General features: G+C 42.4%; 2 protein-coding genes across 2 annotated transcripts; one reads left to right on the top strand and one right to left on the bottom strand.

The window, feature by feature from the left end:
- The first annotated feature begins 5,417 nt into the window (after window positions 1–5,417).
- LOC117346270 (vomeronasal type-2 receptor 26-like) lies at window positions 5,418–44,467 on the top strand. The gene is made up of 8 exons (XM_033915670.1): window positions 5,418–5,492; window positions 7,080–7,218; window positions 12,278–12,470; window positions 15,148–15,439; window positions 23,995–24,780; window positions 35,995–36,222; window positions 39,708–39,834; window positions 43,563–44,467. Exons 1-8 carry the CDS (start codon window positions 5,418–5,420, stop codon window positions 44,465–44,467), a joined length of 2,745 nt encoding a protein of 914 aa, XP_033771561.1.
- A 17,737-nt stretch (window positions 44,468–62,204) lies between these two features.
- On the bottom strand, window positions 62,205–125,742 carry LOC117346269 (vomeronasal type-2 receptor 116-like). The gene is made up of 6 exons (XM_033915669.1): window positions 125,721–125,742; window positions 124,053–124,297; window positions 115,836–116,618; window positions 105,576–105,803; window positions 94,916–95,042; window positions 62,205–63,109 (listed from the first exon to the last, which is right to left on the bottom strand). Exons 1-6 carry the CDS (start codon window positions 125,740–125,742, stop codon window positions 62,205–62,207), a joined length of 2,310 nt encoding a protein of 769 aa, XP_033771560.1.
- Window positions 125,743–144,179: the final 18,437 nt, after the last annotated feature.

Below are 144,179 nucleotides of genomic sequence, written 5' to 3'. Positions count from 1 at the left end.
CTTAGCGCACCTTAGTAAAACAGGGGGTATGTGTGTAACTTTTCAGAATGCCTCTGACACGCTTATGCCCCTTCCATAACCACACCTCCATTTGAGATACAACATATGGGAGTGAGGCACCCAGGCTTATAGAACAGTTCACATCCAGATGTGTTTGCAAATTCTAATGAGTGCCAGTTAACAACTATAATATCCAAGAATTTATGGTTAAGAGCTTGTTAACTAATTAATTTGCATGCAAACCTCAGAAGCGCATTTAAATTTGGGCATGCAATTTTCAGCACAATATATAGATCTGGGGGTAAATCATTATGCTACTTACATCCTAATTGCATTCCATGTGGGAAAGGTTGTATAGGACGGTGATGTTCTGATATGATAATTATCTGCTGTAACAATTCCTCCAATCATGATGTCTCCATCCCTGTGATATCCTGACTCTAACCTCTCATAGTTCATTGATGAACACTGGCACTCAGTAGTCTTCCATCGAATGTAGAAAATGATCAAAAAAATCTGAACTAGAGAAGCTACCATCTTTCAGGTTGTGAAGCAGCTTCTCTTATGAATCACCTGCTCTGAGATTGTGGTTTGAGAGAGGAGATCACTTTGTGACCAAGAAGTTTCAAACTACACACCATAGATCCTTGCATGGACATTAAGAGACAGAGGAAAGACAATGCAAGTCTCATTCTCATGCATAGTAGAACTCAGCAGCTAGTGGGGTCACTTTTAAATCTTTATATGTTTGAGCTCCTCCAAGGTTCAGTCTCCAGGGATATCTTCTCCAGATATGTGTGCTTAATAGTAAAAATAAGTTGTTTTGCTTAATAAAAAAGATTATACATACATTAACTAATGATAATTAGTTATATAATTTAGTGAGGAAAAATAATTGATGGTGTGCATTTAGCCCATGCCCAGTGTAAGAGCAGAATTAAACCTTAAGTTTAAAGTCAGCATGTGTGTGAGATTTAAGCCAAAGCCACTCATTTGAGTAGATACAGGAATGTAAGTAGTGGATACTGGGAGTGAGTCAAGGCTGAAGTTTGCTATGCCTGACAGAGTGGAGACACAGGGGGGAGCAAGGATTTCTAAAGCAGAGGCAAGAATAGAGTTGTATGATGAGACAGCCTCATTGACAGACTTTAATAACATAGTGGAGGTGAAGAAAGGTGAAACAGTAGTGGAGAGTGTGGAAGGATTGAGGGCTTGAATATTTCAAAACCTATTGGTGATGACTGGGCATGACTGAGAGGAAGGGTGAGTAAGTGTGAAGGTTATCAGATGATGGGGAGCAGTGAGGTGGATAAGTTAGAGAAGGAGCGTTAGGAGTCCGTTATATTCTATGGACACATTAGTGTTTAGTGCATGCTAAAATGGCTAGCATGCATTAGTAAAAGGACCCCTTAGTGAAGAAGGCAAGATCAAGGTCCTCTTTATCAAGCCATGTCAGGGGTTTTTATTAATGGTCAATGCAGCAGAAGCTCTGATGTTGGTTGGAATTCTATGAGCATTGGAACTTTTACCTTAGCGGGCGATGATAAAAAACCTTAATGCGGCTTGATAAAAGAGGGTCATAGTGAGGGGTATGGTAAGATGCCTTAACCAGTTGCTGGTAATAAACAAACTTAAGTGAATCTCTTCATAAAGTGATTAATAAATTCCAATAAATAAATAAAATATTTTTGGGGATGAGGAATGCTGTAGATGCAGTTCTACCAAGGATGTGCATATACACAGTGTGGAAAAAATAAAGTTTTAAAAATATGCTCACCCAGGGCTAACAGAGTTTCTGGAACATCATTTTCTTTTCACTGTCCTGGGGCTCCTGCTGACTCTATGCTAGTCTGGGGGTGGAGTTACTGGTGCCCATGGCTGTGTTCCTATGTAGAGAAGTGAAAACACTCGGGGGTAAATTTTAAATACTGTATGATCTGTTACATTTACAAAGGAGTCCATTTTTTGTTTGATCAATCCCAATCTGTGAACTGGCTTCACAGAAGTGTGCCACTCAAGCTTTCCATAACTCCCTCATTCCCAATGGAGTATAGTGTCCCCTTCAGGTTTTCCTTTTGCAAGCAAACTGTGCAGAGGTGTTTCTAATCTGCCCTGTTTAGTTGTTGTTTTTTTAGGGTAGGTTTCATTTTTGAGGCTTCAGTGTCCTGAGACCCCTTATTAGGGGGTTTTCTGCCAGGGAAAAGATATAGGTTCCACAGAGCTGGACTGAAGCTCACAGGGCAAGCTCTCAGTTACACTTGAGGGTCCATTTCCCTGTAAGCCAGCTCACCTTCTGAGTTTTTCAGAAGCATGAACACAGGCCGTGGGCTCTCTGTGTAAGAACATTTTGGGTATCTAGGAGTCTGTTGTGTATTTGCCTCCCACCCATCATATTCCAAAGGTTCTGTGGGGGTGGAAGCCTTGGTTGGGGTTGATCTGACTGGCAGCCCAAAGGTTTCCTGGTTTAGAGCCATTTCATTGATGTTTTGATGTTGTTCCCATTTTCACAGGCTGCAGGGAAAGCTGATAGGCAATCACCTTTACAGAACTGTAAGTAAAGCCCTATTAACTCCCATGGAATAATTGGGGGTAAACCCCCCCAATATTTTTTAGGGTTTTTGGGGATAGGGTTTAGGTCTCTGCCCCTATTTCAGTGGGGTGTTTTTTTTTTGTTTTGTTTTGTTTTTCTAGAGTCCTCAAGGGTCATTATTTTGGTGTAATTTTTCTGATGGTGGCCATCTTGGATTTTAAACAATCTTTTTTTTCTGAAGCCCCTATCTGTCTCAAAGCCCCTTGACTTTTACTAAAATTGACATGGATTAACTCCTCAGGGTATTTGGACACCATTTTATGTCAAATTTGTGCAGGATGGTCAGCAGAGGAATGTCTATGAACCACATGCTGTAGTGCTCATGAGAGAGGTGGGAGCCTCAAGATTAGTGCCATCTATGTCCTCCAGGGCTGGGGAACCACTGTGGTTCTTAGAGATGGGAAAAAATTTCCATCCAGGTTCCATCCAAGTTCAATCCAGGTTCTATCCTGAATTCACCAAAAGCATGAAGTGCAGATGCATGGAATCTATGGAAACCCATGAAAGCATAGTCCAAGGTCTTGTAGGGCTCCTTTATCTTACCTTCAGAGGGTTTTTCTCTGGAAGTTGTAAATCTCATGTGGAAAGCTTTATTAATGGGCCTGAAATATACTACACAGCTGGAAAGAATGCTACCAATAGTCCAGGAAGTGTATCTGCTTCTTGAACCTTATTCACTGAAGCGCAAGCCAGCCCCTAGTCTCATTAACCACTCAGCACTAAACTGGCAATATTGGAGATCAAACTCCATGCCTTTATTGTCCCAGGGCTTGGAGGCTGTCCTGGAGGACTCTGTTTCCCTGTTAAGGTCCTAGCAGCCAACCAGGATGATGACTCTGGTACACCAGCTGTTCAAGTCATTTTATATTCACTTTTTTATAGCGGATGTGGTCAAGTAACTGAAGCTGGAGGCACAGCCTTCTACTTTACAGTGCATGGTCATGAATGGCTTCAGTGCTCAAACTTCAAACTTGAGCAGTGAGAGACACCAGAGGACTTCCGCCAGGGCCGGATTAATCAATAGACCAAGTATGCATTTCCTAGGGCCCAAAATGGTCAGGGGGGCCTGATGAAGGATGGCATCAACATTATTTTTCCAAATGGTGATGGGTCTCTCCAGCATCGATCAGCAATGCGGGGCCCCCCAATCACAGGCCAAACACAGGCCCCCCTGATCAGCAATGAGGGCCCTCCCGATTGGCAATGCGGCCACCCTTCAATGGAAAGTAAGACAAGCAAGCAACACGGGTATGAAAGGCAACGGGAACAGTAATTTTTCAAGCAGTGCTGCTTGCCCAAAGCTTCCCTCTGATGTAGCTTCCTGTTTCCACCTGGGTGTGTCAGAGGGAAGCTTTGGGTAAGCACCACCGCTTGCAAAATTACAGTTCCCGTTGCCTTTCTTACCTGCGTTGCTTGTTTGTCTTGCTTTCCATTGATGGGGGCGCATTGCCAATTGGTGGGGCCCGCGATAGAGGGGACCCGCATTGCCGATCATGTGGGCCCGTGTTGCCAATCGATGCTTGGAGGGGGGCGTTGCCGTTCTAAAAAAAAAATTGAAGTGAAAGGTGAGTGGTGAGATGGGCCTTGGGTGGAGGGAGAGAGAGAAGGGGCAAGGCAGAGCAGGAAAGATGATGGATGTGGGAAGAAAGGGGTAGGGCAGGACAGATGATGGAAGTGGGGAGAAGGGAGACAGAAGGGAGCAGGGCAGATGATGGAAGTGAGGAGAATTGTGCCCAGCCCTCATCTCCTCACCACTGCTACTGCTTTCCCACATGCTGGATGGGGAAAGAAGATAGTTAGTGAGATAGTGGAGGGGTGAAGGAAAGGGGTGGCAAGCTGTGAGTAGACACAGTGAAAAGAGGGAAACTGAGGGCTGAATAGTAAGAAAGAATTTAATTTAGACAGAGGCAGAAAATAGAGAAGGAAGACCAGAGAAGAAAAGAGAGAGGAGAGAGATGCCAAAGAACGGGGAAGGACACAGAGATATCACATCCGAGTGAAGGAAATGAGAAGAGAGATACTAAAAACCACAGGGTGGGGGAGGGAAGGAGTGATGGAAGGAGAGAGATCCCAGACTATGAGGAGAACAGAGGGAAGGCGATGGATGCCAGAACAAGGGGGAGGAGGGGCAGGAGCAGAGATGGCAGAGGAAGACAAACATTTTCTGGAAGGGGCAGACAGTGGATGGAAGGAAGAGAATAATGAGAAGATGAGGAAAGCAGAAACCAGACAACAAAGGTAGAAAAAAAAATTATATTTGTTTTATTTATTTATTTTTGCTTTAGGATAAGGTATTATTGTAGCTGTGTTGATAATCGTTTAGTAATAGAAAATGGAAATAAGATGATCCTGTGTATTGAACTAATTTTAATACATTTTTTTTTTACAAATTGGGATACTGTAACAGCAGTATAGTTTACTGGTCTGAAGAAAGAGGTTTTAAGCTCTGAAAGCTAAGTAAGAAATGTATTAGTCCAATAAAATGATGGGCACTAAATTTTCTTCCCGCTATGCCCCATGCTTCCTACCCAAATGCAAAATATAAATTGGTGGGCTTCTGAAAGCCCTGCCAGCTGAAGATCTCTTCCTATAGGAAGGGGAGTTTTGTTCAGAAAAACTGTACACTGGCACTAGTATGGTAATCTTTGTTTTGAATTTTAAAATAAAATAAATAAAGTGGAAATAAAGAAGTAAATACATGGGTCAGGGCATGGTAGGATGGGGCGAAGCAAGGGGCCCAGTGTACTTGTGTGCCTAGGGGCCCTCAATGAATTAATCCTGCCCTGACTCCCGTAGGGTAGCAAAGGCTATGTCCAAGCTATACCCGATGGTGCTGGAGTTCCAGCAGTCATTTAATCAGGCAAAAGTGGATTCTGTGGTAGCTCAGGTCACCAGATGCCTTGTATGATATCAGTCATGAGTAAGATGTCAGTGTGTGCAGTCTTGGCCTGCAGGATGCTCTGGGCCAGGCAGTGGATGTGCAATTCTGCCTCCTTGGCAACCTTAAGCAGACTTCCCTTCAAGGGGCAAATGCTTTTCGGTAAAGGCATAGCTGACTTTATGGCCAGTGGTGTATCACTACACTAAGGCCCTTTTTTATTAAGGTGTGGTAAGTGTTTTAGCAGATGTTTATCGCACACTAAATCAACAAGCGCACTAAACACTAATGCATCCATAGGATAACATGCACGTGTTAGCGTTTAGTGCACGCTAAAAAGCATAGTGCACCTTAGTAAAAGAGGGGTAAGTCTCTGACAGAGAGCAGACCTCGATGTCCCCATGGAGGGAGTAAAGGTCATTTTGTTATTTTCACCATTCTTGCCAATATAACATGAGTTCCTCCACTCAGAGATCGTTCCATGACTATAGACAATGATTTAGCAAATCAAGACATCAGCAACCCTCTGGGTCCTGCATCAAACCAACCTCCATAAAGTCCCAATGACACCAAGCTGCCAGCAGAGCTTCTGTACATTGGAGGAGGTTGCCAAAATTTTGGAGAGAGAGGTAACAGATTTCCTCTGACCAATGGGTATTAGACCTCATCGAAGAGTACTTCAGGATTGAGTTTTATCATCCTCCAGTAGATTTGTTTCTAGATTCTCTAGCCAGCTGGCTGGAAAATGAGAGCAAGGTCTAAGTAACATTTTAGAGGCTCTTAGATATTAAAATCATAGAATCAATACACAAAGAGGAAGAATTGGGCTCTAGCAGATACTCCATTGTGCCCAAGAAGGGTACAGAAGTCTGGAGACTAATTTTGGATCTCAAAGTCATCAATGTGTCTCTTCTACATGGAAATGGCCTATTCATTCATTCATTGCAGCAGTGGCTACAAGGGAGTTTCTTGCCTCTCTAGATCTGATGGAGTTGTACCTGCATATCCCCATTTTTCTGGGTCACAGGAAATATCTATGGTTTCATTTACTTCAGGAACATTTCCAGTGTGTGGCTTTGCCATTTGGGTTGGCAACAGCCCTCTGCACGTTCTGAAGAATGGGACTCTGCATGCCTGTCTGTATGATTGGCTGATCAGGTCTCAATCCAAGACAGAATGTGAGCAGGCTGTATGGCAGGTGGTAGATCTGCTACTGCAGTTGGACTGGATAGTCATTTTCAAGAACCATCTAGAACTGACCCAGAGTTTTGAATATCTGGAAATTTGCTTTGATCCAGCAAAGGGATGCATCTTTCTTCCCAAGCTATACAAACAGAAACTCAGGAAACATATTTTAAAGCTCTTAGGATGTTTATTCCTACTGCTTGGCATTACCTTCAGGTGTTGGGCTCAATGGCAGCCTCCCTGGAGGTTGTTCCTTGGGCCAGGGCACATATGCAGCCTCTCCTAGATGCTCTTCTGTCTCAATGGTCCCCTCAATATCATTATTTTAAGATGGAGCTCCCATGGACATATACTGGTGGCTCCAGGGAGACTCTTTGTCAAAGGGAATGTCTCTCTGAATCACATCATGGGTGATTCTCATAACAGATGCCAGCTGGAGAACCCATGGTGGGAATTGCTCAGTTAAGGGACTCACCATCAGAAGCAGTGGTCCATAAACCATCTGGAACTCCAAGCCATTTGCCTACCATTGAGAACTCTGGAAATAGTCCTGTAGGGAAGATCAGTAATAGTGTTCTCTGGGAACACTGCAGCAGTAGCATATGTAAAAAGACAAGGAGGCAGCAGAAGTGTACCCTTATGCCTGGAGGCTTAGATGCTGTTCCAGTGGGCAGAAATTCATCTATAATCTCCTCTCTACAGCTCACATAGCCAGATTGGAAAATGTTCAGGCTGAATTTCTCAGCCACCTATCTCTAGACTCTGGGGAATGATCTAACTCCCAATAGGCATTCAACCTCATTGTTCATCACTGGGGCAGACCAGTAGTGGATTTGACGGCTTCTGCCAAAAACTCAAAAGTGAAGCATTTTTTAATTCAAAAAGAAGAGCCATGAATCTTAAGGTTGGATGAATTAGTTCAGTCCTGGCCCAACAAGGGATTCCTTTATGGCTTTCCGCCTTGACCCATGGTAAGCCAGGTCCTTCGTAGGGTTGTAACTCATCCATGACTGATGATTTTAGTTAGCCTAGACTGACCATTTCAGCTGTGTCATTTGGACCTAGTGCATCTTCAAAAGCACAAGGGTCTCCAAGCTCCCAGTTATCCAGGGCTTCTCAGTCAGGGACCAGTTCCCATGGAAAATCCAGAGTGCTTCGATCTTACAGTATGTTCCTTGAATGCATGGCCCTAGTTTGCAAGGGCTATTGCTACTCTACTCCAGGCTAAAAATGCCTTCTGCAATGGCAGCCTAAGGCTTTTCAACATTGGTATGAAAGGGAACAGGTGGAGCCGCTACAGGCTCCCATTCCAGCCATCCTTGCCTTTCTGCAGGCCAATCTAGAAAAAAAGGACGCAGTGCCCGATTTGCAAGGTTCAAGTTGTAGGAATTTTCTGCTTCCAGGCACAAGAAGGTAAACTTTCATTGGCAGTTCATCCGAATGTGACATCTATGAGGTGTGCTTTGTTTGTGGCTTCTACTATCTTAACCTTTTCCATTCAGGAATCTTAACTTCATTCTAAAAGGTCTCACTAAGCCTCTGTCTGAATCACTTTAGCAGGCTTCCATTTTGAATCTCATGGTGAATATGGTGTTTCTGGTTTGTGGAGGCGTTCTCTTGATTGACTTAGGATCTTGATTGAAGATGTTTTAGATACGTTTGTTTACTTATTTGTGTGTTGGTTATATGATGATGGTTGCATTTTTTAAACCGCTTAGGTCTAAGTGGGTTAGAACTTTTTTAAACTATAAAAAATAATAGTAACCTTTCTCAAAGCAAAGGTAGACCACATCAGAACTGACACTATCAAAGAAAACACAGTGAACTGCACAGAAATACTGCACGAGGAAACAAAATGTCCAGCAGATAGATACTGGGAGGAATTTTCCCCTTCACAAAAACAGAGTTAAAAATATTGCTATTCAAATACACCAACCCCCCTCTTTTACAAAGGTGTGCTAAGCATTTTAGCATGTGCTAACTGATTTAGCTAATGTGTCCATAGCATTTAGCGTGTGCTAAATCAGTTAGTGAACACTAAATTGGCTACTGCACCTTAGTAAAAGGACCCATAAATCTCAATGCTCATTAGGGCCTGGATTCTATAAACTGCACTGTTGTTTTGAGTGCCTTTAAAAGTGGCTGTCGAATGTGTGTCAATCATGTGACAGCATCATTTATAGAATCACACCTTGGGGAAAGGTAGGCCCTGCAAAAGTAGGCCAGGGTTTTCTGGAACCTACCTTTGGCATGAATCACTCCTAATACCATTTTCAGCATTAGCCAAGCCTACTATGGCATTAGGTATCATGAAGCACCGCAGTAGGCAAGATTCCAGCACCTAGATGTCTCCCTAATTTTACGACTAAACATCAATCAAAGACATTCTACAACTAGTCTGGCTGAATGACTTGCCAGAAAAAGGAATATTCCCCAAACACCTAGGAAAAATCATTCTAACACCCATCCCAAAAGATCAAAATGGAGAAATGAATGATGTCAGGAAGTACAGACCAGTAGCTTCAATTCTGCTTCATGTCAAGCTTTTAGAAAGAGTGCTAAAACAAGTTAAGCCACAAACATAGAAACATGATGGTAGATAAAGGCCACATGGCCTATCCAAACTGCCTATCTGCAGCATCCACTATCTCCTCCTCTCCCTATTGACTAAGCGGCTCATAATCAAAAGAAAAAAACATCTAAAAAGTGGCCTAAATGGCTACTTGGATGATCAAAAAGCCTGATCGTTCAAGTACCCATAATCAAAGCTGGTTTTAGACGAATCTAAAACCAGCTTAGGCCTTTCCTCTGCCTCTAAACGCACAGAGAGAAAAGAGGCATTTTTAGAGGAGGGGAAAGGGTGGGCGGTGGGCTGGAGGTGGGCTGACCTACACCTAGGCGTGCAGCAGGTATAACCAAAACTTTAGGCAGGTTGCCTAGTCGGCACTTATACGTTTTGACTTAGACCAGGTCAAAACAGGTATAAGTGCCGAAAAGGGGCCGCTGAGCTGATTGTGGCTGGTGCGATCAGTTCAGCGGCCCGGCAACCTACTCCTCCTCACCGCAACCATCGTGGCAGGAGAGATGCCTCATCTCCCATACCGCGATGCGATCACCCCTCTACCCAAACTGCCGTGACCCATGGCAGGAGAGATGCCCAATCTCTCCTGCTGCAGGTTGTGGCAGTTCGGGTAGAGGAGTGATCGCATAGCGGCAGGGGAGATGGCCAATCTTTCCTGCCGCGATACACATTGGGGCACGAGGGACCCCAAGCCCTCCTGCCCCGCAGCCCCCCCCCGAACCTCCGGTTACGTGCGGGGCAGGAGGGAGCCCAAGCTCTCCTGTCCCGCAGCCCCCCGATTATATTCAGGGCAAAAGGGAGCCCAAGCCCTCCTGCCCCGCGATCTCTAATCCCCCCGAGTCCGATGGGGCCAGGAGGAAGCCTAAGCCCTCCTGGCCATGCAAGCCCCACCCGCTACAAGAATGGGCAGGAGGGAGCCCAACCCCTCCTGCCCAGGTGGACCCCCTACCCCCACTAAAATACAGGCAGGAGGGATCCCAGGCCCTCCTGCACTCAAATCGCCCCCCCCCCCATGATCGCATCCCCTGAACCCCCGATCGGCCCATGGGCCCAACTCAGCCCATGAGCCTAAGGCCCCACCCACAGGAGGAGCCTAAGGTTCCTGGGCCTATTCTGGTTGGCCCAGGTGCCTCAGGTCCCACCTGTGGGTGGGGTTTAAGCCGCCTGGGCCAATCCAGCCCCATTCTGGAGCCGGCTGGCCTGCCGGATGGGCGGGCTTGGCACCTGTCCATCCTGCCAACGCTGACAAGGTATGGAAGGTGGGATTGGGGTAGGGGGGGTCGAGGGGGGGTCGGTGGGGGGGTCGCGGGTCAGTGGGGGGCTAATAAGGGGTTCGGGGGTGTGGTCATGGGGGGGCAATTCGAGGGCAGGAGGGCCTGGGATCCCTCCTGCCCATATTTTAGTGGGGGGTGGAGTGTAGGGATCCACCTGGGCAGGAGGGGTTGGGCTTCCTCCTGCCCAAACTTGAAGGGTGTGGGGGGGTCGTGTGGCCAGGAGGGCTTGGGCTCCCTCCTGGCCCCATTGGACTCAGAGGGATTAGAGATCACAGGGCAGGAGGGCTTGGGCTCCCTCCTGCCCCAAACATAATTGGGGGTTCAGGAATGGGCCGTGGGGCCGGAGAGCTTGGGCTCCCTTCTGGCCCCATCGGACTCTGTGAGGGGAGGGGTTGGGGATCGCGGGAAAAGAGGGTTTGGGCTCCCTCTTGCCCTGATCTTCATTGGGGGTTCAGGGGTGCTGTGGGGCAAGAGGGCTTGGACTCCCTCTTGCCCTGATGTCGTCTGGAAGGTCAGGGGTGCCGTGGGGCAAGAGGACTTGGACTCCCTCTTGCCCTGTTGTCATGTGGGGGGTTGGATTCTGTAACCGATGTTGTTTTTGACAGACACTGGTTACAGAATCCACTTTTAGGTGAAGGACTCGATCCTCCTTCGCCTAAAAGCTCTTGTTTTGGACTGGGGCTTAGGCTTTTTTTGGTTGATTATAGGGTATAAGTTTAGACATAGTGGTTGTCTGGGCGTTTAAACAGCTGAACATAGAGGCAGGACATTATAAAAAAAAAAACCTTCCTTTTGGACATTTTTTTTAATATAATGGACATTTTCCCTGCTTCTACTTTCAACGTTTAAGGCCTTAGGCCAAAAGGGGACTTAGACGTTTTTTTTGATTATGCCTCTCCACAGCTCTTAACATTTGCATCTCCTCTTCCTATAGGCTAAGGCTCTTTACACTTGCATTGTGAGGTCATGCAACATTATGGTTATAGAAACCATGGTGATAGCAGATAAAGGTCAGTCTGCCCATCCACAGTAACTATTAGGATATCATGGTTACATTAGAATTTAGCTCACGCTAATTTTTAGCGTGCGCTGATGCACTAGCGTGCCTTAGTAAAAGGACCTGTTAGTGTATAAGTAGTGATAATGTATCACTCAAAAAGACTGAAGTAATTAATACTAAAAATAAAAAAATAATACATAAACGTTTCAGTGCATAATGACCCCTGCTGTGCCCCACGAGGGATCACTTCTGATCACACAAACATCTTTTTGGACTTTTACTTGAACATAGATATAATGCACAAAACATTCCATTCAAATTAATATTTGTCTCTCAATGACAACTTACTTTTTCTAAGGTCATATTAAAAAACCTGAAAAACAACAATTCAGTCTATTTTTACCATAACACACACCTACCAGGAACAAAAATCTCCCTTGTGTTTGAATCTTTAAGTAGCCAGTTTCTATAAAGACTGCATGGTTTCCTCAACAACAGCTGAATCTCAACTAGGCTCAGAATTTACTTCAACATATCTTAGTTGTTATAACCATATGGGGGTCTACCTGTGAGCTGTTTGAACGCTGTGTAGCTTAAACAATCATTTTTTTCACTTCTGATTAAAGTTGCAATTTAGTCGCCCTACCAAGGTATGTGGAGTATCCATTACCATATCAAACAAGTAGCACAGTCACACCATAGGAAGAGCAAGTGCTTCATTCGACCATCTATTTCACAATCTGAAACATGGAATTATGTCTGCTTCTAGTCTTATCAATGCTTTGTGGCATCCTTGGGAGAAACAGTGAGCACCGATGTGCACCAGATTATCACTGGAAGTCGGAACCAGGATATCTCAAAGATGAAGATGTCATAATTGGGGGAATTGTAGCTGTGAGAAGTTTTCGTCTAACTAGACCATTTTCTTTCACATCCTATCCCATCCATTATGGGAAATTACAGTAAGTAGCTTCAAGACTTAAAAGTTTTAATTGACAAAACTTCTATTTCTTTAGAAGTTGTTAGCATACATTCTTGAGTTGCCTCAACAATAAGTGCCTTCAAATCTAATAAACACTTAGGCCTTCTTTTACTAATCAATTTAGCGTGCGCATGTTAGTCTATGGACATGTTATCGTTTAGCGTGCTCTAAATTGATTAGCGCAAGCTAATTGGTTAGCCCACCTTAGTAAAAGAGAGAGCTAGGGGCAAATTCTATAAATGGCGTCCCGATTGTAGGCATCCTACCACTGTCTAACAAGCCAATTGGGACAATAGTTGTCTGTCGTTGGTGCAGGGAGGCACCTAGGGATGTCCAAGCTTGCCCAAGGCTGGGTGTGAGCATGGTTTTGCCTAGAAGTGGCCTTAGGCGAGCCTAAGCAGTCCCAGGCACCTCCCTAAGCTGTGGTAGATGCCTAAAATGTAGGCCATTAAAATGCTGGCCTATATTTCAAATAGACATCGCCGCTAAGCTGACCACGGTAAGGAAATCTCCCTGATGCGATCAGCTGAGTGGCTGCGGCAGAGAACCCATGAACCTACTGCAAGTTGGCCAGCAGGAAGGATGCCCACTCCCTCCTGCTGCCACCCCCGAACCCCCGAAACTGAGAATCTAGCCCATGCAGTCTACCTTTATTTGCATTTATCCCTTTATTGATACTTGACATGTTTTCCTCAGTAAGAGTTTTACAACATACCTCTCCTTCTCCTCACCTCCTGTTCCCTATCACAAAGCCTCCATTAAATATTTAATAGAGACAACCACTGTTTTGTTCAATACCTAAATTCCCAAACCACCTTATCCTTTCCCCCTCCCCATACTATTGCAAGAAGGAAGAAAATGGGCATTACCCCCAATATTTAATAGCAATTTTTTGCCATCACTCCTAGTCTTCATTTCTTATGGAAACTGTTCCCTTCATGTTAGTTGCATGTTGAAACCTCACTTAGTCAGTATGAGAGGTGGCTGAAAAGTTCTCAGCCCAACCAAGGAAAGAATGACGAAACTTGCAAGTTATTCTACACTTTTCTTGATACTTCTCATTTCATTTCATATCATGGAAACAAAAAGTGTCAAGAAAAGTATGGAATAACTTGTAAGTTTCATAGTTCCACATCATTCTCTTCTTGGTTAGGCTGAGAACTTTACAGTGGCTTCTCATATTGTGATGTCATAATGCCTCGTTCCACTAGTGATGTCACAGAGACTTGGTTTCCCTATACTTGTGCCCATTTACTAGATGCATTTGCCTCATTGAAATGAAAAGTGTCAAGTAAAGTATGGAATGACTCGAAATTTCCATGGCTCAACATCATTTTCTTCTTGGCTGGGCTGAGAATTTTTCAGTGGCCCCTCATAGAACTTCTTCATGACTTTTACTACAACCATGGGACCTGAAAATATTATTGTTTCTAATATTTCATTACTATACAGTATACAGTATCTAGCTGCATCAAAGCAAATCAAGCCTACTAAGTACACTCCTTCATCCTGCGGGTCTGGCTATTTCCCCAATTAAATTGATTCCTGAAAGAGTCTCACAATCATCACAGTTTCTTCCCAAAATTCTTGGACTCTGGGACATCCACACGACGTGTTGTCAAAGTCACTGGGCTGAACTACTGCCCTGCCAACACAGTGGGCTGCATCATGGTCTCATACTATGGATTCAAGCAGGTGTCAGTTTCCAGAATGCTCTATGTAGAGCTCTACTGTATATTCAATTTATTTCAAAGGTATGGATAATGAGATTTTGGCAGCATTATCATGTAATGTAATTCACCTACTCTCCAATTAACCCCTAATGCATCTTCCCACATTTTCATAAAAAGGTAGCTTTTCCTCCTGCTGCAACATTAAATCCCCAGAAATCCTAGATAACTCCCATAATCTATGAAGCTTAAACATATGCCATTTAGCAGTATATTAAGTGATAATAACACAAATAAATAACTGGTCTTTGGAGGTCCTCTGCTGCATTTGTGATTTTTATATAATATGCTTCTCTAAGTTAGACTATGGCCCTCTTTTACTGAGGTGCGCTAACAGATTAACGTGCGCTAATTGAGTTAGCGTGCACTAAACGCTAATGCGTGCATGTTAGTCTATGGACGTGTTAGCGTTTAGCACGCGCTAATCAGTTTGCACACCTTAGTAAATGAGGGGGAATGTCTGAAATCCCTAAATAAAAATCTCTCATTTCTCTGTTCCGAACAATATAAGCCTCTCTTCTTCAATGTCTAAATATTTTATGTACCTAGTCAGGTTCTGGTACATGGTTAACTGCTTTGTACTTTTGTCAGCTAGTACTATTCTGATTTTTTTCCCCCCACATCTTAAGTGTCTGATGAATTTATGGGTTTTCCTTAGACAAGTCTAATAAAACCTTTTTGATCTCCCCTGTTGAATCATTGCTCTCTGCTTTTCATTCTTGTCTCCCACTGCCCACCTTCCAGTCTGTTAGGGCTCTCAGCTAAGTCACCTCATAGGAATATTTTCATAGGCCCAATCTGATCTGATCAAAGGAATGGGGGTCTTAGCTCCTGAAAGCTAATATGGAAATGAATTGAATTGATTCAAAAAGGTCATAATCTTATATCCATTTGTCTTAATTTATCAATCTGTATTTCTAATTTCAGATATTATCATATGAATTACTACAACTTCATGGCTTTGGTTTCTGCAGTAGAGGAGATTAACAACAGTTCAGAGCTCCTACCCAATCTCACACTTGGGTTCCAAATTTATGATTCTTATGGCAATCCCTTTTTCGTGTTTATGGCTGCCATGAATATATTTTCAGGAATGGATGTCTGGGTCACTAATTATTACTGCAAAACATCTGGTACACTGACTGCTATTATTGAAGGCCTTTCAAATGAGGAATCAAATCAATTATCCAATGTGTTCCAGATTTACCACTATCCACAGGTAAGGGTGCTTTTTGATTTTAATCTATTCTGCGTCATACTCTACCCAAATAGAACAAATAAGGCCATTTTCTTAATTTCCCTCAAAATTTCAAAATCCACAGAGATGATTTTCAGACTGTGAAAGGCAGCTCAGCTACCTCCCAACTGTTGGTGGTAAACCCAGAAATTCAATGCCAAGGACATAAATGCCAACTGATGTTGAATTTTTGGTCTAAGTTCAGCCATATTTGATACAGCCAACCAAACTGATATTCATTGGATGTCTGGTTAGACCATAGCAGCCCATGACACTGTAGACCTACCAGTGGCGTACCTAGGGTATGTGGCACCCGGGGCCCATAATTTTTTGACACCCCCCCCCCCCCATGTAAAAAAATATTTTTTGTAATAACCATGAAACTGAATAAATGGTCATAATAGAAACAGGCAGTGAAAATTTTATTTTATTGAACCTCATATATGTAAGCATTATTCCAAACATACCATAACATAACATAAATTATGTCTGAATTGTCATGACATCAGAAGTACATATGGAGTAGTTGCAGGTGATGCTTGGGACAGACCTGATTGTGTTAGTTCGGTTTTATGTGTTTTTTGAATAGAAGGGTTTTTATTTTTTTTTTAAGGTTTTGTAGTCTGTGGTCGAGGTCAATAGGTTGTAGAGTTGGGGGGTCGAGTGTTGCAGCTCAAATGGCTAGGAGGTTGTCGAACTGTTTTTTTTTCTTTTGACGTTTTTGGTTAGAGGGTGTGTGAAAGGTGCGTGAGTTCTCCTATGTCTGGTTGAGGTGGATTGAATTATTTAGCTGAAGAAATTAGTTACCCCCCCATTCCATACACATTAATTCTCTTCCATTTTTGTTCCCATTATAAAAAACACTGATAAGTTCTCAGAAAAAAAATACATTAAAATAAGAAGTGAAAACAAAGGCCCCTACAGATGAGAACATAACATAAGAATAGCCTAACTGGATCAGACCAAAGATCCATCATACCCAGTAGCCCATTCTCATGGTAACCAATTCAGGTCACTAGTACCTGGTCAAAACCCAAAGAGTAGCAACATTCCATGCTACCGATCCAGGGCAAGCAGATGTTTCCCCCATGTCTTAATAACAGACTATGGACTTTTCCTCCAGGAATTTGTCCAAACCTTTCTTAAAACCAGTTACGCTATCTGCTTTTACCATAACTTCTGGCCACTTCATTTTTAAGCTGAGATCTTTCCTTCCAAACAGAGACTTTGCTAGATGTCAAATACAGCACAAGGTAACTTCACACGGACTTAGCTGTGCAGGAAATGTGAATCTCCTCATACACCCACCATATAGTGCAAAAATGTGCAAAGGTCTGGTTTTTTCTTTTGATCACTACATAGACTAATGCCACACAAGCAGCGCTGTTACAAACATATTCTGTAGGTCAGTGCTAAGGTTAACAAAGTTTCCTTCCTTGGACCAGAAGGAGATACTAACAAACCACTGGAAGAGATCCCAAAACAACTACCCAGGAACAACACCCAAAGACCCACTCAGTGTGTGAACCAGTTGAGTGGAGTGCACTAGCTGGGGGGTGGAAATGGGCCTGGAGTTTGCTCAGCAGAATTTCCCAGATCACCTCTTCCTCTCAACACATTGACACGGTGCCACCACCACCACTAGGAACACCTCGGGTAGGCCAGCAATGCTATAAACTTTATAAAACACATTATTATATTTTCTTATAAAACACATATTTTAACTGAACTCTCTGACATCCTCAGCCTTTCCATTCACAAAAATAGAAGGAACAAAAGTTCCCATTTCCTGCTGTCTCATGTCCCCGGCCTATACAATTTTTTTCTTCTGCTGAGTGCAGACCCTTCAAAAATCATTTCACTTGCATTATAAAGTACTGAGGATGCCATCTCTCCCCAATCCCAGGTCCTAAAGTCTAAGACAGTAGCGCAAACTAGTGCTGCCAGATTCAGGAAAAAAAATTTTGATTCGATTCAGCCTCTTGAATTGGTTTATCGATTCGATTTTCCTGCCCAATTGGGTGTTTTTTTTCAAACATCCTGGTGGGTTTATTTTATAGCTTTTTCACCCCCCTTTGGTTTCTCCTAACCACACTGGCACTGTGGTGTAAATAAAATAAAGAAACAAAAAGGACTTTTCCTCTCTCTGTTAAATCCTAGCTCACGTTTGCGGTCTAACACCAGCTCTGGCAGGATACACATTTCAAATCTGACATATTGTAATCACAAAACTTCTTCCCACCCAAAGACCGGCATATGCACGTCTCTTTGAACCCCTCCCCCTTCCCTCCGTGTACTTCTACTCCAGGGCCCCCCTCCCCTGAAGGCCTGTCCCCCCTTAATGGTCTGCATTCCACCCAGGAAGGCCTGTCCCCTCCCTGAAGGCCTGTCCCCCCCTTGAAGGCCTGCACCCCCCTGAAGGCCTGCACCCCCCGAAGGCCTGTCCCCCCCTTGAAGGCCTGCCTGCCTATTCCCCGTGAAGGCCTGCCCCTCCCTGAAGGCCTGTCCCTCGAAGGCCTGCACCCCCCCGAAGGCCTGCACCCCCCTCGAAGGCCTGCACCCCCCCGACGGCCTGTCACCCCCCCGAAGGCCTGCCTGTCACCCCCCCGAAGGCTTGTCCCCCCCCTCGAAGGCCTGTCCCCCCTTTGAAGGCCTGCCTGCCTGTTCCCCTTGAAGGCCTGCCCACCCTGAAGGCCTATCCCCCCTTGAAGGCTTGCACATCCCCGAAGGCCTGCACCCCCCGAAGGCCTACACCCCCCTCGAAGGCCTGCCCCCCCGAAGGCCTGCATCCCCCTTGAAGGCATGCACTCCTCCGAAGGCCTGCACCCCCCCAAAGACCTACACCCTCCTCGAAAGCCTGTCCCCCCCTTGAAGGCCTGTTCCCCTTGAAGGCCTGTCCCCCTGAAGGCCTGTCTCCCCCCCTCCACAAGGTCTGCCTGCCCGCCCCACCCAAAAGGCCTGCTGCCCCCCTCTACCTCGAAGGGCCGCTCGGCCCCACCACCACCACCAGGAAGCACTGCTTATTCCCCCGGCCTCCCCGCTTCATTTCCCTGGGGAAACAGCCTGCAGCAAGATCGCGCAATGCCAGCGATCTTTGCTTGCTTCGGCTGTTTCCTCAGCCGCAGTCCCGCCCCTCCTCTGACATCAGAGGAGGGGCGGGATCGTGGCGGAGGAAACAGCTGAAGCAGGCAAAGATCGCTGGCATCGCGATCTTGCTGCAGGCTGTTTCCAGACGCGACACCCGGCGCGGGGGGGAAACCGGACCGGACCGGGAGCACCCCCTCAGGGCTTGGCACCCGGGGCGGACCGCCCCCCACGCCCACCCCTTGGTACGCCACTGAGACCTGCTATTTAGACAGATCTATCTGGTTGCTAAACTTAGCTGGTCAGCCAATGAATATTAGTGCTGACTGGCAACGTCACATCACATAGCTGGTGACTGGGCAAGTGGTGACTGGGATATTAGGTGGGAGATAGCTATCTCCAACTAGTCATTTGCAGTTAGCCAGAGGGTGAATCAAAAATTTAAAGGCAATTGTTTAATTACATGGTATTAGGCAGACTTCCATAGTCTGTGCCCCCATATATGGCAATACAGTTTAGGATGGGATGGAGAGGGCTTTGATGGGAACTCCAGTAATTTGGAACACATTTCAAATCAAAGTTTCAAGTTTCTCAAGTTTCATTAGGATTTTATATACCATCTATCAAGGTTATCTAAGCATTTTTTTACACTCAGGTACTCAAGCATTTTTCCCTATCTGTCCCGGTGGGCTCACAATCTATCTAACGTACCTGGGGCTGTAAGATTATTCAATTTACTACTACTACTACCATTTACTATTTCTATAGAGCTGCAAGGCATACGCAGCGCTGTACATTTTAACATACAATAGACAGTCCCTACTCAGAAGAGCTTACAATCTAATTTAGACAGGTCATTTCAGGGTTGGGGAGGTTATAGTGGGTATGAATTTATGGTGAGTGCAACTATTGGGCAGACTGGATGGACCATTCAGGTCTTTAACAGCTGTCACTTTGTTACCATAAAGAAATATACTGCCATAATGAAGAAGAATCAAAATATGATCATGAATGATGGAATTAAAATCAGTTGCACTGATATTTAGCTAGCAGCAGTCAGAGTTTATTTTTTAATGTTGATCTTTGCCAGCTAAATTACACGCAAATATTAAGTGTCAGGTCATATCCTGGCATTGGCATGTTTAATGAATAGATTTTGGGTGGCCGGGCTGCCCAGAGCTTATATAGACCCAGCCAATATTCAGCTAGGACCACATAAGAGTTAGGCAGCCCTGAATGAATATTAGGCTGGCCACAGAACCCTGTGAAAATAAACCCTCTGGAGCTCAGTAAACCCCAACAATGCCCCCTCTATCTCCTTCCTTCCCCTAGGTGGCAGTCCATGTTCCTACCTACCTAAATACCTGGTGGTTCAGTGGGAGACCATCATGTATTTTTATTTTTGCTATTTATATGCCACCTACTAATTGTCTAATCAGTTTATATTCAGGTACTCAATCATTTGTCCCTATCTGTCCAGGTGAGTTCACAATCTATCTAATGCACCTGGGGCAATGAAGGATTGAGTAACTTGCCCAGGGTCACACATTACAGCAAGAGGTCATGACAGCCATTTTAGCAGGTGCCATCAAAGGGAAGTATCTAAGAGATAACATTGCTGCCCCTGTTGACCCCCTCCCCCCCAAACTCTCTGGCCAATTTAAATCACTCTAACTCCCTGTTTTACTAAGGTGCACTAAATGTTTTAGCGCACGTTTAGCTTCTTGGGGGTGGGTTAGGGACCCATGGAGAGGAGGACCCAGGCCCATAAGCCACTGTAATCACTGCATTCATGGTGAAACATGTGCACTCCCCCCAAAAACCCCCAAACCCTTTTGTACTGCTATATAAGTGGCTCCTGCAGCCATAAGGGCTATTGGGGTTGTAGAGAGGTAGGTCTAGTAGGTTTGGGGGTTCTCACCATGACCTATAAGTGAGCTGTAGTGAGATGTTTATGGAGCACACTTTTTGTGAAGTTTACAGCAGTGCCCTGTAAGGTACCCCACTCTTCAGATGCCATGTCTGAGTGTCCAGTCCCTCACTTTGCTGACCCCTCCCAGTTCCAACAGGGCTTATTCTAGGTGTTTTTGACTTGGACGAATATTTGGACGAAAATGTGGTATAAAGATGGACGATTTGGCAGCTTGGACGATTAGAAAACTGGACGTATAGTTAGACGATTTTCGGAAAAAAAAATATTTTGGACGTATTTTTCGAAAATGTGTCTTAAGCTGTGTCTGACTTTGGACGACTTGCGACTTAGGTGAAAACGGACTTAGACATTTCTTTCAATTATGCCCCTCCACATATATAAAAGACAAGAGATAAAAAGCCAAAAATGTGAGATTAGGGAATTGAGATCTATGCAGGAAATCAAATTCAAATGCATCTTCTGTATTAATTTGGTTAGAACTAATTCTAGAAAGAGATTTTTATTAATACGGTGGATGGAATTATGGGATAAGTTATCATGTAAAATTTGAGATATACCCCCTCTTTTACAAAGGAGCACTAAGCTTTTTAGCACGCGTTAAATATTAGCACATGCTAAACACACTCTAAATGCTAATGCATGCATGTTATCCTACGGACACGTTAGCGGTTAATGCACATGTTGATTTAACATGTGCTAAATCCGCACTAAAACGCTTAACGCGCCGTTGTAAAAGCGGGCCACAGTCTTTATCTCAACCACCTCTACTGGAAGAGTATTCTATGCATCTACCACACTTTCTGTAAAAAAATAAAAGTATTTTCTTAGATTTCTCCTGAGCCTATCACCTCTTTAAATTCATGATATGCCCTCTCATTTCAGAGTTTCCATTCAAATGAAAGACTTGCCTCATGCTCATTTATTTAATAATAATAATTTATATTCCGCATATCCTACAATTCTCTGTGGGTTACAAGTTATTCATACATCATATATTCATGGATTTCCTTTGCCGTTTTCTTCATGATGACTCAAAGTTCCACACTTTAAAATTCCACACTTTCCATTGACATGGCTCAATCAATGATCTTAAACAAAGTCAAAACGTAGCAATATGATTCTGAAAATTGGCACATTGCAAATTAAACAACACTCTTTTCAGCTACAGTGGCAACATAACTCTCAGAATCTAGGAAGTTGGTTGGGCTGATAAATTTTCAGCTCCCCTTATATTGTTGCACACCCTTGTCCATTGCCAGGGATGACCGAATATTGATCAACATGTACCTGCAGTGATTCTATAGTGCTTGTAGCAGGAGTAGAGCGACCATGCAGTGCCAGCAAGTTTGAGAACTGTTCATTGTCAACATTTTAGAGTAGGCTTGAAGGTGTTATCCCATGAGAAAGCTGTTGCTCACAGAAGCCTTGAAGAAGAAAAGATTATCCCGGGTCAATAAATATTCATCCTGGACTGCAGAAGACTGGGCTAATGCAATTTTATGAAAATAACATTTTAAAATATTTTCATATCTACATGATTCATTTCTTTTTGAAGAAATACTTAATTTTAACACGTTTATTAGTCATTTCAGCTGCTCGGGTCATAGTGAAATCATGTCACATCATTATTGCATTTGTACAACTTGTCTTTTTGGATAAGAACACAATACAAATCCTTGGTGATCATGCTCATTTTAGACACAGATGGCCTGGAGAGAAGTTCCACAAAGAATGTATAGTTCAGAGTGTCCCCACTTGGTGTGGGGAGCAGTTAGCATGCATAGCCTAAGCTGTTTGCACATTGTTGAGGCAACCGTGTGGTAGAGTCTGTATCAGAAGGTTCTCAAAACATGGCTATTTCCGCAAATAGAGGTTTGGTATAGTGAAAATCTTGAAGAAAGAAGTCATCTTTGAACAAGATAAGGCCCACTGCCATACTACTAAGAAAAATAAGAACTTGGCCCCAAAACAAGTGAAACTTCTGGACTGGCCAGGAAACAGTAAAGGCATGAATGCTATCGAGAATGAGTAGAAGACATTAAAATACAAGATCAGTTGCATAGTAAGGGTAGGAGGTGCCCTAAGCGATGGTCCCCATTCCCCCTGTGCCCCTGCTCCCTCCTCTCTGCACCCCCATACTCCTTCTCACCCACCCCATTCCACACTTTTCCTCTCCTTCCCTCAAACCTTTTAATCTTCACCGGCATATGTGGTTTCTGCAAGCATGCTCCTTGTGCCAGCATTGGATTTTCCTCTGACATCACTTCCTGGCCTGTGACCTAGAAGTGATTCAGAGGTGAACCAGGCTGGTTCGAGGAGCATGTTTGCAGAAGCCACTCGCTCCAGTGAAGATTAAAAGGTACAGGGGGAGAGATGGCATAAAGGTGGCATGGTGTGGTAGGGCAGAGAAGAGAGGTGCTAGCACTCTCAGCAGCCTGGCGCCCGGGGAGGTTTGTACCCCCCACACACCCCTTACTATGTCACTGGATAAGATGCATGACTGCACTGTCACAAACAAGCAGCAACTAATGGAGAGACTAATACAGAAATGATTTCACAACAAGAACAACAAAAAGTATGCAAGAAATATGATTAAAGCCTTGTCAGATTTTATAAAGGCAGTGATAATGGCACACTAGAGATGAACAACGTATTGGCATTACTATGACAGATACCCACATTTTATATAACATTTCAGAAATGTTTTAACAATTGTATGAGTTTCATTTTAACGTACTAAACATGTTGTGTTGTTAAATTTTACACTTTTCTGCATTTCGCAATGAAATATCTGTCATTTTAAATAAAAACATTATCTTATAAAATCCATAATAATCTGACCAGCACTGTAAATATGAACCGCTTGTTTACTCCTTCAAAAAGTACAGACATGCCATGAAGCTACGATGCAGCGATTGTACAGTACATTTAAGAGAAACAGGAGAAAATATCATTTTCATTACTCATATATGGATCCTTTTACTAAGTCATGCAGCCGAGTGCCTTGTGGCAAATGACCCGACACCCATTCAGTTCATGTGGACATCAGAGCATTTATCATGCTAGCCCATACTGTTGGGACCAGGAAGTGACATCAAAGGGCAGGCTCAGCTGGCACGACTGCAGGTAGGAGACCCTGCTCACTGTCGGTGAAGACTAGAAGAGGTACAGGGGAGAATGCATTAAAAAGACCAACCACCAAAGAGGGGGGAGGGTGTTACTGAGTGCCTCTGCCCCAGTCACCACCTTCCCTGGCTACGTCACTAACCCCCTCTTTTACTAAGGTGCGCGATGCTTTTTAGCGCATGATACCTATTAGCGCTCGCTAAACGCTAACACCTGCATGTTATCCTATGGATGCGTTAGCGGTCAGCATACACGTTGATTTAGCGTGCACTGAATGCATGCTAAAATGCTTAGCGCACCTTAGTAAAAGAGGGCCTAAAGAAAGAAACAACGGTGCATGCTGATGACGCTATTTTTGGCATTTTGGTGACAATTTTTTTTTTTTTCTTGATAGATCAGCTACACCTCAAAGAATCTTTTCATGAATGATGCTGTTAAGTTCCCTTACTTTTACCGGACTGTCCCCAGTGAGCTGCACCTCTGTGCTGGAATTGTCAGGTTACTGATTCATTTTGGATGGACCTGGGTCGGCATCATCGCGTCTGACGATGACAGCAGCATAAGAGCAGTTCAGATTCTGAAGGAAGGGATTGAGCGGAGCGGGGGCTGCATTAAATTCATACAAACTTTCAGCCACACCACTCAAATGACACCACAGAAGATGAGGGCACTTAACGAGAGTGTCCACGTCTCATCGCCTAATGCGATGATCATTTATTGTGAGAAAGAGCATACGTTCAATATATATTACTTAAACTTTCTTCAGATACCTGGAAAGATTTGGATCACCACACCTGAATTTGATTATGTATCAGCCTATACCCCGAACGCCATTGTGCATAACAGTACCCTGGCATTCACGACAGATAAGAAGAATATTCCAAGCTTTTCAAAATTTGTCCGTGAGGTGGATCCAATCCATCTTTCAAACGATCAGAATATTCAGTATTGGTGGAGGGCTTTGTGCGACATCAAGTGCCCCCCAAGTATCAAAAGAGCCTGCAATACTAATGAAACAGAAGCTCCCAGTCTACACTGTGGAGTTAAATATTTTGGGAATAGCTATAGCATATACAATGCTGTCTATGCTCTGGCATACGCACTGCATGATATGCTGATGGCTGACTCTGGAAACAGCACCAGGCGGAGTCTCCGATTTTTGGATTCTTTGCACTGGAAGGTAATAGTTCTTATAGGAATGTCATGTTTTGTTATTGTTTTATTTGGGTTTTTTTTTTTTAAGTAATATGAGGCAATTCTATAAATGGGTACCTAGAGGTATGCGCCATTTGTCCATGTCATTGGCATCAATAATCAGCAGTGATGCACATATATGCATTAGCCCCTGAATTCCACATCTGGCACTTTGAGCTGCATTTGTAAATGTGGGCGTGCACCTGATTTGTGTGTGTGTAGGATAATTAGAAAATGAACCATTTATTTCCAATAATTTGCTTCTTAACAAGCAATTATGAGCATTGATTGGATTTAATTTAAATTTATGCTTGTAGATGTAGGCACCTAAATGTTTTGTGTCGCACTGAAAAAGGAGCAACAAAATAATCATTTAAGTCATGGAATAGGAGGTAATATCTTATTATGGATTAAGAACTGGTTGAAAGACAGAGAACCGAAAGTAGGTTTAAAAGGTCAATATTCTCAATGAAGAAGGGTAAATAGTGGGGTTCTCCATGGGGGGGGGGGTCTGTGCTTGAACCACTGCTTTTTAACATATTTATCAATGATCTAGGGATGGAAAGGGCCTGAAATAAAGATGGGCCTGTACTATCGTCCACCCGGGCAAACCGGAGATATCGATGAAGAAATGGAAGCCGAGATGAAGCAAGAATGCAAAAGCGGTAACACGTTTATTATGGGAGACTTCAACTACCCCGGGATAGACTGGAGTCTTGGAAGCTCAAAATGCGCTAAGGAGACAGAATTCCTGGAGGCTATGCAAGATTGTTTCATGGAGCAGCTTGTTAGAGAACCAACGAGAGGAAATGCCACTCTGGATCTAATCCTAAATGGGTTAAGGGGACCTGCAAAGGAAGTAGAGGTAGTGGGACCGTTGGGAAACAGCAATCATAACATGATCAAGTTCAAGGTTGAGGTAGGAATACCGAAAGGAAAAAAAGAAACATAGCGACAACTTTCAACTTCAGGAAAGGAAACTATGAAGCAATGAGGGAAATGGTAAGGAAGAAACTTAGGAACACTTCCAAAAAATGGCAAACAGTAGAACATGCCTGGTCTTTTCTCAAGAACTTGGTGAGCGAGGCTCAAAATCTGTATATCCCCAGATTCAGAAAGGGGTGCAAAAAGAGTCGAACAAAAGACTCGGCATGGATAACTAAAATAGTGAAGGAAGCGATAGGCAATAAGAAAAATTCATTCAGGAAATGGAAAAAGGACAAAACTGAGGGGAACTGGAAAGAGCACAGGAAGTATCAAAAAGAATGTCACCGAGTGGTTCAAAAAGCCAAAAGAGAGTATGAAGAGAGGCTAGCCAGGGAAGCACGAAATTTAAAACCGTCCTTTAGATATGTTAAAGGGAAGCAACTGGCTAGGGTGGAGGTAGGACCGCTGGATGACAGAGACAGAAAGGGAGTGGTGAAGGAGGAGAAAGAAGTGGCAGAAAGACTTAAAATGTTCTTTTCATCTGTATTCACAAATGAAGACACATCCAACTTACCGGAACCTGAGCAATTCTTCAATGGAAATCAAGCAGAAAAATTAACATCCATGGAAGTGAGCCTTGAAGATGTACGCAGGCAGATAGAAAAACTAAAAACTGACAAATCCCCGGGTCCGGACGGAATCCATCCAAGGGTTCTGAAGGAATTAAAGGAGGAGATAGCAGAACTACTGCAGCAAATTTGTAATCTATCCCTAAAAACAGGCATGATCCCGGAGGACTGGAAGATAGCCAATGTTACACCCATCTTTAAAAAGGGATCAAGAGGTGGCCCGTGAAACTACAGACCGGTGAGTCTGACCTCGGTTCCCTGGAAAATGGTGGAAGCACTGATAAAAGAAAACATCAATGAACATTTTGAAAGAAACGAACTTCTGATAACCAGCCAACATGGTTTCTGCAAGGGGAGATTGTGCCTAACGAACTTATTGCATTTCTTCGAAGGAATTAACAAACGGATGGACAAAGGAGACCCCATAGACATCATATATCTAGATTTCTAAAAAGCCTTTGACAAGGTGCTCCATGAACGCCTACTCTGGAAACTGAAGAACCATGGGGTGGAAGGAGACGTACATAGATGGATCAGAAACTGGTTGGTGAGTAGGAAACAGAGGTTAGGTGTGAAAGGCCACTACTCGGACTGGAGGAGGGTCACGAGTGTGGTCCCGCAGGGCTCGGTGCTCAGGCCGCTGCTATTTAATATATTCATAAATAATCTAGAAACAGGGACGAAGTGCTAAATAATAAAATTAGCAGATGACACCAAACTATTTAGTGGAGCTCAGACTAAAGAGGACTGCGAAGAATTGCAAAGGGACTTGAATAAACTAGGGGAATGGGCGACGAGATGGCAGATAAAGTTCAATGTTGAGAAATGTAAAGTATTACATGTGGGAAACAGAAACCCTAGGTACAACTATACGATGGGAGGGATATTATTAAATGAGAGTACCCAAGAAAGGGACTTGGGGGTAATGGTGGACATGACAATGAAGCCGACGGCACAGTGCGCAGCAGCCGCTAAGAAGGCAAACAGAATGCTAGGCATAATCAAGAAGGGTATTACAACTAGAACGAAAGAAGTTATCCTGCCATTGTATCGGGCGATGGTGCGTCCGCATCTGGAGTACTGCATCCAATATTGGTTGCCGTACCTTAAAATGGACATGGTGTTACTCAAGAGGTTTCAGAGGCGAGCGACGCATCTGATAAAGGGGATGAAAAACCTTTCATACGCTGAGAGATTGGAGAAACCGGGTCTCTTTTCCCTGGAGAAGAGGAGACTTAGAGGGGATATGATAGAAACTTATAAGATCATGAAGGGCATAGAGAGAGTAGAGAGGGACAGATTCTTCAAACTTTTGAATAATAAAAGAAGAAGAGGGCATTCAGAAAAGTTGAAAGGGGAGAGATTCAAAACGAATGCTAAGAAGTTCTTCTTTACCCAACGTGTGGTGGACATCTGGAATGTGCTTCCAGAGAGCATAACTGGGGTTCAAGAAAGGATTGGACAATTTTCTGCTGGAAAAGGGGATAGAGGGGTATAGATAGAGGATTACTGCACAGGTCCTGGACCCATTGGGCCACTGCATAAGCGGACTGCTTGGCACGATGGACCTCAGGTCTGACCCAGCAGAGGCATTGCTTATGTTCTTATGGAAATAATTAGAGAAATAATCAAATTTGCTGCTGACACAAACATAAGAACATACGAATAGCCTTACTGGGTCAGACCATTAGTCCATCTAGCTCAGTAGCCCATCCTCATGGTGGCCAATACAGGTCTCTAGCACCTGGCAAAACCCCCAAAAGTAACAACATTCCATACTACCAATCCAGGGCAAACAGTGGCTCCCCCCATGTCTGCCTCAATAACAGTCTATGGACTTTTCCTCCAGGAAATTCTACAAATCTTTCTTTAAATCTGCTATGCTAAATGCTATTACCACAATCTCTGTCAATGTGTTCCATTCTTAACTATTCTCTGAGTGGAAGTTGTTAAATCACAGGAGGATTGTGAAAAATTACAAGAGGAGTTGGTGAGAATGGGAGATTGGGCATGAACATGGCAGATGATGTTTTAATGTGAGCAAGTGCAAAGTGATGCATGTGGGAAAGAGCAACCTGAATTATAGATGTGATACAGGGTTCCACATTAGGGAGTCACTGCCCGAAAAAATGATCTAGGTGATCATTGAGGATACAATATATTGACACCTTCAACTCAATGTACAGCGGTGGCTATGAAAGCAAACAGAATGTTTGTTGCAATTTTCTGGGTTTTGCCATGTCTAGTCAGATTAGAAAAATGGCAACATTTCAGCCATCATGCTGTGGCTTTCTTCAGGGTAATCTGTGAGGTTTGCAGTGGTCCACAAACCTGACTGGATGTGGCTTGAGGAAAGTCCATTGGTCACAAATTTGAATTTTGGTGGGAAAATCAGTTGGTCTATTTTTCAATAGAGTGGAAGATTAACTGGTGAGTTTATGAAGTAGGGCTATATATTTTCTTAGGTTTCCAAGGCTGGTATCATGCTTGTTGCAGTTTTCTGGATTTCACTGGGTATATCTGATCAGACATGGAGAAACCCAGAAAACTGCAACATGCATAATACTAGCTGTAGAAACATAAGAGAATAAGCAAGTAGAATGTTAGGAATTATCAGGAAAGGAAGGGGAAATAAAGATGAGAATGTTATAATGTTCTGTGGTACAGCTGCACCTCACATACTGTGTGCAATTCTGGTTGCTGTATCTCAAAAAAGATATGGCAGAATTAGAAAAGGTACAGAAAAGGGCAAAGAAAATGATACAACGGATGAGATGATCTACCTATGAAAAAAAGCTAAAGCTGATAGAGCTCTTCAGCTTGAAGAAGAATAATAATAACTTTATTTTTGTATACCGCCATACCCCGAATAGTTCTAGGCGGTTCACATTAGTTAGACAGAGATTACAAGTGGTTACATATCAAATTAATCATAGAGTTGCAAACAGCAAGGAGAGAGTAGTTACAAGTGGTTTTATATCAAATTGATCATAGAGTTGCGAACAGCAAGGAGAGAAGTAGGGGGAGAGGAGACGGGGGAGGGGAGTAGATCAGAAGGGGGGAGGAGGAGGATTGAAAAGGGGCATTAAGGGTCTTGGTCTCGAAATAGGTGAGTTTTGAGTAATTTTCTAAAGTCGAGGTAGTTGTAGGCCTTGAGGACCATTTGGGCTAGCCAAGGATTTAGTTTGGCGGCTTGGAAGGTGTAGGTTTTGTCAAGAAATTTTTTTGAGTGGCATAGTTTTAGGGAGGGGAAGGCGAAGAGTTGAATTTTACGGGAGTTCTTATAGTTGTGGTTAAGGATGAAGTGAGGGGTAATGTAGCTTGGGGATAAACCAAATATTGTTTTATAGCAAAAACAGGCGAATTTGAATATGATTCTGGATTCTAGTGGGAGCCAGTGGAGTTTGTGGTAGAAAGGGGTGATATGGTCCCATTTTTTCAGGTCAAATATGAGGCAGACAGCGGTGTTCTGGATCATCCTTAGTCTCCTGATGGTTTTCTTTGTGTAGCTCAAGTAGATGATGTTGCAGTAGTCCAGTATGCTGAGGATGGAGGATTGTACTAAGAGGCGGAATAAAGAGTCGTTGAAGTATTTTTTTATGGTGCGGAGTTTCCAAAGTATCGAGATACTTTTCCTGACTGTGATATCAGTGTGTTTCTCGAGGGATAGATGTTTGTCCAGTGTTACACCCAGTACTTTTAAGGTTTGTTCGAGGGGGAATGTGGATCCTTTTACTTGGAATTGTGGTGTCTTTGATTTTGTCTTTGGAGGTTGCTAGGAAGAATTTTGTTTTGTCTGGCTCAGGAGTGAAATGATAGAGGTCTATAAAATGAGTGGCGTGGAAAGGGCAGATGTGAATCATTTGTTTACTGTTTCTAAAATACCTGGGCTAGTGGGCAGGTGATGAAGCTACAAAGTGGTAGATTTAAAACAAACTGGAGAAAATATCCCAATAATGTCCTATGGACTTCTCTTTTAGGAATTTACCCAAACCTTTTCGTAAACCCCGCCAAGCTAACTGATTTCACCACGTGCTCCGGCAACAGATTCCAGAGTTTAATTATACATCGTGAGGTCATTTTACTAAGGCGTGCTAGACATTTTAGCATGTGCTAAATATTAGCGCACGCTAAACGCTAACGCGTCTATAGAGTATAATGGATGCATTAGCGTTTAGCGCATGCTAAAATGGCTAGCGCACCTTAGTGCATACTCTGTTGCCAGAGTATGTGGTGAAATCAGTTAGCTTGGCAGGGTTTACAAAAAGGTTTGGGTAAATTCCTAAAAGAGAAGTCCATAGGACATTATTGGGTTGGCTTAGAGAGATCCTCTGCTTATTCATAGGATAAGCAGCAAAAAAATCTGCTTTCCTATTTGGAATCTAGCTAAGTACTTGGGACCAGGGTTAGCCATAGGATACTAGCCTTGATAGACCTTTGATCTGTCCAAGTACGGCAATTCTTATATAGAGCAACTAGACATATGCACTGCTTTACACAATATATGCAGATATGTTCTCTGTCTCTAGTGGGCTCACAGTCTGTTTTCATAACTGAGGCAATAGAGCAGGGGTGTCAAAGTCCCTCCCCGAGGGCCGGAATCCAGTCGGGTTTTCTGGATTTCCCCAATGAATATGCATTGAAAGCAGTGCATGCAAATAGATCTCATGCAGATTCATTGGGGAAATCCTGGAAACCCGACTGGATTCTGGCCCTCGAGGACCGACTTTGACACCTGTGCAATAGAGGGTTAAGGGACTTGTCCAGGGTCACAAGGTACTGCAGTGGTTATTGAAACCAGTTGCCCAGGATCACAGTCCAATGCACCAACCATTATACTACTCCTCCGCCACACAATTATAGAATAAGGAGAATCCATGCCAAACTTTAGGCATGAGGATTTGCACCATGTTTCCATTGGTACAAATGACTACCCCTACAGTTAGATGCAGCTTCTAGGGATAGGCGCGAGCCTATCAACTACACCTTACTTTAGGCTCCACTTATGGATTATACATGATTCTTTTTGTGCCAATCTTTTAGGTGCTATGGGTCAGATTCCCTAAAGGGCGCCTACCTTAATTGGCAAAAATCTCCTTATTAGCCTCAATAATTGAAAAGGAAAAAAAAAAAAATAGGGTGATAGGATCTATCTCAACTCTATAAAAGGTAGGCACCTAAAATTTAGGCCTTTAAAACCCTCACCTACATTTCCTTCACCTAACCCCCTCTTTTACTAACCTCCTCTTTTACTAACCTCCTCTTTTACTAACCCCCTCTTTTACTAACCTCCTCTTTTACTAACCTCCTCTTTTACTTACCCCCTCTTTTACTAACCTCCTCTTTTACTAACCTCCTCTTTTACTAACCCCCTCTTTTACTAACCTCCTCTTTTACTAACCTCCTCTTTTACTAACCCCCTCTTTTACTAATCTCCTCTTTTACTAACCTCCTCTTTTACTAACCCCCTCTTTTACTAACCTCCTCTTTTACTAACCCCCTCTTTTACTAACCTCCTCTTTTACTAACCTCCTCTTTTACTAACCCCCTCTTTTACTAACCTCCTCTTTTACTAACCTCCTCTTTTACTAATCTCCTCTTTTACTAACCTCCTCTTTTACTAACCTCCTCTTTTACTAACCTCCTCTTTTACTAACCCCCTCTTTTACTAACCCCCTCTTTTACTAACCTCCTCTTTTACTAACCTCCTCTTTTACTAACCCCCTCTTTTACTAACCTCCTCTTTTACTAACCTCCTCTTTTACTAACCCCCTCTTTTACTAACCTCCTCTTTTACTAACCTCCTCTTTTACTAACCCCCTCTTTTACTAACCTCCTCTTTTACTAACCTCCTCTTTTACTAACCCCCTCTTTTACTAATCTCCTCTTTTACTAACCTCCTCTTTTACTAACCCCCTCTTTTACTAACCTCCTCTTTTACTAAGGTGCGCTAACTGATTAGCGCGCGATAATCAAATTAGTGCATGCTAACATGCCCATAGACTAACATGCACACGTTTAGCGCGCACTAATTCTCTCCATGCATATTTCCTGCCGGCACACACCACTGTCAGCTCAGGGGTCTTTTGGAGGGTCTTTGCGCATGCGCTGGCATTGATGTGGTGATGTCACGCACGCATGTGATGTAATTGTGTCAACGTCGGCAGAGTTTCAGATGCTTCAAGCTGTAAAGGGCAGTCGGGTCTGGTCATGGTGGGGATTTTAGTGCAGCGGGAGAGAGTGGGCATCTGTCGTGCTGTGGGGGGGGGGGTCGTGGCCAGGATTTTAGGGCAGTGGAAGAGTGTGGGCATCTCTTCCACTGTTGTGTTTTGATTTTTTTTCTTTACAGTGTTGTCAGCAATTTCTGCACGTGTCCATCACTATCACCCGTGATGGGCACATGCAAATATAGTGAATCTTCGCTGCTGTCCACCGACCTCATTTGCATGTGTGATTTTTTGAAAATGTCTCGAGTTTTTTTTTTTATTCTCTATCAAAATGGCTGGGTTAGCAGACCATCGCTTTTTATTTTTATTTATTTATTCATTTTCCAAAATACAGTTCAAGATATATTTGTACGGAAAGCTTTTTAACTCAAGTAAATCTAAAAAGAAAAAACTTCAAAGTAGCAAATTTAACTTAAATCATTTCAAGTACACAAAAGATCCAAAATTTAATATATAAATGCAAATCAATAGGAAAACTAACATAGGAAAAATGGTGCGGGTTAACTGATATGGGGCTAGAGAATGACACGGTGACAAAATTCATCACCGTTCCCGTCCCCGCGGATAACCGCAGGAAATAATCCCATGTCATTTTCTAGTGTCTTTTTCAACCTCGGTCCTTCTACACCAGCATTCTTCATAGCAAAGCTTGTGGATCAGTGGTTGTGGCCATTCATGCTCTGATTCTTCCCTCTCTCCTTAAAGAATGACATGAAGATGGCTTCCCACGGTTATCCGCAGGGATAGGAACGAACGGTGATGAATTTTGTCACTGTGTCATTCATAGAAACATAGAAACATAGAAAGATGACGGCAGATAAGGGCCATAGCCCATCAAGTCTGCCCACACTATTTACCCACCCTCTTAAATCTACTGACCCCCTAAAGAATAATTGTAATTATACTGTCACTCTACTGACCCGCTCATTCAGTCCTAGTGACCCTATCCCTTGGCATGACCTCGTAGGGATCCCACATAGGTATCCCATTTGTTCTTGAAGTCTGAGATGCTGCGTGCCTCGACCAATGCTCAATCACTCTCTCCGTGAAGAAGTATTTCCTGGTGTCTCCACGGAACTTCCCTCCCCTGAGCTTGAGCGGATGTCCTCTTGTGGTCGAGGGTCCCCTGAAAAGAAAGATATCATCTTCCACCTCTACCCGTCCCGTGATGTACTTAAATGTCTCAATCATGTCTCCCCTCTCCCTACGCTCCTCGAGAGTGTAGAGCTGCAATTTGCTCAGTCTTTCTTCGTACGGGAGACCCTTTAGCCCCGAGACCATCCTGGTGGCCATCCGCTGAACCGATTCAACTCTGAGCACATCCTTACGGTAATGTGGCCTCCAGAATTGAACACAGTATTCCAGATGCGGTCTCACCATGGCTCTGTACAGTGGCATCATGACTTCAGGTTTCCTGTTGACGAAGCTTCTCTTGATACAGCCTATCATTTGCCGTGCTTTAGATGAAGCCTTCTCCACTTGAGTGGATGCTTTCATGTCAGCACTGATGATTACTCCTAAGTCTCGTTCTGCCGTAGTACTGGCTAAAGTTTCTCCATTCAGGGTGTAAGTTCTGCAAGGATTTCCGTTGCCGAGATGCATGACCTTACATTTCTTGGCATTGAAGCCCAGCTGCCAGATCAAGGACCAACTTTCTAAAGTACGCAGGTCTTGCTCCATAGCATCCTGAAGATTATAGCCGTTTACTACATTGCATAGTTTGGCGTCATCATACATTCTATACCCCTCCTTTCTTTTCCTTATCAAGCCGGCATAGAAAGAGGAAAGCAGTCAGCTGGAAGGGCTCAAAGAAAACATATTTTTGAGAATTATATTGTATGATACACTTGCAGGGATAACAAAGATAAAAGGTCACTCCAAGAGCTATAATTCCTGGTTTTAACATAAGAAATTATTTTCTGCGCCTTTGTGTATCCCTAGCCAAGTCGGGAAACATTTGTATTTTAAATCCCAAAAATTATTTTACTCTATTTTTAAAGAAAAGTCTCAATATCCAGTTTTTCTCCAAAGTTAGGGCTAAAGTTGCCACCAATGTTGCTGAAGTAGCCATTTCTCTTTCTGATAATTCCAATAAAGCTGATACATCTATTGATCCTTGACTATTTTCCTATTGCTGGTTCTGATTTTTCTTGGGTAGATAGTAAACCTGTGTGAATGGAGGTTACGAATCTTCAGGCACTTCCAATATTTCCATCAGGTAACGTTTTAATATTTCACGAGGAGTGATTGTTGTAATTCATGGAAAATTAATTAATCTGATACTGTTACCTCTTGAAAAATCTTCAAATGTCTCAATTTTCCTTCTTAAATTCACATTATCTTTCATTAAAGTTTCTTGAAGTTGTTTGGAAGATTTTAATTCATTTTTGATACAATCTAAAGATATCTTAGAGCCACCAATATTTCATTTTATCTGGGTAATTTCCTTTTCCTGGTCTTTTATTTTCCCTTCCACTTGCACATGCAGAGTATTCACTGTTTTCACCAAATTGGCCACCAGATCCCACAAAGCGTCCAAAGTAACTTATTGGGGCTTAACTATAATAGGACATTGCAAGTGTGTAGGTAAAGAACTTTGCTCACCAGCTGATAGCTCTCCTCCACTTCCACTGGCCTGGGTAGGTCCAAGTTCTGCTTTTACAGCATCCTCCTCCATACTCAGGCTCTCCTGCAAAGCCTGTGAGCCTGAGTTTGCTTTCGCAACACAATTCCGTGTAGCCTCCGTGGAGAACACATCCCGACTTCCGGTAGGTTCTCAACCTCTGGGGAACTGGTTGCTCGAAGATGCAAGGGAGGAGCTCTAACATTGGGACTCAGCGTGGTCTCCAAACTTCGCAGAGATGCCTCCATTCCGCTTGCCTGGAGTTTCTCAAGCAGCAGTGGCCCCCCACAGTGCCATGATGCCCTGCATTCACCTTAGCAGTTCTTCAGTATTGCCGGTGGGTGCTGTTCCGGAGCGCCATGAGTCTCCAGCGGCGTTCCTACCCCTTCTTTTCGGCATATCGAGGTACATGAAAGCAAGCAGTTGCTACAATATAAACTATCAGGAAAAATCCACACCAGCGTCTGCTCAGCAACACGCATCAGCGGCCATCTTGGATCCTGGCAAAACCCAAATGTTAGCAGCAGTCCATGCCACCAATCAACCATTGCTTTTTAAAGCGGGATTTTTTGAGAATCCTGGCCTTAGTGCTGTACTAGGTACATATGTGGAATTTGGACCTCTAAGTCTATATTTGAACTCAGTTTGCATATGACTGATTTTAAACTTTCAGGAACTTCATAGATGCTTTTCTATATAAAACAAAAATTAAAAGAAAACACTTTCAGTGTACTGGAAGTTACATTATACAATACAGTTTGGGTCACTACCGATAATGTACCTTTCATTTCTAGCTTCATCGTTATCTGAAGAATGTGCACTTTAAGAACAGTCTGGCTGAGGATATCTGTTTTGATATGAATGGTGACTTTGCCAGTGGATACAATATTATAAATATAGTCTATCTTCCTAATGGTACACTGCGTTCTGATATTGTTGGAAGTTATAACCCTTATGCCCCTCCAGGGAAGGATTTCATTATCAATGAGACTATGATCGTATGGGACAGTACATTTACACAGGTCAGAATTAAATGATATTACTGAATGATGGTAGCCTCAGAACCATAGAGATTTCATGCATGTTCCTGGAAAATTCAAAAGGATATTGCTATTTGATTGGCTTCCCTCAATTTTGACAGTACACCTTCCAATAAGTAAAGAATATGTATACCTAAAAAGAAATGAAGAAATGAGTATTCCATTAGAAGAGAACAAAAGAGGTTCTATAGAGTAGTGTTAGACAGAAAACCTTGGATTTTATATATGGTGCTTTGAGTCATGCTCATCAGTTTGGACATGCACCCAATTTACGTGCACAATTTAACTGATTCACAAGCCAATCAGTTCCAATAACTGGCTACTGAAAAGCAATTATTGGCACTAATTGGAATTCACCTGCTTATCATTTTAGGCATATTCTATTAAAAAAGGTATGTGTAACTGAAACAGGGCATGGACATGTGTTGGGCATGGATTGGCCATTGAACATTCCAAAAATTTATGTGATGTGTTATAGAATATGTCCAATCCATGCCTAAGTTAAGCACCAGGATATACACCATGGCCTTCTTTTACTAAGGTGCGCTAACCAATTAGCGCGTGCTAATCGATTTAGTGCGCGCTAAACGCTAACACATGCATGTTAGTCTATGAACGTGCATGCTAATTTGCGTTAATTGGTTACCGCAGCTTAGTAAAAGAGGGGGCATGTTTTAGTTTCTGTAAATAGTTGGATCTAAATTTAGTTGTGAGTCTAGTTCTAAGTGCTATTATATAAACTTCACTTAACTTTAGGTAAAGTGCTTGTTTTGTGGGTACCATATACTGTATACTATAGAATTTCTCTCAAAATGAACATTGAAACAATAATGATGTATGAAGGCTACTACACCTCCAAAGTCATTCTATAATGGAATGTGAGCGACAATATGTCATTATATTCAATCTGTCTGATATGCAGCAGCATTTAGTTGGCTGGGAATGGCTCCTGGCTAGCAAGATATTCCTAAGCCAGCTAACTACCGCTATTTAGCAGGAGATAACTGGTCATAGGATTGGTCAGTAGAAGCAGGATACTGGGTTTGATGGATCTTTGAACTATCCCAGTATGACAACTCTTATGTTCTTATGTCCTTCCTAAGCAAACACTAAACATACTAGCAAACATTTATTAAGAAACTTTGCTTTTTCATCATCACTCTGTATATAGAAACATAGGAAATAGAAACATGATGGCAGATAAAGGCCAAATGGCCCATCCAGTCTGCCCATCCACAGTAACCATTATCTCCTTCTCTCTCTAAGAGAGTCCACGTGCCTATCCCAGGCTTTCTTGAATCAGACACAGTCTCTGTCTCCACCACCTCTTCCGGAAGACTGTTCCACGCATCTACCACCCTTTTTGTTTAAAAAAGTATTTCTTTAGATTACTCCTGAATCCATCACCTCTTAACGTCATTCTATGCCCTCTCATTCCAGAGCTTCCTTTCAAATGAGATTCAACTTGTGTGCATTTACATCACGTAGGTATTTAAACGTCTCTATCATATCTCCCCTCTCCTGCCTTTCCTCCAAAGAGGTCTATCTGAGGCGTTCCCCACTGAGCAAAGATCTGATGAAGGGGCTTGGAATGGAGTGTCCATTCGTGAGGCTGGAGAAGACGACTCAGTTTGTCCGCCAAGACATTGTGCCTCCCCTGAATGTAGACAGCTTTGAGGAAGGCGTTGTGGCGAACCGCCCAATCCCAGACTCTGAGAGCTTCCTGGCAGAGGGAGGCCGAGCCCGTGCCCCCCTGCTTGTTGACATAATACATGGCGACCTGATTGTCGGTGCGAATGAGGACCACCATGTCGTGAAGCAGATGTTGAAAAGCTTGAAGAGCATTGAAGATGGCTCTGAGCTCCAGAAGATTGATTTGATGGAGTGGTCCGCACAGGTCCAGAATCCCTGAGTGCGAAGCCCATCCAGATGCGCTCCCCAGGCATAGGTCGAGGAATCGGTTGTGAGAACCTTCTGGTGGGGAGGAGAATGAAACAGCAAACCTCTGGATAGATTCGAAGAGGTCATCCACCAGAGTAGAGACTGCCGAAGAGCAGGAGTGACTGTGATGTGTCGAGTCAACGGATTGAAATCTTTAAGTCTGTCCCCATACGCCTTATGACAAAGACCACACACCATTTTAGTAGCCTTCCTCTGGACTGACTCCATCCTTTTTATATATTTTTGAAGATGCGGCCTCCAGAATTGTATTCACCTTTGAGTCTTACAATACCACATTTATATTTAGTTCTATTACTAAGATTTTTAAAATGTTTTGTCCCCCCCTTTCTATGTTTCAGCTATTTTTCTTCCATTTGCATCGTCACTCTCCTGACTACTTTTCCAGCTTTTCTTTCCTTTGCCAGATATTGTCATCTGTCTTCCTTTTTCTGTGATCTTTTTTAATCATGAAAAGTACCCTTTCAACTATTGTTTTCAAAGAATCTAGGAGGTTCTTTTCCCTCTTATCTTTATTCACTTTCATAATGCATAATTTTGCTGTTCTTTCAATATGTCCTTCTATTTTTATTCAAATGTTCCCATTGAACTCACAACTTTCTTGATCCAGCTCATATCTCTCCACTTTAAGAAAGCTACTTTTGTAAACTTCTAGGATCCATACCTTTGAATGAACCATTTCCTACTGATTCCAAGATGATCACTCATTATGGTATCCACAACATTCTCTACATTTGTAAGCAGCCAAGAATCATTCCCTCCCATTGGATTCCTTTGCCATTGCCAAAAAATCCTTTCTGTAGAGAAACCAGTACCTCTCAACTTTTATGAGGTAGATGACTATGTAGTGGGGATGTCCCAATCAACCTCCAGCAAACTGAACCATCTAGCAATAGTACTTCTCTCTTTATAGGAATTGTTGGTATGTCTTCAATTAAATCTCCAATTATTTTGCCTATCAAGGAGATCTGTATATTTTAGCAATGGAACTAGACATTCCAGTCTTTTTCCCCAGATTAACATCCTACTGCCTTTTCCTCAGTTTGAAAGCCCTGCAATTCTTTTGCTATCTAGAATGATACTCACCCTCCCATTTTCCTACCCTGTTCATGAATAGAGTATCCTCCTTATTTTGGAATCTCTGCAATTATGTGCAGTTATTCCCTCTCATATCTCCCCAGGACCCAGTGATAGAAAATAAGTAGGCATGTGTGGGAAGAGGGTCCCCTTGGTGAACTAAAACTATCAGAGTTTTTGATCACAGAGTCCCAGATGTAGGTGTCCTGGATTTGGGGATTTCAAGTAAGAAGGAATGCTAAAGGAATAAGGTTGCTAATGGAAGGTTGCTAAAGGAATAAGAAAGTGAAACTTCACATTGAAGATTGTAGTATGTCTCAAAAATCTAATTGATCTGTATTGACACAGATAAGATTATGAGTGCTGCATTTTAAATGTCACAGCTCAATGTTTGACAAATTCATCCAGAGGTTTTTTTTCTCAATATTTAGATACCTCCACAGTCAAAATGTACCAGGAGTTGCCTTCCTGGGTATAGGAAATTAACAAACAAAGAAAAACCCATTTGCTGCTATGACTGCACTCCATGTCCGGAGGGAGAGATCTCTAATGAATCTGGTGGGTGATTCCATGTTGCATGTGGAGTTTGATGGATACTGGTTATTCATGATGGTCTCTGCTCTACGAAGCTCAGAAATGTGCAAGCATTACATACTCTTCTTTTTCCTGGTGCTTTCTTCCTCAATCTGCAAGCTCTACCTCTTGGCTCCTATTTTAGGAGCACAGGAAATTTGCAGAGTTGAGGCTTAAGTCTTCAACTTGAACATTTTTGGTGGTATGCAAAGACTGAGGGGCCCTGTTCACCAGCAGGATAACCAGACAACCAATTCCAGGTGGAGCTGAGCCCATATTGGGTGGGTACAACTTTTTCTCTGCCCCTACACTATCCCCATTCTTCATCTCACTCCCAGCATCTCACAACTAAAAATAAAATACTTCATCTAATGAGGATCCTCAAGCTATCTCTGCTGAAGACTTCTTCTGAAGTCATCCAGAACTCCCTTTCCCTAGTTTGGCAGACAGTAGCAACATCCCTGAGCAATCGATGTCAGAACCCTATGCATGCATCGTTGGTGACTCAAGGATGGTGATGCACACTACAGAAGGGAGTTCTAAACACCTTTTGGATGAGGTACTCAGCTAGAGATGCTTGGAGATCCCTCAACCACAGCAAGGGCCAGTGCTGGTGTAAGACATGCTAGGGATCAGGTCAGAAAATAAAGGAGGAGACTATCCTGATCCCCTCTTTTTCCTATCTCCCTTCCCAATGCCCCTAATTACTATCATACTTCCTAACGCTCCTAATTACTATCATACTTACTAATGCCCATAATTACTATCATACTTCCTAATGCTCCTAATTACTATCATACTGACAGACCCTCACCGACGAGTGAAGTGATTAAATTTGTAGATGACACTAAACTGTTCAAAGTTGTTAAAAGACTTGCAGATTGTGAAAAATTGCAGGTGGACCTTAGGAAATTGGAAGAACGGGCATCCAAATGGCAGATGAATTTAATGTGGACAAATGCAAAGTGATGTACATTGGGAAGAATAATATGAATCACAGTTACTGGATGATAGGGTCCACGGTGGGGATTAGCGCCCAAGAAAAGGATCTGGGTATCATTGTAGACAATACAATGAAATCTTCCGCCCAATGTGCAGTGGCGGCCAAAAAGCAAACAGGATGCTAGGAATTATTTAAAAAGGTATGGTTAACAAGACTAAGAATGTTATAATGTCCCTGTATCGCTCCATAGTGCAACCTCATTTGGAGTATTGCATTCAATTCTGGTCTCCTTATCTCAAGAAAGATACAGTGGCGCTGGAAAAGGTTCAAAGAAGAGCGACCAAGATGGTAAAGAGGATGGAATTCCTCACATATGAGGAAAGACTAAAACAGTTTGGGCTCTTCAGTTTGGAAAAGAGATGGCTGAGGGGAGATATGATTGAAGTCTACAAAATCCTGAGTGGAGTAGAAATGGTACAAGTGGATCGATTTTTCACTCCATCAAAAATTACAAAGACTAGGGGACACTCCATGAAGTTACAGGGAAATATTTTTAAAACCAATAGGAATAATTTTTTTTTTTACTCAGAGAATAGTTAAGCTCTGGAAAGCATTGCCAGAGGATGTGATAAGAGCAGATAGCATAGCTGGTTTTAAGAAAGGTTTGGAAAGTTCCTGGAGGAAAAGTCCATAGTTTGTTATTGAGAAAGACACGAGGGAAGCCACAGCTTGCCCTGTATCAGTAGCATGAAATTGTGCTATTCCTTGGGTTTTCGCTAGGTACTAGTGACCTGGATTGGCCACCGTGAGAACGAGCTACTGGGCTTGATGGACCATTGATCTGACACTGTAAGGCTATTCTTATGTTCCTATGTTATAAATACAGAACAAGGGATCATAAAAAATAAGTGGGGAACCCCAAGAAGTATAGAACAAAGTAAAAGGAACAAAACCCCCTCGTAAAATCCAACAGAGAATAAACAAGTGGGGAATGCAATAGAATACGTCAACCTTGAGACGAACCTTCTTTTATTTACATAAATTCAAAATGAATACAGAAACATGATTAAAAACACGTATAAAAAATCCTATAAACGTGATGTCCGTATGTTGAAAGGATCCACTTGCTTTTTCTTTGTTGAACGTCAAGAAGTTACATTTGGCATGTACCGTAACCCTAGAGAAATAAAAACAGAATTGCATTTCCTTTATGACTAAACACATCTAATATGTACATTTCCCAAAGCTAGCATATTGCATTTATTGCCTGGACATTTTATTTTCTATCATGTTTATTCCGGTTTCTCTTCTGGAATTTCCTGTCTGCTTCTGATTCTCTTTCAAGCAGCTAACATAGTAACATAGTAGATGGTGGCAGATAAAGACCTGAATGGTCCATCTAGTCTGTCCAACTTGATTCAATCTAAAATTTGTTGGGAGGGGGGGGTTCTTATTCTTCTTAGCTATTTCTGGGCAAGAATCCAAAGCTCTGCCCGGTACTGTTCTTAGGTTCCAACTACTGAAGTCTTTGTCAAAGCTCACTCCAGTCCATCTACACCCTCCCAGCCATTGAAGCCCTCCCCAGCCCATCCTCCACCAAATGGCCATATACAGACACAGACCATGCAAGTCTGCCCAGTACTGGCCTTAGTTCTTTAATATTTACTATTATTTTCTGATTCTAGATCCTTTGTGTTCATCCCGCACTTTTTGAACCTTGTCACCATTTTCCTCTCCACCACCTCTCTGGGGAGCGCATTCCAGGCATCACCCTCTCCGTAAAGAAGAATTTCCTTACATTGCTCTTGAGTCTACCACACCTCAACCTCAAATTATGTCCTCTGGAAAAGATTTTGTCTTATTTGTCCTTTTTCCTGTCTCTTGTACTGTTCTATTCCATCACTATACATACCTTTGACATATAGATCTTCCTGAAATGTTACCTTATTTCTCATCCTTCTCCTTTTTACTTTATGGCTATTTATCAAATTCCATCTCCTTCTCTCACCCACTAGCTCAACATTTCCCCATCAAACTCCTTCCTCCTCCTTCCACTCCCTTTCATATTTAATCAACTCCCCATTACCATATTTCTACTTCCTGTAATTACTATCCTTATTTCATTGGCTTTCTTGCTACCCCCTTAGCCTCTCCCACATAGTTCCATTTCCATCATCTTCCTCCCTCCAACCTTCTATCCCAGCAACTCCCCTCCCCACTCTTGTAGTCTACCCAGATTGTCAGGGGAATTATTCAGTTGTGTGATGCTGAAAAATCTGGGTACGACCTTGACAGTGCTACAAACCAGATAGGATACTCTCTTAGTGATTAAATGTCAGTTAACATATAGGAAAGGCTGACCTCCTAGCAGTAGTACCATGAGGCCAGGAGTGAGCACCACTATAGAGAAGAATAAGACTACTCCTGCCCTATTCAATTAGACTTCCAGGGATTACCTCTGGGTAAGTTCTGGGGATGTTTGGTGCTCTGGCAGGGCAGGGGATCAGAACTAAGGGGGATTCAGAAACACAGGGGGAGAATGGAGGATCACACACAGGATTGGAACCACAGGAGAGATTGCATGAGGGAATGGGAGAGAATGGAGGAATGGTACCAGGGAGGAGATTAAAGTGGGAGTGATTTGAGGACTTGGGCAATCCCACATTTTAAAAAATTAAGCCAAAAAATGTTTTAAAAACCTGTTAATTCTTTTCCCTAAAACATATCCAATTTGTGTGATATTCAGACAATATGCTTTTTTTTTCTTCAGATATGGATAACTGTATAAAATGCCCAGAAGATCAATGGTCCAATCAGAAGAGAGATGCTTGCATCCCAAAAATGATACACTTCCTATCATATGAAGAACCACTGGGGATAGCATTGACTCTCATCAGCATTTTCTTCTTTCTCTCCGATATTGTTGTTCTTGGAATTTTCATTTATTATCGAGATACTCCTATAGTAAAAGCCAACAATAGAACTCTCAGTTACATTCTTCTCATCTCCCTCATGCTCTGTTTTCTCTGCTCTTTAATGTTCATTGGCCATCCTAATCATGCCACCTGTGTTGTCCGACAGACTGCCTTTGCAATGACGTTCTCGGTTTCTCTCTCTTCTATACTAGCAAAAACCATCACTGTAGTCATAGCTTTCCATGCCACGAAGCCTGAAAGCATGTATAAGAAATGGATGGGTTCCCATTTGTCAAGCTCTATAGTATTCTTCTGTACCTTCTTTCAAGGTGTCACGTGTTTTGTCTGGCTGGGCACTGCTCCCCCATTCCCCTTTCTTAACATGCAAGCAGAAACGGGAGCAATAATAATTGAATGTAATGAAGGATCCTTAGCTGCATTTTATTTCGTTCTGGGTTACTTGGGATTTCTGGCTAGTATCAGTTTCATCATAGCTTTTCTAGCCAGAAATTTACCCGAAAGTTTCAATGAGGCCAGGAATATCTCCTTCAGCATGCTGGTGTTCTGCAGTGTTTGGGTGTTTTTCATTCCAACATACTTGAGCACTAGAGGCAAATACACAGTGGTAGTGGAAATATTTGCTATCCTGACCTCCAGTGCAGGACTTCTAGGCTGTATCTTTATCCCTAAATGTTATATTATTCTACTAAGGCCTGACAGGAACAACAGGAAGTACTTAACAAAAAACTGGAATGATTAATATTTTAGACTTATTTAGGAGCATCTGCTGTCAGGATATGCCCCATTCACTGACTGAGACATAGGAATGGACAGACCAAAGATCCATCAAGCCCAGTATCCTGTTTCAAACAGTGGCCAACCCAGGTCACAAGTACCTGACAAGATCCTAAGATGTAAAACAAATTTTATTCTGCTTATCCTAGAAATAAGCAGTGGATTTTCCAAAGTCCATCTTAATAATGGTGATGGACTTTTAGGAAATTATCCAAACCTTTTTTAAACCCTGCCACGTTAGCTGCCCATATTCCAGTAGAATTATCCAGATAATGCCACTGAAATTCCAGTCAGAGTGCATTGGCATTGTCCAGGCAGTACTAGGGCAATCCAAGGTGGAGCTATCTGGCTAGTCCACTAACAAGGTTATGCTCAGATAAAGCACCCTAGCTTTATCAAAGTAAAGACCCAGGAGGTGGTTTTTATATCAGTGGGGCTCAGATATATTCTATAGCCAGATATTCACCAGTGTTCCAGTATCTGCTTTTACCATAACTTCTGGCCACTTCATTTTTAAGCTTAGATCTTTCCTTCCAAACAGAGACCTTGCTAGATGTCAAATACAGAAAGAACAAGGTAACTTCACAAGGACTTAGCTATGCAGAAAATGTGAATCTCCTCATACGCCCACCATATAGTGCAAAAATGTGCAAAGGTCTGTTTTTTCTTTTTGATCACTACATAGCCTAATGCCACACAAGCAGCGCTGTTACAAACATATTCTGAAGGTCAATGCTAAGGTTAACAAAGTTTCCCTCCTTGGATCACAAGGAGATACTGACAAACCACTGGAAGAGATCCCTAAACAACTACCCAGGTAGAACACCCAAAGACCCACTCAGTGTGTGAACCAGTTGAGTGGAGTCGACTAACTGGGGGGTGGAAATGGGCCCGGAGTTTGCTCAGCAGAATTTCCCAGACCACCTCTTCCTCTCAACACATTGACACGCTGCCACCACCACCACCATTAGGAACACCTCACTGGGTAGGCCAGCAATGCTTATAAACTTTATAAAACACATTATTATATTTTCTTATAAAGCACATATTTTAACTGAACTCTCCGACATTCTCAGCCTTGCCATTCACAAAAATAGAAGGAAGAAAAGTTCCCGTTTCCTGCTGTCTCATGTCCCCAGCCTATACAATATTTTTCTTCTGCAGACCCTTCAAAAGTCTGACCAAATCCTCGTTTCACTTGCATTATAAAGTATTGAGGATGCCATCTCTCCCCAATCCCAGGTCCTAAAGTCAAATCAGTAGTGCAAACTAGTGCTGCCCAATTCAGGAAAAAAAATTCGATTCGATTCAGCCTATTGAATTGGTTTTTCGATTTGATTCGATTTTCCTGCCCAATTGGGTGTTTGTTTGTTTTTTTCAAACATCCTGGTGGGTTTATTTTATAGCTTTTTCACCCACCTTTGGCTTCTCCTAACCACACTGGCGCTGTGGTGTAAATAAAATAAAGAAACAAAAAGGACTTTTCCTCTCTTTTAAATCCTAGCTCACGTTTGCGGTCTAAAACCAGCTCTGGCAGGATACACATTTCAAATCTGACATATTGTAATCACAAAACAGAAAATAAAATTAGTTTTTCTACCTTTTGTTGTCTGGCTATTTTTCAAATCTTGTTGGTCCAAGGCTCTGGTTGTCTTCTGATAACTTGCTTGCCAGGGTCTCCTTCTTCCTTCTGTCTGCATGCTAACCATCCATCTGCCATCTCTGTCCTCCCCATTTCTCTTCCCTCCCCAGGAGGTCTGGCATCTTTCCTTTTTTCATCTCCTTCCACAGATCCATCTTTTATTAACTACCCTTTCATCCAGCATCTCTCCCTCCTTCCCCACCACCCCAGGGTCCACCATCTCTCCCTTTCTTTTCCCAACTACCTTCCTATCCAGTATCTCTATCTCCCCCTCCACACCATCCCTTGTGTCCAACTTCTCTCCCTTTCTGTTCCTTCCCTCCCTAAAAACCATGGTCCATCATATCTCTCCCTCTCCTCTATTTTCAGACCCATTATTTCTTCCCACCCAAAGTCAGGCATATGCGCGTCTCTTTGAACCCCCCTTCCCTCCGTGTATTTCTACATCAGGGCCCCCCTCCCCTCCCTGAAGGCCTATCCCCCCTTAAAGGTCTGCAGACCACCCCTGAAGGCCTGTCCCCCCTTGAAGCCTGCCTGCCTATCCCCCATGAAGGCCTGTCCCCCCTTGAAGGCCTATTCCCCCCCCCTTGAAGGCCTGCCTTCCTGCCTCACCCTGTAGGCCTGATGCCCCGCCCCCATCCCAAAGGACCACTCGCCCCCAACCCTGAAAGACCGCTCATCCCCTTGGCCTCCCCGCACCACCTACGGTAGAGAAGCAGCCTGCAGCAAGATCGCGATGCCAGCGATCCCTGCGCTGCTTCCTCCACTGCGGTCCCGTCCCTCCTCTGACCACGGTGGAGGAACCAGCAGCGAAGCAGCACAGGGATCGCTGGCATTGCGATCCTGCTGCAGGCTGCTTCTCCACTGCAAGTGTTATTCAGTGCATCGCCTATGACAGGAGAGGCTCATGCCAGTCTTGTTCAATATTTTGTTTGCTTTATTTAATCTGGTTTCTTGATGCTCTATGTATTGATCATCCTGGACCCCTGAAGAAGTGTTTTTCGAAACACAGACCGTGTTGGGTCCGGTATACATAAAAACAAGAACCAGTTCTTGGATACATTTATTTTATGTACACTGTTTATATATGTTTTTATGACTTTTATTGAATAAATTCTTGCACCTTGTACATTTTCCTGTAGTTTTGGTTTTGTTTTTTGCTTCGCATCCTTACTCAGTTCCTGTTGGTTGTTTTTTTGCGTTACAATGTATCATTATATAAAGTTATTCTTTGAACATTGGCTAGCGTTATGACACTACAAATTTATGAAATTACAAAATTACATAGGGATACTTTTTAGGCATTGCATATGGTTACAGTTTATCCTGCATGGGGTACGGTTTTAGAATTAAGTGTATGATACAGCAATATGAGGAGTCTGTCTAATAATGCAGACTAGACACAGAGGACCAGATTCTGTAAAGGAGGTCTAAATATTAGGCATCATTTAGACGTCCTAGAGCAGAATGCTGAGTGTGATTCTTTAATGCATTGATGCACTATAGAGAATAATGCTCAGCGATACTGAGAAATTCTAAGCATATCTATATTGTTAGATATCCTTTGCAGAATCGCCTTTTAGGCATTGCATAGATGTCCTAATAACGTCTATAATATTATCTTGTGTTAGTGTTATGACACCATTAGAATGGCAATTTTGTGCTGGTTTTTTTTACATTAAAATTATATGCTGGCACCACTATTATATCTTATTTGTCTTTTAATTATTTATATACCACTTATATCCTATGGAGCTCATAATAAAAAAAAATATGTCTAAAATCCAGCCTAAATTGGCACTTGGACGATCAGTAAGACATGTTGTCCAAGTGCTATAATTGAACCGAGTTTTAGACGTATCTCAAAACAACTTAGGCCCTTTCAGTGCTGCCGTACACCCAGAGCTAAAAAGGGCATTTTAGGAAGAGTGGTGAGGGCGGGATTTGGGTGGGACGTGGGCTGATCTAAACTTAGTTGTACTGCAAGTATAATCAAAAGTTTAATGAGGCTGCCTGGACTGAACTTGGACGTTGTGACTTAGGCGATTGAAAACCAGGTCTAAGTGCCCAGAAGGTATCCAAAGTGACCAGATAACCACTGCAAACACAAAGTACAGACTCCCACACACTCCCCCAGTGATCGCTGACCCTCCATATTGCCGTAAAAATAGAAATAAACACTTTACATATCTGCCTCCAGAACATAAGCACCTGGCATAGGAAAGCCTAGTAGAGTTGCACAGAGGTGGATTAAGTAGTCTGGGGCTATTGAAGTTGTAGACATGTGAGTCTAGTAGGTTTTGGGGGGACTCACCATGACCCACAAGGGAGTTGTGGTGAGATGTGTATATGGCACCCTTTTTGTGAAGTTTGCAGCAGGGCCCTATAAGGTGCCCCACTACTCTGTTGCCATGACTGGGTGTTCAATCCATCACTTTTCTGGCCCCTCCCATGTCCAAAAGGTCTTTTTCTAGGTATTTTTGACTTGAATGAATTTTTAGACTAGAATGGGGTATAGACAACTTAGCGGTCTGGATGATTAAACAGCTGGATGATTCTCAAAAAAACCTATTTTGGACGTATTTTTCGAGAATGGACTTTAGACACTGACGACTTTGGGCGACTAGCAACTTAGGCCCAAAACAGACTTAGATGTTTCTTTTGATTAGAAAAAATTGCTAAACAGCAGAAACCCCTTAAGGACTCTGTGACCAATACTGTCCACGCTTGATATCCAACAAAAAATTGGTCCACAATCAATATTCATTCAAAACTAGAAAAAAGATAGAAAAGGACAGAAACTATACTTCCCAATCCTTGGGTAAAAATAGTACTGTCAAGTAAATTTCCTGACAGTAATGCTTCAAAATATGTGCGTATTAAACCATTTAATATTGTTTAATTTGTTTGAATTTTGGCTGTGTGTGGATTTAATGGACATCAGTATGAGCCATGTAAACGGTGCCCAATGTAAGGCTCAGGCAGTAACCTTGCGATGACTGGCATCATCCGGATGATATCTGGATAAGGATAACTGCCTCATACATCATATTTGTCCATGGCCAAAAAACAACAAATATAAGTGACCCAACTGTCCCTTTACAATCTTAAATCCACGAGATATGGCATGTAAACTCCTAAGGATAAATTAAATGAGGTGTCTGTGACCAAAACTTACTGTGATAAAACTGCAAAAATATATAAAGGAGTGTGAAAAATTTTTTTGAAAAAAGTGATAATAACTAAAGACTGGAGTGACAAATAGCACGTTTGAAAAATAAATGAAAAGGGTAGACACGCCCAAAAAAAGAAAAACAAAAAATGATGAAAGTGAACAAAAGTCCAAGTATTCAAAGAGTCATGCTAAAAGTTCATGCAATGAGCTGAAAAATAACTAGCAGTCAATCCATAGATTAAATGAAGATCACTTGAACGATTCCAAATCACTGTATATCAAAGTCCAACTGTTTGTATAAAAAATTCACAAAGAACATACATTCTATGGGTCATAACATAAATGCCCATATGTCCCAATTTTAGAAAAGTAATAAATACTTAGCTTGCATTCACTGAATGTAGAAAATGCGAGTATTTGTAGAATCAATCACTACCCGCAGGAAATCTCCACTCACAGAGCTCCGTTTCGTCCACCTTCGTCAGGAGCAAAGATCCTTGGTAATCAGAATCAAACGACAAGCTTCCAATAAGGCTGTCGGAAAGGCGATGGAATCGTTCAAGTGATCTTCATTTAATCTATGGATTGACTGCTAGTTATTTTTCAGCTCATTGCATGAACTTTTAGCATGACTCTTTGAATACTTGGACTTTTGTTCACTTTCATCATTTTTTGTTTTTCTTTTTTTGGGCGTGTCTACCCTTTTCATTTATTTTTCAAACGTGCTATTTGTCACTCCAGTCTTTAGTTATTATCACTTTTTTCAAAAAAATTTTTCACACTCCTTTATATATTTTTGCAGTTTTATCACAGTAAGTTTTGGTCACAGACACCTCATTTAATTTATCCTTAGGAGTTTACATGCCATATCTCGTGGATTTAAGATTGTAAAGGGACAGTTGGGTCACTTATATTTGTTGTTTTTTGGCCATGGACAAATATGATGTATGAGGCAGTTATCCTTATCCAGATATCATCCGGATGATGCCAGTCATCGCAAGGTTACTGCCTGAGCCTTACATTGGGCACCGTTTACATGGCTCATACTGATGTCCATTAAATCCACACACAGCCAAAATTCAAACAAATTAAACAATATTAAATGGTTTAATACGCACATATTTTGAAGCATTACTGTCAGGAAATATAAATACACATAAACCAATTTACTTGACAGTACTATTTTTACCCAAGGATTGGGAAGTATAGTTTCTGTCCTTTTCTATCTTTTTTCTAGTTTTGAATGAATATTGATTGTGGACCAATCTTTTGATTAGAAACATAGAAACATAGAAAGATGACGGCAGATAAGGGCTATAGCTCATCAAGTCTGCCCACACCATTTACCCACCCTCTTAAGTCTACTGACCCCCTAAAGTATAATTGTAACTATACTGTCACTCTACTGACCCGCTCATTCAAGTCCTAGTGAACCTATCCCTTGGCATGACCTCGTAGGGATCCCACATAGGTATCCCATTTGTTCTTGAAGTCTGGGATGCTGTGTGCCTCGACCACCTGCACTGGAAGCTTGTTCCAATGCTCAATCACTCTCTCCGTGAAGAAGTACTTCCTGGCATCTCCACGAAACTTCCCTCCCTTGAGTTTGAGCGGAGGGAAGTTTCGTGCCCTTCCACGTGGTATTTAAATTTGGCTCCTTAATCATATTTCTCTTCTGTTCTGGCTGCCTTCAGAGGAGGCTGTTTAATGAATTTAAACACTTCAGCTCTCTATAAAAGATTTATTTGATGTTTATATGCTTTTGTTTTGTCATCTTCAGGGGATTATTGTCTTGAAAAAGTCTGTATAGGCGAAACAGGAGTTCATATTGGTGGACCATCTATTCCCCTACTGATATTTAAGAAAAGTGTATTTAATTGTTATAGATTATAAGTGGTTTGACAAATAAAATACTACAATTGGACTAATGAAGAATACTGGTGAAGGAATGATCTCACAGACAATGTGTTATGATTGTTTCCTCTAAAGTTCTAAGAACTATTCAATTAGGGGCAAATTCTGTAAAGAATGTCTAACTTTAGGCATCTACAATGTGGACGTCTATCAATTTAGACAACCAAATAAAGTGGATAATAAGCTCAATTAACAACTTTAACAAACAATAATTGGAAGTTAGACATCCAAATGCTGAATGCAATTCTGCAAATAGACGTCCACAATTTCATAGATGCCCACTGGAAAAAGTCACACCTAACAGGATAGGCATAGGCATGTTGTGTGTGTGAGGCATGACTGTGGCTTTGAATTACATGTCCATTTACAGAATCACATGCAGCTGAGCATGCTAATGTGTCTACCTAATGCCTAAAAGGTAGGCATTGCTAAAGCAGGTCTATTTTTGAGCGTGAGCTGGATGCTAGGTAGATGCAAGTTAGATAGACGTGACTTAGGTGTCAGTTAGGCATGCCTGAGGCATTGGCATATAAGTGAACAGGGCTTTATTTTGGGGGTATAGAGGACTCCAAGTTGACATTAAGGTCAAAATATGTTTAATAATGCATTACTTAAGCAAAGCACATGCAAAAATGTATATATTGCATACAAAATCTTCTATTTTGGGGACTAAAGATGACTCCTATTTGCTAATAATAGAAAAACATATTTAATTACTCAAGCAAAGCACATGAATATATATATATATATATCTTATAATAAAATACTAAGCGTGCATGTGCACTCTCACCACCGTGTTGCCTGATCTGTAGTTCCGTGGCCGGCAGAGTGCGCATGCAGGCTTGTCGGCTCCGGCCAGACAAAGTTCATTTTTTAGTTCAAAGCCGCCGCCGCAGCTCCTCTATCGAACCTCAACAGAGTCGGAGAAGACTTCTGACTCTGGAGCAGATCGAGAGAGGAGACGCAGTGTCGGCTTTGAACTAAAAAATTAACTTTGTCTGGCCGGGCATCTAGGGTCTGCAATGCAATGGTGCGGGCACATGGAATGCAGACATTGTGTGAGCAGGGCATGATGTCTGACTCCTGAAATAGGCAGCTGCATACTGGCCACTTCAACGCTTCCTCCTTGGCTGCTTAACGAAATGCAACAAAATACTGAACTAGCAAACAGACCCACGCAGAGGGAGGATAGACCTGTGAGGATGGTGGACCAGGTGTGAGTGTGTGGAGGGTCCATCAGGGTAAAGGGCTGGGTCCGGCAGCCTGCCCAAAGATTCAGTGCAGTGGCCAGGGAGGGGGTTGGATTTGAATTTGATGCAGGCTCTGGTGTTGAGGTGTTTTTGGCAGAGCAGGGAAGAGGGACAGGGGGAGCAGGGAAGAGGTGCTGCTGGACAGGAAAGTGGAGTGGGGAGGGAAATGCTGATGGTGAGAGAAGGGGGTTCGGGCTGAAAGGGAACAGATGGGAGAAGGGGGCTGGGGGGTAAAAATGGGTTTGGAGCTGGGACTGAAAATAGGGGACATGAGGGAAGGAGGCTTTACTAGCACCTGTTAATGTAACGGGTTAAAACACTAGTGTATATATATATATATTGTATACTAAACCTCATTTCCAAAAGGTTAAGAAGAGAAAAAGAGATACACTACACGTCCACTTGCTCTGAAGCACAGCCATTGTGAATAGTGTATCTCTTTTTCTCTTCTTAACCTTTTGGTAATGAGGTTTAGTATGCAAATATATTTTTTCATGTGCTTTGCTTGAGTAATGCAGCATTAAATATCTTTTTTCTATTATTAGTAAATAGAAGTTCTCTTAAGCCCAAAAAAGAGCCGTATTGACATTATAGTTAATATAAAATAATGATATTAATGGTTTTAGATATTTGCAACATAAAACCCTCATAGGATAATATAAAATATCCATGAAGAATTGTATGAGGAATTACGTAGAGCAACATTACTTAGAATGTGAAATGAATCTGATAGTCCAAACTTGTTTAGTTTCATTAGGAAACCGAATGAAATCCAAATAAATTAACATAAATACCAAAAAATAACAAATGATAATTATTAATTAATAATCAAAAATTGAAAATTTGGAATTTTATGAGCATTGGAGCTGTTACCACTATGGCCAGCCCTAAAGAAATAGAAATAATAGCAGGAGTAGTAGTAAAATCGGTGCACTAATCAATTTAGAGTGCACTAAACACTAACACGTCCAGTTAGCGCACCTTAGTAAAAGAGGGGGGGGGTGAGTGCTGACGGTGTAGAGTGTCTTGGCACGTGATGCGCTCTACGCCGTCAGCCCTCAGCAATTTTCCTCACCCATATTTGGATGCTGCAATTCATATTTTTGCTTTGTGGTGTATTTTTTTAAAATTATTTTATTTATCGTTTTAAAATACAACCACTATACAGAAATGGTATGAGAAATACTGAATATGTATATCTTACCCCCTCTTTTACTAATGTGTGCTATGCTTTATAGCGCACAATAAATATTATCACATGCTAAATACGTGTTAAACGCTAACGCATGCATGTTATCCTCTGGACGCGTTAGCATACACATGAATTTAGCGTCCACTAATCATGCGCCATAACGCTTAGCGCACCTTAGTATGTTATATTTGTCTTCCATATTCCTTCTTTTTTAAATAAAGTAGAACGAGAGCCATGACCTGTTTCAATGCTGGGGGATCGGAGGCTGAGGTTTCGAGCAGACCTTGGCCCTCTTATTAAGGTGCGCCAACCAATTAGCACATGCTAATCAATTTAGCACATGCTAAAAGCTAACACATGCATGTTAGTCTAGGAGCTGAGAAACGAAATAGCAGAAACATTTTGCTTTATATGTAACCTTTCCCCAGAAACAGGGGAGATCCCAGAGGACTGGAAAATAGCAAATGTCACGCCCATCTTCAAGAAGGGATCGAGGGGTGACCCGGGAAACTACAGGCCGGTGGGTTTGACCTCGGTTCCGGGAAAGATGATGGAAGCACTGATTAAGGACACCATCTGCGATCACATAGAAAGCAATGGGCAGCTGAAGGTAAGCCAGCACGGCTTCTGCAAGGGGAGGTCATGCCTCACAAACTTGCTGTACTTCTTTGAGGGAATAAACAGCCAGATGGATAAAGGGGAATCCATAGACATCATTTACCTGGACTTCCAAAAAGCCTTTGACAAGGTACCCCACGAACGGCTGCTAAAGAAACTGTGGAACCACGGGGTGCAAGGGGATATCCACTGATGGATCAAACACTGGCTGGCAGGCAGGAAACAAAGGGTTGGAGTAAAGGGCCATTACTCAGAATGGCAAAGGGTCATGAGTGGAGTCCCACAGGGGTCGGTTCTGGGACCGCTCCTGTTCAATATATTTATTAATGACTTGTAGACAGGGATGAACTGTGAGATTATTAAATTTGCGGATGACACCAAATTCTACAGCAGGGTTAGAACCAAGGAAGACTGTGAAGACCTGCAAAGGGACTTAACCAGACTGGAAGACTGGGCAAAAAAATGGCAAATGAGTTTTAACACTGAGAAATGCAAAGTCATGCATGTAGGGAAAAAGAATCCGATGTTCAACTATAAAATGGGGGGATCATTGCTGGGTGTGAGCAACCTTGAAAGAGACCTGGGGGTGATGGTGGACACAACATTGAAAGCATCAGCACAATGTGCGACAGCCTCAAAGAAAGCGAACAGAATGTTGGGTATCATCAAAAAGGGTATCACGACCAGGACGAAGGAAGTCATTTTGCCGCTGTATCAGGCAATGGTGCGCCCGCATCTGGAGTACTGTGTCCAGTACTGGTCACCGTACCTCAAAAAGGACATGGCGGTACTTGAGGGAGTCCAGAGAAGAGCGACAAAACTGATAAAAGGTATGGAAAACTTCTCATACGCTGACAGATTGGAAATGCTGGGGCTATTCTCCCTGGAAAAGCAGAGACTTATAGGAGACATGATAGAAACCTTCAAAATCATGAAGGGCATAGAGAAGGTAGACAGGGACAAATTCTTCAGGCTGTGGGGAGCCACAAGTACAAGGGGGCACTCGGAGAAATTGAAAAAGGACAGGTTTAGAACAAATGCTAGGAAGTTCTTTTTCACTCAGAAGAAGGTAGACACATGGAACGCGCTCCTGGAGGCTGTGATAGGCCAGAGCACGCTACAGGGGTTCAAGGAGGGTTTAGATAGGTTCCTAAAAGAAAAGGGGATTGAGGGGTACAGATAGAAGTGGAGGTAGGTTACAGGAGTAGTCAGAAACCACTTCACAGGACATGGACCTGATGGGCCGCTGCGGGAGTGGACCGCTGGGCATGATGGACCTCTGGTCTGACCCAGTGGAGGCAACTTCTTATGTTCTTATGACATGTTAGCACTTAGCACGCGCTAATTTGATTAGCGCACCTTAGCAAAAGAGGGGGCTTATCTCAGCTGGTTCAGAGCGGAGGACATGCACACCTGTCTTTGGTCCCTGCCTTTAGTCAGACTTGTTTGGCTTTTGTTCTGTATCATTCAAGCTTATGAATTGTTTTGGTTGGTTCCTTTATTTTTCACCTTTGTTCTTTGAATTAATTTTAATTTTATTATTTGATCTTGAAGACTGTGTCCCCCTCTTTTACAAAGGTGCTAAACGCGAATGCGTGCATGTTATCCTATAGACGCACAAGCGGTAAACACACGTGTTGATGTAGCGTGCGTTAAACACGCGCTAAAACACTTAGCACACCTTTGTAAAAGAGGGCCTGTGTATGTATCCTTGTAACCTGTTCTGGGCTCCTAGAGAAGACATGCTGTAAACGTGAATAAATAAATGATTACATTTGCAAAGGGAAATACATTTTCATCCTTCAGAATGAATGAAGCAATAAACAATGCAACTATATAGGAGACTCTTTGGCCCGGACGGGAAACTATCTACATGGGTTTAGCAAACACAAACAATGGAGAGCTATGTATGTTAACGCGCACAGTTTAGGGAATAAATTTCTAGAACTGGAAACCGAAATAGTGGATGCAGACCTGGACGTTGTGGCTATATCCGAAACATGGTTCACAGACTCTCATGGGTGGGATATAACTATACCAGGGTACAACCTGCTCCGCCAAGACAGAGAGGATAAGTTAGGAGGGGGGGGTAGCACTTTACATCAAAGAAAACATCAAAACAACCAGGATCAAGTACACCAGGGAATCCATTTGGGTAAACCTGGCCAGAGGTAACATAGTAACATAGTTACATAGTAGATGACGGCAGATAAAGACCAGAATGGTCCATCCAGTCTGCCCAACCTGATTCAATTTAAATTTTTTTTTTTAAATTTAATTTTATTTTAATTTTTCTTCTTAGCTATTTCTGGGCAAGAATCCAAAGCTTTACCCGGTACTGTGCTTGGGTTCCAACTGCCAAAATCTCTGTTAAGACTTACTCCAGCCCATCTACACCCTCCCAGCCACTGAAGCCCTCCCCTGCCCATCCTCCACCAAACGGCCATACACAGACACAGACCGTGCAAGTCTGCCCAGTAACTGGCCTAGTTCAATATTTAATATTATTTTCTGATTCTAAATCTTCTGTGTTCATCCCACGCTTCTTTGAACTCAGTCACAGTTTTACTCTCCACCACCTCTCTCGGGGGCGCATTCCAGGCATCCACTACCCTCTCCATAAAGTGAGAAAAATGCCTATACCTTGGTGTGGTATACAGACCTCCAAGACAATCGGAGGACAAGGACGCAGAATTAATTGAGGACATTGAGAATATCACTTTACGGGGGGACGCTGTTCTGCTAGGGGACTTCAATATGCCTGATGTTGACTGGAATACACTCTCAGCATCAACTTGTGGGAGCAGGAGGATATTAGCGTCCATGAAGGGAGTACGGCTTAAACAAATGGTACATGAGCCCACTAGGGCCCAGGCCATCCTAGATCTGGTACTTACTAACGGGGAAAGTGTCTCGGAGGTCTCGGTGGGAGAAACGCTGGCCTCCAGTGACCATAACATGGTATGGTTCAACCTTAGGAAGAGCTTCCCTAGATCACAAACAAGAACGAGGGTACTCAATTTCCGAGGCACGGACTTCACACGCATGGGAGATTTCGTCCAACAGACGCTACAAGATCAGGAGGAAACTGATAATGTGGAAGCTATGTGGTCAACCCTGAAACTGACCCTACAGGAGGCAACTACCCGTTACATAAAATCAGTTAATAAACAACAAAGAAACAAGAAACCTCAATGGTTCACGGATGAAATCTCGTACCTCGTCAAGGAGAAAAAAAGAGCATTTCTTTCATACAAACGCACGGGGGAAGGAGAAGCTGACATTGAATACAGGACCAGGTCTGCAGCGGTCAAAACAGCAGTTAGGGAGGCCAAACTCCGAGTGGAAGAAAATCTAGCAAAGAACATCAAGAAAGGGGACAAATCCTTCTTCAGATATATTAGTGATAGGAAAAAGAACACCAGCGGAATAGTACGCCTTAGAACACCGGATGGGAATTATGTAGAAGCAGACTCCGACAAAGCCAAACTACTGAATGAATACTTCTGCTCAGTCTTTACCTGTGAGGCACCAGGACACGGACCACAGCTGGAAGCAAACCCAATCGCGGAAGACCCATTTCAGAATTTCGAGTTCACACCAGCTGACGTTTACAGCGAACTGGCAAGACTCAAGGTGAGCAAAGCCATGGGACCAGACAAATTGCACCCAAGAGTGCTCAGAGAGCTGTGCGGTGTCCTGGCGGAACCACTAGCCATGCTCTTCAATCTCTCCCTACGTACAAGGAGAGTCCCCCTGGACTGGAAAACAGCCAACGTCATTCCTCTGCACAAAAAGGGTAGCAGAACAGAGGCTGCGAATTACAGACCGGTAAGTCTCATATCGATAGTGTGTAAACTCATGGAAACACTACTTAAACGTAAGTTAGACATGATCTTGGAGGAGGCGAATCTGAGGGATCCCAATCAACATGGATTCACTAGGGGTAGGTCATGCCAATCCAATCTCATCGGTTTCTTTGATTGGGTAACAAGGAAGTTGGACTCCGGGGAGTCTCTGGACGTAGTGTACTTGGATTTTAGTAAGGCTTTTGACAGTGTCCCACACCATAGGCTTCTAAACAAGATGAAATCAATGGGGTTAGGTGAGACACTAACTACATGGGTCAATGATTGGCTGAGTGGTAGACTTCAGAGGGTGGTGGTCAACGGCACCTTCTCCGAAACATCGGAAGTGACCAGCGGAGTGCCGCAGGGCTTGGTCCTGGGTCCACTGCTTTTTAACATATTCATAAGGGACTTGACACGAGGGCTTCAGGATAAAGTAACATTATTCGCCGATGATGCCAAAATATGTAATACAGTAAGGGAAAGTAATGTGCAGGATTATATGACGCAGGACCTGCTTGCATTGGAGAGCTGGTCCTCGACATGGCAGTTGGGCTTCAACGCTAAGAAATGTAAGGTCATGCACCTCGGTAGCAGGAATCCGTGCAAAACTTACACCTTAAATGGAGAAACATTAGCTAGGATGACAATAGAACGAGACTTGGGAGTGATCATCAGTGCAGACATGAAGGCTGCAAATCAGGTAGAGAAAGCATCATCCAAGGCAAGACAAATGATGGGATGTATCAATAGAAGCTTCGTCAGCAGGAAACCTGAGGTCATAATGCCACTGTACAGAACCATGGTGAGACCTCATCTGGAGTACTGTGGGCAGTTCTGGAGGCCACATTACCGCAAAGATGTGCTTAGAGTCGAGTCGGTTCAGCAGATGGCCACTAGGAATATCTCGGGGCTCAAGGGTCTCTCGTACGAAGAGAGACTGAACAAATTGCAGCTCTACACTCTGGAGGAATGCAGGGAGAGAGGGGACATGATAGAGACGTTTAAGTACATCACAGGTCGTGTCGAGGTGGAAGATGACATCTTCCTACTCAGGGGGCCCTCAGCCACAAGAGGGCATCCGCTCAAACTCAGAGGAGGGAAATTTAAGGGTGACACCAGGAAGTATTTCTTCACGGAAAGAGTGGTGGGTCGCTGGAACAAGCTTCCGGAGCAGGTGACCAAGGCCACCAGCGTGCTCGACTTTAAGAATAAATGGGACATCTACGTGGGATCCCTACAGAGGCCTAGTAAGGCACTCAGATGCGATGGGGGTGGGTCAGTAGAGTGGGCAGACTTGGTGGGCTGTAGCCCTTTTCTGCCGTCATCTTTCTATGTTTCTATGTTTCTATATAGAGTTTCAGACACAGGAGGGAGAAAATATTCTCATGGCTTTGAGCCTGTTTGGCCTGAAGCAAGGTTCAGAAGGCATGGGGCTGCTATTGACCAGATATGTGTTAAGGCAGGTTCAAATTAGAGAATGACACGGTGACAGCATTCATCACCATTTCCCGTCCCCGCGGTTAACCGCGGGGAAACCATCTCCATGCCCTTTGTTAAGGAGAGAGGCAAGAATCAGAGTGTGAATGGGCACAACCACGGTCTTGCATTGAAGAATGCTGGTGTTGAAGGACTGAGGTTGAGACAGACACTGGATTGCGGTTATCCGCGGGAATGGAAACGATGATGAATTTTGTCACCAGGTCGTTCTCTAGTTCAAATCTGAATACGGCAGCTCTCGATGCTTTGAATGGGGGAGGGGTAGTAAAACAGGGCCATAGATTTTGTAACTTTGTCTTCTTTTCCCTGTTTAACACTTGGGCCCGCTTTTACTAAGGTGCGCTAATCGATTTAGCACACACTAAACACTAACGTGTGCTTGTTAATTTATGGACGCATTAGCGTTTAGTGCACACTAATTTGATTAGCGTGCACTAATCGTTTAACACACCTTAGTAAAAGAGGAGGTTGGTCTTGCACAATTGTATGCATTTTTGACTGTGTATGTGAATTGTGAGACGCTTTGGTTGAAAGCAGATTATAAATGTTCTTAAATTAACCCCTCATATGCGCACAATGTACCCCTCATATGCGTACATGGTGGGAATCTACACCAATGCCAACTGGATTTTCCTCTTTGCCAAATTGTAACAGTCAGTAATAGTTTGCATCTCATCCGTTCTTTATCACCCAGAAGTTTCCACTTAGGAATTTCTCTTTCTGCATCCCAATCAAGTGCAACATAATGAATTAAAAGGCTGCTTACTTTACCTCACTGGGGATCCGTCGTGAAGGAAAAAACAAGAAACCCACAAGATTACATTGTATATTCCATAGCAAATACATATTTATTCTATTAATAAGTATTATAGCAGCATTTGGCAAATCAGAAATAAATCAGTTCGGACATATACAATGGAGAGAAGAAAAACCTCATACAAACAGTGCCAGCATATTTCTGTAAGTATGGCGCAGCTTCTCTAAAAAAATTCTGCCAAAGCATGGGGATTTTATACAAAAAGAGGGGCATAATCAAAAAAAAATTTTAAGTCCTCTTTTCACCTAAGGCCTTAAATGTTGAAAATAGAAGCAGGGAAAATGTCCATTATCAAAAAAATGTCCAAAAGGAGTTTATTTTTAATAATGGCCTGCCTCTACGTTCAGCTGTTTAAATGCAAAGAACAACACTACGTCTAAACTTATACCATATAATCAACCTAAAAAAAGTCTAAGCCCCAAACATCCAAAACAAGGGCTTTTAGGCGAAGGAGGAGCCAGTTCTTCGCCTAAAAGCTGGATTCTGTAACCGATGTCTGTCAAAAACAACACCAGTTACAGAATCCCCCCCCCCCCCGATGACATCGGGGCAAGAGGGAGCCCAAGCCCTCTTGCCCCGCGATCCCAAACCCCCCCACAGGGCTGAGTCCGTTGGAGCCAGGAGGGAGCCCAAGCCCTCCTGGCCCGCGAAACCCTCTAACCCCCACTCCACACTAATATACGGGCAGGAGGGATCCCAGGCCCTCCTGTCCTTGATGCAACCCCCCACAACTGCTCCCCCTGAACCCCCGATCAGCCCCCCGCTGACTCGTGAACCTCCCACCCACCATACGACCCCCCAACCCCCATCCCCCTTCCCTGTACCTTAGAAAAATGTTGGTCGGACGGATGGGTGCAAAGCCCATCTATCCAACAGGCCAGCCATCTCCGAATGGCTGGCCTTAGGGCCTGATTGGCCCAAGCGGCTCAAACCCTTCCCACAGGTGAGGCTTGAGGCACCTGAGCCAACCGGAATCGGCCCAGTTGTCTTAGATCCCTTCTGTCTTCTGTGGGCAGGGCCTTAGGCACATGGACCCAACTGGGGCTGGAGGAGCTGCTGTACAGTGAAAGATTAGAGAAACTGAGCCTTTTCTCCCTTAAACAGAGGAGATTGAGAGGGGACATGATTGAAACATTCAAGGTATTGAAGAGAATAGACTTAGTAGATAAGGAAAGGTTGTTCACCCTCTCCAAGGTAGGGAGAATGAGAGGGCACTTTCTAAAATTGAAAGCGGATAGATTCCGTACGAATGTAAGGAAGTTCTTCACTCAGAGAGTGGTAGAAAACTGGAATGCTCTTCCGGAGTCTGCTGTAGGGGAAAACACTCTCCATGGATTCAAGACAAAGTTAGACAAGTTCCTGCTGAACTAGAACGTACGCAGGTAGAGCTAGTCTCAGTTACGGCGCTGGGGTCTTTGACCAAGGGCCACCGCTTGAGCGGACTGCTGAGCACGATGGACCACTGGTCTGACCCAACAGCGGCAATTCTTATGTTCTTATAGAGATTATGTATACCAACATAAACTCCTCAAATATGTAGGTACTGTGTTTGAAAATGAATGTAATGGCAGAATACCCAGACGACTAGTACTGCTATTTATCATTTCTATAGTACTGAAAGGCATATGCAGTACCATACATTTAACATTCAGTAGATTTAACATTCTGCTTACAATCAGACTCAAATTATTTTATTTAGTATAAGATTCTTTATTCTTCATTTAATAAAACAATATAGTTATACTTTTAAGTCTTTAAATGTCTTGTTAGGTTCCTCTTGCTGTTCTTCTCAGGCCTCAGAAGGATAATGTAGCATTTGGGGATAAAAATACAGCCAAGCAGGCCTGCACTGGAGGCCAAGATAGCAAATATCTCTACAGCCACCATGTACTTGCCTTTGGTGCTCAGATATGTTGGAATGAAAGATATCCAGACACTGCAGAAAACCACCATACTGAAAGTGATATACTTGGCCTCATTGAAACTGTCCGGTAGATTTCTTGATAAGAAAGCTACAGTGAAGCTTATACCAGTGAGAAATCCCAGGTAGCCAAGAGCACAGTAAAATGCAATTATTGATCCTTCACTACATTCAATTACTATTGTTCCAATTTCTGATTCAGTGTTATGATATGGGAATGGGGGAGAAGTACACAACCAGACAAGGCATAGAAGGACTTGAAGAAGAGAGCAACAAAGAACTATAGAATTTGACAAACTGGAACCCATCCAGTTTCGGAGCTTACTTTTGGGCTTGGTGGCTTGGAAGGCAATGACAACAGTGATGGTTTTTGCAAGTATTGAGGAGAGGGAAATAGAGAATGTGATACCAAAGGCAATCTGTCGAAGAATACAGGTCAACTTATCAGGCCGACCAATGAATATTAAGGAACAGAGGAAGCAGAGCATGAGGGAGATGAGGAGAATATAGCTCAGACTACGGTTGTTTGCTTTGACTATGGGAGTGTGCCGGTATTTAATGAAGATTCCCAAAATGAGAGCACTGATGAAACAGAAGAATGTGCTGATTAGAGTCAAAGATATCCCCAAAGGATCCTCATAGGACAGGAAGGTTTTAGCTTTTAGGATGCAGGCATCTCTGTTCTGATTGGACCAATTGTCCTCTGGGCACTTTATACAGTTATCCATATCTGAGAAAAAAAGAATAATGTATCAATTTTTCCCAAACTGCATACAATAATACCCCAGATCCTAAACAGGTTACCCTAAATTGTGTGCAGAACCCAAATACATGCATAATTTGGACAGGGCTTGGCAAGAGTAAAATATGCTTGTGCATTCCAAACCACTATGGGAACATGTGTATTTTTTTAAAAAAATTGTGTTTTCAGATTTAGACCTGCTTGTTTTGGACAGCCTATTATAAAGAGCATTGGGGATCTATTCTCCATTATTCTCCATTGTTTATTTATTCCTCAAAATAGAACAAATGTCCACTTTGTATTGGCAGCCCGTGAGACTTCACAAAGTCTCATAAAGTTTGCCACCTTAACCCCCTCTTTTATTAAGGTGTGTTAGCCATTTTAGCACGTGCTAAATATTAGTGCACTCTAAATGCTAATGTGTCCATAGCCTTATAATAGGTGTGTTAGCGTTTATCCCACGTTCATATTTAGCGTGCACTAAAATGGCTAAAGCACCTTAGTAAAAGGAACCATAAGTCTCGGCAGCCATCTTGAAATTATTCTGAGTAGATGTGACTAGACTTCATGTGGAAACCTTGAAAGACTTAGTGAAATCTCAATAGGCTGTTGTAAGAAGTCTCAGCAGCTGTCTTGAAAATTTTCAGAGCATCTTCAGTAGCTGTTGTGGCAGCAGCAACTATAGTGATAGGGGCAGAAAAGAGTTGGGTTCTTTCCTGCCCCCTTAACAAGGACACTAGATCACCAGGGATGTTCAGGTAGGGCTGGGTCAAGGTTGTACCATTGGAATGGGAGGAAAGTTACTGAACCATCTGAGAAGTTAGAAGATAGGGTTGTGGAGGGCTGTGCTTTGTCCCCATTGTTGTGATATTACCATGCCAGCAGCTTCTGCTCCTGTGGCACTATTACAGAATGGTCTACCACTATTTTGGTAGTTTGGGCCAAGGCTTCCTATTACCTTGGAAACTGTGGTAATTATCATGGCAACCATAGAATTACCATGGTTACTGTTACATGGTAACATGTCATTCTCTATTTAACATCTTGTCTTCAGTCAAAAGTGCATTAAGGGCTTGATTCACTAAGCCCATCGATCGTGTTTGCGATATACCAACCCAGTTTTCCTCCGACCAATTCACTAACCTCGTGGCCGATCATCCTCCGATCCAATCCATGCATTCAAATGAGGGGAAAAGCCATGCAAAGTAGAAAGGCAGCGATTCACTAACCAAAATCAGGAACAGCGACTGGGCTGGCCGGTCCAAAAAGAAGCGACTGCTGATGATCAGTTGCTTGTGCAAAAACCCTGATCTCTGCCCTAATTTTCCTGCTCTCTGTCCCAATTCTCTTGCTCTCTGCCTTGATTCTCCTACTCTTGCCACCCTGCTTTCTGCCCTGACTTCTCCTGCTTTTGCTGCTCTGACTTCTCCTGCTCTGCCGCCCCAACTTCTTCTGCTTTTGCCACCCCGACTTCTCCTTTTTTTTGCTACTCTGAATTTTCCTGCTCTGCCGCCCTTCCCCGCAGTGCGAGCCCGTAGTTTTAACCCACAAGTTTAAAGAGGGGCTGCACTATGGCATGTTCTGTTCTGTTCCAAAACACGCTGCAGTGCAGCCCCACTTTAAACCCATGGACTCGCAAGTAAAACAGTAAAAAATAAAAAAGCGAGATTTTATTGATGGACAGCAAGCGCATGCACAGACCATCTACAGGCAAAGAAGATGGTCTGCACATGAATCAGGATCACTCTCCAGCGATCCATGCAGTCGGTGGTGGGGCGTGTCTCCAGGACGCATTGTGAATCAGTCGGCCTATCACGGATCACCCACGGAACAGACAGGATCAGGAAGGTTAGTGAATCCTGCCCTAAGTACTGTTTCTGTGCTGAATCTACAAAACTCAGACTAGGAATCATGAGGGAACTGGTCCAGAATTCATTCATACAGGAAAACAGTGGAGGTGTCCAACAAATTGGTGTATTTTATTCATATAATTACTCAACATGCATGTGTTTCAGCCAAATCGGCCTGCTTCAGAAATCTGCAAATAGTTGACACACATATTATATTGAAAATATATCTAGATATAAACTTAAATTATAAAGGATAAACACTAAAACAAGTAAAGGTGCACATAATTACTGTTTATAAAACAAAAGTAATCTAAACAATAAATGATAGACGGCTGCATATTACAAGTTATCCCCCCATTTTACAAAACTGCAAAAGCAGTTTTTAGCACCAGGTGGCTGATTGCTCTGCGCTGCTCCCAATGCTCAAAGGAACTCTATCCCCCTGTTTTACTAAGGTGCACTAACCGATTTGCGCTTACTAAAATGGCTAAAGCAGTAACACGTCCTTAGACTAACATGCACATGTTAGCATTTAGTACAAGCTAAATCGATTAGCGCATCTTAGTAAAACAGGGCCTAGGAGTGTAGGTGCAGGGCAGAACATTCAGCGTTCTGACCAGTGCTAAAAAAAATTTCTTTCACAATTTTGTAAAAGAGGGTATACTAAAAATATATATACTAAAAACTTTTAGATCAAATATACCATAAAATAAAAATAAATATAAAATAACAGAATTTATAAAATGTTATGAAAAATTATATAGAAAAGTACATTTAAATCATCAAGATATCCTCTATAGGGCTTATCACATTAAAAATAGACATTAAAAAGATTGCTTCTTCACTACATACCTTACAATGTGTAACACCAAATCATACAATACAATATGTCACAATATAAAATCACTGTATATAGAAGATACTCTGCAAAATAGAAAATAAAAAAAAATGAGAATGAGAAAGAGAATAAAGGCCATATGTCAGCCCTATAAGACATTGCATATAAAGGTGCAAAAATTCTACCACGATGGTTGAAAACTGGATTGTAAAAATCTGCTCACCTGACTGTAAATGTGATACAATGTGCAATAGCAAAATATTTTTAAAGAAAAAAAAAACATAAAATACTAACTTTTAATAATAATGTAATGCCAGATCGTCTAAATCTTATAAAACACCCAAAAATGTACCAAAATAAGAATAGTAAAAAAAGATATGATGCCTAAACACATATTTACCATATGAAATGGTGTGCCACTATGAATAAAGGCATAATAACTAAATTGGCAGTAACCAAAAGGTTAATTGCATTAAATTCTCCTTATGTAATAATGTAACTACTCTGGTCTGCCAAATGAATGGCATAACACTTTATCTCTTTCATTCACTCTTGCTGGCATACGTTTGTATTGAAAGATTAAATAAAAATGCTACTCTCTGGGTGTGATAAAAATGTATCTTGCACCACATTAAAGAGTCCTTTTACTGAGGCGCGTTATCCGATTTAGTATGCACTAAGGCCCTGTTTTACTAAGGTGCGCTAACCAATTAGCACACACTAATCGATTTGGCACACGCTAAACGCTAACGCATGCATGTTAGTCTATGGACACGTTAGCGTTTAGCGCACACTAATTCGATTAGCACCTTAGTAAAACAGGGGGTAAATATTAGCATGCGCTAAACGCTAATGCATCCATTCTATTCTATGGACGCATTAGCATTTAGCATGCACTAATATTTAGTGTGCGATAAATCGGTTAGCATACTTTAGTAAAAGGACCCCTAAGTGCATCAGTTCACAACTAGCATAGCTAGTAATATATTGTAAATAAAAACAATCCATAGTGTTATTCACACCATCATAGTGATATCTTATAAATCTAAAAGCGTATTAAATTTGATTCAAAAACAAATATGAATGCAACAACTTTCACAAACAATCACAACGGCTTTAAAGACACACCACACATTTAGGTAATGATATCTTCTTTCAAAAATGACTGCCATCTTGTTTCATTGAAAGCATGGACTCCACATAAATTAACATACCGTATATCACCCACTATGTTGGTGGACAAAAATAATAACATGAAATTGTCGATAATTTGAAAACTGTGAAACATACCTTTAATGATCTAAAGGCAAAAAAAATCAAAGCATCTGATGTCTTAATTGATGTCAATGCCAACATCAGTAAACTAAAATTCACACTAATTGATATAGCCATCATTGCCTGCTAAAATGACTCTATTCATGTTTTAAGCCAAAGTAACTATTAAAACAATCACATCTCTAAAAAAAACTTAACCACCAATAAAGGTGCTTATGTATTTTTTAAAAAACCTTTCAAGATTAAAATGTTTGACATCTTGATTGATGTTACACTGGTTGGTGCACGCGTTAGCGTTTAGCGTGTGCTAAAAGGAATAGTGCACCTAAGTAAAAGGAGCCCCCTGTATTGCTAAGGTGTGCTAATCGATTAGCGTACCTTAGTAAAACAGTGGTCTTTATCTGCTGATTTCAACTAGAAGTGTTTCTATGGTTCAGAAAATAAAAAGTGTTTCAATTAATAAACTCTAAGCAGAAAAGTGTTATGAATTTACCTACAATACTTTCACATCTCTATGACTATATGTACAGATAATTTTCAAAGGGTCAGTTTATACCTATTTTTCTCATCTGTAGCCATCACAAATGAATTTTACAATTATGTCTTGAATAGGAGCTTAATTACTTACTTAAGCTCTCCATCTAAGCTTGGAAAATCTGTAAAGGACAAAGGTTCAGTTCGTTTATAACTGACAAAAGCTACAATTCCTCCAATTATGATGTCCCCATCTCTGTAGTACTCTTGGTTGTAGCAAATATATTTTCCTTGTAGACATTTACAGTTAACGGTCTTCCATGGGATACTTAAAAGCATCAACAGTATTGGAATCATATAACCTCCCATCTTTCAAGATCTAAAATAGGTTTTCCTGTAAATCATTTGTTCTTCTTGCTCTGTGAATGCATTTAATTTTTGATGTAGGATAATATACACATCTTGATAAACCCACTCTTTTATATCTTTCAGTTATGGGTAGATAGATTTCTGTATGAACACAAAGAATACTGAAGGGGCATATGGACTTTATAGAGCTTGTGTACTCAAAGGTTTAATCTCAAGGGATATATCTTGATCTATGTAATATTAAATATAGTTTTTAAAATATAAACTTACAGAAGCCTTGCATTCATTAAATGAAAAACAAATATTATTTTAATTGAAAGCTTCTTGATAGCTGTAATAATAATAATAGCTATAATAATATTAATTGCTTGTTCACTCTTTCCAAAAAGTCTAGGACTAGGGACATGTGATAAAGCTTCTAAGTAGTAGATTGTAAAACAAACCAGAGAAAATATTTCTTCACATGTGTAAACTCTGGAATTCATTGCTGGATATTGTGGTAAAATCAGTTAATTTAGAGGGGTTTAAAAATGGTTTGGATAATTTCCCAAAAGAGAAGTCCATAGGCCTTTATTGAGATGGCTTGAGGAAATCCACTTCTTATAGATAGGATAAGCAGCAAAAAAAATCTGTATTACTACTTGGGATCTAGCTTGATACTTAGAATTTGGGTTGGCCACTGTTGGAAACAGGATACTGGGCTTGATGGACCTTTGGTCTGTCCCAGTATGTCAATTCTTATCACTATAATTTGTTACATCTATGATTGTAGAATATTAGCTTTAGCCATATGATTAAATCTATCAGTTATCAGCAGTTCCTCTCTTTTTCCTTGACCATGATGTCATGTAAATTAACCATCTAACATACTGAATGACAGTTGCGTACCAAGGAGATGGTAGGATGGGCTGTCTGCCCCGGGTTCAGATCATGAGGCGGTGCTCCTGGCCTTGGAGTCATGGTCCAGGAACTTCCCATTCCAGCAGTGCTGATGTTGGGCCTTAATTTCTATCGGGTATTGCCTTTGCAAAAGCAGACAGGACCTGGCAGAGCAGTGAGTTGACAGAACTGACCTTTCCAGGCTGGCTGCCTCCTAAAGCAGTTAGAAGCAGTGAGCTGTTAGAAGCAGTGGGCTATTAGAAGAAGTGAGCACTCTGAACAGGTAGCCAGTGCCGCTGGAGCCTTCCCTCTGCCATGTCACTTATGACCGCGGCAGAGAGATGCCATGATGGAGTGGGCCACAAACATCCTGTTCACAGCAACTGCTTCTAATGGCCCAGCTACTGCTGCTTTTGTGTGTGTGTGTGTGTGGGGGGGGGGGGGAGTATGGGGGTGTTTAGGTGGGAGGTGCTACACAGGGGGATGGGAGGGAACAGGGCCGGCATTAGGGATAGGCAAACAGCGCAACTGCCCTGGGCCCTAAGGATCTGGGGGCCTCATGGCCAGCAGGTTTTCCCCCCTTTTCTTTGCACCGGTCCAATGTCACCCTCACTTTCTGTCTCACTTAAAAATCTGCCAGCTTTGGCAGTGATTCAGAAACATTGCCTGTGGCTCAACTTCTTGCTTTCCATCTGTTGCAGTCCACCCGGGTGGAAACAGGAAGTTGCATCATTGAAGACAGACCACAGTAGACAGAAAGAAGAAAACGATAGGCAATGTTTATGAATCATTGCCAAGGCCAGCAGATTTTACAGTGAGACAGAAGGTGAGGGTGACATCGGACCGGCATGTGAGAAAGGAGAGAGCAATGCTGGGCCAAGGAAACCTCGTGGACTGACTGTTTATTTTTTAAGTACAAAGGGGGAAGTATTAAAAGACATGCCAGATGGGGCTTGAAACAGAGGACAGAGATAGTGGACAATGGGCTGAAGGGAGAAAAGTTGGACTTGGGGTGGTATGGAGGAAAAAGGAAAGAGATACTTGAAGGGAGAACTGTTGGGAAGAGAAAGGGAGAGATAGTGGACCTGGGGGAGGAATGCACTAGGAGGGATAACTAAGATTCCAATTGGCCCAGGCACCTAAGGCCCCTCCTATAGGAGGGGCCTTAGGCATCTGGGCCAATCAGGGTCTTAGTCCCCTCCCCTGTGCATCCCAGGATACACCATGAAGAAGAAGGTCCACCATGCTGTGGAGGCAGGCCTCTAGCAGGATGGAGTAAGTATCCCTCTAGCCAGCCTACAACAAATAGGTATGGGGGGTCCAGGTGGGCTTTGGGGTATCAGGGTAGGGGCATGTCTTAAGGGGGGTTCCATCAGGAGGGAGTGGGAATCCCTTCTGCTGGTGACCTTTGAGGGTAGGGTGCCAGCAGGAGGGAGTAGGAATCTCTTCTGCCAGGGACATTCAGGGGGGCGTGCTAACAGGAGGGACTGGGCATCCCTCCTGCTGGCTGACTTCATGGCAGGGGGGGTTTCCTGCTGTAGCCACTGAGCTAATCAGGGTAGGGAGATTCACTTGCCGCAATTAGTTCAGCGTCAACATGATTCTCTATCCAGCACCTGTGACATGGATGCTGGTTAGAGAATCAGAGTGGTTAGGTGGAGTTAGATGTCGGCTAGGACAGACACAATTCTATATAAGATGCCCAGTGTGGTATTCTCAGCAGCTGTTTAGACAGCTGCTGAGAGCAGCATCCTATACAGAATTTCCTCCAAAATGACCAGATAACAAAATATAGAAAAAAAAAAAAATTATTTTCTATTTTGTGATAATAATAGGTCAGAATTGAAATGCATATCCTGCCAGAGATGGTGTTAGACAGCAAGCATGAACTAGTACCTAAAAGAGAGAGGAACAGCCTTTTTTATTTATACCATCGCACTGGTGTGGGCTTGGTAGGCCTTCCCCTCCCTGGTGCATCCGTGTAATGTTATATTGTAACACTGTGAATGTTAAATTGTAACCCTTTCTGAACTCTCTGGGGAGGATGGGCTATAAAAATAAACAAATTAATGAATTAATTAAATAAATAAAGATAGATAGAAATATATATTGGGGTGTTCAAAAATAATCGGCCCTGGGTATGCCACATATCCAGGGCCGATCATTTTTGAACACCCAAATCTATCTATCTATCATCATGCCTCAAAACTCCATTTCCTAACTCATGGCTAGATTCTCAAAAAACTGTAAAAACTGACAGGCTGTTGTCGTAGCCATTATAGTAATGATTTTTAAAAAGTGAGTCATTCTCCAAAATTGCTCATGCAAATGAGGTTGGAGAAGAGTAGTGAAGACACATAATTTTCATGTACTCATCGCTGGTAATAGTGATGGACACATGTGCAGAATAAATGAAAAATAAAACCAACAGCGGGAGAGATGCCCAATCTCTCCAGCCCAAATAACACCCCCAATCCCTCTTGGCTGTGGGAGATATGCTTATACTCTCCTGCCACCACAGAACCCCCATGCCACCAATGACCCCAACCTCTCCCCCTACCTTGCTTTTTAGATGGCTGGCCGGAGGGATGCCTACTCCCTCCACCAGCTGGCCCACCTCTTCAAAATTGTGGGCCTTCCACTCCCCAGTGCATTCTGAGGTGCATCCGGGGAGGAACTTGAGGCTCTGATTAACCCAATGATATAGCAGCAAAGTCTCATTCTAATTAATGTCCAACTGTTGTTTTTTCCTAAAATTAGGAAGATATCATTCAACAGATCAAACTTGATGAGTGACAGTGTTTACTACAGATATCATCCTGCCAAAGACCAAACTGTGCCCCTTTTGATTTAGTAATGTAAGCTCTGTGGAGAATTCTATATTGAGTCTCTTGTAAGGAGGCTTTTTTTTTTTTTTTTTTTTTAGCAAAATGGAAGACATTGTGGAAAAATGTTCCTATATTTTGGGGGGAGACCTCCTTCTGCAACTCTTCTGTCTAATCCTCAGCTAAGGCCTGCAAGTATGCATCATCTTGACAGACTCTACAAAGTCTATACCAAAATAATAGTGTATTTTTGAAGGTGGTGTCTGTTCTAGTTCTTTGTCCAGGGACCCTAAAGCCCAAGTGTTGTCATATAAAGATTGAATTGAAAGATAATAATGGTGGAGTTGTCGGTAAGAAAAGGACAAATTCTAAACTTCATGGACTTGTGAGAATAATGGCAAAAGGCCTCCTCGTAAGTGCAACACCACCTCCAATGTGTAAGCCCCCACTTCTTCCCATAACTGAAAGCTAGAATTTCCTATACAGATGGAAAATTGTGGTTGTCCATACAGGGAAGGTGTGGTTAGGATTGGTATGTTTTCCCCTGGTGAGATCACCATCATCTCCATGCTTGTTTAAGTAGAATCAACAAGGAGGCAGGTCCACTTTTAACCATCACCTAAGAGTGTGTCTTATCATGTAAAAAGGCTGAACTCACCATTGGTACACAACAATTATTTAGTAAGTAGTCCATTGAAAATTGTATAGTGCCTGTTAAAATCTCATGATTCCAAAGCATAAGGGTAGCTACATTATAGGTATGGAAATCAGGCAATCCCAACCCACCTTGGTCTCTGTCTTTAATCAACTTATTATATCCAATTCTGGCAGGTTTAGAATGGCAAATAAAATTTCTTATTATGGATTGAAAAGGGAAATCATCTTTTCTAGTGATCCATATGGGTAGTACTTGTAGGAAGATACAAAAGTTTTAGAAACACTGCCATTTTTAATAAGGTGATTTGGCCCATCAATAATAGTGGAAGGTTGTGACACTTTAAACACAGATCTTTTTTATTTTGTATGTTGGTAATAGTGGAAATAATATTGCATTCATAGTGATCCTAGGATTTCTACTAAGTATAAAACCAAGCTAGGCTTCCCTGGGTAGACCTCTTCTTACTATCAGAAGCTAAGCAGGGTCAGGCCCAGATGGGAGACCACCTGGGAATACCAGGTGCTGTAGGGTGAGTGGCCTCATGTTAGAAAGCAGTGACATAGTGGAGCCACACACTGTGTTCAAGAAGGCAATGGCAAATCACTCCTGTACTCTGCCGTGAAACACAACAGGGTAGATTCCTCACTGTGTGTATTGCCAAGGGTTGGTATCCAACTCAGTAGCATAATCCATCCATAACACCTATATACTTGAGATGTACTTTTGCTATGCTGATAACTAAAGTGGTATGCCAGACTGTAGATGTGGAGGGTCCAAGCATAATTGTTCTTTAGACCTGATAAAGAACCAAATTGATATATAATAAGCATAATGTTTATCATATTGCTGTCTGTGTGGGCTACATATAACAGCATATTGTCCGTAAACATACACATATGGTACTCTCTATCGTCTATCATAAGTCCTTCCAGGGTAGCATTATTGCAGATCTTGATTGCTAAAAGTTCTGGAGACAGAAAGAATAGCAAAGGTAACAGCCCCCGCTGTGACCCTCTGCAGAGTTCAAAAGGGTGTGACAAGCCACCATTTATTAGCTGTTGTGCTGTAGGGTTTTTAAAAAATATAATATCTTTACTCATTCATCAAAAGTCCCTGAGAAGCCAAACTTTTTAATTATACAGAATAGATGTTACCATAAACCCATGCCAAAAGCTTTTTCCACATCTTAGCTTTTGGTGTTGTCTAAGAAGTGTTGTCATCTAGGCTTTTGGTGTTGTCTAAGACTGTGGTCCCCAACCCTATCTTGGAGGACCACCATCTAGTCAGGTTTTCAGGATAGCCCTAATGAATATGCATGGGGAAGATTTGTATGCCTGTTACCTCCATTATATGCAAATTGGAGTTGATCGGAGCAGGAGAAAAGCAGTTGCAGAGAAAGGCAGAGAGAGAGAGAAGCCAAAGGGGGAAAAACAGAAAAAAAGCAGGAGAGAGAAGCAGAGGCAGGAGACCAAGAGGGAAATCGGTGAGAGTTAGCTCCACTCACCCCCAACATCGACCACCAAAGCTCCCCCTTAAAAAGGGAGGGGCCAATGGTGCTCAGCCATTTGGCGAGTGTTAAAGGTGCTTATCTTAGCAAGAGCGTCTTTGCAGAGGGCCTTGAGAAAGGACAAGCCACTGCTAAAGCAGAGCTGAAAGAGATCACAGTAGGTGCAGAGGGCACACAACCAGGCAGACACAGCAGGTACAGAGGACACACAACCACAGACCACTAAAGGAGAGCAGAAGGAGACCACAGCAGGTGAAGAGGGCACACAAACAGGCAGACACAGCAGGTAAAGAGGCCATACAACCACACACCACTAAAGGAGATCAGAAAGAGACCACAGCAGGTGCAGAAGGCACACAACCAGGCAGACACAGCAGGTACAGAAGACACACAACCATATACCACTAAAGGAGAGCAGGAGGACACAGCAGGCGCAGAGGACACATAGCCAGGCAGACCTAGAGGACTGCAGGCACTGAGGACAGCCAAAGTCAGGCAGACACAGAGGACAGCAGGCGCAGAGGACAACTACAGCATACACAGAAGGCATCCACAGCAGACTGGCAAGCAGGCAGCAATGGAAGCAGCAGATGGAATCAAGATGTTGAGCTACCCAGTTTTCTGCACCATCTGCCATATGTATGACTACCTCCCCTCAGGAAGGAGGTCTTACGTATGCGCTTGATGAAGAGAACTGCAGTGCCTGAAGAGACAAGTCAGACTCCTGGAGGGTAGAACATTGGAACTGGAGGCACTTCAAGCAGTGGAGGAGGGGGACAGAGATGCAGAGAATGTCAAGACAGAGGAAGCAGAGAACAACACAGAGGACACCATTGAAAAAGAAGTCCGAGAGCTGGAGAAGTTCATAGAGGAAGCATACAAGAAGGCCGTGGAAAATCACCAGCAACAGTGGAACTACCAAAAGACACCTACAGAGAGTATGGACCTCCCGACGAACAACCACCACAAAGAAATGGGTGACACAGCAGTGAGAATGAAGGATATGGACCTGTGGCAGGAGAGATGAACTAAACTAAACTAAACTAAACCTTAGGTTTATATACCGCATCATCTCCACAATCGTAGAGCTCGGCACGGTTTACAAGAGTTGAGAGAGAAAGGAACTCCAATGAGGTTAAAGGGTATAGTGAGAAGGATATTTGGGGGGCTTAGGATGTCAAAGATGGGGTAGGTATTACATTTTTGAAAAAAGCCAGGTTTTCAGATGTTTGCGGAAGAGTTGAAGAGAGCTCAGGATCCAGAGGGGGGAGGTAAGGTTTTTCCAAAGCTCAGTGAATCTGAAGGGGAGGGAGGTCCCTAGTTTTCCTGCATGGGAAATGCCTTTTAATGAAGGAAAGGATAATTTTAGTTTGTGAGTGGGTCTGGTGGTATTAAGATTTAAGGAGTTCCAGGAGAGTGGGATGAAGGGAGGGTGGATGCCATGAAGGATTTTGAAAATTAGGCAGGTGCATTTAAAGTGGACCCTGGCGATAATCGGAAGCCAGTGAAGCTTAGACAGGAGCGGTGAGACATGGTCGAATTTACTTTTTGCAAAGATGAGCTTGGCCATGGCATTCTGGATCCGCTGAAGTCTATGAAGGTTTTTCTTGGTAAGGGTTAGGTAGATTGAGTTGCAGTAGTCCAGTCTGGACAGAATGATAGATTGGACGAGAACAGTAAAGTGAATTTGATGGAAATAGGATCTTACTTTCCTCAGCATGTGAAGGCTGAAATAGCATTTTTTTGCCAAGGAATTGAGGTGATCGTTGAAGGACAAAGTGGAGTTGATGATGATGCCCAGAACATTGCTTGAGGACTCCAACTGCAGAATGGAGCCAGATGAAAGGGGGATGGAGGTGGGAAGTTGATCTAGTTTAGGGCTGAGCCAAAGTAGTTTAGTTTTGGACTCGTTCAGTTTCATTTTGACAGTATGGGCCCCGGACTGGAGGTTCGTTATACAGGAGGATATGTTCTCCGAGAGGTTGGTAAGGTTAGGGTCAGTCTTGAGGAGGACTAGGATATCGTCAGCATAAGTGTAAATTGTTTCTAGGGGGGATAGATGGAGGAGTTTAAGGGAGAACATATAGATGTTAAACAGAATAGGAGAAAGGGGAGAGCCTTGCGGGACTCCACACGTTGGTTGCCAGGGGGCGGATGAGGTGCCATTCATGTTGACTGTATAAGAACGAGAACGTAAGAATTTTGAGAACCAGGGACACGTAACTGTGGCTGGAGAATCAAAAGAAGATAGAGAGGACAGTAATCATTGTGGGGGACTCCATCATCAGACAAGTCAACAGCCACATAGCGAGAGGAAGACAGGATCGGCTGGTGACCTGCCTACTGGGAGCCAAGGTAGAAGACATAGTGAGCCGCATCGACAGGATCATCGACAGTGTGGAAGAAGATACGGTGGTGGTGATTCATATGGGGATGAACAACGTGAGCAACAGGAACTACAACAGGAAATACTGAAGGACCGGTTCCGGATGCTGGGAAGAAAGCTGAAGACCAGAACACAGAGGATAGCATTCTCAGAGATCCTGCTGGTACCCAGGGCTGATGAGAAGAGGCAGATGGAGCTGCAAGCAGTCAACGCATGGATGCAGTGCTGGTGTGAGGAAGAAGGATTCCACTTCATGTGTAACTGGACAACGTTCTGGGGGAAGAGCAAGCTATACAGGAAGGACGGACTCCACTTCAGCAGAGATGGAACGAGGTTACTTGCAAGCAACATCAAGAGAGAAGTTGAGAAGTTTTTAAACTAGGAAGAAGGAGAAAGCCAACAGTCGACCAAGAGAGAGAGTCGATGGTTCGGGAATCGGTATACCCGGAGAATACTGTGCAAGAAGATAGAAGGAAAGACTCACCAGATCACAGGCAAGACAGATCGAAAGGGACACAAGAGGAAAGGAAAAGCAAGAAAGGAACAGGACGCAAACTCAAGTATATTTACACAAACGCAAGCAGCCTTAGAAATAAGATGGGTGAATTAGAAGCTAAGGCACAAAAAGATAACATTGACATCATAGGCATCACGGAAACATGATGGCCTGAAGAAAACATCTGGGACACTGCTACCAGGATACAAACTATACCACAGAAACAGAGTGGCTTATAAAGGTGGGGGCATTGCCATATACATCAAAGACGGAATTGAATCTACTGGAGAGAACACACCACAACTGAAAGATAAGTTAGAGTCTCTATGGGTCAAAATTCCAGGAACAAATGGCCTGGAAATGATGATCAAAATCTACTACCACCCCCCAGGGCATTCCGAAGAAATTGACGGAGAAATAATGGACAAGATTAAATGCAACTGCAAGGGAGCCAACGCAGTTATCATGGGTGACTTCAACTATCCGGGAATAGACTGGAACCTAGGCACCTCCGGCTACATTAGAAAGACCATGTTCTTGGATGCTGTAAGCGATTGCTTCCTGGAACAACTTGTCAAGGAAAATACTAGAGGAAATACAATTCTTGACTTAATTCTAAATGGCCTGCGAGGACCGGCACAAGATGTAGAAGTAGAAGAGACACTGGGAAACAGCGATCACAATATGATCCTCTTCGATCTGGACGCAGGGGCGAAACATCAATCCAAAACAACAGCCATGACACTGAACTTCCGAAAAGGGAATTACGAAGAGATGAGACTCATAGTAGGGAAGAAGATTAAGAAGAGAACAAGCACTGTAAAAACGCTAGAATAATCTTGGTCCCTTTTTAAGGACACAGTCACCGAGGTGCAAAATCTATATATACCACATATCAACAAGGGATCAAAGAGGAAAATGAACAAAGAATCGGCGTGACTCACTGTAGAGGTGAAGGAAGCGATCAGAGATAAGAAAACATTGTTTAAGGAATGGATAAGGTCAAAAACGGATGAAAACTGGAACAAGCACAAAAAACATCAATGCAGGGGCCATAAGGCGGTAAAAGGGGCCAAAAGAGACTATGAGGAAAAAATAGCAAAGGGGGCGAAGAACTTCAAGCCGCTCTTTAGATATATTAAGGGGAAATGACCTGCGAAGGAAGCAGTAGGACCTTTGGATGACCATGGAATAAAGGGAGTGCTAAAGGAGGACAAAGCAATCACTGGCAAACTGAACACATTTTCTGTGTCTGTATTTACTGAAGAAGATGTACACAGCATACCGGAAGCTATATGCTGGAAATGAACAGGACTGACGGTCAGTCTGACAGGACTGACGGTCAGTCTAGAGGAAGTGTGTAGGCAAATTGATAGGCTTAAGAGCGATAAATCCCTGGGACCGGAAGGCATCCATCCAAGGGTCATCAAGGAACTGAAAGGGACCATAGATGAACTGCTTCAACTAATAGCCAATCTGTTGATAAAATTGGGAAAGATTCCGGAAGACTGGAAGGTGGAAAATGTTACGACGATCTTCAAAAAAGGTTTGAGGGGAGATCCGGGAAACTACAGACCAGAGAGTCTGACCTTGCTGATAAAGGACCACATCATTGATCATCTTGACGGACACTGGATGATGAGGATCAGTCAGCACAGTTTTAGGAAAGGCAGATTGTATTTGATGAACTTGCTGCACTTCTTTGAGGGAGTAAACATACAGATAGACAAGGGCGACCCGGTCGACATTGTATATCTGGATTTTCAGAAGGCATTTGACTAGGTTCCACATGAATGACTACTTTGGAAAATTGTGTGCCATGGAATCAAGGGTGAAATACTCACTTGGATTAAAAACTGGCTGGAGCATAGGAAACAGAGTGGGGGTAAATGGATAATACTAGGACTGGAAGAGCATCACCAGTGGGGTGCCGCAGGGCTCAGTTCATATACCCGTGCTCTTCAGCATCTTTATAAACAATCTAGACATTGGTATGATGAGTGAGGTGATTAAATTTGCGGACAATACGAAGTTATTCAGAGTAGTGAAGACACAGGGGGATTGCAAAGATCTACAACGAGACATAATCAGGCTCAATGAATGGGCATCAACATGGCAAATGAGGTTCAACGTGGATAAGTGTAAAGTGATGCATGTAGGTAACAAAAATCTCATGCACGAATACAGAATGTCTGGAGTCTTAGAGAGACCTCCCAGGAAAGAGGCTTGGGAGTTATGATCGACAAGTCGATGAAGCCGTTCACGCAATGTGCGGCGGCGGCGGCAAAAAGGGTGAACAGAATGCTAGGAATGATAAAAAAGAGGATCACAAATGGATCAGAGAAGATTATCATGCCACTGTACTGGGCCATGGTGTGCCCTCACCTAGAGTACTGTGTCCAGCACTGGTCGCCGTACATGAAGAAGGACACAGTACTACTCGAAGGGTCCAGAGAAGAGTGACTAAGATGTTTAAGGGGCTGGAGGAGTTGCCGTACAGTGAAAGATTAGAGAAACTGGGCATTTTCTCCCTCGAACAGAGGAGATTGAGAGGGGACATGATTGAAACATTCAAGGTACTAAAGGGAATAGGTTAGTAGATAAGGACAGGTTGTTCACCCTCTCCAAGGTAGGGAGAACGAGAGGGCACTCTCTAAAATTGAAAGGGGATAGATTCCGTACGAACGTAAGGAATTTCTTCTTCACCCAGAGAGTGGTAGAAAACTGGAACACTCTTCCGGAGTCTGTCATAGGGGAAAACACGCTCCAGGGATTCAAGACAAAGTTAGACAAGTTCCTGCTGAACCGGAACCTACGCAGGTAGGGTTAATCTCAGTTAGGTCGCTGGTCTTTGACCAGAGGGCCGCCACATGAGCAGACTGCTGGGCACGATGGACCACTGGTCTGACCCAGCAGCAGCAATTCTTATGTTCTTATTAGGGCCATCCCAAAAACCCAAATGGCTGGTGATCCTCCAGGACAGGATTGGGGAACACTGGTCTAAGAGGTGTTGTCATACTTTTCTATCACTGCCAAATTAGAGAAATGGTAGCTTTGCGGCTCTTTGATGTTTAGTTTTATTTTTGGATGAAAGTTAAATATTTGATAATAAAATGAATATTGTTTTGTTGTTGTTTGTTTTAGATGAATGAGACCAACTTTTGATACAGCATGAGTGAAACATGGCTTATGTCAGGTTTTTTTTATCCCATTCCTCCAAGAGGGGTGCATCTTTTTGAATCTAAGTACTAGTAGGATACATAAGTTTGTAAAGAGTTTCTCATTCTGCCTTCAATTTCTGGGACAGTATAGACATCTTTTTAAGAACAAGTATGACTACGTGTAGCTAAGCTGATTGCAATGGTGCAGATATGTTGTTTATACTAAATTTTTGAGCACTGAGCATATTTTTTATTAGGGTTTAAATGTTAAACATAGACCTTCATTTTTTTCTAGTAGTAGTATCTAAATGGTTAAATGTTTCCAATATTCTATGAATCCCACGTTAGTCCCACTCCTTATTTATGTAATTTGTAAGATATGAAGACAATACACTTAGAATAGGATACTTCTGATAGCTTTGGCTGAGCCCACAAACTGAGATAAAATTGAATTGGACAGGTGCGAGGGGAGGAAGGGTCAGGATAAAGAAACTAATATTTAAGGGGATTGTGGGTTAAGAGGTGGGTGAGTTGTAGGATGATTATTTGTAATTGTTGCTAAGGTAGGGCAGTCATGGATTGGAGGAGTGGTGAGAGTTTGGATTGGCTGGCTGAGGGCGGTAGATCTGGGGAAGTGAGCGAGTGTATAAAAGTATTTGGGAGGTAGGGGTTTACTTTGAAAGAGCTGTCAGATAGTTTTGGGAAGGTGGTGTGAGTTTGCCCTCCCTTTTCCTCCCTATTGGTGATGTGGGTACATATATTGGTGTTGCAGTGGTAGTTTTGTGGTTATTTGAGAGAATGGGGATGATTTTGTTGCACGGCTTTAGTGGTATGTGCACAGGGGGGATGTGGGGTGATTGCAGCTTTGCGGAAAATGGGGGGGGTCCTTCCTAGTGACCAATAGTATGGGAAGGGGTGAAAGACATATGAAGAGGTCCTATACTGTATGCAACACCACTGGTCTTGGAAATATGGGATACTTGGAATCAACCTGATGATGTACTGTGATTTGATTACACAGAGCAGCTAGGTCAGGACCGACCAGCTGATGGGGGCACCTAGAAAGTGAAATGGATAATCTGGACATACAGATGAATAAACTGGACATACTGGCCTCACTTGTATATGATGGACACTACAGATATTTTAAACCTATATTTTCCCATAGCCAGGCCCAGCCTGTACCTTGCTGTCTGTGAACACATGTATCCTTTGAAATGCTAACCCAGCTGGCCTTTGTGCTGCAAAGTTCCTGTCTCCATTCCCTGCTGGGAGGATATTTCTCCAAGGTTCTGCTGAACTGTTATCAGTGGTGTACGACTTCATATGCCAGGTACCCTGGAAAGCTATAAAACATTTATAATGAGCAAGGATCCCTGCAGGACGATGTGGGTGTAGCGAGATGAGAGAATTTGGTACCAAAACATTCTCTGAACCGAGTTATGGGAATCAAGCAGCTGGGTTGTTGAAAGGTCACCTGGCCAACTTTCAGTATGCAAGGACACCATCCTGAAGATATACAGTGTTGTAAAACCACAAATTAGCATCTGCAAGGTGATAAGGATCTCAGAGCTGGAGGAAGTAAGTTCACCAAGAATTCTCTGTTTCTGCAAGGGGAGGAGTGAGAGAGGCATGGACTGGGGAGAATAGTTAGGTATATATTTTTTGTACCAATAGGGAGTCACATGACCAGAGTTCGGGGATGGGCTTTTTGGAACAAAGGAAGAATTTCTCTGTATAAAAAACACATGCATCACAGGTAGAGCCAGAGAGAAATTCACTTGGGTATGCCAGCAGGGACATGCTAGTCTCCTGCTAGGCATATGGGTGTACACTCCATTGCATATTCTGAACTGACAATATATTTTTCTGCTATGCCTTTGTTGCTGTATTTTTGTAAGTTTTTATACTAACAATAAACAAATATTGTCTGTTTTTAGAACATATAATGCTGTCTCGTAGTCATTCCAATGAGGTAAACAAAGCAGCCTTTACTTCAAAAGAAAAGGATAATGGAATTGCATTGCTATTTTGAATTTTTATTAAATAAAGCTGCAGCCCATGTTATTGCCATCAAGATTATGAGACTGTTTAGTGTTTTCTTGATATATAGATAATTTGTGTGAAAGGAAGGAAGTGGTCTGAATACCAGATGTTAAGTAAACCTAAGGTTGTAACAGATAAGGAATGGGATGGCTAGACTTAGTATTGTGAAAGTTTCCTAAAATGGGAGGTAGTAGGGTGATATAGATTACTGTTTTCGTAGGATTATCTACTTATTGTTTTAAAGGAAGTGTTTTCACTAAGCTGAACTTTTTACAACAGGCACTACCTTCCATTTTCCTTTCCCTCCCCATAATTTGAAAACTATTATATAAGAATCCAAACGCCACAACATCTTCTGAAAGTCAACCTATTTTCCAAAATTCTATGTTCCACAGGACCTTAGGGACCTACTCCCATGCCCCTAAGCACTCTTCTAAACCCCAGAATCCCTCAGGAAGAATGGAGAAGATATGCCAAGAGAGCAAACCTAACCATTGAGTTTTGAAGATGTCATCACTTATCTCTTCAGAAACTGATATTATTCCTATGATAGATTTTTAAACTCTAAAGCTACTAGCAAAAGCGACAATGTTGACTTTATAGGTGGCTGGGGCTCTGATCTTTGAGGAAAGGGAATGGGGAATTTTATACTTCCTTTAAGTGGCTTTGGTATTTCAAAATTTAAAACATAAGAACATATCCTTCTCCACTTTCTCTATGCATTTCATGATCCAGTAAGTCTCTATCATGTCCCCTCTAAGTCTCCGTTTTTCCAGGGAAAAGAGCCCCAGTTTTGCTAATCTTTCAGCATATGCAAGATTTTCCATACCTTTTATCAGTTGCGTCGCTCTCTGAACCCTCTCGAGTATCTCCATATCCTTCCTAAGGTACAGAGACCAATATTGGACGCAGTACTCCAGATGCAGGCGCACCATCACCCGATACAATGACAGGATTACTTTCGTTCTGGTTGTAATACATTTCTTGATACAGTCAAAGTAGTGGGTACTGGAGGATTATTGCCCTGTTTTACTAAGAGCGCTAACTGATTAGCACGAACTAACAGCTAACGTGTCCTTAGACTAACATGCACACATTAGCGTTTAGTGTACGCTAATTCAATTAGCGCACGCTAATCAGTTAGCACACCTTAGTAAACCAGGGAGTAAGTGACTTGCTAAGGTCAAAAACAGCAGCACTGTGATTTGATCTCACATCCTATGGGGGCAGAGGCAGTAGCTTAACCAGAGAGCCACAGCCCTTCTTCAAGTGAGCCACAGATGGTGCAGGAAATTGCACCAGAGAATGTAGCATATAGCAGATAGAAGGCTAAGGGGTTGACTGGACATAGTTTGTCCTCATTGCTGCTGCTAGGGGAGAGAAGATTGAACTTGGGAAGTATTTGAAATAGGGAGAGGTGCAGGACCAATGGAGAGAGATAGGAGAGGAAGATATACTAGATATGTGGTTGGATGATAAGTGGTTACTGATAACCTGTTGACATAATGACCCAATTTACTTTTTTTAATGTATATGTATTCGTTCTGTCCTATTACTTTTATGGAGTTATTTTCCTATTTAATAATGATTTTATTGTAAACTGGTAAGAACTGTTTTAAGCTTCAGAGGTATAACAAGTTTTAATAAACATGAACATATTTATATAGAAACATGAATTTGACTCTATATTAAAAAATTTTTTTCCATTTTATTTCCTAAGCCATTATAAGAGGCTAGATTCTTCTCCATCTAAATTGATAAAAATAACACATACCAACTTAAACACCTTCAAATATGTCTACTGTGTTTGATGATTAATGCAATTACAGAACAACCAAACACCAATTGTTGTATTTAAAATATGATTTTTTAGTTTTCTTTTATGAAAATGATATCATTTTCAGACATTTTAAGTCTTTATATGCCTTGTTAGGTGCTTCTTGTTGTTCTTCTCAGGCCTCAGAAGGATCATATAGCATTTGGAGATAAAAATGCAGCCAAGCAGTCCTGCACTGGAGGCCAAGATAGCAAATATCTCTACTGCTACCATGAACTTGCCTTTGGTACTCAGGTATGTTGGGATAAAAGTCACCCAGACACTGCAGAAAATCATCATACTGAAGGTGATGTGTTTGGTTTCATTGAAAGTATCAGGTAGATTTCTTGCAAGGAAAGCAACAACAAAGCTGATACCAGCAAGCAATCCCAAGTAACCCATAACACAATAAAATGCAATTGTTGACCCTTCATTACATTCAATTGCTATTGTTCCAATTTCTGATTCAGTGTTATGATATGGGAATGGGGGAGCAGTACACATCCAGACAACGCACAGGAGAGTTTGAAGAAGAGAACAGCTAAGGACTATAGAATTTGACAAACTGGAGCCCATCCAATTTCGGAGCTTACTTTTGGGCTTGGTGGCTTGGAAGGCAATAACAACAGTAATGGTTTTTGCAAGTACTGAGGAAAGGGAAATAGAGAATGTGATACCAAAAGTAACCTGTCGAAGAATGCAGGTCAACTTATTAGGACGACCAATGAATATTAAGGAACAGAGGAAGCAGAGCATAAGGGAGATGAGGAGAACATAGCTCAGGCTACGGTTGTTTGCTTTGACTATGGGAGTATGCCGGTATTTAATGAAAATCCCCAGAATGAAAGCACTGATGAAACAGAAGACCATACTGACAACAATTAAAGATATCCCTAAAGGCTCTTTGTAGGACAGAAAGGTGATCATTTTGGGGATGCAGGCATCTCTCTTCTGATTGGACCATTGGTCCTCTGGGCACTTTATACAGCTTTCCATATCTGGAAAAATGAAAAAAAGAATAATGCACCATTTTTTTCCAAAAGTGTATAATTTTTGAACGGTGACTTCTGGATCCTAAATAGGTCACCCAAATAAGGATGCAGATCCAAAGTCATGCATAATTAATTAATGAGCCGTCAAGAGTCAATCATTGGTGTTAATTGGCAATCAATTGTGTTTAAGCGTATATCTGCCATACCTTTTCTATAACATGAGTACCTAAATGTTATAGCACACAACTGAAAAGGGGGCATGGCCATGGGAGAAGCAAGGGTGGACCAAAGTGCATTCCTAGAAGTTAAATTCAGTGTTATAGACTAGGTTCATTTGTGTGCCCAACTGTCATTAGTTGCTCACCCAAAATTTATAGCAGGTTTCAGCAGGCTTAAATGCTGGCACTCATAATTAAGTCCAATAGAATTATCACTCTTCAAGTAATTTACAATAAGCTATTTTAAGTGTACATCAACTGCTGATGGAACTTATGCTCAGAGATATGAAGGCAATAACAGGGGAAAACCCCCAACACTACTGTATCATTGTTGAAAGATAAGTTTGCTATCTATTTTCAATCTATCAGTGCATAAAGTATACCTTATAGCCTGTGTGGCATTTCAAGTTAAATATTAAACAAACTTGATCATTAACTTCAAACTGTTTCGAACATTCGATGATTGGGTGGTGAGGCAGTAGTGTTAGGTTTTTCCCCTGTTATTGCCTTCATGTCTCTGAGCTTAAGTTCCATTAGCAGTTGATGTACACTTAAAATAGCTTATTGTAAATTACTTGAAGAGTAATTTTTCTATCAGACTTAATACAATTTCTTTAGTCACTCAATGCCTATAATATATTGAGTTAATTGCTCCCATCTATATTTATTTGGCACTCATAATTAAGCACTAGAACTATGCTATGCTAGTAAAGTGGAACTTCCTGATACCTAATTTTGGGCAAAAGTCAAAAAGGTGAAACAAACTCCATGGTATTTACAATGTCCAATGAGACACGGACACGAGGACATAGACTGAAGTTGAGAGGGGACAGATCCAGGACGAATATCAGGAAGTTCTGTTTCACACAGCGAGTAGTGGACACCTGGAATGATCTCCCAGAGGAAGTAATTGTAGAATCCATCGTTCAAGGATTTAAGGGTAAACTAGATGCACATCTCCTTAAGAGTCAGTATTCAACTGAATGGTCTGGATTCAATAATATTGATGATATTTGTGTGATATTGAAAAGGACGCCTCAGCCCCACCACTCCACCGCAAAAAAGATGCTCAAATCGCGGGAAGCATAGTGTGGTGCTTCATCATTGGCTGTCACTTCCCATTTCTTGTTAACTCAATATTTTTTGTTTGTTTTTCTATAGTTTTATTACTTATCTCATATCTCATAAATATGTTATAGTTATAATATGTTAGTTGCTGATAAACCAACTTAAAATGGTACTTATCTCAGCCAACCCTGGGGAGTCAGACCCGACATGTTTCGCACATGAATTGTGCTTTCTCAAGGGTCTCCCTAGAAAAATATATACAAAACGGAGTCATAAACGTGCAATTGTGTACAATCTCCATCCTATCCCAGATTATAACATTAAAACCTAAATTAATCGAAGAGAGCCTCACCTAGGTCGCCGCCGTCATCCGACTCCAAAACTTCAAAGAGCATAAGATGGCGCCGGCGTCCTCGGAACTAAATTTAAATACTTCCCTCTCCCTTCAAAGTTCACGCCCCCCGAGGACGCCGGCGCCATCTTATGCTCTTTGAAGTTTTGGAGTCGGATGATGGCGGCGACCTAGGTGAGGCTCTCTTCGATTAATTTAGGTTTTAATGTTATAATCTGGGATAGAATGGAGATTGTACGCAATTGCACGTTTATGACTCCGTTTTGTATATATTTTTCTAGGGAGACCCTTGAGAAAGCACAATTCATGTGCGAAACATGTCGGGTCTGACTCCCCAGGGTTGGCTGAGATAAGTACCATTTTAAGTTGGTTTATCAGCAACTAACATATTATAACTATAACATATTTATGAGATATGAGATAAGTAATAAAACTATAGAAAAACAAACAAAAAATATTGAGTTAACAAGAAATGGGAAGTGACAGCCAATGATGAAGCACCACACTATGCTTCCCGCGATTTGAGCATCTTTTTTGCGGTGGAGTGGTGGGGCTGAGGCGTCCTTTTCAATATCACGCAAATATCATCAATATTATTGAATCCAGACCATTCAGTTGAATACTGATTCTATTGACATTTATAGTGACTGGATTATTATTATATGTTAAGTGGCCAATTTATGAGTAGCATCTCCTTAAGAGTGGTATAGAGTGTTACGAGTAAGGGTAAATTAGATGCACATCTCCCTTGAGAAGCATACAGTGATATGGGGACTAAAACTATGCCAGGGTACACCTGGCTGGGCCTCCGCGTGTGCGGATCACTGGACTTGATGGACCCAGGGTCTGATCCGGAGATGGCAATGAACAGTGAAGTGCAATAATGTCCCAAGGAACCGGTCCAAAAATTACATTTTCACAATATTCGGACCATGGTGAAACAGAAAATTCAATGCTAGAACCATATTCATGGACCAGCATTGAATTTATGGTTTAGGTTTGGTCATCTTAGGGATACTCAGCTAAGCCAATATTCAAAGGCTGGTTGGCTAAGTTCTAGTGGCCTAAGATAGACCTGCTTTTTAGGTGGGTCTATCTGGCCACAGAAGATTGGCAAGCCTCTGAATATTGGCAATTAATATCTATATCACGTGACTTACCCCCTCTTTTACTAAAGTGTGCTAATCGATTAGCGAGCGCTAATCAAATTAGCATGCGCTAAACGCTAACATATCCATAAACTAACCCCCTGTTTTACTAATGTGCACTAAGCATTTTAGCATGTGTTTAGCGCACACTAAATCTACACACAAGCTAAATGCTAATGCATCCATAGACTAACATGCACGTGTTAGCGTTTAGCATGTGATTAGCGTGTGCTATATAACGCACGCTAAATTGCTTAGCGTACCTTAATAAAAGGAGCCCTAGCATGCATGCGTTAGCGGTTAGCGCACGCTAATTCGATTATGCTAATCAGTTAGCGCACCTTACCTCCTCTTTTACAAAGGTGCGCTATGCTTTTTAGCATGTGATAAATATTAACGCACGCTAAACACGCACTAAACGCTAATTATGCATGTTATTCTATGGACATGTTAGTGATTATGCTTTTTAGCATGTGATAAATATTAACGCACGCTTAACATGCGCTAAACGCTAATGCGTGAATGTTATCCTATGGACGTGTTAGTGGTTATGCTTTTTAGCATGTGATAAATATTAACGCACACTTAACACGCGTTAAATGCTTATGCGTGCATGTTATTCTATGGACATGTAAGTGATTATGCTTTTTAGCATGTGATAAATATTAACGCAAGCTTAACATGCGCTAAACGCTAATGCGTGAATGTTATCCTATGGACGTGTTAGTGGTTATGCTTTTTAGCATGTGATAAATATTAACGCACACTTAAACGCTTATGCGTGCATGTTATCCTATGGACGTATTAGTGGCTAGTGCACGTGTTGATTTAGTGCACACTAAACACATGCTAGAACGCTTGGTGAACCTTTGTAAAAGAGGGCCTTAGTGTGACTAGCTCTCTGCTGAATGGCATATTAAGTGAGAGCCACCAGTCTCCCACTGAATATCATCATATAGCTTGCTATGTGCTTTTTAGTCAGCCTGAGACATTGCCAGCAGGCTATATAATGTTGAATATTTTCTAATTTCTTTATTGTAATGTGACACAGATATAGTAGAACATGAGGTGTGATTCAACATGGCTGTTTCAACAAAACTGTCTATATCAGGATTCCAGTCCCTATGAATATGTATGCCATTTACAGTGTAGCACTATGGGGCTCATTTTCAAAGGAAAAAAACATCTAAAAATGGCATAAAGTGGCATTTGGATTAGAGAATGACACGGGGACAAATGTGTCACTGTCCCCAGGAACTCAATTTCCTTGTTCCATCCCTGTGAGTTTTGTTGCTGTCCCTGTCCCTGCGGCCAGTTCCTGTAAGCTCTGCCTTAACTGCACAAACCTCGAACACTTATGATTTTAAAGTGTTTGGGGCTTGTGCAGATGAGAATGGAGCTTGCAGGAATGAAGCAGAGACAGGAAAAGAACTCATGGGACGGAATGGGAAAATGAGTTCCCGCGGGAATGAGGAAAAATTTGTCCCCAGGCAGAGGGGCTGGAATCGCTATGGGTCAAATTGCCGGGAAACAAGAGTGCAGGCATAAAACTGGGGCTGTACTATCGCCCACCTGGTACGTCAGAAGGAGTCGGACACGACTTGGAAGCTGAACTGAGACAGGAATGCAGGACTGGAAGTGTAACAGTGATGGGGGACTTCAACTACCCGGGGATAGACTGGAGTACAGGTCACTCCAACTGCACTAGGGAAACAGGATTTGTAGAAGCCATGAGGGACTGCTTCATGGAGCAACTAGTCAGGGAACCGATGCGAGGGGTTGCTACTCTTGACCTCATCCTAAACGGATTAGGGGGGCCTGCAAGAGGGGTAGAAGTGGGAGGACCACTAGGCAACAGTGACCACAACGCGATCAGATTCACATTAGAAAGGGGGACACCCATAGTAAGGAGGACCGCAACAACTGCGCTCAACTTCAGGAAAGGAAACTCTGTTGCTATGAGGGAAATGGTGGGGAGGAAGCTCAGAAACATCTTTAGGATGGAGACTGTAGGAAGCGCCTGGACCCTATTCAGGGACACCCTGCAGGAAGCACAAAGAATGTACGTCCCCAGTTTCAGGAAAGGCTGCAAGAACAAGCGGTCAAAGGACCCGGTTTGGATGTCAACTGAAGTAAAGAGGGCAATAAATGACAAAAAAGTATCCTTCCAGAGATGGAAAAAGGACCCAACGGAAGAAAATCACCAGGCGCACAGGAAATGCCATAAGAAATGCCACCGAGAGGTTAGAAAAGCAAAAGGGGAATACGAAGAGGGGCTGGCCAGGGAGGCGAAAAACTTCAAGGTATTCTTCAGTTACGTAAAGGGGAAGCGACCAGCGAGAGAGGAGGCGGGGCCGTTGGACGATGGGGATAGAAAGGGAGTGATTAAAGAGGATAAAGAGGTAGCTGAGAGGTTGAACACATTCTTTTCGTCGGTTTTCACGAGAGAAGACACATCTAATATACCGGACTCAGAGGAGCTCATGAGTGGGGAAAAGGCTGAAAAATTGGAGCACATAGAGGTAAGTAAGGAGGATGTCCTCAAACAGATAGACAGGTTAAAATGCGGCAAATCACCGGGCCCAGATGGGATCCACCCAAGGGTTCTGAAGGAACTAAGACAAGAAATAGCGGGCACAATCCAGCATGTTTGCAATCTATCCTTGAAAACTGGAGAGGTACCAGAGGACTGGAAATTGACGAATGTCACGCCTATCTTCAAGAAGGGATCGAGGGGTGACCCCGGGAACTACAGGCCAGTGAGCCTGACTTCAATTATAGGGAAGATGGTGGAAGCTATGATCAAGGACGGCATTTGCGAGCACATCGAGAGAAATGGCCTACTGAGAACAAGCCAGCATGGATTCTGTAAGGGAAGGTCGTGCCTAACGAACCTTCTGTACTTCTTTGAGGGAATAAGCAGTCGGGTGGACAATGGGGAACCCATAGACATCATTTACCTCGATTTTCAAAAGGCTTTCGACAAGGTGCCACATGAAAGGCTGCTTAGGAAGCTGTGGAACCACGGGGTGGGAGGGGATGTGCACAGATGGATCAAGCACTGGTTGTCGGGTAGACTGCAGAGGGTCGGAGTAAAGGGCCAATATTCTGACTGGCGGGGAGTCACGAGCGGTGTGCCACAGGGATCGGTGCTGGGGCCGTTACTCTTCAATATATTTATCAATGACCTGGAAAAGGAGGCAAAGTGCGAGGTTATAAAATTTGCAGACGATACCAAACTGTGCGGCAGAGTTAGGTCCAGGGAGGAGTGTGAGGACCTGCAAAGGGACCTGGACAAGCTGGAAGACTGGGCAAACAAATGGCAAATGCGCTTTAACGTGGAAAAATGCAAGGTCATGCATATAGGGAAAAAGAACCCTTTGTTCAACTACAAATTGGGGGGGCATTCTTGGGAGACAGCAGACTTGAGAGAGACTTGGGTGTGCTGGTGGATGCATCACTGAAGCCATCTGCACAGTGCGCAGCAGCCTCAAAAAAAGCCAACAGGATGCTGGGCATCATAAAGAGGGGCATAACAACCAGGACGCGGGAAGTCATCATGCCATTGTATCGAGCGATGGTGCGTCCGCATCTGGAATACTGCGTTCAATATTGGTCACCGTACCTCAGGAAGGACATGGCGGTACTTGAGAGAGTCCAAAGGAGAGCAACGAAACTGGTAAGAGGGCTGGAACACTGCCCATACGCCGAGAGGTTGGATAGGCTGGGGCTCTTCTCTCTGGAAAAAAGGAGGCTCAGGGGAGATATGATAGAGACCTTCAAGATCATGAGGGGCATAGAGAGGGTGGATAGGGACAGATTCTTCAGACTGAGGGGGACAACAGGTACGAGGGGGCATTCGGAGAAACTGAAGGGAGATAGGTTCAAAACAAATGCAAGGAAGTTTTTCTTCACCCAAAGGGTAGTGGACACTTGGAATGCGCTACCGGAGGAAGTGATCAGGCAGAGTACGGTACAGGGATTCAAACAGGGATTGGACGGATTCCTGAGGGATAAAGGGATCGTGGGATACTGAGAGAGGTGCTGGGATGTAATACAAGTATAGAAAGCTAACCAGGTAATAAGTATAGAAACCCAACCAGGTTGTGAATGTGCAAGACCGGAGGGTTAGAACTTCGATGGGAAGATAGGACTTCAATGGGAAACCAAGGTGGCAAGGGGGCCCCTTCTGGTGATTCAGACAGGTCGTGACCTGTTTGGGCCGCTGCGGGAACGGACTGCTGGGCAGGATGGACCTATGGTCTGACCCGGTGGAGGCACTGCTTATGTTCTTATGTTCTTATGGATGTTTTGTTTGCTAAAAATGTCCAAATCACTTTTTTCAAAACCTATAATTTAGACCTTTTTTTTCTAGATTGTTTTTCTTCATCTAAATTCTAAGGAGGTATCTTGAAAGCAAATTTTGGTCAGGCTTAGGACTTGGATGTTTTGCAGTGAAAATCAAATATGTAACAATCTGTGCAGGGCACCATTTAGAAATTTGGGGCTAAACTTGTTCTAACAATAAAGGTCAAAAGGTACCCAAACGAACCAGATGACCATAAGAGGGATTAAGGCCTGATCCCCAGTAATCCCTTAGTGGTTACTGACCCTTTCCTATCACCCAAAGATCTGAAAGAAACAATACATACCAGCCTTATGACAGCTTCCTATTGCCACACAGACATCTCAGCAGAGCAAAGGGCCACTCTAGGGCAGGGATAGGGAACTCCGGTCCTCGAGAGCCGTATTCTAGTCGGGATTTCAGGATTTCCCCAATGAATATGCATGAGATCTATTTGCATGCACTGCTTTCAATGCATATTCATTGGGAAAATCCTGAAAACCCGACTGGAATACGGCTTTCGAGGACCAGAGATCTCTACCTCTGCTCTAGGGGATATTGATGGTAAACATCTTACCATAACCTACTTATATTATATGGTGAGTCCTCCAAAACCCACCCAAAACTTATGGGTCCTTTTACTAAGGTGCGGTAGCCAATTTAGCGTACGCTAACTAATTTAGCGCGATAATCAATTTAGCGTGCACTAAACGCTAACGCATCCATAGACTATAATGGGCGCGTTAGCATTTGGCATGCGCTAAATCAGTTAGCGCATGCTAAAATGCTTAGCGCACCTTTGTAAAAGAGGAGGTTACTGTACCTACCTGTAAATCACAAGAAAAGCCTTTCCCCCCCTCTTTTACAAATGAGCACTACGCATTTTTGCACGCGCCAAATGCTAATGCGTCTATTATAGTCTATGGACGTGTTAGCATTTAACGCGTTAAAAACCAGTTAACGTGCACTAAATCAGCTACCGCAGCTTAGTAAAAGGACCTATTTATGCGTTTATATAGGCAGCGCAGGTATTTATGTTTGGACTTACTTTGGAGAGCTGTGAACCAACTGTTTACATTGATTGATTTGTAATCTTTGATGTTTGTACAAGTCTAAACTGTCCTATTTTATATATGTTACTTTGTAAAGCCGTCTAGGAATTGGTGGCTGAAAAATCTTTTTTAAATAAATAAATATAAATGGGCTATGCTGATATGTGTACCTAGAACCTTTTTATGTGATAGTCACTGCAGTATCCCCTAGGGCAGGGGTGTTCAACCTGCGGCCCGAGGGCCACTTGCGGCCCCTTGAAGTATTTTGTGTGGCACTGGTCGAGGGCTATACAGTGTTTTCCTCTGCTGCACCTGGGTGTTTACCGTCTTACTGCAGTGTTTGTGCGGCCCCAGAAACTTTTTTTCAGCCAATGCAGAAAGGTTGGCCACCCCTACCCTAGGGTGCCCCTCTTTTCTGCTCAGAGATCTGAATGGCCAGTTTGGTAAGAATTGTGGCTATTTCTACATCCCAGTGGCTTATTTATGTACATTTTAATTTTGGACTGGGTTCAAGCACATCTAAAGACGGGTCATTTTCAAAACAAAAAGATGCTATTTTATGATTTGAAAATGGTTATTCTCTACAGCATTTTTGGACATTTTTTTCCCCCAAGAATTCCTATCAGCGTTGGAGCAGTTACCGCTGCTGCTGGCCCTAAAACCCGCGCTATGCATTAGTGATACAGGGGGGTTGGTGCTAACAATCACTTATTGGCATTTAATCGGCAAAAATTCAGATTTGCACATGCATCTTCCTAAGTGTTTGGTTCAAAATGGGTTGTGGGTATGGGGATCATGAGCAGGTCAGGGGTGTTCACTAACAATGTGCACAGTATGACCAAATAGCCAGGATCAACTAATTCATATGTCAGGATTTACACCATGTTTCAGTTGGTGTAAATCGTCATACTCAAAATTTGGTAAGGAAATTATCTCCAAGTGCTAGTCTACACTGTTGTGCAAAAGTTTGGAACTACTTGTGAATTTTGTGTGTATGGGTTAGCTTTTTGACATTTTATTTTAATTTCTTTGTATTTGTCTGTGTGCCACATTATAACAGATACATTTGACTATTAGAATCAACTTTTTTGCAATCACTTGTTTCTAATTTTATCATTTTGTTGATACGGAAACATAGCTATTATAAATTTTACAAGTCACATTTCAAAACTGGATCAAGACTGCCCAATCGGCATGCATTTTTTTTCTGACCAATCAGGAGACTGCTTCTATCAGCCAATCACATTCCAGCCATCTAGGTATCAGGGAAGCTTTAAAATGCATACATTTTCTGCATCAACCATGAGCAAGACTCAGAACCTTATGTTAGAAGAGTGTGTTTGTGTGTCAGTGATGAGTGAGGAAGGATTTTTGTGTCACCAGATCACCAGCAAAGTCAGCTGCAGTCACACCACAGTAGTAAATATTGTAGACAAGAAAAAAGTTCAGTGGTAGACAAGCCTCGGTCTGCTCATATACATACATCAACATCACACCAAGATCTCACACTTTGATGCATTTCATTGACAAAGTTGACCTTACATCAGCTACTGTGTGAGTGGTCAGATGAGCATCAGGCCAGTTTTAGTTCATCAACAGTTTTTCACTGGTGCCTGCAGTTTGATCTGTGGGGCTGCAAATCACACAAGCCACTGATGAGTGACATCCAAAGGTGCACCTAGATTGAGTTGGCATTGATGTATTTATGCTGGACATTGGAAATGTGGGAAAATGTGCTTATCAGTGATGAAAGCCTGTTTGGTAACCAGGCCCACATATATATGAGGAGGTTTCCAGCAGAGAAGTTCAAGACTGAGTGCCTTAATCTCACTAAGAAGCATCCTTTGAAGGTTGTCTGGGGCTGCATGGCTGGCAGTGGTGTCAGAGCAGCATTGGAACATTTAGCACTCCAGGTCATGGTAGAAAACTCTACCATGACTTAATAAAATGGGGGTGAGTTCTGTCCATTTTCCTTTTGATTAAACACCTTTAAAATATGTAGCTATCCACAGACAGTAAACATGCCAGATATCACTCACCACTTTGGCTGGAGATCTCTCCATCTGTACAGGGAATACAGTCATAGCAGCAGACAGGCATGTCTTTCCTTGCCAATTTCATGAAGCCGGGAGGACAGCTCTGGCTGCATTTGGACCGTGGAGGAACCTAACAAAGAAATGAATTTGAAAATCTGAGACATACCAAAGGTCAATCAAGCCCATTATCCTGTTTACAACAGTAGCTATTTCAGGTCACAAATACCTGACAAGACCCCAAAAGATCTATCTACTTACAGTCCAATTCAGATCTTTTATCTCCATGAACTCATTACCAATCTATTCAATAAAATAAAGTTCCTTCTGCAGTTCTCACATAGATAGTTCCCTTACGATCTCTAATTTTTGATTGGGATGCATAAGGGTTAACCTAATGTAATTTAAATGTATTTATCTGTGCTTTAGACTTCACATACTACCTATCATGCAGGGATTCGCCTTCCTCATCACTCAGTACCAACTCCTTCTCCCTACGTGTACCATCGTTTGCACCATCATGAACAGCTTTTGGTATGCTCTCATTTAGGTTCAACTTCCACACCCTCTGCTCAATTCACTAGTTTCTGTTGGAAACTTACAGGATATTGTTGGCCCTAACCCAACCACAACCCTTTGCTGCTGCCACCTTGGTATCCAGACTTGAATCCATAAAGGCAGATGGCAGATTTGTTCAACAAATCCTTGGGGATGGGAGTGGTTCCTTGGGATTGGAGAAGAGTGGATGTGGCCCCTATTCACAAAAGTTATCGCAGAGATGAAACGGGAAACTATAGTCTGGTAAGCCTCACTTCAGTTATTAGAAAAATAATGGAAGTGTTGCCGAAAGAAAGGATAGTGAAATTCCTATCATCAAATGGGTTACAGGATCTGAGGCAACATTGTTTTACTAAAAGTAATCCAAATGAACGTATGGAAAAATAGTTTGTTCAATTAATCATACAACATGCAACTATATTTAAAGAAACTGATAGCAGCTGGTTATTATACCAAGACCTCAAACACCCGATTAAAATTCAAGTGGTTTGGGGAGAGCTCATTCCGTATTACGAATAAATAATATAACAGTGAAGAGCAACAGCCCCTGAGGAAACGACTGGGTAGCCATATGGCTATAAGTTAAGTGCTCTTCCTTAAATTATGTATAGCATTAGGGTACAGCCTGCATTAAAATTTTTTTGCTTGTTGCATTAAAATTAAACAAAACCAATGATGAACATGTCACCCCAGTAAGGACACAAAATAAATGAAATAGTATCTCGGGTGTTTGAGGTCTTAGTATAAAAAACAGCTGCTATCGGTTTGTTCAAATATAGTTGCATGTTTACTAAAGGTAAATCATGCCAGAAGAGTCTGATTGGGAGACTGGAGAATTGGATTAAGGGCATATGCTAAATGTAATTTACTTAGATTTCAGCAAAGCCTTTGACATGGTTCCTCATAGAAGGCTCTTGAACAAACTTGGGCTGAAGTTAGGAGGTGAACTGAATTAGAAACTGGTTGATGGACAGACACCAAAGGGTGGTGGTTAATGGAATTCACTCGGAGAAGGGAAAGGTAAGTAGTGGAGTCCTTCAGGGATTGTTGCTGGGGCCGATCCTCTTCAATATGTTTGTGAATGAAATTGCCAAAGGGTTAGAAGGAAAAGTATGACTTTTTGCGGATGATACCAAGATTTGTAACAAAGTAGACATCCAGGAGGGAGTGGAAAACATGAAAAAGGATCTGCAAAAGTTAGAAGAATGTTCTAATATCTGGCAACTAAAATTCAATGCAAAGAAGTGCAGAGTAATGCATTTGGCGGATTAGAAATTAGAAGGAGCCATATGTGCTGGGAGGTGAGAGGCTGATATGCATGGATATGGAGAAGGACTATGGGGTGATAGTGTCTGAAGATCTAAAGGTGAAGAAACAGTGTGACAAGGCAGTGGTTGTTGTCAGAAGGATGCTAGGCTGTATAGAGAAAGGCATGACCAGTTGAAGAAAGAAGGTGTTGATGCCCCTGTACAGATCGATGGTGAGGCCCCACTTGGAGTATTGTGTTCAATTTTAGAGACTGTATCTGGTAAAGGACATAAAAAGACTTGAAGAGGTCCAGAGGAAGGTGATAAAAATGGTAGGAGGTTTGCACATGAAGACGTATGAGGAGAAACTGGAAGCCCTGAATATGTATACCCTAGAGGAAAGGAGGAACAGGGAAGATATGATTCATAGTAGCATAGTAACATAGTAACATAGTAGATGACGGCAGATAAATACCCGAATGGTCCATCCAGTCTGCCCAACCTGATTCAATTTAAATTTTTAAATTTTTTCTTCTTAGCTATTTCTGGGCAAGAATCCAAACCTTTATCCTGTACTGTGCTTGGGTTCCAACGGCCGATATCTCTGTTCAGACTTACTCCAACCCATCTATACCCTCCCAGCCATTGAAGCCCTCCCCAAGCCATCCTCCACCAAAACGTCCATATACAGACACAAACCGTGCAAGTCTGCCCAGTACTGGCCTTAGTTCAATATTTAATCTTATTTTCTGATTCTAGACCCTTTGTGTTCATCCCACGCTTTTTTGAACTCAGTCACAGTTTTACTCTCCACCACCTCTCTCGGGAGCGCATTCCAGGCATCCACCACCCTCTCCGTAAAGTAGAATTTCCTAACATTGCTCTTGAATCTACCACCCCTCAATCTCAAATTATGTCCTCTGGTTTTACCATTTTCCTTTCTCTGAAAAAGATTTTGTTCTACGTTAATACCCTTCAAGTATTTGGGAACGTCTGAATCATATCTCCCCTGTCTCTCCTTTCCTCTAGGGTATACATATTCAGGGCTTCCAGTCTCTCCTCATACGTCTTCTGGCGCAAGCCTCCTATCATTTTTGTCGCCCTCCTCTGGACCGCTTCAAGTCTTCTTATGTCCTTCGCCAGATACGGTCTCCAAAATTGAACACAATACTCCAAGTGGGGCCTTACCAATGACCTGTACAGGGGCATCAACACCTTCTTCCTTCTACTGACTATGCCTCTCTTTATACAGCCCAGCATCCTTCTGGCAGCAGCCACTGCCTTGTCACACTGTTTTTTCACCTTTAGATCTTCGGACACTATCACCCCAAGGTCCCTCTCCCCGTCCGTGCATATCAGCTTCTCTCCTCCCAGCATATACAGTTCCTTCCTATTATTAATTCCCAAATGCATTACTCTGTATTTCTTTGCATTGAATTTTAGTTGCCAGGCATTAGGCCATTCCTCTAACTTTTGCAGATCATTTTTCATCTTTTCCACTCCCTCTTCGGTGTCTACTCTGTTAGAAATCTTGGTATCATCTGCAAAAAGGCACGCTTTTCCTTCTATCCCTTCAGCAATGTCACTCAAAAAACATATTGAACAGGATTGGCCCCAGCACTGATCCCTGAGGGACTCCACTACTCACCTTTCCTTCCTTTGAGCGACTTCCATTAACCACCACCCTCTGGCATCTGTCCGACAGCTAGTTTCTGACCAAGTTCACCACTTTGGGTCCTAACTTCAGCCCTTCAAGTTTGTTCAACAGCCTCCTATGAGGAACTGTATCAAAGGCTTTGCTGAAATCCAAGTAAATTACATCTAGCATATGTCCTTGATCCAGATGTCTGGTCACCCAATCAAAAAATTCAATCAGGTTCATTTGGCACGATTTACCTTTTGTAAAGCCATGTTGCCTCGGATCCTGTAACCCATTAGATTCAAGGAAGTACACTATCCTTTCTTTCAGCAAATCTTCCATTATTTTTCCAATAACTGAAGTGATGTAGAACTAACTCTATTCCAGAGAAAGGAAAATGGTAGAACCAGAGGGCATAATTTGATGCTGAGGGGTGGTAGATTCAAGAGTAATGTTAAGAAATTCTTCTTTAAGCAGAGGGTGGTTGATGCGTGGAATGCACTCCTGAGGGAGGTGGTGAAGAAAACAGTGACGGAGTTCAAACAAGTATGGGATGAACACAGAGGATCTCTAATCATTAAAAAATGGGTATACATTGAAGGAACTAAGGCCAGTATGGGCAGGCTTGTACGACCTTTATCTCGTATATGAATATTCAGTTGAGGATGGGTTTGGGAGGATTTTGATGGCTGGGATGGTCAAGATGGGCTGGATTGAGCTTTAATGGAGACTCCACTAGATGGAACTTAAGTCCACCACTGGGCAGGGCTCTGGGTTTCTGGCCTAGAAATATCTAAGAAAAAGGACCATTTAAAATAAATAATTAATTTATGGAGCATGTATGGTTAGGTAGACTGGATGGACCACTCAGGTCTTTATCTGCCGTCATTTACTATATTCCACGAGACCGAATAATCAAGTAGTGGTACAGCAGCAATATTGTCCCCCAATGAAGGCTAGCTAATAGCTGAAACGCTCTAAGACAGTTTGAGCATCGGGTAGCTCATTAACCCACCAACGTTGGTCTTGGCTAGGAAGCCACTAAGATAAGTGTTGCTGTTCTTCTTTTTTAATAAAAAAATAGATAAAAATACATTTGATGGAGTGAATGATAGAACATCAGAAAGCAAATTAAATTAACAACATATATTTATTAAGTGATTTAAATAAAAGATAGGGATAGGTTTATGTACCCTTAGTTTATTAGTTTTTTTTACTCTAACTAAATATTATTGAATAAAAATTTTTCAAGGTAGGAAGGAGGTTTGAAGTAAATGATTATATTACATTACATACATTCAGGATGAAGACTTGAAATAACAATTTATACAGCAGGTCAGTACATTGATAGTATGGTTGGTTTGTATATGCAAAAAAATGGTCTTAGTGATAATTAAGTATTCACAAAAAGTAGTCAGACATTGATGTGTAGTAAATGACTCTACTAAATTAGATGTTGTATAAATTATCCGTTATAACCCCCTGTTTTTTCTTGATGGTCATTTACTGTATTACCATGTTACTATGTTACACAGCAGTATGATCTCCTCTACCTGCTCTGCATTGACTACAAAGGGTTCAAGAGTCCCCATATTATGTGTGACTGGGATTTATTATTGCAAAGAGTTTTAGATGAGTATTTCATATATTTAACTGTTGTATTTAAGGTGCACCATTTTTATTAGAACTTAAATTATACAAATTTTAATTAATACTACTACTACTACTACTACTATCCATTCAGTTTTGTCTGATCCTTGGATACTCTGTAGGCCAGTCATCACCATGCTTCCCTGTTTTCCATTAGTTCGTTCAATTGCTTGATGTTCATTCTCCTGTCATTCTTGATGGTATCCAGCCAATGGGCCTTTGCTCTCCCCTGCTTCCTGTTACCACTGACCATTCCAAGTAGTGTCTCCTTTTCTAGTGAATTTGCCTTCATCATATGTCCAAAATAGGTCAGTTTATGCATTGTAATCTTGACTTCCAGAGACAACTATGGGTTTATATGATCAAGAATATCTTTCTTAGTGATCCTAGCTGTCCATCGGATTTGTGGAAATCTTCTCCAGTACCACAACTTGAAGGCATACATTGTCTTCTATCTGCTTTTGTGAGTGTCCATGTCTCACAGCCATGTGTTGTGATTGAAAACACTATGGCCATGATCAGTCTTTGTTTGATGGTGACGTAGATGTCCTTGCACTTCCATATTTGGTCCATGGTCATCTGCCCCAATGTTATTCAACCCTTTATTTCTTTTGTTGAACTGCCAATGTGATCATTGAGGGACCCAAGAAAAGTGAAGCTGTCAACCACTTCTATTTCTTCCTTGTTAGAAACATGGAAACATGATGTAATGTAATGTAATGTAATTTATTTCTTATATACCGCTATATCCTTTAGGTTCTAAGCGGTTTGAAGAAAATATACATTAAGATTATAAATGAGAAGTAAGAAGGTACTTAAAAAATTCCCTTACTGTCCCGAAGGCTCACAATCTAACTAAAGTACCTGGAAATTAATAAAGAAGAGAAAATAAAGATGGTTGAAAAAAGAAAATTCTATGTGAATTTATAGGATGGAAATTAAACTGACAGTGAAGAACCGTATGAAAAATACATATGGAATGCAGTTAGAGAGGGTAGGTTACAATCTATTTATGGTATTTGTATATGTATATATATATATATATATATGGTATTGATGGCAGATAAAGGCCAATTGGCCCATCTAGTCTACCCATCCGCAGTAACCATTATCTCCATCTCTCTCCCAGAGATCCCACATGCCTATCCCAGGACCTTTTGCATTCAGACATAGTCTCTGTCTCTACCACCTCTTCTTGGATACTCTTCCATGCGTCTACCACCCTTTCTGTAAAAAAATATTTCATTAGATTACTCCAGCACCTATCACCTCTTAATTTAATCTTATGCCTTCTCTTTCCAGAGTTTTCTTTCAAATGAAAGAGACTCGACTCATGCACAGTTATATTATGTAGGTATTTAAACATCTTTATCATATCTCCCCTCTCACGCCTTTCCTCCAAAGTATACAGATTGAGATATTTAAGTCTGTCCCCATATGCCTTATGATGAAGATCACATACCATATTAGTAGCCTTCCTTTGGACTAACTCCATCCTATTTATATATTTTTGAAGGTGTGCATTCCAGAATTGTACACAATATTCTAAATGAGGTCTCACCAAAGTCTTATACAGGGGCATCAGTACCACCTTTTTCCTACTGGCCATGCTTCTCCCTATGCAACATAGCATCCTTCTAACTTTTGCCATTACCTTTTCAACCTGTTTGACCACCTTAAGATCATCACATAAATCCACACCCAAATCCCACTCTTGTGGCATGCACATAAGTTCTGCCCCTAAACTGTACTGTTCCCTCTGGTCAGCCCAAATGCATGACCTTGCATTTCTTAGCATTATATTGTAGCTGCCAAATTTCAGACCATTCTTGAAGCTTCACCAGGTCTTTCCTCATGTTATTCATGCCATCCGGCATGTCTACTCTATTGCAGAATTTTATATCTTCCAGAAAAAGGTAAATCTTACCCGATAACCCTTTAGCAATATTGGTTATAAAAATGTTTAAAAGAACAGGCCCAAGAACAGAACCTTGAAGCACAACACTGGTAACATCCCTTTCCTCAGAGTGATCTCCATTGATCACTACCCTCTGTCGCCTTCCACTCAACCAGTTCTTGACCCAGCCCATCACTTTGGAACCCATCCTGAGGGCACTCAGTTTATTTATTAGATGTCTGTATGGAACACTGTTGATCTTTATGTGGACTTTCCTGTTGGTGGTAGTCATGATTTTAGTCTTCTTGATTTTCAGATAAAGGCCCATCTTCCTGCTTTCTTCTTTCAGCTTCAAGATCAACTTCTTGAGGTCTTTCTCACTCTGCCAGTAGGGTAGTATCATCTGCATATCTCAGATTACTGATGGTTCTTCCACCTATTTTACTAAGGTGCACTATGCTTTTTATGACACAATAAATATTAGCGCATGCTAAATACGTGTTAAATGGTAACACGTGCATGTTATCCTATGGATGCATTAGTGTTTAGTGGGCATGTTGATTTAGCACGTGCTAAACATACGCTAAAATGCTTAGCATGCCTTAGTAAAAGAGGGCCTTAGACCCAGATTCTGTAACTAGCATCATTGTCGGTGACTGTCTTAAATGTGGCCATCGATCGCATGTTAATCAAGTGATGGTGCCTGGTACAGCATTGCACCTCCAGCAAAAGCAGATACCAGAAATGTAGGTCAGGGTTTTCCTGGCCTACATTTCCAGTGCCTAGGCACTTTATGCCTCCTAATGCCACTTCTGGTGTTACCCACACCCATGGTAGCATTAGGAAGCATAAAGTACCTATGGAAGCATGATTCCGGTACCAATATTTTTAGGTGCTGGTAGGCACCATGACGCTTAAACTTGTTTCAATGACATTTTTTTTTTTTTTTACTGAGTGTGGGTTCTTACTTGTGCCTAAAGAACAGAACTATTTAGAGAACTTGGGCCTTATTGCAAAATTCACAGAATGAAAATCTAGTGTTGGTTAAGCAGATGTTGACCGCTGCTTCTTTTTCTTATACTCTAACATGCATGGATAAACAGCTGGATAGATCTTCCTAAACAGGTGCTCTTCCTACATTGATACATGTTTATATTCACATCCACTAAATCATTTTAATGCGCTTTCTGTGTTTCTCTTATTTAAGCTATACTGTATAGCTACTGGAGAATGGCTTGTTAATCCATCACCCATATGTGTGTTTCCCCCTTTCTGCATACAGTAGGAAGCTGTGCTCCACTGAAGTCTTGGTAAGAAGAAGCGGTAAGTGACTGGTAGCTCACTTGTATTCTCTTTTTGTTGTATTAAGTAACTCTGTGCCAAATTTTCTCATTGTCTCCATCTCCCACCAACCTCTGGAGTCCAGCCACTGACCTATCCCTCTATCCACCATTATCTAGCTCATTGACCATCAACAGTAACTATTGTTTGCTTCCTGGGGATGGTTTAGAGTAGGAGTTTCTTGTGGTTCAGCATTTCCACCACTGGAGCTTCTGTGCTTTGTACTGCCTTCACTAAAAAAGAGGAACATGGAATGGAGGGCAGCTAACTATATCCCATTGATATGCCTTGCTTCCATTAGAAAAGAAGCACAAACCTTCTGCACTTCTGGGAGGGATAGTTGGAGCTACTTTCCTTCAAGATTGAGGGGTTTGGATCTGGCTGTATCATTGCTATAGAAATGAGGAGTTGTTGAATTTAACTATAATTTGCAAGCTTTACTGCTCTGTTGTATTGGTATAAGGTAGAATTTGTAGCAGTAAATCACAGCATAGATGATATGGTATATTTCTTCCATTATGATCTCATATTCCGGAACTTGGAGGCGAGGAGGATGGCAGTTGGAGTGCAGAGCTCCTCTCCCTGGACAATATGCCTGCTTTTAAATATCAGCAGCAGTGGGAGATCAATTGCTTTTACACCTAAGCAGCAACGGGACCAACCCACCAAAAACCCACAGTCCCGATCCTGCAAAAATGTGATCTCCACCCTCCCTGCAGTCCGCTAGGAAAATCAACTGCTTTTACACCTAAGCAGCAGCAGGACCAGCCACCACTACCAAGAGCCCTTTGCCCCGATCCAGCCAGGCATGTGAGCTCCTCCCTCTGCAGTCCATTGGAGAGATCAATCTACCTGCTTTTAAATATCAGCAACAGTGGGAAATCAACTGCTTTTACACCTCAGCAGCAGCGGAACTATCCGCAACTACCAAGAGCCCACAGACCCGATCCAGCCAAAAGTGTGAGCTCCACCTCCTCCTGCAGTCCACTAGGAAGATCAACTGTTTTTTACACCTAAGCAGCAACAGGACCAGCCACCACTACCAAGAGCCCTTTGCCCTGATCCAGCCAGACAAGTAAGCTCTTCCCCCAGCATTCCGTTGGAAAAATCAATATACTTGCTTTTAAATATCATCAGAAGTAGGAGATCAACTGCTTTTACACCTAAGCAGCACCAAGACCAGCCGCCACTATCGAGAGCTTTTGTCCCAATCCAGCCAGACGTGTATGCTCTTCACCATACAATTTGTTGGAGAGATCAATCTGCCTGCTTTTAAATATCAGCAGCATTGGGAAAACAACTGCTTTTACACCTAAGCAGCAGCGAGTCCATCCGCAACCACCAAGAACCCACAGACCCGAACCTGCCAGGAATGTGAGATCCGCCCCCCCTACAATCCGATAAGAAGATCAACTTTTTTACACCTAAGCAGCAATAGGACCAGCCGCCACTACCGGGAACCCTTTGCCACGATCCAGCCAGACATATAAGATCTTCCCCCAGCATTCCATTGGATAGATCAATCTGCTTTTACATACAAGCAACAGCGAAACCTACCGCAACCACCAAGAGCCCACAGACCCGATCCTGCCAGGAGTATTAACTCCTCCCCCTGCAGTCCATTGGAGAGATCAATCTGCCTGCTTTTAAATATCAGCAGCAGTGGAGATCAACTGCTTTTACACCTAAGCAGCAACGAGACCAACCACAACCACCGAGAGCACACAGACCCGATACTACCAAGAGTGTGAACTCTTCCCCCCCTGCAATCCGCTAAGAAGATCGACTGTCGGCTCCGGGCGGCTTTCCCGCAGAGGAGAGAATCCTGCATTCACCGTGGGCCTCATCTGGGGCAGCCTCCTTGGAGCGGCTGGGGCACGGGCAGTGTGTCTGGGAGGGAATGCATGGATGGGAGAACATCTCAGGGGAGGAGACATAGGCATCCTGGGACTGTCGGCCAAGTCACTTCCCTGAAGAAGCCCTTTCTGGAAACATCAATCGCTCCTCCTACACTTACTTGCTCCACTTCATCACTTCATCATGCTTCTATTCCTTTCTCTCCTCTCTTCTACCTTCCAAAATATTTAGATCAATGCTGTCTTGTTAAAATGTTTATTTTATTTTTATTTTTCCTCTAACTCTACTTTTCACTTCTCTATTACCCTCCAGGTACTTTAGTTAGATTGTGAGCCTTCGGGACAGTAAGGGAATTTTTCAAGTACCTTTCTTATTTCTAATCTTAATGTATATTTTCTGTAAACCGCTTAGAACCTAACGGATGTAGCGGTATATAAGAAATAAATTACATTACATTACATATTACTTATCTCTGACCTGGGTAAATGCACTCTCCCACACGATTGCCTTCTCATTGATGATGAAATCCTGCCCTGAGAGAACATATGGGTTATAACTTCCAACAATTTCATTCCTTTGTGTATAATTAGGTAGATAGACCATATTTATAATTTCATAACCAATGGAGGAATCACCATTCTCATCAAAAAAGATTTCTTCACCCAAAATGTTCTTGAAGTGGACACTCTTCAAATGATGATGAAGCTAAAGAATGAGGGATAGATTTTCAGTAGCTCATACAAAATAAACCTAATTTTTCTTTCTTTTTTTTGTTATAAAATATGTACAAAGGACTATGGTCCTTTTTTACTAAGCAGTGTTAGCACTGAAGTGGCAAACATACCAAAGCACATATAGATTTAAAGGGCTTTGGTGTAGTTACCATGCTGGCCTAAATGCATAGATTACATAGGCCCACTTTTACTAAGGTGCGCTAACCGATTAGCGTATGCTAAATGCTAATGTGTGCAAGTTAGTCTATGGACGCGTAAGCATTTAGCGCATGCTAATCGGTTAGCACACCTTACCCCCTCTTTTACTAAGGTGCGCTATGCTTTTAGCACATGGTAAATATTAGCACTTGCGTGTATGTTATCCTATGGACTCATTAGCAGTTAGCCCACGCATTGATTTAGCGCATGCTAAAATGCTTAGCGCACCTTTGTAAAAGAGGGCCTTAGTAAAAGAGGGGGATAGTGTGAGAAAAAGAGAAAAAGAAACTGAATAAAATAACTAGAAGAGGCCAACCCAAAAGATTTACATGTATATAATATATACTTTCAATATGAAATGTAGCATATACATATATGTAGCAAATTTTGAAAAGATGTAATATTTATGGGTATATTCAGGCCCTCTTTTACTAAGGTGCACTAACCGATTAGCGCGTGCTTAATGCTAACGTGTGCATGTTAGTCTATGGACGCGTTAGCATTTAGCGTGCGCTAATTCGATTAGCATGCATTAATCTTTTAGCACACCTTAGGCCCTCTTTTACAAAAGTGTGCTTAACCCTTGTTTTACTAATGTGCGCTAGCCGATTAGTGCACCCTAATTGAATTAACGCACACTAAATGCTAACGCATCCATAGACTGACATGATTAACGTACTCTAAATCAACACATATGCTAAATGCTAACACATCCATAGGATAACATGCACTGAGTGCATTATCTACACATGGGTTAAATTTACGTATTAAACAAAACTAAACTAAACTAAACCTTAGGTTTGTATACCGCATCATCTCTACATTCGCAAAGCTCAACACGCTTTAACAAGGGTTAGGGTAGAAAGGAACTCCAGTGAAGGGAAAAGACAAAATGAAGAGAAAATTTAGGACAGAGTAACCAGAGAGAGGCACATCTTTGGGTTTCAAAGGGTTTTCACTGCATTATTTTACACCTTATTGATTTAATTCTAGGTTACTATGTCAGACACTTCTGGGTATGGGGACAAATTCTAAGCTAGGGAATATGGGGATTCTCCTATTTTGTGAAAATCGAGGGATTTAGATATATTTAATATATATCTAAGGTTCTATCTTTCTCATAGTTATACTTTCTTTACATTTTTTTACCTTTATACCTCAAAAGTAATAGAGTTTCATTGATACCTCTATGAATAAAAGAACAGACTCAAGTTTAGTCCCTGTTCTGCTATGCTCTAGGGCCATTGCACCTAGACTAGAACAGATACTACCTATGTACCTGCCACTTGAATGGTTAGTTTCCTGTATGGTTTAGCTTAGCCAGCAACTTACATAAATTTCTTGAAGATGGGTTTTATCTAGGACAGTGGATGAAATTTGCTTGCATTCTCACTTGAAAATTCAAGTATGCTTTGGGTAAGATCTTCTAGGCACCTTCCTTTAAAGGCCTAGGTAGTATATTTTTCTGGCTTTTGAGCAATCAGTCCAGTTTAATTGGCATTAAAAGAATATACTTGCATAGACACACACTGATCCATAAGAAGGGCAGTACCCAAACAAACCCCCTCAGAGTCAGAGGTAAGACCACAAGCGCCCCACGTGTGAATATCACGTGCGTAAACTTACGTAATATTCAAAAGGGATTGAGGTGGCACTCTAGGGGGAGCTATGGTATGTTAATGGAATGGATAATGAATAAGATGTGTATGTGGAGTATTTTGTGGAGTTTTTCTACAAAAACGCCTGATTTTCGCATGGTTCTGGGTAACTCTAGTTAGATACAAGCATATATGTTAGTTAAGGCCATGCCCAATAGAAGCGTACAAAAAGTTTGGTGAATAAAAATCTGAATATGGATGTAGCCAAGGCCAGAAAAACACACTAGAGGTTAATATTAAGGAAAAGCATAATACTATTCTCTTTATGTACTTTGCTATTAAGCCAGACCATAGAGGAAATCAGAATATACATAATACATGGAGATATTAAGAACTCCATTTTGGTTCTCTGCTTTTCTTTGTCCCTTCTGTGTCTTTGTTCAGTTTCCTTCATGGTCTAATTGACAACAGATGTGCTTGAGCTGGGTAGCTTGATTTCACATCCCAAAATAGGGTATAATAGAGAAAGCCTTCTTGCATTAAGTATGAATGCAATATACCGTGTTGGATGTTTGAATGGGGCCCCAAATGAATGATGGATGCTATGAATGATGTGATAAAATGATTTGTACTTATATTTAAAGGTTTTATATAGATATATATATAAGATGCAAGAAACTTTAAGGAGAAATCCTGAGGCAACATCTGGAAATGGTTAAGTTAGAATCAGAGACACTCTACCAGCCTCCAGTAGAGGAAGGGATCTGGATCTTCTGTGTATGTGTCAGTGAAACTTGAAACTGTCAGTTTTCCAAAGCAAGTTTTGCGTCTGACACAAACAAGCTGTTTGATTTCACCTTTTTGAGAATGACAAAAAGAGTATTGGTTATGTTATAATATGTTTATGCATATTCAGAAATTAAGGTAAACAAAAATATGACTTTAAAAACTGTGTCTTTGAATTTGAAAAACTTGTCCAAAGCTAAAGACAGCCTCTGTTAGTGGATTGGCTGACAAGTAATGATGTTATGCAAGACAAAAGGTACATACTGGGGAGCAACAAATTAAGGGGTTGAGATCTTTGTCAGAAAGTCCAGCATTTTGAAAGCTGGAAAGATGACACAACTAATCTTTTGATAATTCAATATGGCAATTAATAGACGTAATAACTATTGTAATAAAATTTGCGTCATGTGTCATTTTTCATATACCTTTTTACCTGCCATTTAAGCAAACCTGGCTGCTCAAATGGCACCCCAGATGGAACTGCTGCTTTAGAGTGCACTTGTGTCAACCGCGGCAGGACCGTGAGACACCTAGCACGCCACGCTCTAGGTGTGTTTCATATTTGTAAATTTACTTTGTGTGGAACAAAAGGTGATATGTTCACAGAATAACAGATTTTGTGAATCCTATAGAAGACTGTATAGAAAGTTGTGAAACCATACATAATTGTAAGATAATAGCGAAATGTTAGAGGCAATGATAGAAAAAGAAAAGGGAAAAACAGAAACAAGAAAAAAGTAACATGTAATAAACTGTAAATATGTGATTAGATTGTAAATATGTACAGTGAGGTTAGTGAGATAATTATAGAAAAAAAGGCATGTACATGTGACAAGAAAAGACAGGAAAAAGAAAAATTTAAAAACCTAGGGGAGAGGCAAGCATGGATCCGGGCTTCTTTATTGCAAACTAAGTGGCTTCTCCCCTGTGAAAAAAAGAGGTATCTTGTGAAACCTTTTTCTTCTCTGCTGTGGTTCTAAGCTGTCTCTCTGAACTAATTTGTACATTTCCTCTCTGTGAAAAAGTAAAAAAGTCATGCTATGCATTTGTAAAAGAGGGGGAGTATGAATATTTCAACTTGGATGGTCTTTCTTGAACCTGGAACCCCTATAAAATGTTGGAATTCATTTATAATAATTTGAAATATAAGTATTTGAATATTCCAACAAGGGACAGTGACACAGAAAACAGAAAGAGAGAAATTGACAGCAGATGAGATCATATGGCCTATTTAATATTCCCATCTGTACCATTTGTTTATCACAACTCAAGATATGCATAATAGTTACAGTAAAAAATGGTACAATACAAACATATATTATAATTAATAAAAATAAATAAAATCAATTTAAAAAACATATATTTCATCAAAGCTTAAACTGATATAACACTGACTTTGCCAATTAAATAATGCACAGTTGTACTCCAAGCATGTTCTATATACACAAAAAACCGGTCATGCATCAAGTGACAGAGCATTCCATTCCAAAGGCCAACATAAAGTAAATAATGTTTTATATGATTCAAATAATCAATAGTGTTCACTGGCAGGCAATTGCTATTTTTTAGTATTATAACAGAAAATATAATAGTGAATTTTAAGTTCAATTCACTGGAATACAAGAAACCAACATAATGAACTAACTGATTACATGGCGTTGCCCGGATATTTATTTATCCCAATCTTCCGGTATAGATAGACTTCTATTCAGTGATTACGCCTGCTAAAACGGGAAGTATTTGATTGTTTATTTTGTGGACTTCTTCATTTTTATCAGCAAGACTGGCCCTGTCTATGGGGCTGAACTTGGACTTAAACAGCATTGGGAGTGTCAGTATTCATCTCTGCGAGGTCGAAAACTAACCCCATGTTTTACTAAGGTACGCTAAGCATTTTAGAACGCATTTAGCACATGCTAAATCTATGTATGCACCAATTGCTAATGTGTCAATAGACTAACATGCACGCATTAGCGTACGATATTTAGTGCATGCAAAAAAAGCATAGCACACCTGAGTAAAAGGAGCCTCACTTCGGTTGTTGGAAAAATAATGTAAGTGTTGCTGAAAGAAAGGATAGTATACTTCCTTGAATCTAATGGGTTACAAGATCCGAGGCAATATGGCTTTACAAAAGGTACAAAAGGTTTTTGTGATGTTTTGAGTGAATGAACCCCTGCTTTAACTATTTACAACGTACATTGAGTTGAGATTGTTCTTTACAAAAGGTAAACCATGCCAAACGAACCCGATTGAATTTTTTGATTAGGTGACCGAAGAGCTGGATCAAGGACATATGCTAGATGTAATTTACTTAGATTCAGCAAAGCCTTTGATACGGTTCCTCATAGGAGGCTGTTGAACAAACTTGAAGGGCTGAAGTTAGGACCCAAAGTGGTGAACTGGGTTAGAAACTGGTTGTCGGAAAGACGCTAGAGGGTGGTGGTTATTGGAAGTCACTCGGAGGAAGGAATGGTGAGTAGTTGAGTCCCTCAGGGTTCGGTGCTGGGGCCAATCCTGTTCAATATGTTTGTGAGTGACATTGCTGAAGGGTTAGAAGGAAAAGTGTGCCTTTTTGCAGTTGATACCAAGATTTGTAACAGAGTAGACACTGAACAGGGAGTGGAAAATATGAAAAAGGATCTGCAGAAGTTAGAGGAATGGCAACTAAAATTCAATGCAAAGAAATACAGAGTATTTCTATCATTATTATATTGCTTCATTAGCTAAATATGGAGCCTACTGGGTTAATGACTCCTTTTCTCAAGACCCTCCTACTTGGTTTGAAATGGAGTGTTTTCTATGCAAACCTCTACACATCTCCTGCTTACTAACGATATCAATACCTAGACATTTGAGAAAGTATTCTCTGTTGAATTCAACGCAGCATGCTCTCCATCATTTAGATAATATAGCTGAGATCTCAATTAGTGTAAGCCCACTCATGTCTCTTTGGAATAATCCCAAAATCCAAAACCATGGCAAATCCCTTTCATGGAAACGGTGGCAGCGAGCAGGTATATGGTTTGCTCATCAATTGTCTACTCTCACTACGTCAATTCCTTTTGATATACTCTGCTCCAAATACCTGTTGCCTTCCTCTGCCTATTCACAGTGGATCTCACTTATTGAAGTGCTGTCTTCTGTGCATATACGGTATGACTTCATGTCTTCCAAAAACACTATCTACCATTGGTCTTTATGGTCTCTATCAAAAGGAAAAGCTATATCTTTTTTCTATAATATTCTGAGAGATCATTTATTCACTTTTTCATATCAATCTATGAAACACTGGGATAATATACTCACCATTCCGCTATCTGACATTGATTGGGAACTCTTTTGGTCTTCAACAAACCACCCACTTCTATCTTCTAGTTTCACAATCAATGTTCTTTATTATGTGGAATGCAATATGGACCCCCATTTCGCATGTGGAAAGCCAACTTAAAACTTGACTCTATTTGCTGGAACTGCTTGAAAGAGGAGGGAACTCTTGATCATATGTTTTTTCATTGTACTTTAGTCCGCTCTTTTTGGACCCAAATTTGGAATACCATACAATCTATCAGTAACTGCTCAGAAGAAATTTCTATGGACATTATAATCCTTCGATCTCAACATCCCTGCTTCGCGCAATCAAAATGTCCTCCTAAACTCATTGATACCATGATTGTGACTGCTCTCATGCACATTCTGAAAAATTGGAAATCATTTTCGTTATTAGATTATACGTTTGGTGGAACTCACTATGTATGTATCATAGACTTGAATCATATGCATATGAGAGTAAAATCATACTCCGAATCTCCATGAATTTAAAAAGCAAGAAATCACCCTGGTCATTTTTAAATTCATATGTACGCTCTGCTTTGTAGACACTCCTGTCTTCCCTTCCTTTTCTCCACCTTTTCTCTTTCTTTCCTTTCTCTTTTTATTTTTACTCTGTCTTCTTTCATCTTTTTCTCATACAGTCTTCACAAACAACTCCATTACTCTGAGCTTTTCTTAATACTATGGTCCTTTATAATTAATTTTATATTTATAGATCATATATATATACAAAACGTTATCTTATTCTTATGTATTTTTCAAAATACTCAATAAAAATTAATTTAACTTAAAAAAAAAAAAAAAAAGAAATACAGAGTAATGCATTTGGGGATTAATAATCGGAAGGTGCTGGGAGGTGAGAAGCTGATATGCACGGACGGGGAGAGGGACCTTGGGGTGATAGTGTCCAAAGATCTAAAGGATGCTGGGCTCTATAAAGAGAGGTGTAGCAAGTAGAAGGAAGAAGGTGTTGATGCCCTTGTACAGGTCATTGGTGAGGCCCCACTTGGAGTATTGTGTTCAGTTTTGGAGACAGTATCTGGCAAAGGATGTAAGAAGACTTGAAGTGGTCCAGAAAAGGTTGACAAAAATGATAGGAGGCTTGAGGAGAGACTGGAAGCCCTGAATATATATACCCTAGTTGAAAGGAGGGACAGGGGAGATATGATTCAGACATTCAGATGTTGAAAGGTATTAACGTAGAAAAAAATCTTTTCCAGAGAAAAGAAAATGGTAAAACCAGAGGGCATAATTTGAGGTTGAGGGGTGGTAGATTCAAGAGGAATGTTAGAAAATTCTACTTTACGGAGAGGTGGATGCCTGGAATGCACTCCCGAGAGAGGTGGTGGAGAGGAAAATGGTGACTGAGTTCAAAGAAGCATGGGATGAACACAGAGGATCTAGAATCAGAAAATAATATTAAATATTGAACTAAGGCCAGTCCTGGGCAGACTTGCATGGTCTGTATATGGCCGTTTGGGGGAGGATGGGCTGGAGAGGGCTTCAATGACTGGGAGGGTATAGATGGGCTGGGTAGGTTTTGATGGAGTACTTGGGCAAACTGGATGGACCATTCGGGTCTTTATATGCCTTCATCTACTTTGTTACTATGTTACTATATGTTACTATGAGCCCTAAATATCTATTTGTATTTTGCAACTAAACCTTAAGAGGCTCATAATCAAAACTTTAAAACGTCAAAAATGAGCCTAAGTTGGCACTTCAACATCCTAATAGCAGGGACGTCCAAGTGTTGATAATAAAAAAACAACTTTCTGGATGTGCAGCATAGGTGTTTTATGGGTTGGAATCGGGCAGGTTTCAATCTGGACGTACCACAGCCATAATCAAAGCTTTCCTAGAGGGAACTTAGTTAGACCTATTTGAGTTGCATCTAAGGCCCTCTTTTACTAGGGTGCGCTAACCGATTAGCGCGCGCTAAATGCTAACGCGTGCATGTTAGTCTATGGACACGTTAGCGTTTAGTGCACACTAATCGGGTAGCGCACCTTCGTAAAAGAGGGGATAAGATCCACAAAGGTGCTCAAACTGACAAGACCACTGGAGGATTTAAGGCATGACCACCCCCAGTGGTCACAACTCCCTCCTATTACCCAAAGAGCAAAAACCCATAGGTTTCCCATCAGCTGAGCTAGTTTAAGGGGGTTCCTTTTGGCCCATCAGACAGGGATTCCCCCTGCCAGCATCAGCTGAGACATGGATCCCTACACCCCTCTCCATTAAATCCCTGCCATCCCCTTGAAATCTCTGACATACTCCTGCTATTCTGGAACTCCCCGACATCCCCTGACATCCCCCTGAAATCCCCAACATCTCTGTCATTCCCTTACATCTCTGTCCCTCCCCCACATACCCCCAATATTCATGGACCCCATCCCACATCCCCAGATTCCCCGTACTTTCAGATGAAAAAATGGCAGGAGGGAAGCTCACTCCCTCCTGCCTGCAGGGTTGCATGCTGCAAATGACAATGCTTCCCCCTCCCAATGAATCTTGGGATGCAGTAGAGGCCAAAGTCCCTGATTGGCTCAAAATAGCCCCTTCATTTGCAGCACACAGCCCTGTAGGCAGGAGTGAGTAAGCTTCCCTTCTGACATTTTCATATCTGAAAGTATGGGGAATCCGGGGATGTGGGAGGGGGGTCCAGGAATATTGGGGAGATGTAGGGGAGGGAGCAGAGGTGACAGGGAGTGACAGGGGGATGGCGGGGATTTCAGGGAATGTTAGGGTTTTTTGGGGAGGTCCAGGATGACAGGAGGATATGGGGATTTCAGGGGGAAGGGTGTAGGGCTCTGCCGCTCAGCTGATCCTGGTAATGGAAATCCCCATCAGCTGAGCCAACAGGAATTCCCAAAACTAGTTCAGCTGATGAGGAATCCTTTTGCTGCAATCAGACAAGGTAGTTTGTGGGTACGTCTAGAAAACTTGCTTTTGTACGTTTTTCATGTGGACATTTTTATTTTTGTAAATGGGGAAAAAAAGGTTGATGTCCTAAAGATCAAAACTTATACCTGGCTCATTTTCAAACTTAAAAGATAGATGTTTGGCAGCTTTATAAATGGATATTTTTCCTACTGGTTTTGTGGAAGTCTTGCACAAAACGTTCAACTTCAGACTTAGGCACACTTTTGATTATGCCCCTTTATGAGTTTAGCAATTAATTTCATTCAGTGATAGGACTGCTTTTTTAGAAGGCCCAATTTATGTGACTAAGGTCTGAATTTTGCATAAGTGCTGATCTGCTCTATAACACCCACAAGTTACTGGTTGCATCACTAACTAGTTAAGTGCAGATGAATATTTGTGGTTAGCCCCAAACAAGCAATTTAAACAACACAGAACTTTATCTTAGCTGTCTTGTTAAAATGTTTATTTTATTTTTATTTTTCCTCTAACTCTACTTTTCACTTCTCTATTACCCTCCAGGTACTTTAGTTAGATTGTGAGCCTTCGGGACAGTAAGGGAATTTTTCAAGTACCTTTCTTATTTCTAATCTTAATGTATATTTTCTGTAAACCGCTTAGAACCTAACGGATGTAGCGGTATATAAGAAATAAATTACATTACATTACATTACATTAAATTGCTTTGAATATTTGACCATACATATACAATATCTTTTACTAACTCCTTCTTTTACAAAGGCACGCTAAGCGTTTGAATGTGTGATTAGCGCACGCTAACCGCTAATCCGTCCATAGACTAACATGCATGCGTTTCGAATAGCATGTGCTAATTGGTTTACGCACCTTAGTAAAAGAGGGCCATATTGTTATCTCAGTGCTTTCAATGGCACTCACTATATACAGAATATAGCAATACCGAATGCATTATTAATTATACTTACCCCCCTCTTTTACAAAGGGGCGCTATGCTTTTTAATGCACACTAATTATTAATGTATACTAAATACATGCTAAACGCTGATGCGTGCATGTTATCCTACTGACACATTAGCGTTTAACGCGCACATTGATTTAGCGCATGCTAATCACGCGCTAAAATGCTTAGTGCGCCTTTGTAAGAGAGGGCCTTAGAATTTATCTAAAAGTGATGTTACACGTACCTTCCATGGCAAATAATCTGAAACTTCCTGACTTTCTTTACTCCATGTGATATTTTGTGCAGAGTCTGACATGACCAGGCCATGCAAAGCATGTGCCAGGGCGTACACAGCGTTGTATATACTATAACTGCTTCCAAAGTATTTGAAGATACAGTGTGAGTTCGATAATTCGTCAGTGCTGCAGGATCTTCTGATACTTTGGGGGCATTGGCTGTTACACAGGCCTTTCCACCAGCTCTTGGTAAATACATTACGAGGAAATAGGGTAGAATTGACCTCCTGAATAAATTTTAAGATAGTTGGAATATTCTTCTTTGCTATTGTGAATGCCAAAGTATTATTCTTCATGCCAGACACCTGTGAATAGGTTGATGGAAAATCCCATTCCGCTGTGGTGATCCATACTATGCCAGGTATATCCATGTCCCAGTACATATTCCCAATATATTCTCTGTTACAATAGATAATGATCACACTAGCTGATGATGAATGAATAATGTCACTAATTATATCCTTCTTTTCTGTTGGTATCAAAACGGTTTGAGGGAAGGTTTCTATGAATTCAATGCAACCATCGTTCTGTTCAATACCTTCTTTCAGAATCTGGACAGCCCTGGCACTGCCGTCACCTTCACTTGCAAGGATACCAACCCAGGTCCAGTCGAAATGCTTTAGTAACCTAAGGATCCCAGCACAGAGATGGAGCTCACTGGGAACAGTCCGGTAGAAATAAGGAAACTTAAGAGCATCACTCATAAAAAGATTCTGTGATTTGAAACTGATCTGTGGAGAGAAATAATCCCATCACCATTTCTATTGACGTTACATTTAAATGAATATATTACTTTATATATTTAAAAATGGAATTTTAACTAGAAATTTATTGGACTTGATCTCTCCCCCCCCTGTTTTACTAAACCCCTCTTTTACAAAGGTACGCTCACGCTTTTTAGTGCACGCTAAACATTAGCGCGCACTAAGCACATGCTAAACGCTAACACATGCATGTTATCCTATGGATGCAACGCATTGATTTAGCACATGCTAAACATGTGTAAAAACACTTAGCGCACTAAAAAGCTTAGAGCACCTTTTTAGAAGAGGGAGCCCTCTGTGTTTATGTGATTGCATGAGTTAGCTATTTTATTTATATAATTCTGTCTCTGCATTCTATGCTATCCACATCACCTTTTACACTTTTTGTGATTATTCATATATTTACCCCCACTTTTACTACGGTGCACTATGCTTAATAGCACGTGGTAAATATTAGCAAGCGATAAACATGCACTAAACACTAATGTGTGCATGATATCCTATGGACGCATTCAAAGCCACGGGTTGGCGGCTCCTCGCGCTATCCACTCCTGCATCGGAAGCCTCTCTGACGTCACAACATCAGAGAGGCTTCAGACGCAGGCGCGGATCTCGCAAGGATCCGCCACCCGTGGCTTTGAATGGAACGAGCTGGCCAGACAAGCTGCTGCTCCACAAGGAAGAGAACAGAAGGGGAGGGGAAAGAGAAATGCTTCTGCTACATAGGAAAGGGGGACCCTAGGGAAATGCTGCTGCTGCTGTACAGGGAGAGGGAGGGAAAGGGGAAGAGAAATGCCTCTCCTGCACAGGAAAGGAGGAAGGGAAATGTTGCTTCTGTTGCTGCTGCACACAATTGGGGAAAGAGAGGGAAGGAAGGAGAAGGGAGAGAAGAGGAACAAGAGAAGCCAAGTTCATGGGAGGGAGGGAAGGAAAGGAGATATCAGACCATGGAGGGGGATGGAGAGATGCCAGGGCATGGGGGAAGGGTAGGAGACAGATGCCAGACCAGGGGAAAGGAAGGAAGGAGGGAGGGAGAGAAAGGAAGGAAAGAGATGCCAGACCATGGAAATAGGACAGAAGAAGAGAGAGATAGGAAGGGAAGGTAAGACATGGAAACATAGATTTTGAAAAGAAAGCAGAAAAATTGAACCTTAAGTTAATGCCAAAGATGGATGCAAGGCAGAAAGTGAAGACGGAGAGAAAAACAGTCAAAGAACAAGAAGGCCCTGGAAACATAGTTGAAAGCACAGAAAAATAAAGTCACCAGACAACAAAGGTAGGGAAAATGATTTTATTTTCAATATAGTGATTGAAATGTGCAAGTTTTGAGAAAGAAAAGATATTAAACTTTAAATGTGAGGGCCGCAGAAAAAAAATAGTTAATGTCTTATTAAAGAAATGACAATTTTGCATGAGGTAAAACTCTTTATAGTTTATATATCTTTCCTTTTAACTGATAAAGGAAAGTTTTATAAACTATAAAGAGTTTTACCTCATGCAAAATTGTCATTTCTTTAATAAGACATGAATTATTTTTTCTGCGGCCTACCAAGTACCTACAAATCTAAAATGTGGCCCCGCAAAGGGTTTGAGTTTGAGACCACTGACTTAGACCAATTCAAAGCAGGTATAAGTTCTAAATCGGGCCGCTGAGCTGATCGCAGCTGCTGTGATCAGCTTAGCGGCCCAGGCAACCAATTCCCCCACACCGGTAACGATCATGGCAGGAGAGATACCTAATCTCTCCTACCACAATCCCTCTAAACTTTCCCCAGCAGAAGAGTTGCCCTGCCACGATCACCCTGAATTTTCCCCGACAGAAGAGATTCCAGATATCTCCTTCTGCAATCCCCCCCGAACCTCCCCAGCAGGAGAGTGCCCAATCCCTCCAGCCAGACACAACCCCCCCACCCGCATGATTACCAGCAGGAGGGGGTCCAATTCTGCCTGCCAGACATAACCCCCTCAACACCCAATTGATTATCGGCAGGAGGGTGCCCAATCCCTCCTGCCAGACACAAACCCCCCTGATCCCCCTTCAGCCTGCCCACCTTCCTACCCCCTGGACCCCCCTCCACACCTCCAGGCCCCTCTAACCCCCAGACACCCCTCTAACCTTAGTAGATGGCCAGCTAGATGGGTTCTCCTTCCATCCAGCCAGCAGGCTTGCCTTCCTCTGAATGGGATGCACCAGGGAGGGACCTAGGTTCTGATTAGCACAGGTGCCTAAAGCCCTACTCATAGGAGAGGCCTTAGGCATCTGAGCCAACCATAATTGGCCCAGCTGCCTAAAGCCCCTCCTATGGGCCAGGCCTTAGGCACATGGGCCTACCGAAGGTTCTGGTTGTGGAATATCATTACATTTATTATCATATGTGAGATATATTTATGTGTAAGGCATTTACAATATTTCATTTGTTTAGACTCTCTGTTTTATAAGTTAATATGCTGAAATGTATTACTTTAGCATTAATCATGATTTTTATTTTTTATATAATGATCTTTTAAATTCTTTTACTGTTCTTTTATATATTATTTTGAGTTACATATGTAAGGAAACCCCTTTTTACCCAGCTGCTGGGCAGGGATACCGCAACAGCTATTTTTATTGCTAGAGCCATGAACCAGGACCAGAGTATACTGGCAGGCCATTGCAAGAACATCTAACACTCTTCCTTACTCCTCCAAATAAAGTCATTCTACACCAAGGAGGAAATTCAACAAATGGTGCCATAACTTAGGCCCACAAGATAATAGAACATAAGAACTGCCGCTGCTGGGTCAGACAAGTGGTCCATCATGCCCAGCAGTCCACTCACGCAGTGGCCCTCTGGTCAAAGACCAGCAACCTAACTAAGACCCGCCCTACCAGCCTACGTCCTTGTTCAGCAGGAACTTGAATCCCTGGAGGGTGTTTTCCCCTATGACAGACTCCAAAAGAGCATTCCAGGTTTCCACCACTCTCTGGGTGAAGAAGAACTTCCATACCTTTATACGGAATCTATCCCCTTTTAACTTTATAGAGTGCCCTCTCGTTCTCTCTACCTTGGAGAGGGTGAACAACCTGTCTTTATCTACTAAGTCTATGCCCTTCATTATCTTGAATGTTTTGATCATGTTCCCCTCTCAGTTTCCTCTTTTCAAGGGAAAAGAGGTCCAGTTTCTCTAATCTCTCACTGTACAGCAGTTCCTCCAACCCCTTAACCATCTTAGTTGCTCTTCTCTGGACTCTTTTGAGTACTACTGTGTCCTTCTTCATTTACGGCAACACTTTTTGAAATGGCAAAAAAATAGAAGCTCCATTGACCTATATGCGGATGCCTCCAGCACATCTAAATGATGCCTAAGTCATATCCACCTAACTCACGCCCAACTAATGCTCAAAAGACCTGGTTTTGCAAAGGAGCTCTCTTTAGACCAAAAAAAGAGAAGATTTAGGGGTCCTTTTATTAAGGTGTGCTAACCGATTTAGGTCACACTAAATATTAGAGCACGCTAAATCAGTTAGCACATTATAATAAAAGGATCCCTTTTATTAAGTATATTTAAGTATATTTCATGTACTTTGATTGAGTAACATAGAGGCCAAAATTGTTTTTTATAGAAAACAGTAGAGAAACTAGACAAATGTTGAAGGTACATTTTTTATATTTATCCTAGAGAGATGACATCTTGTGAATCAAGAGAATATACGCTTGGCTTTGGAACTGACATATGATTTAATGGCTGAGTGGGTGGTGCAGTGGTTAGAGCTACAGCCTTAGCACTCTGAGGTTGTTGGTTCAAATCCCCCACTGCTCCATGTGACCTTGGGAACCGGAACAGAAGAAAAATATGATAAAGGAGCCAAATGTAAATACCACATAAAATATAAATGGTATAAAAATAATTAAAAGATCTTCTGATCAGTTTAGCCAGCAGAACTCTCTAAAGTGCAGCATCAGGAAGTCCTGCTAGCTCAGCTGATAGGGAATTCCCTTGCTGCAATCAACTGATGGCAAGGGGACCCACGGCAAAAATTGGCAGCTAAGCTACCTATCTTTGTGATCAGGCTAAGGCACGATACTCTAACTGGTGCCTGTGCCATGGGCACTGGTTTGATGATTAGGGGGTTAGGCATCAGTCCATTAGGGCAGACATGATTCTGTTTAGGACACTAGTACACAATTCCCAATCACTGGAGTCCTAAGTGCATGCTAAAAATTAGCATGTGCTATATCCATTACTGCCCCTTAGTGAAAGGACCCCCAGTATTTTACTGTCTTGATCTGAATTTTACTGTCTTAGAAACATAGAAACATAGAAACATAGAAATTGACGGCAGAAAAGGGCTATAGCCCATCGAGTCTGCCCATACCAATGACCCACTCCCTGATTCTTACTCTCCTAGAGATCCCACATGAATATCCCATTTTCTCTTGAACTCTAACACGCTGCTGGCCTCAATCACCCTCTGAGGCAGCTCGTTCCAATGATCTACCACCCTTTCAGTGAAGAAGTACTTCCTCGCATCACCCTGAAATTTCCCTCCCCTGATTTTCAGCGAGTGTCCTCTGGTTACTGAGGGCCCTGTAAGACTGAAGATATCATCTTTCACCTCTATACGCCCAGTAATATACTTAAAGGTCTCAATCATGTCCCCTCTCTCTCTTCGCTCCTCCAGTGAGTACATCCGGAGTTTTTTTAACCTTTCTTCATACGTGAGTTCCCTGAGCCCCAAAACCATCCTGGTAGCCATTCGCTGAATCGACTCAATTCTCAACACATCTTTTCGGTAGTGTGGTCTCCAGAATTGAACACAATACTCAAGATGAGGTCTCACCATGGATCTGTACAGCGGCATTATGACTTCAGGTTTTCTGCTGACAAAACCCCTACGGATACAGCCCATCATTTGTCTTGCCTTGGATGATGCCTTCTCTACCTGATTGGCAGCCTTCATATCGTCGCTAATGATCACTCCTAAGTCACGTTCCACCGTGGTCCTGGACAAGGTTTCACCATTTAGTGTGTAAGTTCTGTGTGGATTTTTTTTGCCTAGGTGCATTACTTTACATTTTTTAGCATTAAAGCCCAGCTGCCAAGTTGATGACCACTGTTCAAGCTGTCTTAGGTCCTGCGTCATAAAGTCAGGCACACTGCTTTTGCCAACTATGTTGCATAGTTTGGCATCGTCAGCAAACAGTGATACTTTTCCTCTAAGTCCTTGGGTCAAATCTCCTATGAATAAATTGAATAGAATCGGCCCTAAGACGGAGCCCTGAGGTACTCCACTCATCACTGCTGACGTTTTGGAGGGGGTACCATTTACCATCACCCTTTGAAGCCTACCATCTAGCCAATCCCTTACCCATGTTGTGAATGTATCCCCTAATCCCATCGATTTTAGTTTGTTCAACAGCCTGCGGTGTGGAACGCTATCAAAAGCTTTGCTGAAGTCCAAGTATATCACGTCAAGGGACTCACCGGCATCCAGATGACTGGTCACCCAATCAAAGAAGTCAATCAGATTAGATTGGCAGGACCTTCCCCTGGTGAATCCGTGTTGATGTGGATCACGTAGATTTTCTTCATCTAGAATTTTGTCAAGTTCCTGTTTGATCAGTGTTTCCATGAGTTTGCACACTATGGATGTAAGACTCACCGGTCTGTAATTTCCTGTCTCCGTTCTGCAGCCCTTTTTGTGGAGTGGAATTACGTTAGCTGTTTTCCAGTCTAGGGGTACTATTCCCGTGCGCATGGAAAGATTGAAGAGTACGGATATTGGTTTAGCCAGAACTTCACTCAGCTCTCTGAGTACCCTGGGGTGTAGATTGTCTGGCCCCATAGCTTTGTCTACTTTGAGTCTTGAAAGTTCGTGGTAGACATTACTAGGTGTAAACTCGTAATCACGAAACAGGTCATTTTGGCTGTTTCTTATTTGTAGTTGCGGACCATCTCCCGGTGCTTCACAGGTGAATACTGAGCAGAAGTATTCGTTTAGCAGTTCTGCTTTGGCAGTATCAGATTCTGCGTAGTTTCCATCTGATTTCCTAAGGCGTTCTATTCCATTTTTGTTTCTCTTCCTGTCGCTAATGTACCTGAAGAAGGATTTGTCCCCTTTTTTAATGTTCCGTGCTAGATCTTCCTCTGTTTGAAGTTTGGCTTCCCTGACTGCCTTGATCTTGATCAAGAGCAGTTTTACTCTTTGGGCTTGTAGTTTAAATAATATGAAGCCTGGTCTCCGTGTTCCTTAAACAGGTTTTTTTTAAAATATCAATTTAGGATAAGAATGGACACTTACAGTTTGTAAATCTTACAGCAGTGCTTCTTCACAAATCCACATTCTTTAATTAGGAAAGCCAGGAATGCTTTTCATGCTCCCTATGCAGATGTTACATGTACTTGGGAAGGGGTAAAACGCGGACCTCACGTACCTTACAGACCTCATGGATCTAAAACCGCACTTCCTTAAAAATCCGAGGTCCGTGCATTGACAAGTCCGCCTTCGCTTTCCCTGCAGCTCAGCTCAGGCCCCTGGCTCCCTCACGGACCTCACGGATCTGAACTGCAAATCACATCCTTAAAAATCCGAGGTCTGCGCCACTTTTGAGGTCCGTGCCACTTTTAGTCTGTGACTCTGACAGAGCTCTATGACAATTTAACTCTGACGGAACCTAATGCTTTTCCCTCCCTATGCTAGAATTCGTCAGAGTTAAATTGTCAAAGAGCTCTGTCAGAGCCAGAGACTAAAAGTGGCCCGGACCTCAAAAGTGGCGCAGATCTCGGATTTTTAAGGATGTGACATGCAGTTCAGATCCGTGAGGTCCGAGAGGGAGCCGGGGGTCTGAGCTGAGCTGCAGGGAAAGCGAAGGCGGACTTGTCAATGCATGGACCTCGGATTTTTAAGGACTTGTGGTTTTAGATCCGCGAGGTCCGTAAGGTCTGTGAGGTCCGCGTTTTACCCCTTCCCTATGTACTTTAGCTTCTCTCACAGGCTGAATTCCTACTAACAAACTCATGTTAGGAGGCTAGCAAACCTAGACTTAGGAGGTAAGCAAACCCAAAGTAGACCCCCCATCTATTAAATGTCAAATGTATAGCACTATGTATGCCTTTCAGTGCTATAGAAGTGATCAATAGTAGTAGTATTGGAGCTTCACAGTTTGTTAATTTTCACTCTAACCCCCTCTTTTACAAAGGTGCGCTATGCTTTTTAGCGCTTGCTAAATATTAGTGCACACTAAACACACACTAAACGCTAATGCATTAGTGTTTAGCGCACGTGTTGATTTAGCGAACGCTAATCACACGCTAAAACGCATAGCGCACCTTTGTAAAAGAGGGCCTAAAATTAGAAACTATATTCTGTCGGGATTGATAAAGTGATAATCTACAAAGTAAAATAAAGAAGTCCCTTACCTGTGGGTAATGGTAGATCCTGAGAATATCGAATATGTGACTTGATTCCTCAGCATGGAGACCTTCAATTATAGCAGCAAGGGTACCAGATGTTTCACATCTGTAATTAGGGATCAAGGTTTTCATTCCTGAAATTATATTCAGGGCATGTTGAAATATAAAGATGGGATTGTTGAGCGAGTCGTAAATGTGATAGCCTAGAGTGAGGTTGGGTAAGAGTTCTGAGCTATTGTTAATTTCCTCCACTGTAGACACAAAGGCAAGGAAGTCATAATAGTGTGTTTTCAGAAATCTATAATGACATTAAACCAAAAAAACTAAGTGTTATTATTATTATTGGGGGGGTTTCTACTAGTATTGAGACATCCAGTTCAGGACATATTCAAGTCTACCTGAATTTTACAAAAAGATCTGTCAAACAAGGAACTTGTATTAAAATATGTATAAAAGACATATGGAACTGAATTCTATGTACTGTGCCTAAAATATCAATGCAGAAAAAACTCACATAAGTGTCATGTATTCTTCCAGAAGCTGCACCTAAATGTGCATGTGACCATTCACACTAATGACAATGTAGTGCAAAGCCTCACATCTAGGCCCTCTTTTACAAAGGCGTGCTAAGCATTTTAGCCTGGATTTAGCGCACACTAAATCAACGCATGTGCTAACTGCTAACGCATCTATAGGATAACATGCACGCCTTAGCATTTAGCGCATATGTACCATGCGCTAATATTTAGCACGTGCTAAAAAGTTAGCGCATTTTTGTAAAAGAGGGGGCTAATTTGTCCCTCATTCTATAATTTTACAAGCAACTTTGAGGAACACATCCAGTCCTCTCTTTTTGATGTCCTGCAAAAATTTTAAGCACAGATTGTACGCCTAAATTTTCATACAAAAATTTGAATTAAAACCAAGTAACTCTAAAAAGAGCTTGTGAAGTAGCCTCAGTGCTAATTGTCTTGCTATTTATTTATTTTTAAAAAATTATATTCTGCTTGGAACCTAAGGAGAAAATTCTATAACCAGTGCCTAAATGTAGGCATCGGTAGGCACCCTGCCGAGGCCTATGTAACTGAAAAATGCAGTGAGAAATGACAGTTGAAGCACCTACCAATGCCTAAATAAAAGGTGGCTGAAATGGCCACTGGAATCATGGCTAGGTAACTGCTTTATGCTGCAGAATGCCAAAGTAGGTGTGGCCAGTGCCAGAAGTAGAATTAGGTGGGCTAAAGCGGTTACCCAGCTGTGATTCATGCCAAGATAGGTGGTTGAAATATAGACCAACATTTCAGCCACCTATCTTTGCCACTAGACCACAGCAGTCAATCGCAGCAGGGGAATTCCCCCCTCCCCATCAGATGAGTAACAGGGACAACCCAAAGCTATGATTCTGTAACTGGCACCCAAGTCAGATTGCCTGTCAATCATTTGAAAGTACCAGTTACAGAATTGTGGCTTTGAGGAGGATGGGGAGAGGGGAATTCCCTTGCTACAAACAGCTGAACGGCATGTCAGTGAACACCTTAACCCCACTGCAAGTTAGCTGGCAGGAGGGATGCCTTCTCCCTCTTGCCAGCACCCCCTAACATCCTCAGCAGGAGGGATGCCCACTCCTTCCTGATGGCATCCCCCAAACACATGACTCCATGAACACCCCCATACCTTTATCTGCAAGGCTGGCCATAGGGATGCCTACTCTTTTTGGCCAGCAGGCCCACCTATTCAGAATGGTGGGCTGTCCCCTTCCCGGTGCATCTTGGGATGCAATGGGGAAGGACCTAAGACCATGATTGGCCCATGGGAGGGGCTTTGGGCACCTGGGCCACCCAGAGTCTTAGATCTCCTTCCCAGTTCATTCTGGGATATACTGGGAGTGGCCTAAGACTCCAATTGGCCAGATCCCTAAGGCCTCTCCTGCTGGGGATTGTTTTGGGGGTGCCAGCAGGAGATAGTGGACATCCCTTCTGTCAGCCAACTTGCAGTGGGGTTCAGGGTTCCCTGCTATGGTTGCTTAGCTGATCGCAGCTGGGGAGTTTTTCTCCTCCCCATCAGCTGAGAAGCATGAGCTCCCCAATGCCATGATTCTTTAACCGGTGCCCTCAAATGATTGACAGGCAATCTGACTTAAGCACCAGTTATAGAATTGCAGCTTTGGGGAGTCCCTGCCACTCAGCTGATGAGGGATGGGGAAGTCCCCTGCCATGATCAGCTGCTGTTGTCTAGCAGGAAAGATAAGTGGTTAAAATATAGGCCAGGGTCTACATTTCAGCCACCTATCTTGACTGAATAGGCATGATTATGTAATTGGTACCCTTGAATGATTGACAGTTGATCAGCAGCCACTTTTAAGTTGGCTGCCAACTTGGGCACTGGATGTAGAATCCAGCCCTAAGTGGATTACAATAATCACACACACAATTTAAATCAGTATAACAAGAAGACACAATTCACAGATCTGCAAACCTAAATTTAAAAAAAAACAAAGAGATGAATATACATTACATTACATTAGAGATTTCTATTCCACCTGTGCCTTGCGGTTCTAAGCGGATTTCAAAATTGGGTGAAAACTGGACATTTCCAGGGAGTTTACATATCAGGTACATAACATATACATATCAAGTTTACATATCAATAGCAATACATACAAATTAGGAAGATTATTACATAACGTTGAGGGAAGGAATATTCTGGTTACAGATGGAGGTTGCTTACATAGCGTTAAGGGAAGAAATATTCTGATCCCGGATAGAGGTTGTATTTTTAGGTTTCTGAATATGATTTTGGGGAAGGTTTGAAGAGTTTGGCTAGGGGATACTATAGGGGTGGTGTTTATGAAGGGATATGCGTGTGCGTGTAGGTTAGAATGATGGAAGGTGTTTTTTGAATAGAAGAGTTTTGATTTCTTTTCGGAAAACTTTGATGTCTGTTGTTTTGGTCAGTAGTTTGGAGACGGTTGGGTCAATTTTCGCAGCCTGTGTCGCTAGAAGGTTGTCGTAAAGTTTCTTGCGTCGAGTACCATTGAGAGGTGGGTGTATGAATAGGCTTTGAGTTTTCCTTGTTCTGTGTGTGAGGTTGCGGTATAGGCGGTTGTTAAGGTAACTTGGTGCATCTCCATGGGTTACTTTGAATAGTAGACAGTAGAATTTGAATTGTGATCTTGCTTTTATCGGAAGCCAGTGAGAGTCTAAGTATGCATTAGTGATGTGGTCAAATTTGCTAAGAGAGTAAATGAGTCTGAGGGCTGTGTTCTGAACAGCCTGAAGTTGTTTTATCATGTTGTTTGGGCATGATAAGTAGAGGCTGTTGCAGTAGTCTACAATGCTAAGCACCAGGGATTGGACAACCATTCTGTATTGATCTTTGTTGAAGAATTTTCTGATTTTTCTTAGGTTTCGCATGGTGAAGAAAGCTTTTTGGATGATTTTGTGGATTTGTGTCTGCATGGTGCAGTGTCTGTCTAGTTGTATTCCCAGAATTTTGAGGGTGCTCTGTACTGGATATTTGATTTCGTTTACTTCCAGTTCTGTAAAGGATGGTAATTTTTCCTTCTCTAATAGTAGGAATTTAGTTTTGTCCGCGTTTAGCTTCAACTTATGGTTGGTCATCCAGTTTTCTACTGTTACCAGTGTTGTTGTCAGGCGTTCTGTGGAGCTGGGGTCTTGAATATCGAATGGGAGGAGGATGGTTATGTCGTCCGCGTAGCTGAATGAGGTTATATTTAGGGCATCTAGAGTTGTGCCTAAGGAAGCTATGAAGAGGTTGAAGAGTATGGGCGATAGTGGAGATCCTTGTGGTACTCCGCAGGGGTTATACCATGAGTCGGATATAAGATCTTTGGACTTAACTCTGTATGTTCTTGTTTTAAGGAAACCTTGAAACCAGTTATGAACTCTACCTGAAATTCCTATGGCGTCTAGTATCTGGAGTAGTATAGGGTGGTCAACTAAGTCGAAAGCTGCTGAAAGATCAAGTTGGATGATTAGCAGCTTGTTTCCTTTGCTGAGATGTTGTCGGGCAATATCTAGTAAGGATACCAGTAGTGTTTCTGTGCTATGATTAGTTCTGAATCCTGATTGTGATGGGTGCAGAATTCGATGGTCCTCTTGGTAGTTGGAGAGATATTGTGCCACAAGACCTTCTACTAGTTTGACGTATAGTGGGACGGAAGTGATTGGTCTATAATTTGTTGGGTTGTCTATTGGTCCTTTGAGGTCTTTTGGTATAGGAGTAATTATGATTTTGCCAAGTTCTGTTGGGAACTGACCTTCATTGAGAGTAGTTTGCAACCATAGCGTGAGATTAGCTTTGAATTTTGTGGATGCTGTAGCTAATAGGTAGGGTGGACAATTGTTCAGATCGCAAGATTTGCTGTATTTTTTGTAAAGTCGATCTAGGTCTGACCATTGTAATGTTGGGAAGTTGGTCCAGATCCTATCTGCTGAGATGGCATCGTCTATTGTGGAATTTATTAGTATCTCTTCTATGTTGTTTTGTGAGTTATTGAAAGTAAATCTGATTGTGATGATTTTGTGTTTGAAGTGATCCGCTAATTGGTGAGCTGTTGGAGACTGGTTTCCTTGGGTGGCTAGAAAAGGGTTGGTATCAGTGAGATTTCATATGAGCTTGAAAAGTTTTTTTGTGTCTGATTTTTCGGTGCCAATGAGTTTGGAATAGTATTCTTTCCGTTTTTCCTTCAGTTTGATTTTGTATTGTTTGATTTGGATTCTCCTGCACATGAAAAAGTCATTGCATTGGTTTCTGCATATTTTGCATTGACATTTGTTTTCAATAATGCAGAATTTTCCAAACGCAATGATCTTGTTGGTTGATAACCAGCCATCTTGCTCTTAAAGAATTCTGGGATTGTGCCATATAAAAACTGATGACAAATCATAATTTGCTTTGTATTGGATTCTAAATACAACTGGCAAACCAATGCAGTATACAGTATACAGTATAGCAAAGCTACAAATATGCTGTAACAAATAAATTAATTTTTAAAAGTTTATTAAAAATTTCAAGTGTTGACAATAGTGATAGACAAGGTATTGCAAGTGAGAGAGTCAATGACAATTCTGGGAGTAAGACTGGATCCTGAGCTTACAATGAATTGCCAAGTGGCAAAGACAATACAAATATATTTCACACAGATACATTTATTGTATCGTGCGAAACCAATGCTTTCACCATTTGACTTTCATGCTGTTGTACAGACAATGATCTTGTTGCGGCTGGACTACTGCAATGTCCTGTATCTGGGAATAACCAAAACCAAGTGCAGGGCATTACAGATGGTACAGAATGCCGCAGCTAGATTGATAACAGAAACGCCAAGATATGAGCACATTATGCCATATCTTCAACAGCTGCATTGGTTTGCCAGTTGTATTTAGAATTCAATACAAAGCAAATTATGATTTGTCATCAGTTTTTATATGGCACAATCCCAGAATTCTTTAAGAGCAAGATGGCTGGTTATCAACCAACAAGATCATTACGTTTGGAAAATTCTGCATTATTGAAAACAAATGTCAATGCAAAATATGCAGAAACCAATGCAATGACTTTTTCATGTGCAGGAGTAAAATTGTAGAATACCCTTGTTGGCCAAAATTGGAAATGCAGTGATAGGAGTTCATTCAGAAAATTGTTAAAAATACAACTATTTGTTGTTGCATTTCTTTGATTATTAATTTTTTTTATTGTTGTAAGAATTAATTCCATCTGTTTTTATTTGTCCTGATTTGTTTTAACATTTTATGTATGTAACCATTTTGTAAACTGTTTTGATATAAAACGGTATAGAAATTTTTAAAATAAATAAATAATAAATAAATAGTACCTGATGTGTGCACAAATTTGGGCTTCCACCCAAATTTCCATGCACCACTCACCCCTCTTTTACAAAGATACACTATGCTTTTTAGCATGCGATAAATATTATCTCACGCTAAACGCACTGAACGCTAATGCATGCATGTTATTCTATGGACGTGTTAGCAGTTAGCACACGCATTGATTTAGCACATGCTAAACACATGCTAAAACACTTACCCCCCTCTTTTACAAAGGTGCGCTAAGTTTTTTAGCGTGCTAAATATTAGTGTGCGTGAAACCTGGAGTACTGTGTTCAATACTGGTCGCCGTACCTCAAAAAGGATATGGCGGTACTCGAGGGAGTGCAGAGGAGGGCGACTAAACTGATAAAAGGTATGGAAAATTTCTCATACGCTGACAGGTTAAAAAAGCTGGGGCTGTTCTCCCTGGAGAAGAGGAGACTTAGAGGGGACATGATAGAAACTTTCAAAATCCTAAAGGGCATAGAGAAAGTGAATAAGAACAGATTCTTCAAACTGTGGGGAGCCACAAGCACTAGGGGTCACTCGGAGAAATTGAAAGGGGACAGGTTTAGAACAAATGCTAGGAAGTTCTTTTTCACCCAGAGGGTGGTGGACACATGGAACAAGCTTCCAGAGGAGGTGATAAGCCAGAACTCTGTACAGGGGTTCAAGAAAGGTTTGGATAGGTTCCTGGAGGATAAGGGGATAGAGGGGTACAGATAGAACTTGAGGTAGGTTATTGAATTGGTCAGTAACCACTTCACAGGTCGCGGACCTGATGGGCCGCCGCGGGAGCGGACCGCTGGGCAGGATGGACCTCTGGTCTGACCCAGTGGAGGCAACTTCTTATGTTTTTATGTTCTTATGTTCTTAAACACGCGCTAAACACTAACGCATGTATTTTATCCTATGGATGCGTTAGCAGTTAGCGCGCACATTGATTTAGCGTGACATCTATAGTAGCCTCTGGGTGTGCCTGAGACATTAAAGACTATTCTAATTCTTATTAAAATTTATAATGTTTGTCCGTCAATGCTCGAGGTGGGCTGCAAGTAACATAGTAAATTAGTAGATAACGGCAGATAAAGACCCGAATGGTCCATCCAGTTTGCCCAACCTGATTCAATTAATTTTTTCTTCTTAGATATTTCTGGGCAAGAATCCAAAGCTTTACCCGGAACTGTAATTGGGGTTCCAACTGCCGAAATCTCTGTTAAGACTTACTCCAGCCCATCTACACCCTCCCAGCCATTGAAGTCCTCCCCAGCCCATCCTTCACCAAACGGCCATATACAGACACAAACCGTGCAAGTCTGCCCAATACTGGCCTTAGTTCAATATTTAATCTTATTTTCTGATTCTAAATCCTCTGTGTTCATCCCACGCTTCTTTGAACTCAGTCATAGTATAAAATGATATGTTTCAGCAGAGAGAGGGGAGACATGATTGAGACGTTTAAATATGTCACGGGCCGTATTGAGGTAGAAGAAGATATCTTTTTCCTTAAAGGACCTACGGCAACAAGAGGGCATCCATTGGAAATCAGGGGTGGGAGACTTCATAGCGACACCAGGAAGTATTTCTTCACCGAAAGAGTGGTTGATCATTGGAATGATCTTCCACTGCAGGTAATTAAGAAAAAATGGGATAAGCATGTGGGATCACTGCAAGGAAGAACTTAGGGGGGGTGGGTCATTAGAGTGGGCAGACTTGATGGGCCGTTGCCCTTTTCTGCCGTCATATTCTATGTTTCTGTGTGTCTACATAAATTAATGAAACAGACTGAATCAGTAGCATATCTCAGTTGCTGGTCTATATCAGTTCTCATGAACATCATGATAAATGATGGTATCAGCACTCTTATCGAAGATTATTTATCAATATATAAAAAAAATAATAATTTGCAAATTCCAGGGTTTAGGAGAAAGATCTCAAAGGTAATAGCAATGTATTCTATAAATGTATGGTAACTGAGAATATTCTTGTCTGGTGTCACACAATTTAGACCCTCTTTTACTAAGATGCACTAAGCATTTTAGCGGGTGTCTAGCGCGCTCTAAATCAATACATGCACTAACCGCTAATGCAGCCATAGGATAGGATACATGCGTTAGCATTTAGCATGCACTAATATTTATCGCATGCTAAAAAGCATAGCACACCTTATTAGCAAAAGAGGGGGTTAGTTTATTTCAAAATAGGGATATCCATATGACCAATAGGATTACACTAACATCATCTATTCAAGTTCTTCTTTGGTACCTTTAGGCTGAACTCTAACTAATTCAAAGATCTATTTTTGTTCCTTATAATTTGACAAATGCTCCAAGTTCCCTCCCTCTCACCCATCTCAAACAGTACAACAGGGAATTTAATTGATGTGGAGGTCCATATATTTTTTATATAGAAACTTGAGATGTGGCTATGTACAATTTAAAGATGAATATAGAATAGAATATATCCTGAAAAATACTTTGGATAAATATGGAGATTTAAATTTTCTCAGGAAATGTTTTTTTGGGGGAGACTGTGGGGTTCCTTAAAAAAAAAAGATGTCCAAAAGACAGCATGAGCTGGCACTTGGACTGCAGATGTTACCTCTATAAAGATAACATCTGCAGGCACAAAGGTATACAGCTAGGTACAATACATTTTGGGTGGGTTTTGGAGGGCTCACCATACAATATAAACAGGTTATAGTGACATTTACCTGGAGTTTCTAAATGTGACATTCACTGCAGTACCACTTAGAGTACCCCTCTACTCTGCTCAGATCAGTTTGCTAAGAATTCTGGCTGCTTATTCTTATGTATTTATTTGGACATCTTTGTATTCAAAATTGGCCTAAAAAGATAGACATACTAAGGGCTCCTTTTACAAAGTCGCGCTAGCGAGGTTAACACAAGGGACTTTTTATCATGCATTAACTCCCGTGCTGGCCAAAAACCGCTAGCACACCTTTGTAAAAGGAGCCCTAAGAGCCAAGAGAGTCTCAATGCAGGACAAAAAGAAAAGTACAACCGGTGAAACCAGGGGCTAACCAGGAAGTGTAACAATTAAAACCTCTCTATTCAGATAAGTATTAGGAATCCACCTGCAATACTTTCACATCTCTTTGTCTACATGCACATATCCTTTTTAGTTCATACCTCTTTTTTTTTACCACTGTAACCATTAAAATGAAGCTCACAATTTTTATCTTGCACAGAAACTTAACCACCAGAGCTACTTACTCAGTTTCTCCCTCAAATGAAGGAAAATGTGTAAAATATAGATCATATGATATTTTAAAAATGGAAAGAGTTATGATCCCTCCAATCATAATGTCGCCATCTTTGTGGTATCCTTGGTTTAACCACCTATAATTTATGTCTGGACATTGACAGTCAACAGTCTTCCTCATGATATTGAAAAGCATCAACAAAATTGGAAGCAGATAACCTCCCATCTTTCAAGTTCTAAATTAGCTTATCCTATAAAACACTTGTTCTTCTTGCTCTGTGACTGATGGAGGATAATATACAGATCTTGATAAACCCACTCATTTGTATCTTTCAGTTACAGCTGATAGATTTCTGCATGAACACAAAAATTGTTGAAGGGACATGTGCTCCTTATATAGATCTTGTACTCAAAGACATGATCTCAAGGGTTAAGTCCTACTGATTTGTGTGTGTAATATTAAATAAAGGCTGTTTCCTAAATATAATTTTAAAGAATAACTGCCTTCACTAACTGAAAGATAAATACTAATTTTATTGAATGTTTGGTAATAGGCATAATAATAGTAATCATCAATATTACTCATTTGGTCTATAATCATTTTGTTCAGCAATGGCATTTACTAGTTATCATATTTTGTAGGCCAGAGCAGTGTTACTAAATATAGTATATTATCTTTAGGCATAGGATTAGATCTGTTACACTGATCAGCAAAAAAAGTTTTTCTTTGCTACTGAGAACTTAAAAAGTGTTCTTAGTTAATTTAATGATGCTGATTTCAGATCTATAATTGAAATTCAGCTAGCATGTCAGGTTTCTGAGATACACATTACTGATTTTTTAGACAGTTTGCCATATCGGCACACTATTGTGAGTATGAACTGTGTACTACAGAATGACACGGTGAAAAAATTGGTCCCCGTCACCGCCCCGTCCCCGTCTCACCATCCCCGTCACCGCCCCGTCCCCATCTCACCATCCCCGTCACCGCCCGTCCCCGTCTCACCATCCTCTTCACCGCCCCGTCACCGCCACTGCCACCCCATTCACCGCCCCGTCACCGCCACTGCAATCCCATTCACTTTTCTTTATTTACGTATAAAGGAAACATTCTTTAAAACTTTAAAACTTAGTTAAATATTAGTTAATAACTATACAAAAACAAAACACGCAGAGAAAAAATTAATTAATATAAATTCTCAAAACTGACACATTTTGATCACTAAATTTAAAATAGTTATTTTTCATACAGTTTTTCAATCACTAATCTTCCACCACCCCTGGGGCTAGCAATGCAAAAACAAACACGACATGTACTTTAAATGCTGCCGTGATTAGCATAGTGACCGCGGCTACGGCTGCAAGTCTCCCCTCCCCCCAGCGATCACGGCAGGAGGGCACCCAACCCCTCCTGTAGATCCCCCCAACGGTCCTCCCGACAATCGCAGCAGAAGGGTACCCAACCCCTCCTGCCGGTCCTCCCAATGGCCTCCCCTAAGATCGCCGGCAGGAGGGTACCCAACCCCTCCTGCTGGACCCCCCCCCAACGAACCCTCCCACCCCGGAACCCCCTTAGTCTTACTTTCCAAGTTGGACCGGACGGCTCCTCACACGTATGGCCAGCAGGCTTGCCTCCGTCCAAATGAGGCGGGCCCGCCCCTACCCTGCCCAACCCACAGGATCCTAGGGCCTGATTGGTCTAGGCACCTAAAGCCACTCCCGCTATAGGAGGGGCCTTAGGTGCTTGGGCCAATCAGGCCCTAGGATCCTGTGGGTTAGGCAGGGGAGGGGAGGGGCGGGCCCGCCTCATTTGGACGGAGGCAGGCCTGCTGGCCAGACGAGCGAGGAGCTGTCCGGTCCAACTTGGAAAGTAAGACTAAGGGGGTTCCGGGGTGGGAGGGTTCGTTGGGGGGGGTCCAGCAGGAGGGGTTGGGTACCCTCCTGCCGGCGATCTTAGGGGAGGCCATTGGGAGGCAGGGGAGGGGCGGGCCCGCCTCATTTGGACGGAGGCAGGCCTGCTGGCCAGACGAGCGAGGAGCTGTCCGGTCCAACTTGGAAAGTAAGACTAAGGGGGTTCCGGGGTGGGAGGGTTCGTTGGGGGGGGGGTCCAGCAGGAGGGGTTGGGTACCCTTCTGCTGCGATTGGCAGGAAGGGTTGATCTGACAAATGAGGAGCACGGTGAAACACAGGTAAATAGCGGTTCCTAGAAGGGGGTACATTGGCCCGCGGGGACAAACCTGTTCACCGTTTCCGCGGTCGGTGAATGGCCTTGTCCCCGTCACCGCAGCGACTGCTCCGCGGCTTAAATGCGGTGGCCGCGGGTAAACCGTCACCGTGTCATTCTCTACTGTGTACCACCAAATTTGTTTTAAGGAGCTTACTCTGAAACAAACGCAAAGACAATAAGGAGACACGTTACAGCATATATTTATGTCTTTCTTAACTCACACAAAAGTGATGTCTGTATATTCAGAAATGTTTGAGACACTGGCTTTTATGCTTGAACTGTACATGTGTCTCTCTTTGCAAGAACCAACAATAGTCTCCCATCATACTGGAATTGAACTTTCCCTGATATCTGGTTTCCATAACCTTGCTATCTTGATGAAATCTTTACCTATACTCATCACTGACATCACCAAATTGGGTGGGAAGAAGCTGAGGTGAGAATGTAAGAAGTGCATTTTAAGTGACATTCTGGCACCCATTAGCTGATATGTTGTCAGCATGTTCTCCACAAGCTCAACATAATTCTCTGATCTGTGATTATCAAGAAAATTCTGAACAACTAGCACAAATGCTTCCCATGCTGCTGATTCAGCTGGGTTCAGCTTCTGTTTGAATGCATCATCAAACACCTTCTTTGATGTTGGCTTCACTTTTCTTGAAACCAAACATACTTCTTAGGTGCTGAAATGCATCATCATTTCTGTCCATCGCCTTGACAAAATTTTCCAGCAGACCCAGTTTTATGTGAAGTGCTAGAAGATAGATTTTCTCATGATGTGGTAATGGTAGATGCTTCACATTGTATCTGCCAGGTATGGATTCATCTTGGTTTGGCCATTGTTTCTGCCTGTAGTGGTTGGCATCATGACTGTTCAAAAGACACAAGAAGCACATGTATTTGGTGTACCCCAATTGCATACCCAGAAGTAGTGACACAATCAATTAGCATGTGCTAAATTGTCTAGCGCACCTTAGTGAAAGAGGTGGATAATAACATCAGCAGGTCCATTCTTTCTTGACCTTAATGTCAAGCACCTTGACCATTTAGCACTCTGAACAGTCTTTCCCAACTTCATCTATAAATGGCATCCCAATTTTAGTTGGTCTACCATTAATAGCCAATCAGGATGTATGTTTTTTTTAAAAAAAACATCCTAAGGTAGGCTGTCTAGAATGTGGGTGCCTCTGCAAGCCTAGGGAGGCATGTAGGGCTGCCTAAACTCACCTAAGACTAAACCTGGGTGTGGTTTCATCTGGAAGTGGCCCTAGGCACTACTAAACTTCCCTAGGTACTTCCCTAGGCCTGAAATTCAAACAGACGTAGAAATTTATAGCAGACACAGCTGCTGAAATAATCGTGAATCGGTAATCTCCCTGCCATGATCAGTTTAGTGGCTGCAGTAAGGAACCCATCCCACTCAAGAAAATGACTGGCAGGAGAGATGCCCAATCCCTCCTGCCAGACTCCCCACCCCTACCAAAGATTGGCAGCAGGAGAGATACCCAATCCCTACTGCTGGAGCCCTCTACCCTCATCAAAGATTGGTGGAAGGAAGGATACACAGTCCTTCCTGCCAGAACCTGCCCCAAAAGATATCTCTCCCTGACACAAAAAATAGCCAAGGAGGCGAAGAACTTCAAGCCGTTCTTTCACTATATTAAGGGGAAACGTCCTACAAAGGAAGTGGTGGGACCGTTGGATGACCATGGAATGAAGGGAGCGCTAAAGGAGGACAAAGCAATCACTGATAAACTGAACACATTTTTTGCATCTGTATTTACCGAAGAAGATGTACACAGCATACCGGAGCCCATCAGGCTATATGCTGGAAACGAAGATGGAAAGCTGACAGGATTGATGGTCAGTCTAGGGGAGGTATGTAGGCAGATTGATAGGCTTAAGAGCAATAAATCCCCGGGACCGGATGGCATCCATCCGAGGGTCATCAAGGAACTGAAAGGGACCATAGTTGAACTGCTTCAACTAATAGCCAATCTGTCGATCAAATCGGGAAAGATTCTGGAAGACTGGAAGGTGGCGAATGTTACACCGATCTTCAAAAAAGGTTCGATGGGAGATACGGGGAACTACAGACCAGTGAGTTTGACCTCGGTACCGGGAAAGATGGTAGAATCACTGATAAAGGACAGCACCATTGATCACCTTGACAGACACGGGCTAATGAGGACCAGTCAGCACGGTTTTAGCAAAGGTAGATTGTGTTTGACGAACTTGCTGCACTTCTTTAAGGGAGTAAACAGACAGATAGACAAGGGTGATCCGGTCGACATTGTATATCTGGATTTTCAGAAGGTGTTCGACAAGGTTCCGCATGAACGACTACTTCGGAAAATTGCAAGCCATGGAATTGAGGGTGAAATACTCACGTGGATTAAAAACTGGCTGGAGCATAGGAAACAGAGAGTGGGGGTAAATGGACAATACTCGGACTGGAAGAACATCACCAGTGGGGTGCCGCAGGGCTCAGTGCTTGGACCCGTGCTCTTTAACATCTTTATAAATGATCTGGACAAAGGTACGATGAGCGAGGTGATTAAATTTGTGGATGATACGAAGTTATTCAGAGTAGTAAAGACGCAGGGGGATTGCAAAGATCTGCAACATGACATAATCAAGCTCGAGGAATGGGCATCGACATGGCAAATGAGGTTCAATGTGGATAAGTGTAAAGTGATGCAAGTTGGTAACAAAAATCTTATGCACGAATACAGGATGTCTGGGGCGGTACTTGGAGATTTCTGATCGACAAGTCAATGAAGCCGTCCACACAATGTGCGGCGGTAGCAAAAAGGGCAAACAGAATGCTAGGAATGATAAAGAAGGGTATCACGAACAGATCAGAGAAGGTTATCATGCCGCTGTTCCGGGCCATGGTACGCCCTCACCTGAAGTACTGCATCCAGCACTGGTTGCCGTACATGAAGAAGAACACGGTACTACTCGAAAGGGTCCAGAGAAGAGCGACTAAGATGATTAAGGGGCTGGAGGAGCTGCCGTACAGCGAAAGATTAGAGAAACTGGGCCTCTTCTCCCTCAAACAGAGGAGATTGAGAGGAGACATGATCAAAACATTCAAGGTACTGAAGGGGATAGACTTAGTAGATAAGGACAGGTTGTTCACCCTCTCCAAGGTAGGGAGAACAAGAGGGCACTCTCTAAAGTTGAAAGGGGATAGATTCCGTAAAAACGTAAGGAAGTTCTTCTTCACCCAGAGAGCTGGAACGCTCTTCCAGAGGCTGCTATAGAGGAAAACACCCTCCAATGATTCAAGACAAAGTTAGACAAGTTTCTGCTGAACAGGAACGTACGCTGGTGGGGCTAGTCTCAGTTAGGGTGCTGGTCTTGGACCAGAGGGCCGCCGCGTGAGCAGACTGCTCGGCATGATTGACCACTGGTCTGACTCAGCAGTGGCAATTCTTATGTTCTTATGATTAAAGTTGTGGTAATGTGTATTGCTCTGAGGGGGAGATAGTGGGGTGGAATTAAGTGGATATGAATGCCAATGTTTATTGGTTTCAATGACACTTTAGTATTATTTATTTATTTATTTATTTATTCTTTATACTTAAAATACCCCTTATCCATTATTGTATTACCTAGGATGGAGCATAATTCAAATTGATTTAGTAATAATTATATACTTATCTCAGTTATAACTTCATTTCTTTTTATTAATTTATGACCTGGAAGACATTGGATCCAACATGTTTCACAAGTGCTTTTTCAAGGATTCCCCTACAAACAATTAGATAACTGTTATTGAAATCTTAACTTACTTACTTTATTCATTTAGTATATAATAATAATAATAATAACTTTATTTTTCTATACCGCCATAGTCAGTCGACTTCTAGACGGTTCACATCGAAAGAAGGCTGGACATTCAGCGAATTACAAATGCATGAGGGGAATGTTACAGAAGAAAAGGGTTGTAGGGGAGGGAAAGTAAGGGGGGTGGGGGGGAGGGGGGGAAAGTGAGGGGGGGAGTAGGAATTGCCTGAAGATTGCTTAGGGTTTGAAGGGAGAAAAAGCGTAGAGAGCGCGGAATGATCTGTTTAGGTGATGAATTTGCCAAACAGAGTGGTTTTGATAGATTTTAGGAATGCATTGTAGGTCTGTCTGGTTTTATTTATGTAGTTTCCCAGCCAGGATTGTTGTCAGTTAGCTTGGAACATGAAGGTTCTGTCAAGGTAGGATTTGTATTTGCAGCCAGTAATTTTACGATAGGTGAAGATGTTTTTGTTTCTGGTTGTTCGTGTGGGGTTGTGTAGAGCAAAGTGTGCTTGCAGGTAGGAAGGTTCTAGGCCCCAGATTTACTTGAAGCAGATTGTGACCAGCCAGGTATTCTCCCTGTTCAGGTCCCAGTCAGAACAGAGAGAAAAGAAGTAAAAAAGAAATCCCGGGGAGGAATTGGGAAGGGACAGGTTGTTTCTGAGGTAGATAATTACATTGACCACCGGGGGAGCCCAAGAGGCCCTTGGAACACTGCCAGGGCTGACACAGCAGGGCGTTGCCCCAAGGTATATAAACCTGTTTCAGAGAACAGGAAGGGAAGCCAGCTAGGGAGAGGTTTTAAGCCCTTTCTCCCTAGAGAGTCCCTGGAGCCCAGCAGGTGCAACAAACCTAGGCCTATGGAGGTGATAGAGTCTGGTCAGGCTGAAGAATTAAACTTTCTGGAAAGTCAGGACATGGATGTGGAAGAATGCCTAACAGAGTGTGCTCCTGAGTTTGTTGAGCCCATGCAGGTGAACTTCACTTCCACTCTCAAGCAGTGAATGAGGTTGGTGTTTCTGGACTGTTTGAAGAAACAATTTTTCTTTTGAATGCAAGCTAAAGGGGGGATTGTATTTGGGAGAGGTTTTGCTAACACCCTGGGAGGGAATTTTTTGAAAGCCGGTCTAGAGGCTTTATTGAGCAAAACCTATCACTCTCCTGACCTGGCAGTGACTGGAACTGGCCAGAGGCTTGTGTGGACTTTTGAGATACTTGTGCTGAATGTCTGCACTGAACTATATTTGTTTGTGTTTTGGAAGCTGCCTGTTTTGGAAGCAGACAACCCTAAGGCTGGGGGCAATTAAACCCTCTGCCACAACTAAAATAGAAACATTGCTGAAAGCAGATTAATGCCTTGATTGGGACTGTTATTTGCTGGTTTTGTTTTTCTACTTTTTTTGTTGCTGTAAGAAGAACATTCTGACAAGCTTGTCCGCTGTTTTGGAAAGCATACTTACCTTGGGACAAATGAGAAATAAAATCTGAGATTATTTTGACTTTGAAGAATAATCGTGTTGACCTTGGTTATTGGGGTTTTTTTTTTCTCCCTTGTGCTTTTTGGTTCCTGTTTGGAATCCAGTCCTGCAGGGTGGCTCCAGGCTGGGCCACACGTCAGGGTGCTATTTTGTGGCCAGCCACTGAGGGTGCTATTGAGCACTGTTTGGAGCCTCAGTGGACCACATAGTTTGGTATCAGGAGTGGGATATAGCACCTCCTGCAGGACACCCAAGGAACTGCAATTGAAAAAAAAAAAAAAAAAGGTTTTTCTTTTGCTTTGCCATTTTGGACTTGTGTATCCTGGATGTTATATGAGGATCGTTGAACTATTAACCAAGTTGTTTTGTTTGGAGAAATATAGTGTTTTTGGAAAACTTTGTCTGGAGTTCCTGTGTCCGTTTCGGAGGAGGGGTTTCCAACCGGAAGCCGGAAATCAGGAATCAAAGACAGCTGAATATCCTGTGGAGGACGGCGTGGAGCCAGTGGGTGATCGAAGGTGGAGAGAGCCGGACCTGAGTTCCAGAGTTCCAACGCCCTGTTCCAGGAGGACCGGAGGGACCTGTGGACCGAGCTGGAAACCAGTTCCAGACCGGATACAGCACGGGCGGTGCACCCAATCAGCACGAATGCGAAGACTCACCAGTACCTCCGGTAAGGGTATCAAGGGGTAGCTGGTGAGGATAAAGTGGTGCTGGTTGGGGAGGACTGGAAGCTGGGGAGGCTAGTAAGGGGAGGACACTCTTACCAAACGGTCACACTTGGGTTCCTTTTCTTTTTGTTTGCCTTTCAGGTACATGCTATGGAGCAGTCCCAGATTTTGGCAGCACTGGCTGGAGAGCGGCAAAGACAAGCCGAGGAGCTGAAAGGCCTCTTGAGATCTAGTGAAGAGCGTTGGCAAGCCAGTCAGGACACCATGTTACGTCAACACGGGGAGCTGATGATAACGATGCAAGAGCAATCTAAGATATTTGCGCAGATACTGCAACAGAAAACGGCCCAACCAGTCCGCCCCGAGATATCGGGTATTGTACCTTCAACTCCGGTAGGAGTAAATACTTTGATGAATGTGAACTTGTGCAAGATTGCGCCCGGTGATGCTCCTGACGAGTTTCTATATTCTTTTGAGCGAGTAGCGGTGGCGGCAGGATGGCCCCAGGAGCAGTGGGTCTTTAGGTTGTTGCCCTGTTTGGCTGGGGAATCCCTAGCAGCATTCCAGACCCTAGGACCCGAGCAGGCTAACAACTACCCCGCTGTAAAAGCCCACATTCTAGATTATTTAGGGTTTACCAGCGAGCACTATAGACAAAGGTTTAGGGCGACCCAGATGCTCCATTCAGAAAGGCCGAAAGCCTTACTGCAGCGTATCACCAAGCTGGCTGAAAAGTGGCTACAGCCTTTTCTGAATGATGCGAGGGCCCTCTTTACAGAAATAGTGAAAGAACAATTGTTAGAGGCTGTCCCTAAAAATATTAGATCCTGGGTTAAAAAGCAAAACTGTAAGACGCTGGGGCAGGTTTTGGAAGGGGCAGAGGCATACCTGGACTCACAAGAACTCGTAGGAGAAGGTTCAAACATAGCACAGGCACACTCATTTAGGCAGAGTCCAGCAGAAATGAATAAAGGCTGGAATAAGAAAAACACGTTTAAGGATTCATCCTCTCCTACACCTAAGCCTAACGCGCAGGGAAATGAGCGGAAATGTTACAGGTGTGGCAGGACAGGACATATGCAGAAGTTCTGCCGTGAGAGGAGGGATTTTGTTATTCTGCAAAAATCTAAAGGACCAGACACGTTAAGGTGCCAGGTTCCGGTATGGGTGGCCGGGAAAAGAATAGAGGCCCTGATTGACACCGGAGCAGAGCAATCAGTGATCTCCAGGCTACTTTGGAGGCAGTTTGAGGCCTCCTCCTTTAGGAAGGGGAAAATAAGTACAGTGTATGTAAGATGTGTGCATGGAGATTCGAAAAAGTACCCTTTGGCTAAAATAGCGGTTGGATATGATAAGAAAAAGTATGACCTGTCTGTAGCTATTTTAGAGTCCTGTCCCTTTTCCTTAATTCTAGGAAGGGATTGGCCAGGATGGGAGGAAGCAGTGAAGTGTACCAAGCCGGTATTAAGTAAGGCCCAAGTGGGGATGCAACATCATCCTAAACTGGTGTTAGGGGCACAGTTTAAGGATAGATATTCTAATAGGAAGAAGGGGAAAACTAAACGATTTGGTTCGTCTAACGGTGGACCGGGATGGTGGCCCACACTTAGGTGGGTCCCACTCTCCGACAGTGCTAAGGCACCCACCCAGGCATATTCCAAGGCAGCAGGCTTTGATATTTATGCAGCCCACGAGCAGGTCATACCAGCTAAGGGCCGGGCTTTGGTTAAAACGGACTTACAAGTCTCACCTCCCCCAGGCTCATATATCAGGATCGGAGCCCGATCTGGTTTGGCAGTAGAACATTGCCTTGATGTGGCAGCGGGGATTATCGACCCCGATTATAGGGGCAATGTCTCAGTACTCCTGGTAAATCAGGGAGATACTGAGTATAAAGTAAAGACTGGGGATAGGATAGCACAAATGGTGTGTGAAAGGATCTGGCATGCAAGATTGGAACGTTGGGTACATTTGAGGGAAACCCATAGAGGTACAAAGGGGTTCGGTTCTACAGGGGTAGGCGCCCCTGAAGAAAAGCCGAAACCTGCGATGAACTCATCACAGGACAATGAGGGGTGTGACTTTAAGGAAAGGGCGATACACCTCCAACAAGAACTAGCTTCTTTACATAGCAAGATACAAGAGTTCACAAATACACAAGTGTCCCAATGGAAAGGGGAAATGCAAGTTCTACGGCAGGAATGCTTGGATGCTGTCGCTAAATACAACCCTGAGATTAAACCACCGGCCAATAATGGTATGGTGGAATTAAGAGAAACTTTGAAACAGGAAATGGTAGTGCAAGGACAGCAGCAAGTGGACACGGTCCGAAAGCTAGTAGATCAAACAAAAACCCAGATACAGGAAATAGAGGCAAAGGTAACAGATAATCAGACCTGCCAGAAGGAAATATTGGAACAACTGAAGAAAATACAGGCTAAGCAGGAACTTTGGGCTAGCCAAGGAGTTGAACCAACTACGCTGGTTAAACAAAGCCAGAACAACAAATCCCAGATAGAACAACAGGCTGTGCAACTAGGTAACATTAAGGATTCAGTAAAACACGTAGGAGGTAGCGTCACACATTTTCAAGATCAAGTCCAGGAGCGTTTTGAAGAACTAGCACAGGTTATGACAGCTATAACTACCAGAATTGAAGAATTGGAAGAGACTGAGGTTCTTCCTGAAAGAATAGAGGCTAAAGCTCCGGAACCTCCGGTTTTGCATTGGCCTGAGGATTTTGAGAATCTATGCCCTAATCCTCGCCCAGAGGAGAAGAAATATCGAAATAGGAGACACAGATAATGTTAATCTGTTTGTTTTTTTTTGGGTTCTCTTCTCTGTAGATCTCCTCTCTTTCCCGTGCTTATAGGGATAAGCACCGT

The sequence above is a fragment of the Geotrypetes seraphini genome, chromosome 12 (assembly GCF_902459505.1).
Source record: "Geotrypetes seraphini chromosome 12, aGeoSer1.1, whole genome shotgun sequence".
NCBI classification, from domain to species: Eukaryota; Metazoa; Chordata; class Amphibia; order Gymnophiona; family Dermophiidae; genus Geotrypetes; species Geotrypetes seraphini.
The sequence above is the reverse complement of the archived record's forward strand: the minus strand, read 5'-3'. Positions and strand labels throughout refer to the sequence as shown.

Bases quoted from the DNA above. Each gene is read 5' to 3' on its own strand.
- LOC117346270 (XM_033915670.1), top strand. From the start codon at position 5,418: ATGGTGCTGGAGTTCCAGCAGTCATTTAATCAGGCAAAAGTGGATTCT. The intron at 5,493-7,079 runs GTATGATATCAG...TTCTCATAACAG, and splicing joins CTCAGGTCACCAGATGCCTT to ATGCCAGCTGGAGAACCCAT. The intron at 12,471-15,147 runs GTAAGTAGCTTC...TTCTAATTTCAG, and splicing joins ATCCATTATGGGAAATTACA to ATATTATCATATGAATTACT.
- LOC117346269 (XM_033915669.1), bottom strand. From the start codon at position 125,742: ATGGCCAGCCTTGCAGATAAAG. The intron at 116,619-124,052 runs GTAAGGGACTTC...TTCTCTCCACAG, and splicing joins GGATCTACCATTACCCACAG to ATCAGTTTCAAATCACAGAA. The intron at 105,804-115,835 runs GTACGTGTAACA...CTCATTCTTTAG, and splicing joins CAGATTATTTGCCATGGAAG to CTTCATCATCATTTGAAGAG.